Source organism: Pseudorca crassidens, chromosome 8 (assembly GCF_039906515.1).
Source record: "Pseudorca crassidens isolate mPseCra1 chromosome 8, mPseCra1.hap1, whole genome shotgun sequence".
NCBI lineage: Eukaryota > Metazoa > Chordata > Mammalia > Artiodactyla > Delphinidae > Pseudorca > Pseudorca crassidens.
The window spans coordinates 10,778,413-10,901,849 of NC_090303.1; the positions used below are offsets into that span (position 1 = coordinate 10,778,413).

Genomic DNA, 123,437 nt, shown 5'->3' on the forward strand with positions numbered 1-123,437 from the left:
CGGGAAGAGGGTGGGGTGTGGGGCTATAGGAGGGGGGCCTGTGGAAGGGGAAGGCGGGGCTGACAAAAGGGGCGGGGCCGCGGATGGGAGTGGCCGGCGAGAATAGAAGGGCGTGGCCTGCGGGAAACCGAAGGCGGGGCCTCCTGGAGGAGCCGGGCCTTGGGGAAGGGGCGTAAGATCCACTCCCTTTTCTTTTCTCGTTTTGCCTTCCGTTCCTGCGGCCACAGTGAAGCTTTTTTCTAAGACTTCGTCTGTTCCAATGTCAGACTTCCTTAGGCAAACCCGTCAGGAAAGTTTAAATACAACAGCGAGCCCGTCCGGACCTTATCAGAATAAAAGGTGGAACCTTAACAGTCACTTATAAATAACTGCCACCTTTCACAGATGAGGTCCCAATGGGTTGGTTTGCCCAAAAGCACACTGCAAACTGGAGTCTGCAGCAGCAGTCCCACTATTTTGCCACTAGACTAAGCTGGCAGTAAGAACCTCGCAGCACAGCTAGAATGTAAACTGACACCAAACCAGTATTTGTCTCAATTGATTTTTTTTTTAAGAGTACTGTCTCCTGTGCCAGTGGTCAATATATTGTCTCTCAGCTCCACATTCACTCTCATTTCTCTTCGCGGCATGGAGCTGGGCCCTTTGAGCATTCCTGCTTTGCCAGGTGGCCCAGTGTGAAGCTTTGCCAGGAGAAACTGCTGGGAGGCAGTGCAGGAGGAAGGGGCTTTGCCACCTGGTTCCGGTGAGCTTTCTTGGCAGACACCTGCAGAAAGAGGCCTCTGAAGCGCCTACCTCCCTGCATCAAGGGTAGCTTCTCCAGCTCTGGGTTCTGCGAAGCACCTGGCTCTGCAGTGCGGGGCTGCCAGCAGTACCCAGTACCCAGCAGCTGGCAGATTCCTCCAGCACCCACGCTGGGAAGTTTTATATCCGAGTGGTCATCAAGACACCTCCATCAACAGTTTTCCAGAGGGTGGACTTCAGCCAGTTCTGCCAGCACTTCTCTGCCATTCGGTGAGCTGAAGCTATTCTCTCTCCAACAAAGTCTGGCCCTCAGCCCTGGGAGGAGGGGGAGGGGGTCTTCCCTAGACAGCCCTCAGAACAGTAGCTGCTCCTTATACCTACTGTTTGTTTTTATTTCATTTATTTATTTATTTAGGCTACATCGGGCCTTCATTGCTGCACGTGGGCTTTCCCTAGTTGCGGTGCTTGGGCTTCTCATTGTGGTGGCTTCTCTTATTGCGGAGCATGGGCTCTAGGCACACGGGCTTCAGTAGTTGTGGTGTGCGGGCTTAGTTGCTCCACGGCATGTGGGACCTCCCCGGACCAGGGATCGAACCCGTGTCCCCTGAATTGGTAGGCGGATTCTTAACCACTGCACCACCAGGGAAGTCCCGTCCTACATTTTAAATCAATTCTGACAATATCTACCTGGAGAGAGCAAAACATCTCAGGGCTCAGTCCCATAAGACTGCCCTGCCCCCCACTTCAGATGACAATTGAAAGTCCAGGTTGTTACCTGTGCTTCTGACCAGCTATAAATTGGAGGTTCCCAGGACCCCCTCCTTGGGTGCAATTAATATGCTAGAATGAATCACAGAACTCAGGAAAACACTTTACTGTTTACCAGTTTATTATAAAAGGATATGATAAAGATACAGATAAACATACAAATAAAAGAGATGCTTAAGGGTTTCCCTCGTGGCGCAGTGGTTGAGAGTCCGCCTGACGATGCAGGGGACGCGGGTTCGTGCCCCGGTCCGGGAAGATCCCACATGCCGCGGAGCGGCTGGGCCCGTGAGCCATGGCCGCTGAGCCTGTGCGTCCGGAGCCTGTGCTCCACAACGGGAGAGGCCACAGCAGTGAGAGGCCCGCGTACCGCAAAAAAAAAAAAAAAAAAAAAAAGATGCTTAGGGTAAGGTATGTGGGAAGGGGTATAGCTGTCTTCTGAACACACCATTCTCCCAGCCACCCCCCACGTGATCGGCAACCTAGAAGATCTCCGAACCCCATACTACTGGAATTTTATGGAGACTTCATCATATAGGCATGATCAATTATTAACTCTATTTTGTCTCTGGAGGATGGGGAGGTGGGGCTGAAAATTTCAAGCTCCTAATCATGGTCTTTCTGGTGACCAGCTCCCATCCAGTAACCATCCAGGAGCCCACCCAGAGTTGCCTCATTAGAACAAAGACATTCCTATCACCCAGGAAATTTCAAGCGATGTGGGAGCTCTGTGCTAGGAACCGGGGGTAGAGACTAATATATGTATTCCCTATTTTTTCACAACCTGATCCCAGGCTGACCCTCCTCAGGCTGCTCCTACCCATTAGAACGCCTTTGCCTCATTTCCACACACACAAGTCCAGGCTTCAAGTAAAATTTTGCCTACTAATAATCAGATGGTGATAATTTTGGAAATGAAGGAGGACCAACTAAATGAGAACAGGCAAAGGCTATTTGTTCAGAGCTGGCTATAGTGAAGGAGTCAGCCACCATCACGTGCATCTGGCAGAGACCCAAAGGCAGGCAGAGGAGTGGCAGAGCTTCCTAGTGAAAAAGTCGGGGGTGTGGCCTGGGGAGGCTGGAGGTGGGCTACCTAGAAGTGGGGTATCCATGCGATTGATTGGAGGACTGTGTAGGGCTTTCTCTGGTTGGTCCTAATTTAGAAGTGGGAACAAAAATTAGGGATGCTGTAAATTATTGACCAAGTTCTGGCCATTTGGCTTGCTTGGAGGTTATCATTTGCTTTCCTGGATTACTAGAGATAGCAGTCTGACTCCCTCCAGGTCTGATTTAACAACAGCCAGCTTCCTGGGCTGGCTACTGTAGAGAAGGGGTGGGTTCCCTGGGCTGGTTGCTACGGTTTGTGGGTCAGAATGCTATTTTTATAAATGGTCAGACCATTGTCTGTGTAGTCAGTCTCTCGTAACAGACATAAGGCTAGCTGCAGTGTTAATTGAGAACAACATTTCTGCCAAGGTCACACCTCGACTGTAAAGTGTCCCAACAACCTCCTTCTTTTTCGTGATTACTGCTTTCTTACCACTTACTTCCCTAGCCTGCTCTGTGGCCCCATCCCATGAACAAAAATGACTGGGACCCAGTTATTCAACTGCCTGCACTTCATGAAAGCCGCAATCTAGAGCTGATCCTCACTTCCCCTCTCCTCTCCTCAGAATTATTCAGGGCAATCCCAAACCTTACAAAACCCCTTTTCTACTCTTGTAACGAGAGGCAGCCCAGAATTCCCTGGGATTCTCCCTTGTTGCAGGAGATTAATAAAACAAACTTCGTTGGACACCTGGTTTGTCCCTGGTGGACTTACCTGTTAGATTTTATCACCCAGCTCAAGTATCACCTCTTCCACTAAATCTTTGGATGAAATTTTTTCCTCCCCCGCTCCCAAAGCACTTTATTCATATGTCTCTGATGTTAACCATGTTAGGACATTCCTGTACTAGATCGTTAAGTTCCTGTAAAGATAGGGACTGTGCGGGATTCCTCGTTGTGTCTGAGAGTTCTAATGAAAGGAATGATGTGCACCAGGCCAGACTAAGATGGAAAGGCACTGACATCACCTGGAGACACCTTTGTACAGATGCTTCCTAGCTAGAGTTTTCGAAAAATCCCTGAACAACTGAAAATTTACCCTCAGTTGACCTGTTCAAAGACAGTTTCCTGGACTCACATCTTTACAAGATTCCAGCTCTTTATTTTTTTTAAGTGAATCTTTTCACCGTTTCCAAGGCTGACTGCAGCTTTTTCCTTTTTGTCCCTCTCACTTGTCGAGAACTAAATAGCTAGCAAATAACTACCTAGATGTCTCTGAGTTGTTCTTCGACATATGCCATGCAATACTTCATACCATGCTGTGCATGTGACAAATCCAGTATTGACTTAATTAGTGAAGAAAAGAATTTCTTTAGAGTTGATTCAAGTGAATTCTCAATGCATTTATAATATCCAGTTTCCAGGCCTGTAAATGATAAAGGACCAAACCAACGCTAAATCATAATGACCCCTTGGAAATAGAGCCACCCTGTGTGCCTCCGGTGAAAGAAACCTTGTAAGCCCTACTTTGATACCTCCTTGCTTATTACCTTCTGTTTTTTTAAAATTTATTTATGGCTGCGTTGGGTCTTTGTTGCTGCGCGCAGGCTTTCTCTAGTTGCAGCAATCAGGGGCTCCTCTTCATTGTGGTGCATGGGCTTTTCACTGCGGTGGCTTCTCTTGTTGCGGAGCTCTAGCTGCACGGGCTTCAGTAGTTGTGGCACGTGGGCTCAGTAGTTGTGGCTTGCAGGCTCTAGAGCGCAGGCTCAGTAGTTGTGGTGCACAGGCTTAGTTGCTCCGTAGCATGTGGGATCTTCCTGGACCAGGGATCGAACTCGTGTCCCCTGTATTGGCAGGCGGATTCTCAACCGCTGAGCCACTGGGGAAGCTCCTATTGCTTTCTGTGTATTCTTTCGGAGCCAAATCTCTGATTTTCTTTCCAGGCATACATCCCACTTGGCTTGGAAGAATAATGGAGTTACTCTTTGGAGATGTGGTTTTAGAAAAAGTTCTTTTCAATATTCTGATAAGTACTTAAAAAATTGCTGACAGGTCTGTCTCTCTTTGTGCCAGTCTCATGCAGCCTCCTAGTATAAGGCAATTGAGCTTTGATTATGTGGTTTTTAATGTTTTGGCATCCTTTTTTATTACTTGGATAAAAGTTTCCATGGAACATCTTCCCCTTTCTAGTGAATTTTGTTGGTTATCATATCAGAAAAAAAGCTGTCCTCTTTTAGTCCTTGGCAAGCCCACCTTTTCTGGTCACACATAGACACCCACACTGTCACCCATGTTCTGACCCTCCATAACCAGTTACCTTCCTGGTTCTCTCGATTACATCATGGCAGAGTGACAGAATGGACAGAGCAGTGATCTGAGATAAAACAAGCCCTAGCCGTCTATGAGACCTTGAGCAAGCCACTTAACCCCTTTGGGTGAATGTTAGTCTCCATGTGAGCAATCTGTTCCCACCCTATGTGTCTCATGACATTTAACAAAATAATGGGATTTGTATACTATAAACTGCTTGAATGTATTTACTAGGTGCTATACATAAAATATGAGTTTCAAGTATTACTCAGCTTTTCTTTACAGAACCAAGTTCTTGCTTTCGTAGCCTTATATTCAAGACCTTTCAATATGTAGTTCTTATCCATTGCTCGTCATGGAGAAGACTCTACAATCCTGTTAATGCTTAGCTGTATTTCCAACAAGCCACGCCCTTTCCAGTCTAAGTACCTTCCAATGCGCTTTCCTCTGCCTGCGTGGAAGAAATATATTTAAACCCCAAATTTCCTCGCAACGCAGAGAACCTCTCCACAAAGACAGAATGTGATGCACATCACAGTTAAAAGGGACGCAAACACAGAAAGAAACCCCACTCTTCCGTATAGTTAAGGGCAATTTGGAGTCAGGTGACAAGTGGGCCCTTAGCCTCCCAGGACACTGGGAGATCAGAGTTTCTCCCCCTTGACAATAACATTTCAGAAAGAGTGTTCCCAGGCCCTTGGGAAACAATCCTGAGTCGTGAGACTAGCCGTGGGCATATTTAGCCATTAGGGATTGACATTCTTTTGAAAAGGGCAGAGAATTCAATTCTAAAAGCAAAGGGGGTGTCTTCCCCTATTCTGAACAGGGACCAAGCGTCCAGCTTCTCACTTGTGCGACCTTCCGCCTGCACCAGCCTGCCGCGCCCAGCTCCCCGCTGGCTGCCGTCCTCCTGTTCCTTTACGAGGCCCGCTTCCCCGCCTTCCTGGGTCCCCCAGTTCCTCCCGGGGGTAACAGGAACGCGGCGCGCCCCGTCTCCACCGGTTTACTAGACTTCCGCTCTCGGCCTCACAAGGGACTACCGAGGGGCGCAGCTAACGCGCACCCAGCCTCGCCCTGGCGCCCCTCGTGACGTCATCTCCCAGGGCCGCGCGGGTCACGTGACGCCACGTGCGTCTGCCAGCGGGCGGCGGGAGCGTGCGCGGCTGCACCCATGGGTGGCAGTTGGGGTGAGGCTGCTCCTTGGGGTCGTGGCCATCCAGTGCCATCAAGGGTCCCAGGCGGTGTCTGCCATCTACTGAGGCCAGGTGAGGGTCGTAGGGCGTGCGGGCCTTGCTGGGATGCGAGGTGCGGGGCGCCGGGCCCAGTTGGAGCGGGCGCGCCGTCTCCAAGTTATTCCGCGCTTGGCTCCGTCGGTCCGGTGATCGTTGCGGGTGCTTGGCCTGGGCCGTTCCGCCCTGCGGTTGGAGGGGAAACGCGAGGGTGGTTCTAACCCAGCTTCTGAGGGTCCCGTTCGGAGTACACATGTGGCCTTGGCAGGCAGCGCCGGGAGGAATGGGCTCGTGGGTATAGCCTCCCAAGGGGCGAGAACTAGGAAGGCGACACGAGACCTTGCTTGAGCTGACCCCGTGCCCCCTCCAGGTGGACGGCCCTCGACTGCTCCGCAGCAGATGATCTGTAAGATGACCTGGTAAGTGACATTGCTCCGGCCCCAGCTCCCCATTCCCGGAACTGGGCCCGCAGTTCTTCTCCACCATTATTTCATGGGTAAAATGAGGATAGAGTCAACTTTTGTGTCATGGTCTACAGTTCTGCGAAGACTGTGGAAGAAAACTCGATTTTGTGTAATGAGGTGGTGATAAGGATATTTACAGGGTCGTAAGGAATGAAGTTAAAGTTAACTGCTGTCCTTTCAACTGCTTGACAAAGCTGCCTCTCCCAAGGCTCCTTCCCTTACTCCCTGAGCCAGAAGGGATTGCTGTCCGGAGTCCTTCCCTTCCTACTATTGGTCAGTTATCTGTGTCCAGTGGGTAAACCCAAGTAGGCCTAATTCAACCCGTGATCTCTTGTCCCAGTTTCTGGTCCCGGCTGGTGCTCAGAAGGAGTACGGCTGTCTGTCCAGAGCTTTAGGGGCTGGAAGGAATGTGGGCTGCAAGCCTCCAGCGTGCTTGGGTCTGCAGTGGCCCTGTGCATTCCTACAGTGCTTGCAAGAAAAATTTTGAAACGGTTTGAGGCCTTGCCCTGCTCCATCCAGAGCAAGGTTATAGAAATTTCAGACACTTCCCTGCTGCCTTCCCTATCTGGTGTGCTGGGCAGCATACAGACCTGTACTGTCTGATGTGGTGACCACTTGACACATATGGTTAAATTTAAAACTCAGTTTTTCATTCCCCCTACCTACATTTTTAGATGCTCAGTAGCCACATTTGGCAAGTGGCTACTATATTGCACCGGGCAGATTAGAGAACGTTGATGTCTTTGCCAAAGTCGTTTTGGATTTTATTTAGGTGTTTGCTGTTCCGGGCTTGTGGTCAATTTTATTGTATTATTTTATTATATCCTTGAAACAGAAGCCTTACAGAAGTTGAAAGTGAAGCTCAGAGAGAGTGGTAAAGGTGAAGTTAGACCCGCAGCAGGGAATAAAGAGTAGAAAGGAATGATAGGGATGGGCCCTGCCCTTTGGGACATTACCATTTGCGGGTAAACCAAAGAGAAGCAAAGGCTAAATTCTGCAGTGGTGGAATGGAGGGAGGGAGGGAGGAATGGAATCCAGAAGCGGGTAGGAAGTTTTGGTTCTAGGGAAATGCCACTGGGCCTTGCCTTGGGGCGAGGGCTGTTGGGTACAGGCAGGGATATGGCCAGCATGGTCATAGCAGGGCAGCACAGCTCCTATGCTCCTGCACGACGGGGGTCACACCACACCTTCTCCCTTGAAGGTCAAGGCTTCTAGCAGACTCGGATCTCTCTCTTCAGTCCAAGTGCAAATGCTGAACACACCAGTCCCCTGGGGCTGCCGTCGGGACACTGTCGGTGAGTCTCATGGTTCTGCAGTCCTAGGAGCGAGGCACTGGCTGCCCTTTGACTTTCTTTTCAAAGATGTTCAAATAGACAGCCTGGGTATGTACGAGCTAGTACTTCCAGAGCAGAGAGCAGGCCTGCCCACTGTCGACTGTAAAAGATTTGGCTTTCCTGTGCTCAGGGTGCCTTTTCTGTGGTGCAGCGCACTGCATTGCGAGTGCCTTCTGGTTCCCCTTGTGTCACCCGAAGGGAAATGGGGCTGGTGGAGAACGCTGGTGCTCTGTCAACCTACTGCTGTGGTGAATAATCAACTGTCTTTGCTTTGTGTCTCCTACCAGCTTCCATGTAACTGATGGGCTACCTTGTCACGTGCCATTGCTGGGGGGGTATGTCAGACCCTTCACAGTTCCTGAAAGCACAGCCTCCCAACCCCCAACAGACTCTGCCCTGTGTTCCTGCTCCAGCTTCAGCAGCAGAAATCCCAGGATGTGAGAGCTAGAAGACACCTGAGAGATGATCCCTTCCAAGGACGACAGGTTCTTCTGGGGACTCTGCAGTGGTAAGTGTGCAGGGTCTGGCCTAGCAAATCACTTCACTTCCATTTTATATGTTAATTTTCCATAAGTCCCCTTGTCAAGAGGTTCAAAACCATACATTTATCCTTACCTTCCCATGTTGTAAGTTGGGTGATTGAGTGTCAGATGAATTGTCTTTAAGCTCCCGAGACTGTTTTGTGGACAGATAGTTGTCTACTATCTAGACTCGTGGAGGTCTGATTCTTTGGCATGGCATTTTGATTGCCTTTGTGGTTTTGGATTCAACCTGCAGCCTTTTCCCCAAGAATCTCCTAGGTCAGTGGTGTGTGAGCCTGGAAAGGGTGGGCTGCTACTAAGTCTCTGTCACAGAGGCCTCTTGGCACATGGTGGAGTCAGGAGTGGGAACTCAGGTTCATTTCTGTTTATTGCCACTCAGTAGCAGTTGGCAATTACAACAATCCCTGGCTATATCCTCACATCACTTTATTTTAACAGCAGGCCTCCAAGTTGTTTCCTTGTTTTGTTTTTTTTTGTTTCTTTGCGGTACGCGGGCCTTTCACTGCTGTGGTCTCTACCGTTGCGGAGCACAGGCTCCGGACGCGCAGGCTCAGCGGCTATGGCTCACGGGCCCAGCCGCTCCGCGGCACGTGGGATCCTCCCGGACCGGGGCATGAACCCGTGTCCCCTGCATCGGCAGGCGGACTCTCAACCACTGCGCCATCAGGGTAACCCCTGTTTCCTTGTTTTTTATGAAAGAGGAAGTGGGAACTGAGGTGGTGGCCTGCCCACACTGACATACCTGGTGAAGGTGCAGCAGAATTTGAACCCAGGCCTTTGCACCACAGTTCTCTGAGCAGGTTCAAATCCTCACTTGCTCCCCTTCCAGGAGTCAGGAATTTCTGGTTCTTGGCCCAGCTGAGGTGTGGGTGGCTCAGGGCCAGGTGTGCATGTCTGACTGACCTTCTCTGACCCCAGGTTTCGGTGCCGTGTTGTCTGCTTCCAGAACAAGGATCTTCACTGTACATCAGGACCCAGGCCCCTCTGACATCTCCTGAATGAGAAACAAGGGATTTAATAAAACAGTGTAAAATTTGTAGTTCAGTCCAGCCTCTGTTTCTGTTAGGTACAAAGAGGAGGAGGGCCCTCCCCTCCTTGAAGGAGTTTCAGCCAAGTTTGAGGGGGCCCCTGGGGTGTCTCCCACTCTCATTGCTTTTGAGACTGCAGAGTGGGTGGTAGGGCACCACTCCTGGAGTAGCTTCCACTGGCTTGATGGCGTTCTCTGTCTTTTGTCCTCTTCACCAGTGTGGGTCAGACTCGGTTACGCACCAAAGTGTTGAGTCCACGGTGTGTGGATTGATACTTTTAGGATGAGTGATGCACCCTCACGATCTATTTCATTTGATAAATAACTTCACAGTGGAAGCCCATTTAGCTCAACGTTGTGACCTTTTCGAGGAGTGTCAGCAGGTTAGGCCAAGGCCGACTGAGCTAGAAAAGATTCAGTGAGCCGCGTTTACATTCAGTTTGTTAGTGATGTTGTGAATGGAAAAGTAACCAAAGGTCCCTCCACCGCAAGTCACTGCAGCTACACCCTGAGGGGGCGGGGGCATAAAGCTTCACAGCTCCGAGCTGGGTACCAGGGGGACCGCTTCTGACAGCCTCCCGAGCGCCGTCAGAGGGTGAGCTGTGTGGCCTCTGGGTACATGCCGCTCCAGGGGACCTTGGCAGGGCCCTTCCCTGCAACTACCCAACAGTGTGTGTGCTCTGAGATGAGGTGGAAGTAAAAGCAAATCCTAAAGTGGATACAGTTGTGTAGGGGAACTGAGAAACAAAGGGACTGGGGACCTGCTACAGAGGGCAGTGGCACCAGCAAGGGGAGCCAGAGTGAGGGGCCATCGAAGGGACTGGATAGAGGGCGGCATCTTGAAATCGACCTAGGTCGGAAAATGAGAGTGAAACTGCCGCCCTCAGCCCCCAGGGCCACCTCCCTGCCGTCCTTCCATCCTCACTTGACCACCTGTTCCACCTGTCACTGTGCCCCAGCTTGTCAGACCCTACCCGGGGAAGCTGCATATAGGGCCACCCTTTGTCCTGCCTGAGACCAGCGGACCCAGAGGTCCAGCCAGACCCAGGACGGGGAAGGATTTCTGGTGAGCTGTCATTGGCCTCAGATAAATAAGGCACTGGGTGGCAAATCTTTTGTGCAAGCTGTCAGTGGAGAGCACAGTCCTGATCGCAGTTAAGTGCAGGGCCACAGCAGCAGGGTCTAAAGCTGGGACTGGTTAACCCACGGGCCAACTCCCAACCTAAGAATAGTCTTGACATCTTTACATGGAAAAAAAAAAACCTAAAGAAAACTATTTTGTGACATGAACATTTTTTTTTAAGCTTTTTTTTTTTTTTTTTTTTTTTGGCTTTGGCTGTGTTGGGTTTTTGCATTGCTGCATGCAGGCTTTCTCTCTAGTTGTGGCGAGTGGGGACTTGTCTTCATTGTGGTGCACGGGCTTCTCACTGCAGTGGTTTCTCGTTGCAGAGCACGGTTTCTAGGCTTGTGAGCTTCAGTAGTTGTGGCTCACAGGCTCTAGAGCGCAGGCTCAGCAGTTGTGGTGCACAGGCTTAGTTGCTCCGTCACATGTGGGATCTTCCCGGACCAGGGCTGGAACCCGTGTTCCCTGCAGGCGGATTCTTAACCACTGCACCACCAGGGAAGTCCCATGACATGAAAATTTTATTGAGTTCAGGTTTCAGTGTCTCAAGTTTCACTGGAACAGCCGCATCATTCTTTTCACTTGTTAATTTAATGCAAACCCCAGGCCCAGAGATTGGGGAAGTGAAACCTTGAGGCTCTGTGAGAACTCCCCAGGTACTCTTGAGCTTTGGTTTGGAAAACCCTTCAAAAGCACCAGCCAAAGAGGCAGGGGGTGCGAAGGGAGTCTTCAGAGACTGGGAGGATGAAACTTGACCAGAACTTGCTCACGAGAAGCCCCAGGCCTGGCGCAGGGTGGAGCCAAAGCCTGGTCCGGACTGGAGGGTCCCCTCAGAATAATGGGCGCAGTGCTGTGAAGCTTGGTTTTATCAGGCGTTTGAAAATAAGCACTTTACAATTTCATTAGATATGTATTCGTTTTAAAGTCTCTGAAGGAAAAAAACCCTTGCATATCAAACAATGTTTCAGAGTTTAAAAAGTGAGTTGATTGATGAGGACCTACTGTATAGCACAGGGAACTCCACTCAATGCTCTGTGGTGACCTAAATGGGAAGGAAATCCAAAAAAGGGGATATATGTATACGTGTAGCTGATTCACTTTGCTGTACAGTAGAAACTAACACATTATAAAGCAGCTATACTCCAATAAAACTTGATTTAAAAAAAGAGACTTTGATCACGCTTGGTTAGAAATTTTATTCTAGTCTCGAGCTAAAATGAACCCCAAATTGTATTCTAGTCTAGACCCTAAATGTCATAGAATAAATTCTTTTATTCATTCAGGTTAAAAAAAAAAAAAAGTGACTTGACTGAAAGACGGTTCTTAAATAAACTAGCTTTTTGAGTAGAGAATCCCAAAGGTAGTACACGGATGACTCAAACTTGGGAAGTGCGCTGTCTTCCCTGTGCGAGGGGAGAGATGAGAGAGAACTGCCTCGTGTCCCCAACCCGGACGCCGTGTGGTCGAAGTCTGAGCTGGCCCGTCTGGCCACTTGTCAAGGGCCCGCCTGCTCCACGGAGAGGAGTGAGGCCACACCTCTGGGAGATGAGGACCAAGGTGGGACAGGAGGGCTCCTGGCGCAGCTCCTGGGTCTCACTACTAGAGGGACAGGCAGGCGGGCCCCGAGGACACAAAGGACCCTTTTGGGAAACATCCGGAAGCCTGGACCAGTGGCAAGACTGGGTCTCGGCATGACGAACCCAGACCACCAGCCCCGTGGCTGTGGCGGGCTAAGCCTGGAAGCTGGCTTTGTGGTTCACATCGCAGCGTGGTCACACTTGGAAGGAGTACTGCCTAGGCTTCTGCCCCAAAGGCCTGGGTATCGGCATTTGTTCACCTTTTGTCGAGGTGCAATGTACCTACCCGAAAATCCGCCTAGTGCTGAGGTGTGAGAGCTGACGGCTTTTGCGGCCACCGCCACGTCAAGAAAACCCTGCTCAGGGGCCCACCCGTGGCCTGGATGCAGCAGGGCTGGGGACCGCAGAGACGCGGCTGCTTGGGGCGAGGGTGAGATCATAGAGGGTCGGAGTTTCCACCGTGAGGCACGCCCTGAGGGGAACCAGGAAGCATGGCTCAGAGCCCCTTGGGAGGGGACGGCAGGCAGGGAGGGCAAACCCTCCCTGGGGCCACAAGAACCCACTTCCTACTTCACCACACTGGCTGCGGGAGGGAGGGCTGGGCCTGTGCGAGAGCACCCCTCCCTTGAGCTGCTCTGCACAGGAAGGTCGGGGCAACCTGGCCTGGGTGCTTCCCGCCGGCAGGATGGAGGACGAAGGACCTGAGTGCGGCAAGCCCGACTTTGTGCTTTTGGACCAAGTGACCATGGAAGACTTCATGGAGAACCTGAAGCTCAGGTAGACCTAGGGCAGGGGCTCCCCTTCTCCCCATCCCCACTCCCGCTGGTCTCCGCCAGCCCCAGCCCGCTGTCTGCGTGACTGCAGGGGGACGTTGGGACAGGAAGGACTGTCGCCTCAGGGCCAGGGCAACCAGCCAGTGCTAGAGCAGGCTTCCCAGACCCGGGCCTCCCACACAGCCCAGGTGCCTCCTGACCCCTCCTCCTGGCAGGTGCCAGGCCCCCGGACCGGGTGGATGCTCCGTCCCCCTAGTGGGGCTGTGCTGGGCCCTGGGGGCTCCAAGGGAAGTGGTCAGGGCCCACCCTGGGGGGTGCAGGTGGACAAGCTGAGATGACACTCTCAGGGGGGCATGTGGAGTGCTTCAGGGCATGGCCGGTAGAAGTGACACGGGGCCCTATTTGCCAGAGGGCAGAGGGCAGGGAGGAGTTGGTCGTGGCACCAGGAGCTGGCTTCATCCCTGGACAGCCAGGGGGAGCAGAAGGTGACTGTGCAGAGCTTGGGGACAGGTCCCACTGACCCCCGATTGCTGAAGTCAGGTACAGGCGGCCCCTGAGCCAAGGTCAGGGCTGTGGGATGGAGAGTCAGACAGGAAATGAGCTGCTCTTTTGGGGGCAGAGAGCTAAGCATGATTTCACTTCATTCCTATAAACTAGCTTCTGAGACAGGTATTACCATCTCCGTATTAACGATGGAACCCCGAGCCTGGGGCCACACAGCTTGCAGATGGGAGAGTCTGTCTCCAGCAGGTCCCGGGTGTGCAGGGAGCCAAGCCAGGGAACTCCCGCGTCCGTCTGAGGCAGCTGAGGAAGAGGAACCCGGACCGGCTGTCAGGGGCAGGGCGGGTCCGTCAGGGCAGCAGGCTCCTCCCAGGGCAGAAGAGTCGAGGGAGGGATGATGCACACAGGCACCCTTCCGGGTGACTAGGCTCCTGCCGGGAAGCGCCCAGAACTCCCCGGGGTGGGGGGGGGTGGCACCCCTCCCAGTCCCTGCTGTCTGGGTGGGGCTGGGCGGGGTCGCTTCTGCTTCTGGGTCCCCGCCCAGGTCTTGAGGCGGAAACAGCTGGAGGCCCCTCCCTCCGCCTCCCACCCCCATCTGCTCTGGTCCTCAACCCAGCTTCCCACACTGCCAGCTCTGCCTTGGCCCGCGAGGCCTGGGGCAAGTCAGTCCCTTAATAAAGCGGGTAGTCATGATTCCCGTGACATCAGGATCCCCGTGGAGAGCAGCCTGGATCCCACCACCACCTCGTGTGGGGTGCGACTCCCGGCAAACGGCACCAGGAAGTCTCAAGTCAGCCGGCACCCCCTCTCCCCCCGACTCCCTCGTCTACTCTCAGCCCTGCGGGTGGGCCAGGGCCCCAAGGCTTCCCGCCTGGGCCCAATGCCCTGGGACCTAGGTGTGTGTCCCCGAGGCCCCGAGCACTGAGGACCGGCCCTGCCTGTGCCAGGTTCGAGAAGGGCCACATCTACACGTACATCGGTGAAGTGCTGGTGTCCGTGAACCCCTACCAGGAGCTGCCCCTGTACGGGCCCGAGGCCATCGCCAGGTACCAGGGACGCGAGCTCTATGAGCGGCCGCCCCACCTGTACGCTGTGGCCAACGCTGCCTACAGGGCGATGAAGCGCCGGTCCAGGGATACCTGCATTGTTATCTCAGGTACCTGCCCTGCAGCCAGGGCCCAGGCTCTGGCTCACAGCCTCCCTGCGCCCCGGTGTTTTCATCTGTCAATGATGGGGAGGTGACTGGAGCACCTGGGAGTGGGGATGGGCACCGGGAGCTGGTTAAGGGGGAGCAGCCAGAAATTGTCTGACTGTCCTTCCTTCCGGCAGGGGAGAGTGGGGCAGGGAAGACGGAAGCCAGCAGGCACATCATGCAGTACATCGCTGCCGTCACCAACCCGAGCCAGCGGGCCGAGGTGGAGAGGTGAGGCTGGGGAGGGGGTGGGGAGCGGCCTCATGCCTGGTGGGGGGCAAGAGACACAATGGAGCCCGGCTCAGGCCAAGTTCAGTGGCTGTCAGCAAGCCTCCAGGTGAGCCGCAGCCCGGACCTCTCGACCCCAGGAGAGGCGAGGCCCAGCACGTGGGTGCCCTTCCCCTAGGGACAGGAAGGGAGTGAGGTGCAGAGGGCCGACAGAGGGGTGCCGAGCCCTCACCGGGACCTGATGGAAGTGGAGAGGTTGGCTGGCCCATCAGGAAGGCCCAGGATGCCAGGCCGGGTGTCAGGGTTTGGGTCAGGAACCCAGGGCCCACCTGCCTGCCAGTTGCTCACCAGCGGGCATTTGTAGGGGCTGTGTGGGAGCCCCGGCTCTTCCTGTTGAGGTGGGGTAAGGTGGGGTTCGGGGCAGGAGTGGGGTGGGAACAGCGATGGAAGTTCCCAAGCACACACGGCTGGCAGCGCCGAGCGTGCAGACCCAGCTCCTCACCGGGCTGCAGCTTTGGTCTGGAAAGGCAGGGCCAGTGCCTTTCAAGGCTCAAGGCTTTACAGGACAACCGACGTGAGCCCCCTGCAGGTGCCTTTCCCGGCATCTCAGAGTCAAAGGCCTGCAAGGGGCAGCGCAGGGTGAGGCCAGGCCCTCAGGCTCCCTCTCCTCCTGTGATGGGGTAGCCTCAGGCGGGGGATGCTGGACCTGGGCACGGCCCCCAGCGCGAGGTCTTTGCGCTACAGCCCCTCGGCCCCTCTGCCCCCCGCAGGGTCAAGGACGTGCTGCTCAAGTCCACCTGCGTGCTGGAGGCCTTCGGCAACGCTCGCACCAACCGCAACCACAACTCCAGCCGCTTCGGCAAGTACATGGATATCAACTTTGACTTCAAAGGAGACCCTGTGGGGGGACACATCCACAGCTACCTGCTGGAGAAGGTGGGCCTTAACACTGAGACCCTGGGCAGGTGGGCCGCACAAAGGCCTCCCTTGGGGGGACCAGGCAGAGCTGCCCCACCACGCCGAGCCCCCCAGGCCTGGCATCCTGGGGACAGGAACCTACCTTCTCAGGTGTCCCAGCTTCACTGGGCGGGGCTCCCCCTGAAGCCAGGTCAGCCACCACCCCCACCTGCACTGCCCCAGGGGCTCTGGGACAGGTCCCCTGGGGTGGGGCCAACATCCAGGCCTCTGTCCAGCTGCTCCTCTCTCCTCAGTCTCGGGTCCTCAAGCAGCACGTGGGCGAGAGGAACTTCCATGCCTTCTACCAGGTGAGCCAAAGCAGGCAGGGGGAGACCTGCAGGGAAGGCCTTCTGATTGCCCCACCCACAGTCCCTTTCCTTCCCCTCTCCCTCCGTTCCATCGCCCCAGCCCCGCCCCTACTGCAGTGGGAGCTCCCTGGACGTGGCTGTGTGTACACCTTATTCATCTGACTCTGACGTGGGGTCCCCCTGGATGCGGGCAGGGCAGTGTCCACACCATGTCTGACACTGAGGTGGATTCTGGACACTGATAGTGTCTACACTGGGTTAGACCCACTGAGGTGGTGTCTCCCTGGACTCAGGTGGTTACACCATGTTTGGCCCACTGAGGCGGGGTCTCCTTGGACTTGGGTGGTATCTACATTCTTTCTGACTCACCGAAGTGCGTCTGCCTGGACATTGGCAGCGTCTACATCGTGTCTGATCACTGAAGTAGGTCCTCCCAGGACACAGGCAATGTCTGCAATGTGTCTGACCTCTGAAGTGGGTCTCTGTGGTCACTCTCTGTGACCACTGAAGTGGTCTTTCCCTGGATAGGTGTGGTGTCTACACAGTATCTGACCTAGAAGTAGGTTCTCCCTGGGCTCCGGTGTCCACACCATCACTGTGCTGACCCACACCATGAATTTGTTGGGTCAGCGGTGGTTGAAGGACGCGTCTGTTTGTCCTGCGTACGTGGGTGGGGTCTTTGGAGCTCAGGGGCCTAACGGAGGGGTGTCGGGTCCTCCAGGTGCTGCGGGGCTGTGAGGACAAAGAGCTGCAAGAACTGCACCTGCAGAGAAACCCTGCGCTATATAATTTCACCCGCCAGGGGGCGGGGCTCAGTGTGAGTGGGGGCAGGGAGCCGAGGCTCTAATCACGCTTAGTCCCAGGACCCTGGTGCTAGTGGCCAGTGGCTTCAGCAGGGGCCAGGGCGGTGTGCATGGTTCAGAGGGACTGGGGGGGCCCTGACTCGGCGGGCTTTCAGTTGGAGGAATCGGGGCTCAGTGCCGGGATGGGGGTACAGTGGGTGAGCATGCTCCCTGGGACAGAGGAGTCGAGGCTCAGCGTGGCACTGGGTGCTGGGACCTTTCTCCCCCAGGTCTTGGACAGCGATGAGAAGAGCCACCACCAGGCGGTGACGGAGGCCATGCGGGTGATCGGCTTCAGTCCTGAGGAGGTGGCCTCCGTGCACCGGATCCTGGCCTCCATTCTGCACCTGGTGAGCCTGGCTGTGGGCTCTGCGGCCATTTCCCCACGCGGTGCCCTGGCCGGGTGCCTCCCCTGGAGGAGGAGACTGGCCTCTGACAACCAGCCATGTAACTGGCCCACTTCTCCCTCTGCTGAAACTGAGTTGCTTTGGCTGTGGGTTCCCACAGGCCGGGCCCTGAGCCGTGGGCCCTGCGTGCCCAGAATGGGCCTGGTCCTTGTCTGCTAGATCAGCCCGGACTTAGCAGGCAAGGGCAGTCTGGGCTCAGTAAAGCTGAACACATGCAGACTGGCCTTTTGCTTCCGTCACCTAAGAGCTGTGTGGCCTTGGGCAGGTTACTCAACGCCTCTGAGCCTTAGTTCTCTCTGAGGAAGCATGAGGAATGGGTAGCACATAGCCAGCTGCAGAAGGATGCAGTGGGACCATTCACATGACATTCGGGTGGGAAGCCTTGGGGAAGGCTCTGGCGTGCTCCAGGAAGCGCTCCCCTCTCTCTCTCTCTGGCTGTGTATGTGGTAGAAGCCAAGCTCTACTGTACCCCGCGTCCCTGCCTCCCCCCGCGCCCCCAGGGGCAGAGGGGTGCAGCAGGCTCCTCTGAGGCGCGGAGCCTGACTTCATGGTTCCCGCATCACCAGGGAAACATCAAGTTTGTGGAGCTGGAGGAGGGCAGTCTGGAGCAGAGGGGCCTGGCGGTGACTGATGAGGTGCTGGTGGACCACGTGGCTGAGCTGACGGCCACACCCCGGGAGATGGTGCTGCGCTGCCTGCTGGCTCGCACCGTGGCCTCGGGAGGCAGGGAACTCATCGAGAAGGGCCACACTGCGGCCGAGGCCAGCTATGCCCGGGACGCCTGTGCCAAGGTGCTCTGGAGGTGGGGGGGCAACCTGGAGGCCTTCCCGGAGGAGACGAGGCCAGAGGCAGTCAGAGGCAGCTGGCTCCTGGCCTCTTCCCAGGCAGTGTACCAGCGGCTGTTTGAGTGGGTGGTGGACCGGATCAACCGTGTCATGGAACCCCGGGACCGGGACCCCCGACGCGACGGCAAGGACACAGTCATCGGCGTGCTGGACATCTACGGCTTCGAGGTGTTCCCTGTCAACAGGTGGGTAGCCCTGCCACCACACCCTGACCCCGCCCACCCTCTAAGGCCGCCTTAGTCCTGGGGAGCTCGGCTGGGCTGGGGAGCAGGGGGTCCGGCGTCAGTGCCAGTCGGTCCCTGGCCCCAGGCTCGTGCCTTCAAGCCGGCCTCAGCTGTGCCGCCGTCCACTGGTGCCTGGGAAGGCGATATCTCGTCTCACTTCCCGTCGCTGGGACTCCCAGATCCACTCCAGGGCGTGCGTGCTGGACTTGGGGGCAGGCGGGTAAAAGAGCGGCCCGGAGCGGGAGATGCTCCCCGACAGAGAGGCCACTTGGGACGCCTGGCACCAGCGCCCTCAGGCAGACTTCTGGGGATCTGTTCGCGGGGAAGCCTGTCATTTGTTGCGCTCGTTCCCCGTGGAGCCAAAGCCCTGAGGTGGGCGGTCGAGGCATGACTCTCAGCGGCCCCTCCGCCCCCAGCTTCGAGCAGTTCTGCATCAATTACTGCAACGAGAAGCTGCAGCAGCTCTTCATCCAGCTCATCCTGAAGCAGGAGCAGGAAGAGTACGAGCGGGAGGGCATCGCCTGGCAGAGCGTGAGTGCCGGGCCGTCCTGCACAGCGCGGGCCCGGAGGGAGAGGCATGGCGCTGGGCGGGCGGGTGTGTGCAGAGGAGGGCGGGTGGGGGGGTGGGGGAGCGGGCGCCGGGCAGGAACTCGGGCGCGAGGCCGGTGACGGGGCTCGGGAGCTGCCCTGTTTGCCCTCCCGCAGGTGGAGTACTTCAACAACGCCACCATCGTGGACCTGGTGGAGCGGCCCCACCGGGGCATCCTGGCTGTGCTGGATGAGGCCTGCGGCAGCGCGGGCCCCATCACCGACCGGATCTTCCTGCAGACCCTGGACACGCACCACCGCCACCATCCGCACTACACCAGCCGCCAGGTGCCCCTCCGCCCCTGCGGTCTCCCCCGCCCTGTGCACCCCCGGCTGGTCCCAGCACTGGAAAGGGCGCCACAGGTGCCACGCTGCCTGTCTTGGGGTGGGGGTGGGGTCCTTGGCGGTGGCTCAGCCTTCTCTGCAGGACTGCCCCCCCTCCCCCAGATCCCCCCACACCTTCTGTGCCTTGACCTGGCCTGCCTCCCCCCCCCCCATAGCTCTGCCCCACAGACAAGACCATGGAGTTTGGCCGAGACTTCCGGATCAAGCACTATGCAGGGGATGTCATGTAAGGGCCCCCCACTGAGCGTCTGGTCCCCCTCCTCTGCCCCTTCCCCTTTTTAAGGCACTGAAAATATTCCCTTCACCAGATTCACAAGTAAAAAGCATACATACAATGGGGCTTTTAAGATAGCGATTCTCAGCCCTGGCTGCATCATAGAATCTTCTGGGAAGCTTTTTAAAAAACACCCATTTCTGGGAGAGGGGCTGGAGATTCCGAGGTGCAGCCCGGGTGGACCTCTGCTTCTAGGCCAGGGCCAGTTCTCGTCACGCTTTGAGCAAAGCCTGCACATCAAGGTGCAGGCCAGCAAGGAGGAGCAGAGGGGCGAGAGGCTGTGTCTCTAACAAGCTCCCAGGCCAGATGGACACTGCGGGTCCTCAGGCCACACACTGAGTACCGAGGCCCCAGGTGTCTTCCAGGAGTGGCCGTGATTATTATTAATTTCCCTGTCACTCACCTCACCTGGAGGTGGATCTGAGGTGATACAGAGAGAGGCACAAGTGTCCAACGTGTCCTTCTCAAGGAGAAGAAATAAGAGTCCAAAAGACGAAGCCACCAGAAGTCAGATCCCATGGCCTTGAGCCTTTCTAGGAGCTGCAAGTGAAGCCAAGATTTTAGCACTGAGCTTTCTAACAGTCAAAGGATGAGACGATGAATCTGAGGCTCTCGGTGCCACTGGAACAAAATAGACCAATGACTCAGGAGTTCCTGGTTGTAATTGCAATCGCCGATATTTTTGGAAACTCAGTAGGCGCTGTTCTGAGCTCATGGTCTCTGTTGAGGCACAGAGAGTTTAAGTAACTTGTTCTAGGTCAGGTCACACCGCGTGTATGTGCTAGGGCCAGGGTTCAGTGATGCGACATTTGGCATCTCTCAGGAGAGAAGCTTTGGAGGGAGGAGGGCTTCTGTGATGAGAGGGAAGACAGAAAGGACAGGGGAAGGAAGACGAGCACGTGAGGAGGAAGGAAGAGAGGCTGACCAGGTGGGGGGAGGGGGAGGGGCATGCTGGGGGCCGTCCGAGGGCCCCATCTCCTCAGTGGCCCTGTCCCCCCCGACCAGGTACTCGGTGGAGGGCTTCATTGACAAGAACAGAGACTCCCTCTTCCAGGACTTCAAGCGGCTGCTGTACAACAGGTGAGCAGGCTCCGTGGGCATGCGTGTGGGCACCAGAGGGCGAGGGCCCAGGGGCTCTGGCTGGAAGGGCCTTCAGACACTCCAGTCTGACCCTCACAGACAGCCTGAGGGTCAAAGCTGAGGCCATGAAGCTTACAAATGGCCAGGCTGGGGTGTGGGCTGTCCTGGAGGGCGGCTGGCCATGCAGCCTATGTCCACAGCACGGACCCCACCCTGCGGGCCATGTGGCCAGATGGGCAGCAGGACATCACGGAGGTGACCAAGCGCCCCCTGACGGCTGGCACGCTCTTCAAGAACTCCATGGTGGCCCTGGTGGAAAACCTGGCCTCCAAGGTACGGCCCCCCCCCCCCGCAACCCCACCCTGAGTCTGGATCCTTCCGGATCCTTCTGTTTCCTCTCTGCTGCAAGCCACAACCCCTCCAGCAGGGAGGGACCGGCCACTGCACAGGTTAAGATGCCCTGGACGAGGCCGAGGCTTGAGTAAATGTGGGGTCCCAGCAGCCTTCCCCTGGCCTCATTGCCTCTTGGGGATGGGCTGGGGGAGACCTTGCTCAGAGCTTGGGTTGGCCCAGCCCTGGTGCTGCCCAGATACGGGTTAGCTTCTGGAAGCTGGGGTCACAGGGACAGGAAAGTGGCACGAGCACCTTACAGAGCTTGGGGCCTAAAGTCAGAGGGGGCAGTGGAAGGACAGCAGAATATCCAGAGACTCAGCAGGGCCTCTGGGAAGCGAAAGGAAGGGCTAAGGGGCTTTGCTGCCCGGTCGGAACCTGGCTCTGGGCCAGCCTCCTGCCCGCACCCAGCACTGGGCTCCCAGGTCCCATGCTGCCCGCCACCCCTCATCCCCAGTCTCCTCCTGGCCTCAGCCTTCGGCCTGCCCTTGGGCCCTCAGCCTCCCCTTCCCCTGAGAGCCTCTTCCCCACGTGGACAGACGGCAGCGTGGGAGGATGGAGACGGCAGGATGGAGACAGCTCACTTGCTGCCCCTGCCAGGTGACTGTAGGGCCGTGACACTGGCCTCTCCGAGTGTCCTTTGTCCCCACAGGAGCCCTTCTACATCCGCTGCATCAAGCCCAATGAGGACAAGTTGGCCGCGAAGCTGGACGAGGGCCACTGTCGGCACCAGGTCGCATACCTGGGGCTGCTGGAGAACGTGAGGGTCCGCAGGGCTGGCTTCGCTTCCCGCCAGCCCTATTCTCGATTCCTGCTCAGGTACGGCCCCCTCCCCCAGGGGCGTGTCCTTGAGGGGTTCCAGCAGCGGGCCGCGGGGCGCTTTTCAGACTTCAAGGCGGGAGCCTGCATGCATGGGGTCGGGGTCGGGGGGGAATGGGGGCGGGGCGAGTCAAGGCGGGGCGAATCCGCACTCCTCCACAGGGTCTGGCGCCCACTGCCCGGTCCTTCTGTGACAGGTACAAGATGACCTGTGAGTACACGTGGCCAAACCACCTGCTGGGCTCCGATAGGGCGGCCGTGAGCGCCCTCCTGGAGCAGCACGGGCTGCAGGGGGACGTGGCCTTCGGCCACAGCAAACTCTTCATCCGTTCGCCCCGGACGCTGGTCACGCTGGAGCAGAGCCGCGCGTGTCTCATCCCCATCATCGTGCTGCTGCTACAGAAGGTGCGGTGGGGCTGGACGGCCCCCAGGGAGGGCGTGGGAGGATGGGCAGGAAAGAGCTGTGTGCGTTACCTGGGGGGAGGGGAGAGATGGATGTGTACCACCCGGAGTTGGGGGGATGTGCGTTACCTGGGGGGAGCACAGGCACACTTCCAAGTACCGGAGGAGCCCCCGCTCGCCGGTGACAAACCGACACTGAAACTGACTTAAGCAAAAAGTGGGGCTGTTGTTCGGGTCCCCTCTGTTCCGTGGCCACCAGCCTCAGGCCCAGGTGCTCAAAACAAGACACTCAGGAATCTGGCTTCCTTCCTTCCTTTCTTTTTTCCTTCTTTTCTTCCATTTATTCTGAAAGATTTCAGACCTGGAGAAAAGCGTGCAGAATGGTGTGCTCTATTCCCATATGCTACTGCCCTGTGTCAACCACGTCACGTGACCAACGTGGTTTTGGGTAGACATCGCACCTCTATCCCAGTTATTCGGAAGCAAATCATTTCATTTATAATCATTTCAGTATGTCTTCCCAAAGGATAAGGATTCTCCCACCTCTCCCCATAACTTTTTATTTTTAACATTTCAAACCTACAGAAAAGTGGAAAGATTTGTACAATGATTACTATTCACCTGGATTGCTCCAATTATGTTCTCCCCTCCCCCCCATCTTTGTCTCTCTGTCTCTATCTCTCTTTCTCCATACGCACATACAGATACTCACATATGCATATATTTGTATTTTTTCCCAAACCATATAAAGTAATGACACCCCTAAATCCTTCAGCACGCATATCCTAAGAACAAGGTCATCCACCTTTACAACCACACTGACATTAGCACATTCAAGAAGCCTAACACTGGGAGTTCCCTGGCGGTGCAGTGGTTAGGGCCCTGCGCTTCCACTGCAGGGGGCACGGGTTCCATCTCTGGTGGGGGAACTAAGATCCCGCATGCTGCAGGGCATGGCCAAAAAAAAAAAAAAAAAAGAAACAAACAAAAAAAGAAACCTAACACTGATAAAGTATATTCTACACATCTGAATGTCTAATATGTAGGCCATATTTAAATTTCTGAAAGGGTCCCACTATGACCCATTACATCTTTTATTTTTTAATTCTTAAATGGTATGGTAGAGCAGTCTTTTTTTTTTGGCTATGTTGGGTCTTTGCTGCTGCACACGGGCTTTCTCTAGTTGCGGCGAATGGGGGCTACTCTTTGTTGCAGTGCGTGAGCTTCTCACCGCGGTGGCTTCTCTTGTTGCGGAGCACGGGCTCTAGGCGTGCGGGCTTCAGTAGGTGTGGCACGCAGGCTTAGTTGCTCCGCAGAATGTGGACCTTCTTGACCCAGGGATCGAACCCGTGTCCCCTGCATTGGCAGGCGGATTCTTAACCCCTGTGCCACCAGGGAAGTCCTCCATTACATCTTTTAAAAACCCAGAATCCAACTAAGGACGACACACTGCATTTCATTGTTACCTCTGTTATCTCCTATAACACACAGGGTTTTTTTTTTAAGAACATGACCTAATAGCATCACAGAAACAGGATTTAGAAATTCACACTGACTTGCTGCTGTCCTGTCCAGTCAATAACCACACGTCCCCAGTCGTGTCCTCAGTCTGTTCAACTCAGGGTCTATACGTTGCTTAAGTCTCTTTTAATCTGTGGGTTCGCTGGGCCGCTTGCCTTGTAGGATCTTCAGTCTGGGTTTTGATGGTTACATTCTCGGGTGCCCCTCCATTTTGGGGTCTCCTAAGGTGAGGGAGGCGGGGCCTGGCAGGGCCTAATGGAGCACCACCTCCCACTGGCCCCCCAGGCATGGCGAGGCACGCTGGCCAGGCGGCACTTCCGGCGACTGAGGGCCGTCTACACCATCATGCGCTGGTTCCGGAGGCACAAGGTGCGCGCTCACCTGGCAGAGATGCAGCGGCGATTCCAGGCTGCACGGCAGCCCCCGCTCTACGGCCGTGACCTTGTGTGGCCGCTGCCCCCTGCTGTGCTGCAGCCTTTCCAGGACATCTGCCAGGCGCTCTTCTGCAGGTACTCGCCCTCTGCCACCGCCCCTCACTCTTTTCCACTCAGCTAGAGCCCACTGAACACCCGGACCGGGCCATCTGAACCCCTTGGTGCTAGCCAGGAGACAGGTGGTCCCACTGGATAAGCAGAAAACAGGGGGCTGTGCACATCAGCTGGCTGCCCACACCCCACAGCCGGTGGAAGATTCCTAATGTCCCCAGCACCATTCTGGACATCTGGAGGGGATGCAGGCCTCCATCTCCTTGCTAGAGGCTTGCAGGGAGGGTGGTGGGTCAGAGCTAGAAGTGGGGGAAACTCTGCAACTGAGCAGGGCTTTGAAGGCTGAGTAGGAGTTCTTTAGGAGAGGTGTGAAGGGCAACCAGCACGCTCAGAGCAGGAGAGGCCACCTTCCACTGAGACCAGGGAGGCTGGGACACAGAGGGTGGCTAGTGCCTGGCTGAGGGGCCTGGCCTTATCCTGTGGGGGAAGGGACATGAAAAGGCACTAATGTGTGTTCTCAGGAAAAGGGGCAGAACCAGGAGTAGGGAAGGGTGAGGCCTGCACAGGGGTCTGTCTGACCACCTGGCCCTCTCCAGGTGGCGGGCCCGGCAGCTGGTGAAGAACATCCCCCCTTCAGACATGGCTCAGATCAAGGCCAAGGTGGCCGCCATGGCGGCCCTGCAGGAGCTGCGACAGGACTGGGGCTGCCGGCGGGCCTGGGCCCGGGACTACTTGTCCTCCGTAAGTGTCAGGGCTGTGGGGTCTGGGTGCCAAGAAGAGGCTCAAGGCTGAAACCTTGCCCATGTCCGCCTCAGCTGTCCTCTCCTTGAGCCTGGCTGTCCTGTGGGCTGTACCCCTCTGTTCCTGCCCCTGGCCTCTGAAGTTCAAGGGTTTTCACCCAGAACCAGCTAGCCTGGGCTTTACTCAGCACCTCCCCCTCTGCCCTACTCCCACTTGCCTTCCTGTGTTTTCAGGTCAGCCCCCCCATTCTCCGGCACAGATCCCCCTTCTTAGGCACAGCCCCCTGACTCCATGCCATGGCCCCCCTTGGCCCACATGGGTGCTGTGAGCCGCCCCCTGGCCCCATTCTGCAGGGGATGAAGGCTCAGGGGCGAGAGGTTTGCCCAGGTGGGTGGCTGGGCATGGAGGAGCGAGGTCCCACCAGCCCCTTCCATCTCTCAGTCTGCCCGGGCCTGGCGTGGGGAGCTGGGCTGGTGGGTGGTGTGGACGGCACAGACATGTGTGCCTAGAACCTCAGGGCTGCAGGGGGTCTGTGCGGTGGGCCTTAGGGAAGCCAGCGTGGCAGGTGGACCCACCAGGAGGCTGGCGCATGGCCTGACGAGGTTCTCTGAGGTCAAGGATAACTGTGCCAATTCCCTGAGAGTTGCTGTCAGTCAAGCATGGTCCCAAGACCCCATCCCAAGCAGCCCCCATCTGTCCTCAGGCCACAGACAACCCCACAGCCTCAGGCCTGTTTGCTCAGCGACTGAAGACGCTTCGGGAAAAGGACGGCTTCGGGGCCGTGCTCTTCTCCAGCCATGTCCGAAAGGTGAGCAGTGGATACAGGGCTGCAGGCCCGTGGCAGCCCTGGCCCAGGCCTAGCTTAGAGGTTTCACAGCTGACCCTGAAACTTCAAAAGTCGTCAGCTCCAGTCCCGTCAGTGAGAGAGTGGCCTCAGGGAGGCGAGGCCACTGGCCACACCTGCTGGGGAGCCCCCTGGGGCAGGCAAGTGACCCTGAGAGCACCTGTCCTGCAGGTGAATCGCTTCAACAAAAGCCGGGACCGGGCGCTTCTGCTCACAGACCGGCACCTCTACAAGCTGGAGCCGGGCCGGCAGTACCGGGTGATGCGGGCCGTGCCCCTGGACGTGGTGAGCCCTGTGTGGGGGCGGGGGCATCCGTGAGGCCCTAGCTGGCCTGGTGTCCTGCTGGGCACTGCCGGGCCCCTCCCCTCATGCCTACCTGGGATGGCCGGAGCTTTCTAGAACTCAGCATCAGCTCAGGACGGCAACTCCTCCCCCGCCCCATGCACCCCTGCTGAACAGCCTGCAGAGGCTTCCGGTTGCCCCACGGGTGGGGGGCCCAGAGCCCCATCCTCAGCCTCCTCGCCCCCCTCCTGCTCCACTCTTTGGCAGAACGAAATGCCAAATGGCCCCTCTTCCCCACATCTGTGCCAGTGCCTGCCCGGGGGTCTCCGCCACTGGACCGCGTGGAGCTGGCTGCAGTGTGTGGCTGCCACCCCTGGGACCCTGTCCCCGCCTTCCACCCCTCTGTCCAGTTCTGTGACCCACTTGCTCCCTGGAGTCGCAGCTCATATTCCCACAGGCCAAGGGGCAACCCAGGGCAGGGACTGAGGCTGGGAGTCCGTGTAACTGTCAGGCTGGAGGACCATCCGGTATGGTGGCCACGACCCATGTGGCTATTTAAATGCAATGAAAAGGAAAGAAAAGTAAAAGTTCAGCTCCTCAGTGGCACCAGCACATTCAGGTGCTGGAGAGCCACAGGTGAGCAGTGGTGCCACGTTAGACTGTGCAGATCTAGAACATTCCATCAGGGCAAAAAGCCCTCGTGTGCGGTGCGCCCTGCCCGACCCTCGCCTTTATGGGCAGAACCAGAGAGGGAGGAAGGGGACCTAGAGGGGACAGCAGGGTTGTGGGGCCTGGGGGAGAGGAGGGGAGCTCGGGAGAGGCCGAGGGGAGCGGGCGGGGTGCTGGGGAGGGGAAGATGCGTGCGGGGGGCGGGCCTGTGCTGCTGGGCTGTGGGGTGGAGGTGCAGGTTTGGGGAGGAGGGCCTGCCGCGCCCCTGACCCTGAGACCCCGCCCCCTTCAGGTGACCGGGCTGAGCGTGACCAGCGGGCGGGACCAGCTGGTGGTGCTGCACGCGCGGGGCTACGACGACCTGGTGGTGTGTCTGCACCGCTCCCGGCCGCCACTGGATAACCGCGTCGGGGAGCTGGTGGGCGTGCTGGCCGCGCACTGCCAGGGGTGAGTCTCGGGGCGCGGGGGCAGCTGCGGGGCTGCGGAGCCCTGCCCGTCCTGACCCTGACCTCCGTCCTTCAGGGAGGGCCGGGCCCTGGAGGTCCGCGTCTCCGACTGCATCCCGCTGACCCAGCGCGGGGCTCGGCGCCTGGTCTCCGTGGAGCCCAAGTCGGAGCAGCCAGAGCCGGATTTCCGCTGCAGCCGCGGTACCTTCACCCTCCTGTGGCCGGACTGCTGAGCCGGCCTACCTGCCCGCACCGGGGCCTGGCCGAGGGGTTCTCCACCCGCGCCCACACCGGGGAAGGATCGCAGTCTCGCTGTGCAATAAAGGACGCTGAGTCTGTGATGGGCGTAGGCTTGTGTCGGGGGGCGGACAGTCTCCAGCCACCGCCGATTTGGCAAATGTCACCCCAGTGTCCTCTGCTGACCCCTGAATCCAAGGCTGCCCCTCTTGGGTTTCCGAATGTCCTCAGCGCCTTGGTCTCTTTCTCTCTCCTCCCCTCCTGTAGGACTCCATTGTTCCTATTGGGCCATTGGGGAAGCTTGAGGGTCCCAGGGCCGTCTTGGGACGGGGCTTGGGCAGAGCACACACTGGGGGCACACACTGTCCCAGCTGCTGTCTGTGTCGGTGCTGGGTATGGGCATCCCACGGCCTGGGAACCCTACCTCTGGGACACCGGTAGCCAGGACCCCCCAGACTCTGGGAGCCCGTCCCCATGCCTGGGGTTTCTCCAGGGAGCCAACCCAAGGAAGGCCAGATTGAGCACACCCGCCCCCGCTCAGGCTAGCAGAGCCTCTCCCTAGCCCCTGCCCCTGCCCCGGCCCCCTCCAGCCCCAGGCCCTCTCCTCTCCTCTCTCAGTAGGTGGCTTCTCTGTCCCCAACGCTAAGCTCTTCCTCTTCCTGGGGCACCCTAAATTTGGGGGCGTCCTTGTTTGATTGTGCCCTGTTGGTGTGGAGAGAGGTCGCTGTTTGCCGTGGCCTTTGGGTGTGTCATGGAAGGGCTGAGAACTTACTGAGGCTTCCCCTTGTCACTGTCACCTCTCCTCTCCTGGGGGGCAGGGGGGGTCACCTCCCGCCATGCAGGTCTGTGTCTGGCTGCTCCTGCCCTGGAAGAGGCCTCGAGGCCCCCAAAGCCCCCAGATGGCCTACTCCGGCATTTCTCCCCAGCTCTGGTGACTCTGGTGGCTTTGGGACAAGCCCTTCCTCCCGGTGTTCCTGTCCCGGCTGCTCACACCAGTAACCCTGCTGCCTCCCTTCACCTCCATCCATTATGTGGGGCCCCTGCCGAGGCAAGCTGGCTCCACCCCTGAGTAACTGTGGGATCAGCACACTTCTCACCCTGGACTTGCGCCTTCTCTCAAATCCTAACCTGCTGTGGTCTAATTCCCCGTGGCTACCAGTTGTCCGTGGAGAATGCCACCCGGCTTAACACCCCCTTCTCACTGCACTTAGGAAGACGGCAGCATCCTAATCAGATGGGCCTGCTGGCCTTCCAGAATCATCCCCACACACAAGCGCAGAGCGCTTTCAGGTGACAGGACCCCAGCCCCTTCCATCCTCAGGACCTTTGCACATGCTTCTACCTCTGGGAGGAGTGTCCCTGTTGCCCTCTTCACCTGCTTGAGCCTCCTTCCTCGGGTCCTCTCCTACATGCTCTTTATTCCTTGAATTCCCCTCCCAGCCCACCCTCATGGCCCCCTTCTGCGGAGCACCTTGTCCTGAGCTAGTGAGACACACAGTACTTCTCTCTTGAAGCACGCAGGTCACCTGCAGACATTTCATTGCTTTCTGTCATCGTTTGTTTGTGTCAGTCCTCACCGCCAGTCATGGTGGCCCTGACGGATGCTGCGCTGCTCACCGCCACAGCTGCTGGCTCCAGTGCGGGGCTGGCCCTGGTGGACACACACGGCCCACTCACTGACCGACGACAGGAGGTGTTGCTGAGTGGCAGCTTGGCAGAGAAAGCTCCCGTCAGTGAGAAAACGAAAGCAAACAGGCTTGGGTCTAGAGAGGGTTTGTCAAGGGTTTGTCTCAGGAGGGCCGCCTTCCACAGAAGGGGCCGCTTTTGCAGTCTTGTGTTTTGACCTGCTGAGGTTTCCCACTGAGGATGGGAACTGTCCACATAGAGTTTCCATGCCAAAAGTACACACTCCCCCCAGAAGGGCCATGTACCCACAAAACAAACCTGCCAGCTCTGGGCATGTCAGACTGTGGCCGTTCCCTACAATGAAGCTGAGCTGAGGGTTTGGGCACCCACCCCGAAGCTCCACAGACTGGGTTGAAGTCCAGCTCTTCTGGACTTCCCTGGTGGCGCAGTGGTTAAGCATCCGCCTGCCAATGCAGGGGACACGGGTTCGTGCCCCGGTCCGGGAAGATCCCACATGCCGCGGAGCGGCTGGGCCCGTGAGCCACGGCCGCTGAGCCTGCGCGTCCGGAGCCTGTGCTCCGCAACGGGAGAGGCCACGACAGTGAGAGGCCCGCGTACCGCAAAAAAAAAAAAAAAAAAAAAAACACACCAAAAAATAGAAAATAACAGAATGTTGGCAAGGATTTTTTTAAAATAACCGTCATAAAGAGTGTGAAGTGGTATCTCATTGAGGTTTTGATTTGCATTTCCCTGATGACTGATGACATTGGGCAACTTTTCATGTGCTCATTGGCCATTCGTGTCTCTTCTCTGGAGAAATGTTTATTCAAATATTTTGCCCTTTTTTTTTTTTTTTTGGACGTACCGTGAGGCATGTGGGATCTTAGTTCCCCAACCGGGGATTGAACCCGCACCACCTGCAATGGAAGCATGAAGTCTTAACCAGTGAACTGCCAGGAAAGTCCCTTTTTCCCCTTTTTTTAAAAAAATACAATTGTACCTAATATGATTGCTGATTAATTTTTTTATTTTTATTTTATCTTAAAATTTTATTTATTTTTGGCTGCGTTGGGTCTTCGTTGTTGCGTGCGGGCTTTCTCTAGTTGCAGCCAGGGGCTACTCTTCGTTTTTGTGTGCAGGCTTCTCATTGCAGTGGCTTCTCTTGTTGTGGAGCACAGGCTCTAGACATGCAGGCTTCAGTAGTTGTGGCACATGGGCTCAGTAGTTGTGACGCACGGGCTTAGTTGCTGCGTGGAATGTGGGATCTTCTCAGACCAGGGCTCGAACCCGTGTCCCCTGCACTGGCAGGCGGATTCTTAACCACTGTGACACCAGGGAAGTCCCTAATTACAGTTTTGAAAAATATATGGGTGTGTATTAGAGGGGGCAGGACAGGAGAGATCTTACTGCTAACGGTGCTATCTTTTGTATGATGTCATTGTGTGTCTATCTCCTTTTAGTCAACTCTATCTTCTGAAGTTTATGCTCTGAACGTATTTTATGTTGCAGTAAGAAAAAAAATATTTTGAGCCCAAATCACACCCTTGACAAGGAACTACGCCAATGAGCCTATGGATGTGGGCCTGGAATGTGGCCTTCCCTAGCATATTTCTCTCCGTCCCTGAGCAGAGCAGGGTGGGCAGCAGGGATCAGGGGACAGTGATGGGATTCCAAGGGCCAGGTCTAGGGACTGAGCCTGCCCTTTCTTCTCGGGATTGATTGCAGCTGCCTGGGTCTCGCTCAGCTTCGCACAGTAGTCGTGGCTCTAAGGACCAGGTGACACCCACAGACCGAGGCTGGGCAGTCCTCTGCCTCCTCACCTTTCCCGGTCCCCGCGCCTCGCAGGGCTCCTGCAAGTATCAGGTTGCAGAAGGCGTGGACGCCGAGAAGGGAGAGGGCAAGACTGTGTGCGCGTTCACAAGAGAGGCCCCTCGGAGAGCCGCCCTGCACTCTGGGCCTGACAGAGCTCTCCCCACTCAATGAGAAAACGAATCAATGGGCCATGAGTGGGCAGTTCAGCGGGCTCTCTACTCTGACCGTGGCATCCTGCATCTCTGATAACAGAACGCCCATCCTCACGGGAATGGCGGTGGTAGTACTTTTTAAAACACCGTCACTTAGCAAAGTATCAAACTGGTAGTCAGACCTGGGGCGGGGCGGGGGGGGGCGGGCTTTTGCTCACCCGTGAAATCCCAAAGTCTGGGAACCAAGTGTCTAGAACGGCACTATCCAACCTAAAGAAATGGGATTCACCCCACATATGGAATTTTCAGCTTTCTAACAGCCACAATACATTTAAATCATATTTTATTTAACATAACTTATTGAAAATATTATTATTGCAACAGGCGTCCAATATAAAATTATCAACATCACATTCTACTTCTGGGGGTACTGTCTTTGACACCCAGGGTGTGTTTGCCACTGGCTGCACACCTCACTTTGGACTCGCCCCGCTGCAAGTGCTCAGAGCCCTGTGGCTGGTGGCGCACAGCACAGCCCGAGAGTTCTGGAGGCCCGCAGGCACTCGCAAGCCATTCAAGAGCAACCAGTGAATGGACCAGGGAACCCAGAGCCAGACTGCCGGGCCGCAGACCCTGTCCGGGAAGGAGCGAGGTGCAGCCGGCGGCCACCAGGGGGCGCGGGCGCTCTGCCGGCTGCCCGGTTTCTCGCCTTTCTGCTCAACCCTCACTGGATTCTACAGTGCAGCTCTGGCCCGGGCTGGGGAGCTCTTATGCAAATACCCTGGTGGCATCTCCACCCGAAGAAAAACTCCCAGACATCTGGAGGTGGTCTGCCCCCTCTGAACTCCCCTTCTTAAAGTTGAAGACCCTTCCAGAAGGCCACATTCAGCAGGTGGTGGGCGGTTATTCATAACCTAACAGAAGGCCAGGCTCAGTGGGAGGCCACATGGGATGAATGAATGATTCTCACCAAAGGCTCTGGTGGGATGAATGAATGATTTCCACATCTGCCATTAAGCCCAATCTCAGTATTTGAGCACAAGTGCAGAAATGGCCCAAAGGCAGACTCAGACACTAGTTCTGACATTTCTAAAGCACTCTGACACACACCTCATTTGATCTTCACAACTAACCTTAAAGTGAATGCCCTCATTTCTCAACTGAGGGAAATGGGGATCTGTCTGCCTGCGGACCCTGGGGAGACAGGAAGGGAGATGAGCCACCCCTCTGAGACCACCGGCCTGCCTCAATGCACTTTCCACCAGGTGCTCTCAGTGGATCTGAACCCATGGTGTAACATAGTAGAAATATGTACTTGGTGTATACTTTCTGTCCCAGCCTGGAGCACCTAAGACCCTTGGAATTGCCTGAGTGGTGGGAGTATCTCTTGTTATTCACTTCGCCTCAGGATGGGGGGCTGGTCACCAGAAAGACCCGGAACCATCAGCTCCCACCCGGGGGCATGGGGGCTGGAGCTGGAGTTCCGTCTGTGGCAGTGGCTTCATCACTGAGGCCCACGTAATGAAATGTCCATAGCACTCTTGGACAGTGAGGGGCCGGCTTCCGGGTGGGTGAACGCTCCCGCGTGCTGGGAGGGTGGTGCACTCTGCCGCCCCACCCAGAGGATCCAAACCTGCCTTTGTTCTTCTTCATACGGCTGTTCATTTATTTCCTTTACAACTGCAAGTACAGTGCTTTCCTAGTTCTGTGAGTCATTCTAGCAATGTGTGGAACATGAAAGAAAGGGTCGTAGGAGCCCCTGAATTTGTAGTCAGCTGGGCAGAAGTGTGGGCAGGCTGTACCAACTGCTTTCAGGGTGTGGGTATCCTTGTGGGACTGGGCCCTCCCCCTGTGGGGTCTGTGCTCACTCGGGAGGTGAATGTGAGAAATGAATTGAATCCTTTGGCACGCACCTGGTGTCGGAGAATTGGTTGATGTCAGAAAAAAACAAACACAGGGCCTGGTGAAAACAGCTGCTTGGCTGTAGTTCAGCCTCTGAGAGGTGCCGAGGCCCTGGGATCACTAAAGGAATCCTAGCGCTGCTGAACAAGAGCCCTGCAGGGACTGGAGGTGCGTCTCGTCTGGCAGGCCCCGCAGAGGTATTCGTGGTTGGCAGGGGGTTACTCTCTGGTGGGGTGGGACTTTCAGCTGGTCACCGGGTCCTACTTAGACCACATCAGGCGGGTCATTGTGCCACAAAGCAACTCTCTCATGACTCAGAGCTCAAGACTGTGAGAAGTCTTCCTTCCTACTAAGCTGAAATCAGCCTTTCTTGGGCTAATGCACACCTCACCCAACACAGAAGCCCCTTTCTGTTTGTCCTTCCATGTGTGGGACTACCTTGGCCGGTCATCCTCTCCACCCTCCCACCCCTACCCAGCTCCAAATTTGGGCCAAAACTCGTAACCTAGCTCCTCCAAAGTTCTAGGCCCTTCTCCAGCCTCATCAAGCTTCTTCAAGGGTTTACCTGTCACTAAACCATTGAAAATGTGGCCTCGGGCCTCTGTCCAACCAACACATACACGTGGTCTCACCAGCACAGCTCATGGGCTCTTCTCTCTCTTTCTTTTTCCTCTTTTTATAAAATATTTTTTAACTATGGTAAAATACAAATAACATAAAATTTACCATTTTGATCATTTTTATGTGCACAGTTCAGTGGCGTTAAATACACTCATGTTGTTGTGTAGCCATCACCACCATTCATCTCTAGAACCTTTTCATCTTACCAAACTGAAACTCTACCCATTAAACACTAATTCCCCATCCTTCCTCCCCCAGCCCTCGGCACCCACCATACTACTTTTCATCTCTATGAGTTTGACTTCTCTAGGGACCCCATGTAAGTGGAAACACTCAGTATTTGTCCTTACTTATACTCGTAACTGGCTTATTTCACTCAGTATAATATCTTCACATTTCATCCACATTGTAGAATACAGCAAAATTTCCTTTCTTTTTTAAGGCTGAATAATATCCCATTGTGTGCATATACCACATTTTGTTTATCCATTCATCTGTCGATGGACACTTGGGTTGGTTCTACCTCTTGGCTATTGTGAATAATGATGCTATGAACATAGGTGTGCAAATATCTCTGCATGACCTTGTGTTCAATTCTTTTGGGGATATATCTAGGAGTGGAATTGTTGGGTCATATGGTAACTCTATGGTTTAGTTTTTGTTTTTGTTTTTTGCGGTACGCGGGTCTCTCACTGTTGTGGCCTCTCCCGTTGCGGAGCACAGGCTCCGGACGCGCAGGCTCAGCGGCCATGGCTCACGGGCCCAGCCGCTCCGCGGCATGTGGGATCTTCCCGGACCGGGGCATGAACCTGTGTCCCCTGCATCAGCAGGCTGACTCTCAACCACTGTGCCACCAGGGAAGCCCTATGGTTTAGTTTTTTGAGGAACTACCAGATTGTTTTCCACAAGGGCTGCACCATTTTACATTCCCACCATCAAAGAACAGGGTTCCAATTTCTCCACATCCTGCCAACACTTATTTTCCTTCCTTTTTTTTTGTAATAACCATCCTAATGAGTGTGAAGTGGTATCTCTTTGTGGCTTTGTTTTGCATTTCCCTAATGATTAGTCATTTTGAGCATCTTTTCTTGTGCTTATTGGCCATTTATATATATTTTTTCTTTGGAGAAACATCTATTCTTCAAGTCCTTTGAGCATTTTTATTATTTATTATTTTTGGCCGCACTGTGCAGCTTGCGGGATCTTAGTTCCCCCACTTTCCAGTCTCTTAAAATCCATATTTAGAGGAAAACGATAAAACAAATTGTGGGGAAGCAGCTTCAGAAATCTACACTGTGAGCCACCTAGGTGGAGGAAACCGATTTGGAAACGCAGACGTCCGAGTGTCACCTCTGACCCAGTGGGCCAGCCTTGCAGATTTCCCAAGTAAAAATAACTATTCATAGGAGCATTGCTTATAACAAACACGAAACTGGAAACAACCTAGAGCCCCCATCACAGGACACTTAATTCTACCGGTTCATTTAAATTGGTGATCACTAAGATAACAATAAAAATATGGAGACATGTTCAAGCCATGTAAAAGTAATATAAAGTGCAGGGGGGGGAGGAGAAACTATTTCATTTTCAATATACTATATATAATTACACACAGTAATTACAACATAAAAATAGATACGCATGTGGATAGAAACTAGAAGGGAACCAGAAGAATGAAAACGGAGGGAATTGGTAGGATTATGTAGGACATTTTTTTCGTTTTAAACTTCCTTTAATATTTCAGTAAAGTTTTACTAAATGATACTTTATAAGTATTTCTATCTCCTGAACTAAAGCTTGTGTTAAACAAAGAAGCAACTCAATCCGAGGACGAGAAAGGGGATGTCTCATTGCTTAACCCACTAGGCAGGCAGGAAAACACGAATTATTTGGAAAGAGAGAGAGAGTTATAATCCCCTCCCTGGACCTGAAGTTTACCCTTTTGTGCTCTGAAAACAGGAGGATCCAGACTTTGGAAATAGAAGCATAGTCAAGACGCTGACCCATGGCTCTGCCTCTCAGTGTCGGGTTCCATTGCAGGGTAATTTCAGCTAGAGCCGGTGACTTGGAGGCAGATGGTGTGGCTGAGACTCCAACAGTGGGGACAGCCGGGGCCGGGGCTGGTCTCGGCCACATGGAGTCCAGGATGCAGGCAAGATGGCCAGCTAGAGCTGCCCGTATGGATAGCGAGTGAGAGAACCCAAAGGAGACAGAAGGTCGAGGGCTGTGGTGAGGACATGACCTGTTGGAAAGCAGTGAGGGCTCAGAGTCCCTCAACACTCAAGGGCAAGGCGTGAGGGACCACTGGGACCCCAAAGGGGTGGCAGTGGGAGGTAAGCAGGGCAGGAGCACAAATAGTTGTGTTAAAAACATATACAGAACTACTAGCCCAATAGAAGCATGGACAAAAGCCACGAATAGGCATTTCACCAATGAGGAAACGCCTACAGCCAAGAAGCATACACAGAGATGCCCGGCCTTGTTAATCAGGGAAACATAAACCAAGGCGGCAAAAAAGAAGAGTTTTTCATCCATTTCATGACAAAAATGAAGAATCTGACAATGCCAAGGTCTGGAGAGGCTGTGAATCAGAGGCCTCTTAAACACGGCCGAGGAGAGTGAAACCAGTGTAACAACTCGGGAAAACCATCTGGCTTTTCCTTATGAACTTGGACATTCAAGTGCCTCACAGCTCAGGAAATCACACCTGGGTATATACCCAAAACAAAGCCCTGCACCTCTACCCCAGAAAACAAGTGCCAGAGGGTCCCCTAGGCTGTTTGTGACAGCAGCCATGACCCTGATGCCCACCAGCAGAAGATGGAACAGGGTGATGGAATATTATACAGCAGTGAACATGAATCAACTCCAGTTAAACAAGCAAACCCAAAAAAGTGTGGGAATCTTCATAACATAATGTGGAGTGAAAAAGATCAAGTCCAGGAGGCTATTTATGTGATGGCTAATTTATGTGCCAACTTGGCCAGGGCACAGTACCCGATATTTGCTCAAATACCGGTCTAAATGCTGTGATGGTATTATTTAGGTGAGATTAACGTTTAGATCAGTCAACTTTGAATAAAGCAGATTACCATCCATAATGTGGGTGGGCCTCATCCAATCAGTTGAAGGCCTTAAGAAAAAAGACTGGATTCCCTTGAGGAAGGGGGAATTCTGCCTCCAGATGACCTCTGGACTCAAGCTCTTCCCTGGCTCTCCAGCCCGCTGCCTGCCCTACAGATTTCAGACTTGCTGGCCTCACCGTAGCGTGAGCCAATTCCTTAAAATCTCTCTCTCTCTCTCCGTGTATATATATAACTGGCTCTTGAACAACGTGGATCCACTTATACACAGATTTTTGTCCATAGTAAATACTACAGTACTACACTGTCTGTGATTTGTTGAACGCGCGGATACAGAGGGCAGACTAAATTATACTTGGATTTTCAACTATGGGAGGCTTGGCTCCCCTAACCCCCTTGTTTTTAGGGATATATATATATATATCCTTTTGGTTCTGTTTATCTTGAGAACCCTGACTTATACAACTTACAGTATAATTCCCTTTTTATAAAGTTAAAAAAATAAAAATAAACAATGTATTTTTTATACTTTAGGATTTCAGTCACCTCTGAGAGGTGGGGGGATAAACCCTGGGAGGAATACATAGGGTAGATGTCAATTATTGTCAGTGTTCTAATTCTTGAGTTTTATTACAATATTATTATTGAATGAATTGATGAATGAATGATAAAAGAGAGCTGTGACGCATGGACTAATAATAAAAATACATGGTAACCAAAGATTTTGATCAATCTAATTCTGTGCATAAAATAAAAACTTAATGTCAGGACTTCCCTGGCGGTCCAGTGGTTAAGACTCCACACTTCGAACGCAGGGGGCGCAGGTTCAATCCCTGGTCAGGGAACTAGATTCCCACATGCCGTGTGGTATGGCCAATAAAAACAAAAACAAAAACTTATTGTCAGACATCAGTATGCATAATATGAATATATGTATATACACACACCTATGTGTAAGTTCGCATTTAAAATTTTGCATAGGAAACGCTCGAAAGGACAGACACTGATATCTTCGGGTAGTGGGTGGCTCTTCATCAGGGAGAGCTGATGCTGCCATCTCTGAATCATTTACATTCCTACTTTTGCTTTTCTGTATTTTCCAAATTTTCTACAATAAAGACATTTTTTAAAAGAACATATTTTCTAGGGCTTCCCTGGTGGCGCAGTGGTTGAGAGTCCGCCTGCCGATGCAAGGGACGCGGGTTCGTGCCCCGGTCCGGGAGGATCCCACATGCCGCAGAGCGGCTGGGCCCGTGAGCCATGGCCGCTGGGCCTGCGCATCTGGAGCCTGTGCTCCGCAACGGGAGAGGCCCCAACAGTGAGAGGCCCGCGTACTGCAAAAAAAAAAAAAAAAAAGAACACAGTTTCTAATAGGAGGGAAAACACAGTAACATCACCAGGATGCCCAGTTGTAACTCAATTGTAATTGCTCACTGTGTGCTATTTTCATGATTTACCAAGTGGTCAAAGACACGGAGAGTCAAAGATGCATACTTCCTTTCAACTTAATTCCATTAGATATTTACTGAGTATTCACTGTAAAGGAGACGCAAAGATAAGACACAGTCCCTGCCCTTAAGGAGTTTGCAGACCAGCAGTAAAATAAGACTTGGGAAATAACTGACCACAGGGCAGAGCATGTAGGAGCTGTGAGAATACCCCGCGAGCTGTGTGTTTCAGTCTAGCGAGGACTCCCTGCTGCCCAGAAAGGCTTCGAAAACCTTCACGTAGATTCTAAATGGGCAAGTGACCAGTCCCAGAGGACTGCATGCTGAAGTAGGCAGTGAATATGAAAAGGGTACAATGGGACAAGGAGGGCCAACACAATTTACTTTGGATGATTTTTAAAACATTTTGACAACTTGAAGATGTATTTTTAACTTTGGGGGACATAATTTCAGACATATAGAAAAGCTGCAAGGCTAGCACAAAGAACTCCTGTATACCCTTCACCCATCCTCCAACTGCTAAAGTTTTCCCACATCTGCTTTGTTGCTCTCTGTACAGGTGCGTCTTTTTCGGAATCCTTTGAGTGTAAATTGCAGCCATGATGTCTGTTTTAATTCTAAATATTTCAGGGTGTATTTCCTAAAAACAAGGATAACCTCTTACACAACCACAAGTACAATTGTCAAAATCAGGAAATTAACATCACATTATTTTCTGACCTACAGACCTTATTCAGATCTCACCAATAATGTTCTTTATGGCGAAGAAATCACGTGGCCGTCACATCTCTTCCTTCTCCCTTAATCTGAAGCGGTTCTGCAGTCGTCGTCTTTCATGGCATTGGCATTCTTGAAGTTAGTTGTCTGTGATTCTGTGGATGTTCCTTCAGTGTAGGTTTGTCGGCTGTTTTCTCAACACTAGATGCAGGTTCTGCATTTTTGGTAGGAATACTACAGAGGTGACCTGTGTCCCTCTCTGTGATCATACGACACCTGAGGTCGATTTGTCCCATTCCTGGTGATGTTACCCGCGATCACTCGGCTTAGGGTGGTGGCTGCCAGGTTTCTCCACTGCAGAGTCACTGTTTTTCTTTTTGTAATTAACACATACTTACAGTGAGATTCTTTGAGACTAGGTCAATATTCAGTTTACCCAGCAAATTTTCACCCACTGTTTTTAATATCCATTGATGATTCTTGCCGGAATCAATTATTACTGTGATAATTGCTATTGATGCTTGTCAGATTCCACCATTTCTTCTATACTTGTCACTTTGCTTTCTACTGAAAAGAAGAGCTTTTCTTGGGAATTCCCTGGTGGCGCCACGGTTAAGACTGCACACTTCCAATGCAGGGGGCTCGGGTTTGATCCCTGGTCAGGGAACTAGATCCCACATGCATGCTGCAACTAGGAGTTTGCATGCCACAACTAAGGAGCCCACCAGCCGCAACGAAGACCCAGCGCAATGACATAAAAAAAGATAAATATTAAAGAAAAAGAAGAGCTTTCCTTTCCCTCAATTACTCATTTATATCAGCATGTATACATGGAACCTTATTTTATTCAGTGGCTTATAGTCTGTTACTATCATTCTATATTTGATGCTTAAATTGTCTCAGATTTGGCCAACAGGGGCGTCCTTTTGACATGTTCCCCTTATTTTTTTTTCCCCTTATTTTTTGAGCATTTACTTACTTTCTGACACAAGATATTCCAGGTTCAGCTTGTGCTTTCTGTCCTCCAGCCCTGAAACCAGCCATTTCTCCAAGGAGCTCTGGTTCCTTTTAGTAGTGAATGGTATTAAGAAACCAAGGTCTGGGTGCTAGGTGTGCTCATTGCTACTGGGGTGTCGTTGCTTCTAGGAACTGTATGTGTATAAATACATACACCCATACCTATATGTCTGAGTGTGTGTATATATTTCTGCATCTACATGTGTGTGTATCTGTGTGTTTCTGTGTTTATTTGCCTGTGTGTGTGTGCATGTACACACACACAAGTCTGTGTAATGAAACCACCAGCTCATGTTGATACCTCCAATTCTAATCCAGTCCCATAGGGCTTGTTCTCATCTTCCCCAGACCATGTTCCTAACTTCTACCAGGTAAAGGTTCTTTAAAAGCTGCAGATTCAGTTCAGGTCATCATCATTACCACTGGCCTCAGAAACCTTCATCTCCTGACCATATGGCCTTGCTTGTGCTCAGCATGGACTTGGGCATCACCAGTCTTTGTCTAATTGGACAAAGGGCAGACGGAGGAACCCAGCAGGGCCCAGTTCAGAGCCAGACAGCCTTCTGGAAGGCTGGACAGGGGAGCTGAAACAGAACCCCTAGGAGGAGGCGGGGGACAGAACACTGGGATTTTCTGGACGAAATAAGAAACAGAACAGATGGCTGTTGTCCAGCTCCATGGAAAGACCACAAGTGACCTAAAGGCACTTGGAAAGGGCAAACCTGTTCACCACGGCAGCTGGGAGGAGAGGCCTGACTAGAGGCTTTGTGGGCACAGCTGGCTCTGACTGAGCCGCCAGGGCAGCTGGGAGGAGGCCCCTCACACCCCCCTGTCACTGAGGAGAGACCATGGGGATGGAGGCCGGCCCCCTGCTGTTTAAGACGTGAGTGGGTTCAAACACTAGTGACCTGAGTTACAGCCTCCTCAGGCCTGCTTATCCATCATCAGCTGATACATTTTCCGACTGTCCTATTTCTAGGGATCCCGTTCCTTTTAAGATGGTTGTGTTGGGGCTTCAACTCTCTTGTCCAACAAATGTGCCTCCCAAAGAAAGACAGAAGTCCTCCTGGGTTTTGTGTTCATGTTCTCTCTACTCAACACTGGGTCTCTGCAGAACACGGAGCCTGAGGGAAACGCCCACAGGAAGCTCAGCCACACCCATGAATCACACCTACGGGGCAATGCTGTCTGGGGCTCTCGTGTGCCACCTGCACCCACCGAGGGGTCTGCACACATTTCACAGCTGGGAAACGGGACTGAAGCAGTGGAGGCCTGGAACGTTCCAAGGAACACGTACCCCTTCCAGGGAATCGGGGGTCACTGGGAGGTGGCGAATGTGGGGTACAGAGGGCTTGATGGGTGTGCTTAAAGCCACCTCCAGCCTCTGCGAGTGTCCCAAGCATTTTATTTTTTAAGGCCAAGAGGAGCTATGAATTATGGCAGGGGGCAGGGAGGTGGGGCTACTGAGTTAAGTCCCAAGGCTGAGAAACTGTGCCCCCTGGACCCCAACACCAATGCAAGGAATTGATTTTCTACCTCTTGGAAGGTAGAAATAAACAGCAGGTGCAGGCCTTCTGCCCAGGCCAGATGAGGCAATCTCTTTAGATTGTGCAAGAAGAACACACTTGCTTCCAGCAAACCCAAGAAAATGTCACTGGAGGCTTCAACGCACGCCAGCTGGATACCGGCCCCCGGCGCATCAAGCTGAGATGCATCTGCAGGGCTGGGTTCCCGGCCTGGGAATCCCAGTGCCAGTGCCCTCGGGGATGGCACCCCTCGATACCAGTTTCTCCTAAGCCACCAGACCGCCTTCCTCTCTTAAGTCCAGTTTCCTTCTGGATGGAAAGGACGGAGCAGGCGAGGGGGTCATGCAGCTTCCGAGCAGCGCGCGGCAGGAAGGCTTGCGGGCAGTTTCCACTGCAGGTTTGGTCACGAACACACTTTGACTCCCCACCCCCCACCGAGTCTCGCCTGCCACTCCTGCCTTCCTTGCTGACTCTGGAACCTTCCACCACCTCGTCTTCCCCCCTGCTCTGGCACCAAGGCTCATCTGGGTGGCGGGCAGCATTTCGCTTGCCGTGGGGAGTTGAGCTAGCCAGGGCGGGGCGGGTTTTCAGACTGAAGTCAAGAAGTTTCTCCGGATCCAAAGTGAGAGACAGTCTACAAAATAATGCCCCTTCCCCCCTCGGGTACGTCAGCTCTGGGAAAGACACAGACAGGTTGAGGGAGAAGCGGCTCCAGAGTAAAGCAAAGAAGGATGAGGGCCCACTGGATGCAACGGGAACTTCTGTTGCTACAAAGGACATAATTGGGACATTTGGCAAAATCTAACTCAAGTCTGTCGATTAGAGAAGAGTATCAGATCTCTGTTAATTGCTTGATTTTGATCACTGTGCTCTGGTTAGGCAAGAGAATGCCCTTGTTTTGGGAAAAAGATGCTGAAGGGTAAAGGGGCATCATGTCTGCGACTTATTCTCAAATGATTCAGGAGGAAGAAGAACTACACAGAGAGATGAGGAAGCCAATATGGTAAGATATTAACATTTGGGAGATCTGCGTGAGCAGGATTATTCTTCAATTGTTCTGAGTTTCAATTTTAAGCTTAATAGGAAAAATAACAGGAAAACAAACGTGTGCCCTACAATGTCTGACCGCTTCCTCCTTCTCCTGGCCTGAAACCAGAAGGCTCTGGCCATCTGAGGACACTGGCCCCTGTCCCCCACTGCCTCAGGGGTCTCCCCAGACCTGGCAAGGCCTGCTCCCATCTGCTGCCTCCTGCCCAGCCTCCAAGCTGTTCTAAGTGACTTGAGAAAGTGTGCTTCTTCCCGGCCTTAGCGGGATCCTGGGTTATTCAGGGACTCTCGTCCCGTGCAAGCTTCCCAAGTCTTCACGGCCTCCCTCTCAGCACGTGGCCTCACTCTTGGGCCCTGGAGCAGACGCAGGAATGGCTCCAACGGCTCTCCTCTCCACCAGAACCTCCTGTGCCCCTCCTCCACTCTCCCTGGTATCACAAGCCAAAGGATGCCTTCTCGCCTCCCAGCGCCAGCCCCCAACTCCCCCCCACCCCGTACCCATCTCCAGGACCTCACTCAACAACCAGTCCCCCTCAAAGCTCCCCCAGCCTCGGAGCTGGCTCAGGTATCTCTGAACAAGGCAGCTTCGTGCTTCTCTTTGCCAGTTACCAGCCCCTCTGTCACCGGGGCAGCCCCTCAATGCATACTCCTGCCCTCATTCAAACTGTGACAAACGGCTTCCATGCTCCCCCCAAGGTGGCAGCGTCAAAGACAGAATTCAGAATTGGAGATCTGAGCTGCAGCCTCTGCTCCACCCCTTAAGAGCTGTGCGATTCTAGGCATGTTTCCAGGACGGTGGGAAGTGTTTGTGTAGGTTCCCTATGAACTGTGACACCGGACCCCTGGCCTCATTCCCTCCCCACTTGTTCACCTGTCCCTGTTTTCTCTATGCAGCCTCCTGGGAGCTGCTGTCAAGTCCACGCTGTCTGCTGGCGGCTCCCAAACCTGCGTCTCCGCTGAGGCCCCTCTTCTCGACTCCACTTCTCTGGGTCCCACAGCTGCTTAGACACCCCTCCTCCGGCACCCAGCTGGTTCCTCAAACTTAAGATGCCAGTACTTAAGATTCACACTCACTCGTGCTGGATTTGCCAAAAGGCAGTCACAGCAAGTGCTTAAGGCCACCAAGAAGTAATAAATTTCCGGGGGAAGAACCTGATATTCCCAAAATGCATCAGAGCAGCTCTTCCTGTTGGGTACTGTTTACTGTGAATTACGGAGGGGAAGAGCACCTAAGGTTTGCAGCATCTGGATCTCTGAAGTCTCAAATCAGTGCCCCTGTCATCTCCAACAACGGCCTCGGCTCTAGTCACTCAGAGCACACACTCTGAAACCACTCTTCACTCCTCTCTCACATCCCCACGTCCGGTTTTTAATGTTTTATTTTTTTAAATATTTATTTATTTGGCTGCACGGGCTCTTAGCTGTGGCAAGCAGGATCTAGCTCCCTGACCAGGGATCGAACCTGGGCCCCTGCATGGGGAGCATGGAGTCTTAACCACTGGACCACCAGGGAAGTCCCCCCACGTTCGGTTTTTAAATCTGGACCCTTCTCGTGCCCCAAAAAGCCCCACTGGCTCCTTGCCGCTCCACCAGCTGTGTCCAGTCCCCTCTGGCTTGGGTGGGCAATGTGGTCTTTGCCTCCTGACCAAGCCCACCCACGCTGTCCTCTGCCGTGGTCACCTCATCCAAGCACAGAGGGAAGGCATCACGCTCCTGTTCACACGGCTCCAGGGGCTCGCCCTCAACTCCAGCCCAGTCCCCTGCCCCCAAATGAAGGTCTCCCCGCCGGGCCCAGGTTTAGCTGCTTCCCACTCTTTTGTTCACCACCCCCTCCTCACACACCCTGGGCTCCAGCCAAACTAGACTTCTCGCCATCTGGGAACACATGTTCCCTCTGCCCAAAATAACCTACATTCATCTCCACCTGTCGAGATCTGTCCTTGAAGGGTTATTCAATAAATAGTACTGGGACAATTGGTCACTGGGAGGAAATTTTTTAGATTCCTTACCTCATACTATGCACCAAAATGTATTCTAGATAAACTAGACTTAAACATAAAATATCGAGTATCATATATTCAATAGAAATATATGATATAATCACATGTATTAAAAAAATTGAACTGTAAAAAGTTTGAAAAAGTATGGTTGTCGAATAGATTAAAAGGGAGAAGATGCTCAGTTTAAAAGTCAAGAATGAAATTTCAAAGGAAACAAAGCAATAGATTTAACTCATTAAATAGAACCGGACTCATTAAAACCAAACTGATAAGAAATGAACAGAGGGGGGGACTTCCCTGGTGGCGAGATGGTTAAGAATCCACCTGCCAAGCAGGGGACACGGGTTCGAGCCCTGGTCCAGGAAGATCCCACATGCCAAGGAGCAACTAAGCCCATGCGCCACGACTACTGAACCTGAGCTCTAGAGCCCGCGAGCCACAACTAATGAGCCCACCTGCCACAACTACTGAAGCCCACGCGCCTAGAGCCCTGCTCTGCAACAAGAGAAGCCACTGCAATGAGAAGCCTGAGCACCACAACGAAGAGTAGCCCCTGCTCGCTGCAACTAGAGAAAGCCTATGTGCAGCAACGAAGACCCAACACAGCCAAAAGTAAATAAATAAAGTACATAAATTAAAAAAAAAAGGCTCACAAAGGAATGGATGGGCAGGCTCATTCAAAAAAAAAAGAAATGAACAGAAGGGTAGAGAGTCCTTCCCATGAACTGACTGTTGGCGTCCCCTATGCAGGGAAGTGGTCTGGTTAGCAAGAAATTAGAGAAGGAGCTTCATGGACACCTTTTATGAAGGCCAAGTGATGCCTGACATCACATTCCTTCCCTAGGGATTTGAAATATCCAAATCCTCTCCAGGATTGAAATGGTCAAGGCCCAGATTTGATGTTTTCCCCTGGACTCTCCTGTGTTTGGTTGATAGCTATTATATAATTTTGTTTGATTGGGTCTTTTTTATGAAACAGGAGAAAGGGTGATTAAATACTTGGGGAGGGACTTCACTGGCGGTCCAGTGGTTAGGACTCTGGGCTTCCACTTCAGCGGGCCCGGGATCGATCCCTGCACCGTGGCCAAACCATGGCCAAAAAAACCGCCGCCCCTCCGCTCGGTGCATGCTTCTTCTGTGCCAGTTTATGTGCATTATCTCATTTAATTCTTACAGCAGCCCTACAAAATAGGTACTATTATTCCCATTTTAAAAATGAGGCAACTAAGAAATTAACTGAAGTGCTCAAGACTTCACAGCTAGTATGGGATTCAGATCCAGGCAGAGTGACTCTCAGCACACACCTCCTCCCACCGAAAGACATACTTTCTTACTTTTAAAATCCATTCCTGAAAAAAAAATAAAATAAAATCCATTCCTGTTTCTTCAACGTAACACATGAAACACGTATTCTTCCTGTAAAATGGCTGTCAGTCCCTCTACATAGGTGTTTGCTAAAAGTTAACTCCTTTCCTAAGCGCTCCATCCCCACTACCACTGCTTAGTTCAGGCCATCATTTTTTCTTATGCTGCTGTGACGGTGACGATGTTACCATGCATGTTCCAGGCACTAAATACGGTATTTCGAATACGAACTAAAAATAAGAGTGCACATTTATTGAGCACTCACTATAACTCAGGTATTACGCTAAATATCACTCACGGCTTATCATCCAGCAATCCTATAAGGTTAGTTTTGTTTTGAGTACAGATGACCCCATATCCTCCCTCCTTTAATTCCTCCCTGCTTATAAAAATAATAACTGTACCATTTCCCTAGAATAAACCGCACTTATTTAAAGCGTACATTTCAGTGAGTTTTGACATACTTGTGAAACCACCACCACAAACAGGACGCAGACTGTTCCTGCCCTCATAAACTTCCCGAGCTCCTTCCCAGCTTAGCCCGCCCTGACCCCGGGCCCCCGCGGGGCGTGACGTCACTGCCCTGCGCCCCGCCGCCGCTGTGCGCGGCGCTTCCGGCAGCGAGGACGTGGGGGGCGGGGCTGGGGGGCGTCACGGAGGCGTGCGCCGGAAGCGGGCCCGGCGGAAGTGGCGGGGCGGGGCGCGGGGGCGATGGGGGTTGGCGGCGGCGGCCGGCGATGAGCAGCGGGAGTGTGTGAGCGGGCCGGCGGGCGAGGCTGGGGGGCCCCGGAGAACGAGCCTCAGGGCGGAGGGCGGGGGCGCGAGCGCGGCGGGCGGCGGGCGGCGGCCTGGGCGCGGCGGCGGCCGAGAAGATGGCGGACGGCGACAGCGGCAGCGAGCGCGGCGGCGGTGGCGGGCCCGGCGGCTTCCCGCCCGCGTCTCGCGGCGGCGGCGAGCAGGAGACGCAGGAGCTGGCCTCGAAGCGGCTGGACATCCAGAACAAACGCTTCTACCTGGACGTGAAGCAGAACGCCAAGGGCCGCTTCCTCAAGATCGCCGAGGTGGGCGCGGGCGGCTCCAAGAGCCGCCTCACGCTGTCCATGGCGGTGGCCGCCGAGTTCCGCGACTACCTGGGCGACTTCATCGAACACTACGCGCAGCTGGGCCCCAGCAGCCCCGAGCAGGTGGCAGCGGCAGCGGGCGCCGAGGAGGGCGGTGGGCCGCGGCGCGCGCTCAAGAGCGAGTTTCTGGTGCGCGAGAACCGCAAGTACTACCTGGACCTCAAGGAGAACCAGCGCGGCCGCTTCCTGCGCATCCGCCAGACGGTCAACCGCGGCGGCGGTGGCCCGGGGCCCGGCGGCCTGCAGAGCGGCCAGACCATCGCGTTGCCCGCCCAGGGCCTCATCGAGTTCCGCGACGCGCTGGCCAAGCTCATCGACGACTACGGCGGCGAGGACGACGAGCTGGCTGGGGGCCCGGGCGGCGGTGCCGGGGGCCCCGGGGGCGGCCTGTATGGGGAGCTCCCGGAAGGCACCTCCATCACGGTGGACTCTAAGCGTTTCTTCTTCGACGTGGGCTGCAACAAGTACGGAGTGTTCCTGCGCGTGAGCGAGGTGAAGCCGTCCTACCGCAACGCCATTACCGTCCCTTTCAAGGCCTGGGGCAAGTTCGGGGGCGCCTTTTGCCGGTATGCGGATGAGATGAAAGAGATCCAGGAGCGGCAGAGGGATAAGCTTTATGAGCGACGCGGCGGAGACGAGTCAGAGGGAGAGGAGGTGGATGAGGATTGAAACGCCTAGCTTCCCCTACGGGCCTCCCCACCCCACCACTAGAGAGCCCCCCTTCCTGTTCATCCCAGTGAGCTAGTGGAGGGGGAGCAAGGGAGGCCCCAGAAGGAGAAGACAAAATTTAAAATAATATAGTTAATTAAGAGAAATAACCATAAGAGAGAACAGTCACGGACAATTAGAGAAAAGGAGTAAAGTTCCAAGGAATTGACAGCAACCTACAAAGAGAGGACGACAGCGCCTCCTCACCTGAGCAAAAGTCTCAACTTCTGTTGCTTCCCAGCTGAGGTTCCTAAATCCATCAGGATAATCCTGGGTGGGGTAGATCCTTGCACATTGGCCAAGGAACACCTCTTGAGTTACCCAGACCCACTGATGACAGCTGAATTTGTATTATACCTGGGGTAACCTGGTCTTAAGATAGTGTCTTATCCCTTCACCTCCATTGAAATCAGCGTTTTGGATCTAGATCTTCATGGAATTCTTGTGAAGAGAGAGGCATTTGCAGTTACCCAGTTCTGAGGGTACAAGTTTTATGAAAAGGAATGCAACTTTAAGTAATCATAGACAGGGCAAAATAAGAATTCAAGAAGCCACCAGGGAATACAGAAACAAGTCGGATCCATTTTTTTTTTTAATGGTTTTGCATGGAACCTGGAACAAGGTCCATGTCTTGTCTTTGCAGAATTATTTTCCGGGATGCAGATGGATTCAGGTGTCAGTCCTTGAACTAGAATCCGTTATTATAATATTTTGGAAGTTGGCAAAATTTTTTCAAAGATAAAAGCAGTTTTACATTGGGGGTTGCTGAGGTAGGCACAAGCAGAAATCAGGCATAAAGCACAAGGAAAACTGTTTGAGTGGATTGGTTGCTGCTCACTAAAGTTCTTCCCCGATCTCCAAATATGGAGGTCATGTCTTAGATATGAATGAGAGCCAGATCCCCGTGGCTCCACCGTGTGAGCCAGTGAATTATGGCTAATTCGGCAGTTTCAGCCACTGGTTGGCTGGATTTTAAACCGTAAAACTTGAAGATATCTACAAAAGGAACAGTGGCTACAAGCCTGAGCTTTAATGGAATATAAGTCCTCACAGAAAAGTTCGAAATAACCAAAACTGAAGTCTTCATCTACCTTCAGTTTAATCTGTGGATTTGTTTAAACACTAAAGATCCTCAGGTCCAGAATTCCAGCAACATTTATTCTTTTAAAATAAATTTTTAAGAACTTGATCCATTGTATCAGTACCTCACAATCAAGTTGGCAAACGATGGATGAGTGATTCAAGTAGCGTGCCCTTTGGAAGCTGAAATCCATCTGAATGGAGCTGAAGTGAACGTGAATATGCTGACTATATCCTGGAAGCATTTTTATACCATCTTGAAATTTCAACAAAACTGCCTTTTGCCAGTTTATCCAGCTGTCTTTCAAGAATAAAAGTTGGGGTTTTCAAGGATCGCCTCTTCTATATTTTAAATGGATTTTCAGTATGATCTTTACTAATCAAGTTAATCCCACCCCATCAAAAGGTATTCCTAGAAGTGTCAGAACCTAGGTAACTGAATTGAATGGGAGCTAATGTTCTTTCCAAAGTTTTCAGGTATACTTTGTGCAACACCTTCTCAACCAGGAGGCAAGTAACCCCACTTCCACAATCTTAGTATTTTTTTTTTAACTGCATGCCTGCCCTTTATTTGAGCTGCCTTTTAATTTATTGCATACCCTTTTTATTATCTTATTTTGGTATTCAATCTATACAGTCTTTTTGTATTTATTGGGAAATGAGTAATATACAAAAAGGTCGTTTTCATGAATTAGTGGCTGAGAGGGAGGGAATAATTGTGTATATAAAATTAGGCTTTTTTAAAAATTAGATTTGATTCAGAATATCTCATCTTAGATTTTTAAAAAATAGTGGAAGAGCCACAAACATTGGTGCCCTTTTCAGACTATTTCTCTACTCTCATCATCCACAGTAGACTTTTTAAACAGATTTTTTTTAAAGCATTTCTTTTTTTAAAAAATGTTTCTCCGTTGCAAAGAATGTTTCCTAAATTGTATGGGAGCAATAGTATTTTTGATGTTTTAATGACATCTGTATACTTGTACTGTATTTTGTACTACAAGGCAGCTGTTTTCAATAATGTCCTGCTGTATTTACCTATGTGTTTTGAGTGTTTATTTCTTTGCTGCGGAGAACAAATCCCTAAATAGTTTTAGTAAAGGAGCTGAGAAACTAAGCATTATTAGGTTTGCAGAAACTGTTTAAGTTTCAAACTCTGAGGCAGCAATGAAAATTAAGGTTGCAGCTCTTAGTTGATAGCTGTAACTTTTTCATTTTCAAAACATGTATAATTCCTGTAGAGACCAACTTGTTTTCCTGCTTCAGTGGTGGTTCTGTTGCTCAGCTGCTGTGAGCCAGTTCAGTTTTGCAAAGGTGCAGTACCTCTCCTTTCTAAGGGGTTGGTTTATTCTTTTTTCTTTTCTTTTTGTTTGGCTGAATTGCAGTAACTAGCCTTGCCCTTTCTACTCTGTAGAAATGACAGGGTCTTCACAATCCTTCACCAGTGGCTACTAAGCTATAATTAGCTGAACAGAAAGAATGTGGAAGTGGTCTGAGGCATATAGAGTATATGCCAAGAACACTACCATATATGGCATCAGCTTTGGTTACCAGAGAAATTTTCTTAGTCATTAGACCATATAACAGTAGTATATCATATGTAAATCTTTAGATATCAATTTGAGAATCCTCCAAAAAAAGGAGCAAAGAATGCATAAGCTATGTGTTGGAAAAAGTAATTTATATTAAAATTTTGACCTGCCTATGTAAGATTAAGTGGTAAACGTCATAGTGGTGGGTTTTTAAGTCTTAACCAATCTCAAAGGTTTGTTTCTCCTGCAGGGGGTGGTTCACGGCCTCTTCTCACTGCAGGAAGATTACAGGAGGATGTGGATTAATTGTAGCATTCACTGATCCTCATTCCAGTACTAGGGACAATAGAAATCTGCAAAGCATAGAGACTACACTTGGTGTGTGGTTTGTTAAACAAGGTGATAGTAACAGGCTAGCTTTTAGAACTCATTCAAAGTATTGCTTATTAAAGGAAATGATCTTTGTTAATTCCAGTCAGAAAATGGCATTGTACAGACTATGGGAAACCAATTTTTTTGTTTTGTCTTTCAACCACTATTATGAACAGTGATATAGGGCTGTTTTTCAGCTTTGGCAAACATCCCAGCTAATCACATGTTCAAAACAGTCATATTCTTGAGAAGTAGGGAACTAAAATTCCTCTTCAGATAATTGGTAGAATGTTTGTTTCTCAAATTACTGCAGTTACAGACATGAGAAATCAAACTTCAGGAACAGAATCAAAAGAGCAAAAATCTGTGTCAAGATACTCCTCTTCCCTTCTGGTTTCTATTGTCCCTACCTATCATTCAAGTAGAATGGCAGTTCTAGCCAGCAAAGAACATTTTCAGTGCATATGCTGCACAGTACAAAATGTAAATCTGTATGGCACCAAAAAATCAAAGTGAAAACCAAACCAAAAACCCAGACACCCTATGTTACTATGGGAGGCATGTAGGTGGTGTAAATGACTGTAGCTGTGATGCACACATGGCTACTTGTCAAGTCACTTTCCATAATTATTTACTGCAAAATGATTGAGAGGCTTTGTTGCAGGCAGCCTATTAACCTACTACTTCCTTTGTTACCTCTCAATCACTTTGCAATAAATTGCAGGTCTTTTAAGAGATTCAAGCTTCAGTTTTCTCAAAAAACAAAACAATTTTCCTGGCTTATCTGAAAATGCAGGGTTGTGGGCAAAAGAGGCTGGTTATAATAATGCCCTCATATTGAGTGGTCTGTAAATGGCTGCACACTTCAGGCACTATAGTTGCTGAGGATGCTTTGTTAAATATGACCTTGACTGGCTTTACAGGGGGTAGAATGTGCTCTACACAAGGTATTAAAAGGTAACTGTTCATTTGTGTCTACCTTGCTCTTGAGGTGGATGAAATTAAGAAGCTTGAGTGTGTAAGCCATGCACATAGGTATTCTTCACTGTAAATTTTGTTTTCATTTTTAACCCAATTATGGTACTTTGTCCAGTGCACAACTGATCTCTCAGTAGATATTCATTTGAAAATAGTGTGGCCTTGATCGGTGAGAAGGGGAAGGAAACAAGTGACTTTTTGCTTATGTAAAATGACTCGTTTGCCGAGAGTCATTCTGCAGCACTCTTAGTGTCTAATGCGTTTGTGATCAGTCTCCTTGTTGATTGGGGAAAGTTAATGTTTTTGACCCTGGAGTTATTAATTCAATTGAGTTGTCTTCTGTTTTTAGGAAGTATCAGAATTGCTGTGATAAAAAAGTTGACTGCTTTGATGTCCAATCTCAGGTTTTAGAATATATATAGTGGTGTAAAATTCCACTGTTAACTCTTAAAACAATTTTAATTTAGTACACCCTAAAAGTCACCTGCATAAGGCCTGTTCAGAGAGCAGAGCCTCCCATCTTTTTGCTCCTTTTCCACTTTGTACTTCACTTGAGAAAGTTCGTGATTTTACGTTGTATATTTCCATTTTAACCCTGACATATTTCTCAAAGCTATAGCACTTTTTGATCATGAAATACATGGAATCTTTGTGTGATATGGATCATGGTTTCTCAGGCTCTCCTAGGTAATTTGCTTATGAATATCATTCTAACTGTGTAAGAAGAGTGGAAATCTTTGCTAATGTTAGAAAGTTTGTATTATTGATCTAGAATGCATTTTGCTAGCTTCCAATGGATGGGAGAGTAAATAATGCTGCATTCACAATATAATAAGTTACTTTCCCTTGAGCCTTAAGGTAACTTTTTTTTCTGTCAATAACAGCACTGAAAGTTATAGTAAATGAATGAGATTACCAGTTTTCAGGGTTGGTTTTAGAGTACTGTAAATCAATTAGCTGTCTTCCTAAACAGTTACTATTCCCATTGAATAAACTGGATAATGGGTGTGTGGGTGGGACAGGGCGGGGGGCGGGGCGGGGGATTGTTTGTAGAAAAGAAAAAAAGAAAAAAAAAAACCACATTTACCTAAAGAAAAATATAGACACAGAAGAAAGAAGTACATGACAATGCCTCATTTGAAATTCCAGACATAAGGTGGAAATGGCAAATTATAACCTCATTTCCCTGTTTTTAATCTAGAAAAGCGAAGTCATTAATTTTCAAGTGTTAGCCCCCAGAAGTTTCAAGAGATAGACTGAACGATGACTTCTCTTGATATATCAGTATCTGTCTGCTATTTAGTTAAAGTTGCTGTTCCCAGCCCTCAGTCTTAAAACTTAGTTTCATTACTGATGAATTTAACAGACTCTTATTTCAGTAAATGTGGTCCAATTGTCAGTATGAAAATTAAATTTGGAAAATACTACTGCATCATGAAGACTTATTACTCTAGTAATTTCCAATTGATATCTGTACCCCTGATCTAAGTAAGACCTTTATGAATGTATTTTATACTTCCTAATGAAATAGAGAATATGCCATCAATGTAATCACCTTTATTTGCAATCTTTTACTTTTCATTTGAAAGTCTAACTCACGCCTCTCAGATTAGACATTCTAGTGGGGATAGGTAAAGCCATGTTAAAACAATAGCAAATGCCAAATTGGTAGTGTCACTGCTCAATAGGACTTCTAATAACAAGAGGGCAGAGCTTTATTTGATGCAAAAATGTTATTTTTTTCCATAGGTGATTCTAACAAATGATTTGATGAAAGAGTATGACTACTTTTGATTAACGTGGGATTTTGCATCTAGGAACATATTTCATTTTCCCTATGTTATATGGAAAATATCCATTGACATGGATAAGAAAGGGCTGATCATACCTTTAGTATGATGAAATGTGGGCCCAGAGTATTGAAGAGAAAGCAATAGACCTATTCAAGTTCATTGTCCACTAGCATATTGCAAAAGAAGGAGTTTGTCTTTTTTTCTCTTCCCTATTTCGAAGACATCAATGGGTAAACCTTTCAAGAAAATTGATTTAGATCATCTCTTATTTCTTAAAGGCAAACTCTTATCCCCAGTCTTGCCCTATGTTTCAAGATCAGGCTGGCTCGAAAAATCTTTACACATATTTGGAAATAGAGTGGCAAGTAGTAGATTTCTTCCCTTTTTAAATTCCTTTTTCAGGGACATATAACTGCAGGGAGAGTCCCAAGAAACTTGAAAAACAGGTACGTTTGTATCGTAGGAATTTGAGAATTTCATTTTAAACTGTTCAGATATGAGGCGTTAAACCCTTTTCTCCCAGCCCACATGTCACCTCTGTGTCAGAAGCTCTCTGGATTCCTAGAAGCTAATAGATTGGGAAAAGTCCAGAAGCTGATATTAAATCAGTACAGGGCACACTTAAAAAGAGTTTTGCATGTTATGGTAGCAGGCAAGTAAATTTGAGTATTTTTCCAATGATTATCAATATTTGAATAATAACTGAAGTTATCAGTGTATTTGGACTTCTTTTTTCTAAAGTTCTAGAATGATTAGTAGGAATTTATTCTTCCTTTTGCACCTTCATGCAGACGTTTTTCCAAGACCATTTCTAGAAGTCTATCCACCTTGATATATATTTCCAGATGACACACTTTCTATAGTAACCTTCACTGCCAGTCATATCTACCAGGGGCGTCCTTAAACTAGATTTTTCTTCACTCCAAAGTTGGGACTGATGTCCTGCCAGTAGAGAATCTATAGAAGTAATTTGAATGAATTAAAACCAAATCCTGATAGCAGGAGACAGAGCTTCCTGATCTAGATTTACAAGTAGAGTTTAGAAGTTACTTTTAAAGGGGGTTTTGGAGGATGTCTTCAGTCTCTGTAAATATCCATATGCTTGTGCATTGTAAACCAAGTGTGTACTCCTATGTATGAATTTGTAGAACTGATTTCTGCTTCAAGAGAAAATGCACCTTTAATTTTATAAGGTCCCCTACGCCTGTTACCCTATAAATATTTGTAAATAGAACACTAAAATTTGTAGTGATAGGATCAATTTGGGAATATCTGCTGAGAGACCAAAAAGTTCATTTTTTTAAGTACCTTGGTTAAAGAGTAAAGATTATTCCTCTTATTTTTTAAAAGAAGAATGCACTTTAACAAACACAGAGCTGCATGGGCAATTCAAACAAATCCGTGAAATGCAGTACCCATTCAGTAATCATACTTCCTGGAAACCGTTCAAAGAGTGTAGATGGGCTGTTGATCTCACTGCCTGGAGGTTGAAGCTCAGATTCCGGTCAATTTAGAGATGAGCAGGGCTGCTTCAATAGAGCAATGTGAATACAACCAGAAGCTTCAGTCAGGTCTGTAAAATGGCGGGTCCCGTATTTACCACTAACTAGCAAAACTGACAGAAAAACTCATAGAGAAAAAATCCTTACTGCTGGTGTGCACTCCTTACAATAGCAGACTTTTGCAGATGGAGTTTTACAGTCTATATTTAAAAAATTGTATGTTTGTAACAAATAAAGTATGCGAAAAAGTGAATGATAATCTTGTGCTGGTGTCTCTAATTTAAGGGATTACGTGGTGACCAGGAGGGAAATACCACACACCATCTGCTGGGGTTCGTAAATGGGTCTGGAATTGGGTGAGTTCCCACTTGAAATGACTTAAAAGCTGTTGCACATTTCATCTGAAATACAGCCAGTTCTAGACCCTCTGGGTTCCCAAAACCCTTTTCTAGTTAGTAAGCAATCTGTGGAGTAAATCAAAGTTGCACATAGTTTCATACTTTGGTTCATATTCCAGACGGGCCACTTGTTGCTTCCCCTAATTTCTTTCTATTCTACCTGCTTTTAGGCCCTATCATTTCCAAAGGCTGTAAAGAAACTGCTACCCCATGTGTTCACTCATTTATCATAACTGACTGCTTAGAGAGTAGATTAGGCCAGTCTCCTATACCCCAAGCTAAAGGAAAAATAAAAATTTTATGTCCATGCATCCTGGCTGTAGTTCCAATTTTTTTGGTTTCACGAACCCCTTTACGTCCTTAAAATTTACTGAAGACCTTCAAGGAGCTTTTATCTTTCAGGGCTTTATCAATTGATACCTATCTATTAGAAACTGAATTGTTTTCCAGACAAAAACAACATAAGTACGTGTTCCATCTGCTATAGAGCAGTGACCTCGCATCATTTAGCCTCTGGAAAACTTAAAAACTTGTGAGAGAATGAAAGTGAACAAGGCAGCTAACAATGTTGTTAGGAAAGTAGATTAGACTTCTGGACTCCCTAAAAGTCTTGGGCCTCTGGAGGTTTCTGGATCACCCTTTGAGAACCACTGAACTAGACTGGTATGTAAATCATGCTTTTCTGAAGATAAGGGGTGGGGTTGGAAAAGACCTAAGATAGCTTAATCCTTTAGTTCTCCCTATGATCGATCTCTGTATTAGAGGCTCTTACTATAAATTACTCCTATCACCACCCCAGCCCACACACGTATGTAATTTTCCTGTGACTGTCCACTTCTTTGACCTGGCAGTGCTCAATGCTGACTGCAGAACCACTTGGAGAGCCTTGAATACTCATGCCCAGGCACCATCCAGACCAACTGGATCAGAATTTGGGGGACATAAACCCAGTGTTTTGTGCGTTCTGTTCTACCTCTTAATTCCTGAGACTCCAAGGGAGTCTAGTCAGTCAGGGATGAGAACCAGTGGCCTGCGGTACGAAGAGAAAGGGATGAAAGGCTGGGAATAAAAGAATAAATAAAATAATAAAAGAATAAAAGAAACTCAGGATGGCAGAGCATTCCCTGAACATACGGCTTTCACCTTGTGACTCCTGTTGCCCACGTTACCCGCACTACCACTTAAACCTCCAAATAACTAATGGGAAAAGTTTGCAAATGGAATCATGGAGCATTGTCTTGGTAGCCCCCTCACTGGGGAAATCTGGGGCTTTTACTAGCACAGAGGACCCTTGAGTGTGCACTGGAGTCACCTGGAGAGCTGATTACTGAGCCACCCACCCACCCTGCCAAGTTTCTGAGTGCGCAGGTCTGGGTGGAACCTGAGAAGCTACATTTCTAACAAGTTCCCAGGTGATGCTGATGCTGCTAGTTGAGGATCACTCTTTGAGACTCGCTGCAGAAATCACAAAAGTTCTGGTAAAAATTACCTCACTTGCCACCAACTGACAGAGGTCAGGAAGCCTTTACCCTGACGCATTAGTTCTGCCATAGCCCCGCTGAATTTTTTAGCTTGGTATGAAGTTGTCACCTAACAAATTTAAGGACTAGATGTAGCCAGGCTATAACCTGAGGAGTTCTATTGGAGCCAGCGCCTCAAGGAATAGGGGTTTTACTTCATAGTCTCGGTATTGTGGATATTGTAAGCTAGGTACTATCCCCGAATCTGTCATAAACTAATAGCGTGACTGAGCTAGTATCTTTAACACTTAAAAATCCTAAGGTCCTACAACAGTGTCTAGTTTCCCCAGAGAAGCCAAGCCTTTGGTTCTCAAGAAAATGAGAGCCACCTGGTGGTCAGTGATGAAACCTTTTTAAATAACCTTTGTGAGGTCATACCATTTGTAAATTCATTCATTCAGTTCATTATTAGGTAGCTACTATATGCCATGTATTATATACTAGGTGTAGAAAATATGGTCCACGGTCCGAGTGGAACTTACAGTTTAGTCCGGAGAAAGAATAGAAAGCTTTTAGGAAGAACTAGAAGGAACTAAGTCACATTGGGCTGAGGTATATTTAGGGTTCAAAAGTCCTGGTTTACGTGACCCTGGGTCTCCAGGAGGCTAGGATGGGTTGCAGCTCAAACTTACTAGACATATCTCCCTCCTCAGTAAAACACCTCTGTGCATCTCAAATCCTGAGAAGTCGCTTCCCCAGACCCCAGGGAGGAAGTGGGCCCAGCGTAGGTGGACAGAGGAAGGAAGGAGTAGGAGAATCAGCTCAGAGCCCTGGTCCGTGTTCTCATCATACAGTCAGGACCTGGGAGGGGCGAGGTCCCGTCGCCGGGGCACGGGCTCCAGGCTCACGGGTAGTGAGCACTAGCACTGGGCTTTGACCGGGTCCAGTAGGTGCTCCTCCTTGCTCGTGCTTCCATCAAGAAGAGATGAAGAGGGGCTTCCCTGCTGGCGCAGTGGTTAAGAATCCACCTGCCAATGCAGGGGACACGGGTTCGAGCCCTGGTCCGGGAAGATCCCACATGCCGTGGAGCAACTAAGCCCACGCACCACAACTACTGAGCCTGTACACCTAGAGCCCGTGCTCCACGACGAGAAGCCACGGCAATGAGAAGCCCGCACACTGCAATGAAGAGTAGCCCCCACTCGCCTCAACTCGAGAAAGCTCACGCGCAGCAGCAAAGACCCAACGCAAAAATAAATAAATAAAATATTTTAAAAATTGTCTAAAAAAAAAAAGATGAAGAGGGACTTCCCTGGTGGTCAGGAGGGTAAGACTCCACACTCCCAACGCAGGGCGGCTGGGTTCGATCCCTGGTCGGCGAGCTAGATTCCCGCATGCCGCAACTAAGGAGTCCACATGGCACAACGAAGAGCCCGCGTGCCACAACTAAGACCCAGCACAACCAAAATAAATAAATAAATAAATTTTTTTTTTTTTAAGTGAGAGGTTCCTAATGAGATCGGAGTAAACCAGTCTCTCTCACTAGTAACCAAGCCTCAATCCAGGCAGTCGAGAAATAAAGAATTAGATTTGCAACATCATTCCTGGCCCAGGCTTTACTCCTTAAATTAAGAGACAGCAGCAGTGAAACCATAAAAGAAGATATTCCCCACTCAAGAGGTAACTTCTCTTCTGTAGTACTCTGGTAGACCTCTCAGTGGGCCCAATAAAGGGCTCCAAACTAGTCAGTGGCAAGAGTGAACACACATCTAAATTGGTTCTCTCATCTGCTATACCACACTGCCACAGAAAGGAGAACACTCCTATGCTAGGAGCCTACGATGACACATGATGAATCCACAGGTATTCCACAAAGCTCTGCAGAACCTCATGTGATTTCTGCCCGAAGGCAGTCAGATGTAGAAACTGTGGGTCACACTCATCGTTTTCAGGATACGTATCTGAGAACAAAATTTAAAATAAATTCCCCAAGTTAAAAAAGATAAAAGAAAAACATGCCAATTTGATTCATTTGTATCAACGACTAAAAAATAAAATGCTAGTCTTCTATCAGGGCAAACAGCTTAGGATCCCCAATTCAATCATAAGTACCAACAGCACACCCTCTATTTGTTAAAATCATGTCCTCGCCAGAACACAAATGGTTACACAAGTCACATTGCCGGAGTGGACTGGAACCAGATAGGTACTCAATACGAAATCAGTGACATAAAGCAATGTGGACCTGAAAATAGCTCCTTTTATGTCATTTTGTATTTTTCCTATCCTAGATGTCAAACCAAGAAATAGCCAAGTCAGTAAGAATGAGCAGTGGTCCATTTATTCAACTATAGATCAGGATTCCCATGGGTGGTTTATAGAACAGAGGTTGGGGAGGATGGACTAAAGCTCTCGAGCCCATCGGTACAGGACTGGCCAAGACACAACCATCACACAGGCTTCCCCATCTTCTCAACTTCGAGACTCTTCCAGGAAGCTCTCCCTAGAGATCCCACCCTCAAAACTGCCCTGTCCTTGGCCTCATTTATTCACTACCCCTCATAATTGACGGGCATTGTTTTTGGCAGTTATAATCTCCAAAATTTCCTTCATTATAAAAATTAATGCAGGGACTTCCCTCGTGGTCCAGTGGTTAAGACTCTGTGCTCCCAATGCAGGGGGCCTGGGTTCAGTCCCTGGTCAGGGAACTAGATCCCACATGCTGGAACTAAAAAAAAGATCCCACATGCCACAACTACGACCCAGCGCAGTCAAATAAATAAATATTTTTTTAAAAATTAATGCATACTTATTTTAACAAATGTGAACAGAAGAGAATCACTGTAAAGAAATAAAAATGAATGTGCTCTCTTTCTCCAAACCCACTTCTTAAAGGTAACTACTGTTAAATAATTTAGCGTACATCCTTTTGAAATTTTTTGATAGTTTAAAAAAATCTCAACAGTATTAAATGGCGAATCACATTTATGTATGTATTGATATATATTGAAAAAAATGTATTAACTAAATAGGTTTAATAAGGAGTTCATGTTAGGTACATTGATGGCTGTTTCCTGTGGTATTTTCTAACGTACATATTTTTAAGCTGTGCCACAAAGCCAACAACTCTTATGCAGAAATTAAATTGAAAAGTAATTTAATTTTCATTATTTTAGGTTCCATTCAATCTGGCACAGGCAAATATACCTTCTCTGGTGGTAAAACAAAGAACTCTCCAGCCTCCAGATTTAGAGAAAATGTCTGTATTCCGTGAGTTCTGATAAATGGAGCATTTGCTGGTTGCATTTCATAGATCTGTTCTACTTTGTGTGTATTTGTCTTTCAGGTAAACAACTTGCATATAAAATTAATAAATCAATAAATGAAGTGATTGCTGAGAATTCTTTCAGCTGGGTACAGGGACCCAGTTACCCTTAGCTTTTGTGTTAAGAAATTATTGTTAATGAATAATTTGTTATAAGACCTACAGTGAGGTATTTTTGTCTGTACATTAAAAAAAAATTATACCTACATCTAGCTGCTTCTGATCTTGAAGATTTTGCTCAGAATTCAGAAACCACCCTATGAATATATAGTGTCCTCTATAATGCATAGTTCAGGACAGAAAGGCAGATTCCCCACCCTAGTATAAATAATGTAAAAAGAGAAAGCATGTTAGGTTCTGAGGAAGAATAAAAGAAAACAGTCTTCTGACGGAAGGAGATCTGTTGTCAGCAATGTGGAATGTTCTAGTCCAGCAGCTGCTGACTTTCCAGCAGTGAAAACCCAGCTGGTGACATCACTCAGGAAAGTGACTCATCAGAGCAGTGAGATTTCATTTGTCTACTCCTCATTCCACACCATACCTTTTCTGGTGGGGACTGCAAGTTCTCTTTCGGATACAACTGCTCAACTCTCCCCAGCTTTCGTCAGCTCAAGGTTTTCTCTTTTGTGGACAAGAAACAAGTTTATGGGGAATTTTGGGGGCTTTTGTTTTGGAGTTTCTACACTGCACCTACCATTTAGCCTTCAAAGGTCACACTTTGATGGGGCTAGCTCTTCTATTTTCCCTAAAAGCTGCTTTCATTTGCCCTCTAAGGACCAGGCCTGATATTGCTAGGGTGTGTTCCAGAGTAAAGCAGGAGGCAGTGGTCATTCTTTGATTCTTTAGGCCCAACAGGGGGCCTTTCCACGTGCCCATCAAGCCCACAAACTTGGTCTTCCCAGGATTCAGTGACCGGGCATTGTGATGTTTTCACTGTACTAACTTTGAAACAAGGAGCACACAGGTTACTATGCTCAGGAGAAGGTACTCTACCGTTGTTAAAATTCAATAAATACTAATAGATGACTGACACACGTAATGTTCCAGTTACAACGCTCCAGACTGATCCAGGTTCCCAGAAGAAGAGCTAAACTCTCCATAACTGGCAGTTTTTCAGTTCCCTGTGCTAGAACTATTTATTTTGTGGCATTATAGCCTTACTTACAGGCAAAGAGTGGCAACAGTTAAGAAAATATGACTATTCTGCCATGGCAGTTTCTGGATCCTTTATTTGGGTCCTGGGGATTCTGAATACATCAAGGTAAAAAGCAAATCACGTGTGTATAAGAACTAGATACAGACAATCCACAGAAAAAAAAGCTATACAAATGGTCCATAGTTATATGTTCAATCTCATTCATAAGAGAAATGAAAATTTAAGCAGCTATACTGAGATACCATTTCCCACCTACCAGCTGAGGAAAAAAAACCAACCCAACCGTCTGACAACAAACTCCATTGGCAGCCATTGGCAATTCTGTGGGTAAACAGGCACATTCATATATTGCTGTGGGACCACAAAATCCCCTGTGAAAACATTTGGCAATACCTAGCAAATTACCTAAGAAGTTACCCTTTGATCCAGCAATTCCATTTCTAGGAACCTACCCAAAAGATAGCTATAGGTTTTATAGAAATAAATAAAAAATAGAATTTTTATTTCTTACTCATTTTTGACCAAATGTCTGTGTTAAACTATTACATACTATAATCCTAACCTTTTCTTTTACAGCAAGCTGAGAAACTTTTTACTTGGAATAAAAAGAGAATTTCTTATACTTTTGTCTTTTCACTGACTACAAGTCAAATTTGAGGAGCCTCAGAATATTGTTTAAAACGAAACTATAGGATGCTCACTTAGGCAGCGCATATATTAAAATTGGAACAACACAGAGAAGATTAGCATGGTCCCTGCGCAAGGATGATATGCAAATTTGTGAAGCGTTCCATATTATTTGAATGGGTAAAGAAGATGTGGCACATATATACAATGGAATATTACTCATCCATAAAAAGAAACGAAATTGAGTTATTTGTAGTGAGGTGGATGGACCTAGAGACTTTCATACAGAGTGAAGTAAGTCAGAAAGAGAAAAATAAATACCGTATGCTAACACATATATATGGTATCTAAAAAAAAAAAAAAAAAAGGTTCTGAAGAACCTGGGGGTAGGACAGGAATAAAGACGCAGATGTAGAGAATGAACTTGAGGACATGGGGGGGGAAGGGTAAACTGGGACGAAGTGAGAGAGTGGCATAGACTTATATATACTACCAAATGTAAAATAGATAGCTAGTGGGAAGCAGCTGCATAGCACAGGGAGATCAGCTCAGTGCTTTGTGTCCACCTAGCGGGCTGGGATAGGGAGGGTGGGAGACGCAAGAGGGAGGAGATATGGGGATATATGTATATGTATAGCTGATTCACTTTGTTATACAGCAGCAACTAATACAACAATGTAAAGCAATTATACTCCAATAAAGATGTTTAAAAAAAAAAAAAGAAACTATAGGGACTTCCCTGGTGGTCCAATGGTTAAGAATCCACTTTCCAATGCAGGGGAAACAGGTTCCATCCCTGGTTGGGGAATTAAGATCCCACATGCTGGGGGGCAACTAAACCCGAGAGCACCGCAACTACTGAGCCCACATGCCGCACCAAAGATCCTGTGTGCCGCAACTAAGACCTGATGCAACCAAATAAATAAATAAACATTTTTTAAAATAAGAAGAAACTATAGACAGGTGGGTTTTTTTTTTAATAAACAGATGGCATTCTTTTTTTTTTTTTTTTTTTTTTTTTGCGGTACGCAGGCCTCTCACTGTTGTGACCTCTCCCATCACGGAGCACAGGCTCCGGACGCACAGGCTCAGTGGCCATGGCTCACAGGCCCAGCCGCTCCGCGGCATGTGGGATCCTCGGCATGTGGGATACTCCCGGACCAGGGCACGAACCCGTGTCCCCTGCATCGGCAGGTGGACTCTCAACCACTGTGCCACCAGGGAAGCCCCAGATGGCATTCTATACACTATTTTATCTATTGCTTTTCTCTTTAACTTTTTTTTTAAATTTATTTTTGGCTGTGTTGGGTCTTCGTTGCTGCGTGCAGCCTTTCTCTAGTTGCAGCGAGTGGGGGCTACTCTTCGTTGTGGTGCATGGGCTTCTCATTGCGGTGGCTTCTCTTGTTGCGGAGCATGGGCTCTAGGCACACAGGCTTTGGTGGTTGTGGCATGTGGGCTCAGTAGTTGTGGCTTGCAGGCTCTAGAGCTCAGGCTCAGTAGTTGTGGCGCACGGGCTTCGTTGCTCTGCGGCATGTGGGATCTTCCTGGGCCAGGGATCGAACCTACGTCCCCTGCATTGGCAGGCGGATTCTTAACCACTGTGCCACCAGGGAAGCCCTCTCTTTAACTTTTAAAATAGATGTTTACATATTTCAAAATCAAAAGAAAATGAAAAGGAAATTGAGAAATCTTGTTCTTAACTGTCTCCATCCATCCCCAACCTTCCCACAGGTAGTGTTTGTTCTAGACAGTCCCATTTTTGTCTGTTGTCTCCGTGTCCCATTTGTCCAAGATTTAGCATTTGCCCAAGACTTTGATTTATTAAAAGGTAATATTTCTACTTTTATGAAAACAAGCAGAGATGAGTTTTAAAATCGAGAGATGTGAGTCCTCCAACTTCATTCTTTTTCAAGATTATTTTACCTATTCTTGCTCTCTTATATTCCCATATGAATTTTAGGATGGTTTTGTCAATGAGTACAAAGAAGCAAGCTGAGATTCTGGTTAGATCTTTAATTTTTTTCACCAATGTTTTGTAGTTTTCAAAGTATGTCTTGTGCTTCTTTTGTGAAATTTACTCCCAAGTACTTTATTCTTTTAGATACTATCATAAATGGAAGTGCTTTTCAGTTTATTCATTGCTAATATATGGAATACAATTGACTTTTTAAAAGATTTATTTTTTTATTTTACTTATTTTGGCAGGTTGGGTCTTAGTTGTGGCACGCGGGATCTTCGTTGAGGAATGCGGGATCTTTCATTGTGGCGTGTGGGTTTCTCTCTAGTTGTGGTGTGCAGGCTTCAGGGCACGTGGGCTCTGTAGTCCGTGGCACACAGGCTCTCTAGTTGAGGCGTGAGAGCTCAGTAGTTGTGGTGCGCGGTCTTAGTTGCCCCATGGCATGTGGGATCTTAGTTCCCTGACCAGGGATCGAATCTGCATCCCTTGCATTGTAAGGTGGATTCTTCACCACTGAACCACCAGGGAAGTCCCACAACTGACTTTTTTTTTTAAGCTTCTTTTTCTTTTTAATTTTTATTCATTTTTGGCTCTTTTGGGTCTTCCTTGCTGCACGTGGGCTTTCCTCCAGTTGTGTCAAGTGGGGGCTACTCTTCGTTGTGGTGTGCGGGCTTCTCATTGCAGTGGCTTCTCTTGTTGTGGAGCACAGGCTCTAGGTGCATGGGCTTCAGTAGTTGTGGCACACAGGCTCAGTTGTTGTGGCTCACGGGCTCTAGAGCACAGGCTCAGTAGCTGTGGCGCACAGGCTTAGTTGCTCTGAGGCATGTGGGATCTTCCGGGACCGGGGCACGAACCCGTGTCCCCTGCATCAACAGGCAGACTCTCAACCACTGCGCCACCAGGGAAGCCCCCAAGTTTTTTCTTTTGATGTGGACCATTTTTAAAGTCTTATTGAATTTGTTACAATATTGCTTCTGTTTTATGTTTTGGTCTTTTGGCCGCAAGGCATGTGGGACCCTAGCTCCCCAACCAGGGATCGAACCCACACCCTCTGCATTGGAAGGCGACGTCTTAACCACTGGACCACCAGGGAAGTCCCTCAATAGCTTTTTTAGTGGATTCCTTAAGATTTTCCATATATACAAGATCGTGTCATCTGTGAAGAGATAACCTTTTCCTTTCCAATCTGGATGACTTTTATTTCTTTTTCTTGCCTAATTGCCCTTACTAGAAGCTCCAGTACAATGTTAAATAAAAGTGGCAAGAGTAGACATCCTCATGTTGTTCCGGATCTCAGGAGTGAGTATTCTTTTACTGTTAAGTATATTAGCTGTGTGTTTTTCAGATGACATATATCAGGTTAAAGAAGTTCCCTTCTACTCCTAGCTGTTGAATGTTTTTTTTGATGAAGTGTTGCATTTTGTTATATGCTTTTCCTGCCTCCATTGAGATGATCATGTGGTCTTTGCCTGTTATTCTATTAATATGGCATATTGGTTGGATTAAAAGGATATTGGCCAGTGGGGTTTTTTGTTGTTGTATCTTTGTCTCATTTTGGTATTAGAGTAACACTGGCATTATATAATGAATGGGGAAATGTACCCTTCTATTTTTTGGAAGAGTTTGTGATGGATTGGTATTAATTCTTTTTTAAACATTTGATAGAGTTCAACAGTGAAGACTGGGCTTTTCTTTGTAGGAAGATTTTAAGTCACTAATTCAACTTACTTGTCATAGGTCTATCAGATTTTCTATTTTTTTCTTGAGTCAGTTTTGGTAGTTTATTATATCTTTCTAGGAATTTGCCCATTTCATCTAGGTTATTTAATTTACTGGCACACAATTGTTCAAAAGTACTCCCTGATAGTCCTTTTTATTTCTGTACGGTCAGTAGTGATTTCCCCTTTAACTTCTTAGTAATTTGAATCTTCTTTTTTTCTTGTTCAGTCTAAAGATTTGTCAATTTTGTTGAACTTTACAAAGAACCAACTTTTGATTTCATTAATTTTTTTCCTATTGTTTTTCTTCTCTATTTCATTTATTTTTCTCTCTAATCTTTTTTTCTTCATTCTGCTTGCTTTTTGTTTGCTCTTCTTTTTTGTCTTGTTTAGGTAAGCAATGCATGCACATTGCACAAATTCAAGATGACCCAAGGTTTTTGTAAGGAAACTATTTTCCTGTAAAAATATTTGCTGCCCCTTTCCTTTATTTTGGATTTGCTTCAACATAATCCAGTGAGGGGAGGGGCAGATGTATATATGAATGTAAAATAAAACAAAAGTGGCCATGAGTTGATGATCATTACAGTTGTGTGAAGGGAACATCAGGTTCATTTTACTATTTTTACTTTGTATATGTTTAAAACTTTCCATAATAAAAAACTGGAAATATATATATCATAGGCTTATCAGTCAAGGTCCATTCAGGTTGCAGAAAACACCAGTTATTTGAACAGAGAGAACTAACAAAGTGTTGGTAACTGAATACAAAGTTAACTGTTAAAGGGTAAAAAGAGAACTCTAAGGTGTCATAGAGGTTAACGAATAGCAGTTACCTTGAAGAAACAAAGGGAAAACCTTAGAAACCTAGAGGAAGGGCCCTGTGAAGCTAGGAAGAACTCAAACCTCTAAGGAAGGAGCTGGCTGGTTGCTCGTGAAGGGAGAGGGAGCAATGAGGCTGGCTTCACAAATGTTGGAAAAGCTGATTTAGCTGCTCCTACCAAAGGAACTGCTGCTGCCAGAGTAAAGAAGCATTGGCTGGGTGATGATCCTCGGAGGGACAGAAAGCACACAGAAAGGAAAAAGTCCCTTCTCCCTCCTCCACTCTTGGAGTTTCCCTCTAGTGCTCCCTACTGGCAAAGCCTAGCAGGGAAGCAGAAGGCAAAGCAGAAATGTTTGCAGAGTCCCAGCCTCAGAATCACAAAGCTGAATGTAGGTAGGTGGATACTGCATCCTGATTGACCTCATTAGAACCTGGCAGGTTCTGGCTCATGGAAATAGCTGCCCAGCCACTGGGATCTGGCATTAACCTCCAGAGATTTTTTTCTTTTTAATATTTATTTATTTTTGGCGGCACCGGGTCTTAGTTGAGGCACAATGGATCTTCGCTGCAGCATGCGGACTTTCTTAGTTGCGGCGTGCGGACTCTTTAGTTGCAGCATGCATGTGGGATCTAGTTCCCCAACCAGGGATTGAACCTGGGCTCCCTGCAATGGGAGCTCGGAGTCTTACCCACTGGACCACCAGGGAAGAGCAGGGATGTTTTAAAAAATAAAAAGAATTTGTCCTTTACTAGACTGACTAGAAGAAAATTTCTGTCTCTTAAAGGCTTTATAATATTTAGGGGGAGTACTGCAGTGTTAAAGGGAAATTTAAAACTGAACACAGGGATTAAAAACTCCTGGAATCAGGGCTTCCCTGGTGGCGCAGTGGTTGAGAGTCCGCCTGCCAATGCTGGGGACGCGGGTTCGTGCCCCGGTCTGGGAAGATCCCACATGCCACAGAGCGGCTGGGCCCGTGAGCCATGGCCGCTGTGCCTGCGCGTCCAGAGCCTGCGCTCCGCAACGGGAGAGGCCATAACAGTGAGAGGCCCGTGCACCGCAAAAACTAGGTAATCATTAAGGCTCTCCTCTCTAAAGGCTGAAATACTTCTACTATACTGACAACACTGGCTGCCTATGCATAGGTAAAATGGATAACTGGAGAAGGTCTTTTCACTGTTCAGCCTTTGTACCTTTAAATTTTTGTACATGTGAATATACTGCCCTATCAAAAAGTGACTAAATTTTTGCAGAGAAAAGCCATCGTCTTAGATCAGGCTTCCCAGCAGACTCTAATTGCCTTCAAGAAGTTTACTGTGATTCCACAGTAATACTCTTGGCAACATTACTATAAGAAAATGAAGGAAGCAGGATTAAGAGGGAGAAGTTGAACTGCCATACAGTTCAAGCACTGGTGTTAATCACATAGAAAATTCTGGAGCTGGAACGGCCCTTCAGAGTTGTCCCAAATTAAGGCAAAGCAGCTGTGCAGTTATCCCACTTCCACCAGTCGTTGGAAGTAGGCTGCCCGCTGAAAAGGGGTTAACCTTGGGTGATGCAGCTCCTTCTGGCTGAGTACAATTCCTGGGAAGAGACTACCGGGCAATGATCGGTCAACACTCTCAGGAGGTGAAGGAATAAGTGCCTCCGTTTTGAAAAGGGCTTTGGAACTCTGTACCATAGCTTATACTATACTATATACTATATATATTATATGTACTATACTGGTGGTTCTCACATTTTAGTGTGCACCAGAATCCCCTGCAGGGCTTGATGAGCCCCACCCCACTTTCTGATTCAGTAGGTGTGGCTGGGGGTCAGAATCTGCATTTCTAACAAGTTCTAGGTGGTGCTGATGCTGCTGCCTAGGGACCACACTACGAGAACAATTCCACTGTATCTTACTGGGTTGAATTCAGCAAAGCTGAATCATTTGTTAATGTTTAGTATTTATAATTTATAGATGCTAGTACCTAAGATTCTCTGGTTAGATGTGCTCCTTATGAGCTCATGCTGCCTTCTTTGCAACCCTAGTTCACTGTAAATTAGACTTTATTCACTAACACACTTGCTTTATAAAATAGTTAATAGGCAGTTTTTCTGTTTACAGATGCCAGAAAACTTCCATCCATTTTCCTTCAGTCTGTGGGCTTCAATATATTTCATTCACCTCTAAACAAGATGTATAAATCACTAAAGGGATTACTATTGTCTGTGATGAGAACCAGTTTCTGTCAATCTGACTCCATTTTCATCAAAATTTGAATCAATGACACGAAGGCTAAGGGGTAGAGAGTGGCAAGTGAGAAAATGAATTTCCTGTTAAGGAAAGAAGTTAACATTTATTGGGTATTTATTACACGCTAGGTACAGTGCTAAATACTTTCTCATACATTATTGAATTAGTGCTCGGTCACAACCTGTAAAATAGGTATTGCTATTTTCAGTTTTACAAATGACAAAATAGATAATATTAAATCCCTCACCCTGATCACACAACTAGTAAGTAAAGGAGTCTGGATTCAAACTCAAGTCTTTCCACAGACCACACTGCCTATCTAAGTGGCCTAAACATGAGTTAGTATTCTTTCTTTTCATTAGCCAAGTGACATTTTCATGGTACTAGGTACTGTACCAAGCAAACAATGACAACCTAAAAAAAGAGTTCCGTGCGCCAAGGGAGACCAACACAATTCAGCATGACAAGGACTGATGACAGTAGAATACACTGGGTCATACAGGGCACTTAATCCAAATCAGGGGTGTCAAGGAAGACATGCTGAAGAAAGTGATGTCTGGGGTGGCCCTTGAAAGATAATTAAAAGTTAGCCAGGGAGAAGCTGAGACTGAGGACTGTTTCAAGCAAAGGCATGTGCAAAGGCAAGATGGAGTTTCAGGGGTGGTAGGGAGAAGCAACAAAACATAAGATGAGCAGGGGCCAGAAAAAGGTAGGGCTTTCTACGCCATGCTAAGGGTTTGAATTTTGTTCTCAAGTCAGTGAGGTTAAAGGAAGATATAGTAAGATTTGTATTTTAGAAAGAGTGGAGGGTGCAATGAAGGAGGAAGAGAATAGGACATTAGTTAACAGGTTTTTGCACTGATCCAGGAGAAAAATGACAAAGGCTAAACTGAATCAGTGGCAATACACACAGCAAATAAAAAAAGCCAGATTTGATATTCAGGAAGTAGAGGGATCTGGTCAGAATTACAGCAGCCAAACTAGCCTGCTTTAAGTCCCTTCACAAGGGACAAGTCTTTCTCACTTCAAGAGCCTTTATACTTGCTCTTTCTTCGTGGAACACTGCTAAATTACACCCTTTCTAAATTCCATTTACTCTGCTTCTCTCAAAGCACTGTTTCTTCCCTTCCATGCACTTGCATTTCTTGTAATTCACACATTTGCCTGTTTACTTCTGTAACATCTGACCCCTGCTGTCAAGGACCGTTAGGGCAGGGACAGGTCTATTTTGCCAACCCCTGAATCCCCAATACCCAGCACAGCGCCTCCAAACAGTGCCAACAAATCACTCGGTGACTGTTTGACGGTGAACTCACACGTGGATGCCTTGGCAGACGTGTAATGCCAGTCACTCAGGCCAGAAACAGGAAAGGAGGGGCAGCAATTAACAATGGCTACTGATTACTGAATTAACTCCTAACTCTTCCACCTACTTGTCAGGTTTTCCATTCATCTGGGCACACTGCTCTCTGCCTCCACCTTGAAAGGCCCCTCCTTCCTCACGCTCGTCTACACCTTCACTCGCATTTTTCCAAACTCTTACTTAGAAGCTCAGCCCCTTCCTCTCCTCGAACTCAAGTTACATTTCCTTAAAGACTCAGGGTCCCCCGTGTCAGACGAAAGAGAAATCTCACTTTGGGACAGCATCTGCCCACCTGGTGATACTTCTGAAATGCCCGCCTGGGGAAATCCCGCCAGAACCAAATCTCCGCGGGGACGGACGGCTCCGCGCACCCGCAACGCTGCCCGGCGCGGTCAGTGCAGACAACTGTGAAAAGAAGCAAAGGTTTCAAACTGCAGCGGGTGAGAACTGGCCCCGAGCCCGGGCCTGGGCCCCGGCGACCGCGGGCTGTGCCGTCCTGGGGACAAGCGGGCCCGCACGCCGCCTGGGGAGGGGGGAGGGCAGCCGGGGGGAGCGGCCATGGGCAGACAAGCCCTCCTTCGCGCCCTTCCCTCAATTTCGCAGCGGGAGCGGGGACGCCGACCCCATTTCCGAGTTTCTTTCCTTTAGGTTGGGCGGCTAACCTAACGCCAGCGGGAAAGCGCTGAGGAGAAGGGCTGCCAGGCCTGGAAACAGTGCCCGCCGCGGAGGGAGTTCCTGCTAGCACGGAGAAACCCTCGGAATCTGTGAAAAGCAGCCAGCAGAAGCAACGACAGCAACCCTTTCCTTCCCAAACAGGTCTCAGCAACCCCAGAGCCAATGCTGAGAAAGGGCGGGAAAGCCAAAGCCACCACCAATTTTTCCACCTATTGGCTAATCCCGCTGTCGTTCCCGCAGGCCCGCCTTCCTTGCTCGCGGGCGATGTTCTTACTGGCTGACTTCCGCCAGCTCTCCGCTCTCATTGGTCAGTGTCTCCGTTCGTCAGGCTCGGGCCTTGGAGACAGGCGGAGAGTGGCGCTTGGCTCCGCCCCCGGTCGCGCACAGGCGCGTCTGTGTTGGGGTCGGAGGCTCCGCCTCTGCGTGCCGTGTGCAAAAACAAACAGCCGTTAGGGAGGAGGTGCTGGGGGGCGGGGTTTTGTTAGAAGGAGGCGCGCAATTGGGCGGTCGCCGGGGTTCAAACGAGCAAGGCGAGCAGGCATTGGCTGGGGTGGTGCGAGGCGGGCCCCGGTTATTGTCCGGGCTCCGGCGGCGGCGGTGGCGGCGGCGGTGGTCGGTGCTGCGCGAGCGGTGGCGGCGGTGGCTCGGCGGGACCGAGGGCGGGAGCGGCCGAGACCATGGTGAAGTCTGCGGGGCGGCCGGGTGGGTGGCGATGGCCGGGCGGCGCCGCTACCTGTTGAGGCGGCGGGCGTCAGGCGGGCGGGCGTCAGGCGACTACGACGGCTGGGCTGGCGTCAGGCGGCGGGGCTCCCCGCGGTCCCGGCCTCGCCCGCCGCGGCGCCGGCGCGAACTGAGTGCGCGGGCCGAGGCCGATGGCCCTGAGCGGGACAACCCTGGCTCTCTGCAGCACCTCCGCTGCCCCTGCCACCGACTTTGACTCCTGAATTGTGCGTCGGTTAAAAAAAAAAAAAGTGTGGTTTTTAGAAACGCGAGTGGAGGGAACTTGGCCCCTTGTGAAGTTGGGAGGGAAAGGCGCTGGAGGGTGGTCGTGCCCCGCGCGGGAGCGAAGCAGCGACGCCGAGGCGACGAGCAGTGTCCGCCCGAGCGCCCTACGGAGACAGCCTTGCCCGGGGCTGAACCACAAACAGAAATTGTGGTTATTGTGACGTTCTCGCGTCTTAGACCTGGCTTCGACCTTACGGATGGTCGCACCCCGTTTCTGACTTGTAGTTGTGCAGTTAACGGAAGCGCTTCCGCCGGCCGACTCAGGCACAGATTAGATCTGTCTGTAAACTGATTTGCTCAAGCGGATGATTCTCCTGGTCCTTGCTGGTTTCGAAGGTGTCACTCATTTAATTTCTAGCGACCTGCCACATATTGGCTGTCCCTTTTACCAGCAGCTAAAAATACATGCACGGTCGCATAAGCTAAAAATACAGGAGGCGTGGAGTTGTCATTCTTGTTTAGAGAATTTTAAACTTGAGGGGACGTGAGCATGTATCTGTTGAACTAGTATGCAAGTTTCTTGGCATCCAGTTTTCAACTTTTCCTGACTGAAATACACTCCAGCTGGCTCCATAGGCCTATTTTCTACCGAGATGCTTAACCCAGGTTAATACTAACACAGTTCTTAGAATCAAAAATTTTATGGTGCTTGTATGTTGTTTCTCAATCAGTCATCAGACATATTAAAATGAATGTGTGAAGTTGGAGGGTGTATATACAGAGTTTGAGGGGGTTGTGAAAAATTTTACTGTACAATTTTTTTTTTACTGTACAATTTTATATTCGCACAAGTTTGATTACATAAGACTTTGTTTTTGTTAAGTATGAGAAATGTATCCGGAAACCACGGAAATAGTCATTTAACTTAGAGATTTTTTTTAAAAAAATTTTATTTATTTATTTATTTATTTATTTTTGGCTGGGTCTTCGTTGCTGTGCGCAGGCTTTCTCTAGTTGCGGCGAGCGGGGGCTACTCTTTGTTGCGGTGCTCGGGCTCTAGGCACGCGGGCTTCAGTAGTTGTGGCATGTGGGCTCGGTAGTTGTGGCGCACGGGCTTAGTTGCTCCGTGGTATGTGGGATCTTCCCGGACCAGGGCTCAAACCCGTGTCCCTTGCATTGGCAGGCGGATTCTTAACCACTGCACCACCAGGGAAGTCCTAACACTGAGATTTAAAAAAAAACTGATTTCATGTCTACTTCCTTAAAAAGCAAATAGGTTAAATAGCAAGTATGATGGATTTGAAGTGATAAAATTGCTTAAGAGCAGTAAATTGGGAAGCCTGGGAAGTTTTGCAGTTGGTAATTTTTTTTTTGTTTGTTGTTTTTGTTTTTTGTTTTTTGGGCTTTTTGCGGTACGCCGGCCTCTCACTGCTGTGGCCTCTCCCGTTGCGGAGCACAGGCTCCGGATGCGCAGGCTCAGCAGCCATGGCTCATGGGCCCAGCCGCTCCACGGCATGTGGGATCTTCCCGGACCGGGGCACGAACCCGTGTCCCCAGCATCGGCAGGCGGACTCTCAACCACTGCGCCACCAGGGAAGCCCTGCAGTTGGTAGTTTTTAATGGATAACTACTAATTTCATAATTGTCATAGACAGTGATTGTAGTTTTAGACTCATGCACCAACTGAGAGGTTTTTTTAATGTATTTATAGCAGGGCAAATAGAGCTGAAAAGATTTATTTGAAGAAGTGAGAATATATGGCTACTCCCCCATATGGTTTTGGGAGATAAACATGGGGGGGGGATTTTTAGCCTAAAAAGTATTTTAAGGAAACCATTACAAAGGGACAAAGGGAATATGCCATTTCAAAGCTTAACCTCTGCTTCAAAAACATCCTCAAACAACTAGCCAATCATGTAAACTGATTTATTTAACTAATTTTTCTTTTAACAGAGGAGAAATAATAGATTTAAGTAGTAAAATCAAACAGCCCAAAAGAGAATATTGGTTTCCCTCTCAAGTCAGATCCTTAGTATTCCATCCCTAGAGGCAAATAACTTTTCTGACGTATTGTGTGACCTTCTAGAAATGTATATGTACACACACTCTACAGTACTCCACTTTATGTAAACAAAAGCTCACTGCACTTGCATATACCTTGCCTTTTACACAAGTATGTTTTGTGAGTTGTTCCTTATCAGCACATATTTGTAACTCATTTGTTGAAAGGGCTGCATAATATCCCACTGCATTTATATACTGTGTCCTGTTTGTGACCATTCATGTTATTTGAGAAATATTTCTTTATCAGTTGAAAGTAGTATTTGTTTAACCCCTTAAGAATAAGTTTGTATGTCCCTTTTTTTTTTGTAAAATACACATAACAGTTGACCATTTTGCCATTTTTAAGTGTACTGCCAGTTATCTCCAGAACTTTTTTATCTTCCCAAATTGAAACTCTGTACCCATTAAATAGTAACTCTCCATTCTGCCCCTTTCCCCAGCCTCTGGTGACCACCATTCTGCTTTTTGTTCCTATGATTTTGACTAGGTACCTCATGTAAGTGGAATCATACATATTTGTCCTTTTGCTTATTTCACTTAGCATAATGTCTTCAAGGTTTACCCATGTTGTAGCATGTTTCAGAATTTCCTTCCTTTTTACAGCTGAATACTATTCTATTGTGTGTATATACCACGATTTTGTTTATTCATTTTTCTGTGGTAGACATTTAGGTTGTTTCTGCTTTTTACCTATTGTTTATAATACTGATATAAACAAAATAGCAAATAGTATAGAAAATATCTGTTTGAGTCCCTGTTCCCAATTCCTTAGGTATGTGCCTAGAAGTGTAATTGCTAGATCATAGAGTAATTCTCTGTTTAATTTTTTTTTAAGATGCTTTTTTTTCTCCCCATAGAGCTAAGTTCTGAATATTTCTGTGGAAATGATACACACTGACATTTTTAAAAATTATTTTATTATGAAATACTTATAGCATGAGAGTTATATTGACTTGATGAAGATTCTTCAGTCTGAAAAATATGTTCAAATTTTTAGAAATCTCATTTTTAAAAAGTATTTAAGGTTTGACCTTGTTTCTATATAAATTAATAAATAGTGGACTTCCCTGATGGTCCAGTGGTTAAGACTCTCCGCTTCCACTGCAGAGGGTGCAGTTTCAATCCCTGGTCGAGGAAGTTCCACATGCCGCAGGGTGCAGCCAAAAAAAAAAATCAACATCATCAGTTGTGGGACAAATAAAATTATTAAAAAATAAAATAAATGGAGATATAACACATGTATATTTAAAATTGAAGATCACCTAGATTTTTTTAACTACCTAAAGTAAAACTAGAAGAAATTTTATTTCCTAAGTTTAATTTTTTTTTTAATTTTTATTGGGGTATAGTTGATTTACAATGTTGTGTTAGTCTCAGGTGTACAGCAAAGTGAATCTGCTATACATATACATATATCCACTCTTTTTTAGATTGTTTTCCCATATAGGCCATTACAGAGTATTGAGTAGAGTTTTCTTTTCTATATAGTAGGTCCTTATTAGTTCTCTGTTTTATATACAATAGTGTGTATATGTCAATCCCAATCCTCCAATTTATCCCTCCCCCCGCCTTACCCCCTGGGACCATAAGTTTATTTTCTACATCTGTAACTGTACTTCTGTTTTGTAGGTAAGTTTATTTGTAGTCCTAAATAGTTTTGAAATAGCATTTTCGATTCTTCATCTGGAACTTTTTTCCACCTAGGCTGGAGGCAAAGCTGGAAAGGACAGTGGGAAGGCCAAGGCTAAGGCAGTGTCTCGCTCACAGAGAGCTGGGTTACAGGTAACATCCATGCTGTTGTAATTCATTATTTTCTTTACTGTTATAATTCATGACTCATAGGTGTTTCTTTAATTACAAAAGTATACTTGTACTACTGGCCTTTGATAATGAGATTAATTGGTCAAAATATAAACCACAAAGCAACTGCCTTATTTATTTGTTTGTTTGGCTGCGCCAGGTCTTAGTTGCGGCACACGGGATCTTTTTTAGTTGTGGTATGCAAACTCTTAGTTGCGGCATGTGGGATCCAGTTCCCTGACGAAGGATTGAACCCGGGCCCCCTGCACTGAGAGTGCAGAGCCTTAGCCACTGGACCACCACGGAAGTCCTGCAACTCCCTTGTATATAATTTGTATTCTCTTCTTCTAAACAAGGACAAGTTATGAAAAGATCTTAAATGAATTTGGTGATTTTGCTCTCTTAAAATCTATTATTTCTAGATTATAATTATGTTCCTAGTTCTTTTATAAATTGTATCAGATTGAAGTGAGTATGCTGTGGCTTTTATTTTAAAGAGTGTTTGTCGTGGTACATCGGCTTTCAGGATGAGAGAATAATGAACTGTCCACTAGTCCTGTGAATCTTTCCCCGATACCTTCAAGTGTAGACTCAGTGATATACTCAAAGCCCTAAATGGTTTCAAATTTCGTATATTTAAATTGTTGCAGCTTTAATCCACAAACTCAAAATTTTCTGGATGAGTAAGAATTATTCCCTACATGTAAGAGATACTTTTTAAACAGGAAAGTTTGAAGTCCAGACTATAAGGTTAGGATTTTTATCTTCTTGGCAGTAGTGAGCCATTGAAAGTTTTTGAGGAAGAGGATGACATGATCTGGATGATACTGAAGAAAGGGGGGGCGAGAACTTGTACTTGGTGGGTACGTTCTGTATTTTAGAACATCATGCAAATCTCAATTAGAATTTATTTGAAGTGTCCTTACCTTGAAGTGGGAGATGGAAGACAGATACAGACTGTTGCAGTGGTTTGGGAATAAGGTAATAACATACTTGAACTTGAGTAGGATGGAAAAGAATAGAAGGCTTGTGTATGCTCCCCAAAAATGGGAGGAGGGGTATGGGATTGAGAGGACGGTCAAAGAGAAGCTTCTCTAAGGCTTAGACCCTAAGGAGCAGAAGAGTTTGTAGTAGGGGCAAGTTATGAAATAATAAACTTAACTGCAGTCGTTTTGAAGTTCCACCAAAACATCCATATGAAAATGTCCAAAAGTTGTAGATTTGAGTCTAGCTTTCCAAGAGAGGTGATCAAAAGAATTAGAAATTTAAGGTCACTTACGTAAAATTGGCAGCTTGTGCTGTGGATAAGTTTCCTAAGTCGAGCATGAGAAAGGATCAGAAAGGCATTGGTGGACCCCCTACCATATTTGATGTGGTATTTGAGTCAAAGAATGAAAAGACTGAGGAGTAGTCAGAGTTCGTATTAGAACTATGTAATTGCTTCGGCCTAAGAAGAAATGGTTTTGTTTTTTTGTTTGCTTGTTTGTTTTTTTAATAAATTTATTTTTGGCTGTGTTGGGTCTTCGTTTCTGTGCGAGGGCTTTCTCCAGTTGCGGCGAGCGGGGGCCCCTCTTCATCGCGGTGCGCGGGCCTCTCACTGTCGCGGCCTCTCCCGTTGCGGAGCACAGGCTCCGGACGCGCAGATTCAGTAGTTGTGGTGCACGGGCCTAGCCGCTCTGCGGCATGTGGGATCTTCCCGGACTGGGGCTCGAACCCATGTCCCCTGCATTGGCAGGCGGATTCTTAACCACTGCGCCACCAGGGAAGCCCAGAAGAAATGGTTTTTGAGGTCCTCTGTGTCAGACGACGTAACATGCGGTTACTGAGGATGCAGAAGGGAGTAAGACATGGATCCTGATCTCGGGGAGCTTAGAATTAGGGAAGGATGTAAACAAAACAGTCATGCCTTTTCTCTTTAAGGATGCAATCTGGAAGTAGATTTTGCTGGCTAGTAGATTTTAGTAGTTAGAATGTTACTGCTCGTCTTTCAGAATGGTGTTTAACAGAAGCCAGGGTTGGATTGGGAGAAAATGGGTGACAAGAAAGGGGTTTCAGGGTTTGCTTTTAAATCTTGCCTTTGGAAAGGAGACGTCTAGACTGTAACTGGAGGCAGTTGCTGTAGACAGGTGGAGACATTTTAAGTGAAGTGTGCAGAAGGAAAGGAGCCAGCGAAAAGGAAGCAATTGGAGCTGTTGAATGATGGAGCAGTAACGGGATAAGGAAGGTCCTTAAGAAAGTTGGGAGTGGGGTTAGTCAAAGGCACAGACAAGTGGGATTAGGGAACTTTGGAGGTGAGAAAGTGCCTGTTCTCAGAAAGTAGAAAGAAAGGGTCACAATGGGAGAATGGTGTTGGTTTTGAGTTCATGCTTTACTCATATTATTCAGCCTTTGATTACATTCAGTAGTGTGATGTTAAGACTTCAGTGCTTCCCATTTGGGTGGTCTCTTTCAGTTTCCTGTGGGCCGCATCCACAGACATTTGAAGACTCGTACCACAAGTCATGGAAGGGTCGGTGCCACTGCTGCAGTGTACAGTGCCGCAATTCTGGAGTACCTCACTGCTGAGGTTAGTGGGGGAAATGTTATATATGGGAATCCTGGAGGTGTCTTGGACATAAATGGCGAAAACCCATGGAATATTGGTTTGAAATAAAAAAGACAAACTCTTGTTAGTTTCTTTTAATAGCGTTTTTAGATGTATCTTATCAGCCTATTACCTAGTACCAGTGTCAAATAGAACTTTGGTGTGCTCTTTTTTAAAGTTAAGTAAGTGTCAATAATCCATATTTTTAAGTGACGTGACAAGTGTAAAATAATTTAAATACCATACTACTGATTAAATGAACTCTGAAATACGTATATAATCGATAGGTGATATTTGTGAAGTTACAGCATAACTCTTTTTTTTTTTTTTTTTTTACAGCATAACTCTTTTTTTAATTTTTATTTTTCTTTTTGCGGTACACGGGCCTCTCACTGTTGTGGCCTCTCCCGTTGCGGAGCACAGGCTCCGGACGTGCAGGCTCAGCGGCCATGGCTAATGGGCCCAGCCGTTCCGCAGCATGTGGGATCCTCCCGGACCGGGGCACGAACCCGTGTCCCCTGCATCGGCAGGCAGACTCTCAATCACTGCGCCACCAGGGAAGCCCCAGCATAACTCTTAGTTAATAAAGATTTGAGGTGGGGTGAAGTCTTGGCAGTGTGATGATACATATTTTTTAAATATCACAACTATATTATGATAACAAAATTTGGTAAAAGACCTAAGCAACCTTCTGGTTCTGTGCATGGTTGTATGCATAAAATGCTGTATCTTACTCAGTTTGACTTTTCAGGAAGATAAGTTAATTGGGCAAGAGTTCTTAATTCTTAGGTCATGGACTACTACTTCCTCCATTCTAATCCCTCCTAAGGAAAACAAAAGGGAAGCCATGAAACTCCTTCAGCTACATTCCAAGCAAGGGAAGTTGAGTAACAAGCAAGTCAACTGATAGAGATAGCCAACCTAATAGAAATGGGGAAGCTTCCTACTTGAGAAAGATGTGGTTGGGAGCTAGGTTGAAAGATTTAGCTTTAACCTGTGTGTTAATTATCACTGCTGTCATTTCATTAACCTTACCAAGTCATTTATTTTCCTATTGGAGATTTAACATTGATAGTTTCAACTTCACTATGTCACAAGCAGGGATTTTGTGTTGGTAATGTTTTTGTATTGGTACTAGTTAAGAGCCTTTCTGCTTTATCACTCTTATACCAGTTTTTATTTGTTTACCTGCAGACTTTTCAGAAAGGTATGCATTTTGTGCACTCATGTAGAGGCATAGGCTTCTGGTTCAGATTTTCAAGTCCCATCTAAACTCCCATTATCTATATTCTTAGGAACTTTATGATTTTTTAGTTTAAGATTAAATAATAATCATATACATACATACACACACACATATGCAGTCAATGTGTATTTTCCAAATATTTAATTTTGGGGTTTTAGTCAATAATAGAGGTAAAGAAAATACTGAAATCTAAGTTTAGGGGTAATCACTTTTCAACGTTGGCTTCACACTAGGATCACTTATGAAGCTTTCAAAAGATACTGGTGCCAGGCCTCACCCCAGACCAGTGAAGGTTGCAAGGGAGAATGGAGTAGAGAGTACTGGTGGTTTTTAAAGCACACTGATTGCTTCGGATGTACACCGAGGCTTCCCACCACTCTGTTTAAGTGAGGAGGTTCTGTGGAGTTATTTTTGTGTTACTTCCATCAAAGGTTTTATAATGCCAGTACAGTCTATGGAGGCAAAAAGGAAAAGAAAAGAAAAATGCAATTTTATGACCAACTTGGACTTTGAAATTCCTCTAGTTGAAAATTGCCCTTATAGAATAAAGGGCTTCTAGCTTATTGCCTACAGATTATAGGGCCCAGTGATGTTAAAAACTCTGAATAAGAAATTATTTTAAATTATATTTTAAAATTGTTCTAGAAGTGCTAAGCAATAAATTTCAGCTGCTAAGGGCCATGAAAAAATAGACTACATGGGTATATTAAAATATATTTCTAGATGTTCACATTTATTGAATAGATTCTTGGCTAAGGAATATTATCTCTTGTCTTTTTTCTTTCTATAGAAGTAGATTTTTGCTCAAGTTTCTAGTTCTCTTGCAGAGAATGAATATAAAAGGACCAAATGGGGCTTCCCTGGTGGCGCAGTGGTTGAGAGTCTGCCTGCCAATGCAGGGGACACGGGTTCATGCCCCGGTCCGGGAAGATCCCACATGCCGTGGAGCGGCTAGGACCGTGAGCCATGGCCACTGAGCCTGCACGTCCGGAGCCTGTGCTCTGTAACGGGAGAGGCCACAACAGTGAGAGGCCCGTGTACCGCAAAAAAAAAAAAAAGAAAGAAAAAAAGGACGAAATGGAGTAATAAGAGTTCTATAAAAGCATTATAGAAATTTGGAAAAAATTTAGTGTTGGTTTATATATGTATCTTGTGTGTTTTGTGTGTAGATGCTGTAGTGATCTTTTTAGCTATAATTGCAGGCCTAAACTGAATCCTTAAACACTTCACCCTTGTTTGATGTGCTATCTCAACGGATGCTTTGTAGGTGCTGGAGCTGGCAGGTAATGCTTCCAAGGATCTCAAAGTTAAGCGGATCACTCCGCGCCACTTGCAGCTTGCAATCCGTGGTGATGAAGAGTTGGATTCTCTTATCAAGGCTACCATAGCTGGGGGTGGTATGTATTATTTCCTCTTCAGCCTAGATTGTTAACTGGCCTAACTAATAGATAATTCAGATAGATGATCCAGTACATTTGTATCACCAACTAGAGAACATAGAAACTTAAGTTCCAAAAGTGTTAAGTCTGACAATTCTAGACTTCTCATTATGATCTGAATACATATTTCTTCTCCTTGTAGCCATATACAATGCTATTTTTATTTTAGCAAGTTCTTCATCTAAATATCATATGTGAGACTTAAAACCTGGTGTTTAAAATATTTCCCATATCCTTTAAACTGTGTTTGAAAAATGATCGTGAGAAATTGCTTAATATGCTCTTGAAAATCAGAGCTGAGATAATTGAATGAGTCAGGATCAGTGAAGGTGAGATATAAATTGGTGGTTCTTAATACTTTTTGGATCACATTTGGAGAACCTCTTGAAAGCTGTGGTTACTCTTCTCTAAAAAAAGCACATAAAATCTCACCATTTTACATACAGTTTTAGAGGGGGATTCCCAGACCCCAAGATGGGGACCCCTTGGTATAGATACTTGAACAGAATGAGAATGTGAAAGGGGACTTAAGTAAATTTCATTCTTTTCTAAAAGCCTTTTTGTTTGTTTTTTAAATTAATTAATTACTTTTGGCTGCATTTGGTCTTTGTTGCTGCTTGTGGGCTTTCTCTAGTTGCAGCAAGTGGGGGCTACTCTTCGTTGCGGTGTGCGGGCTTCTCATTGCAGTGGCTTCTCTTGTTGTGGAGCACAGGCTCTAGGCACATAGGCTTCAGTAGTTGTGGCACGTGGGCTCAGTAGTTGTGGCTCGCAGGCTCTAGAGTGCAGACTCAGTAGTTGTGGTGCACGGGCTTAGTTGCTCTGCGGCATGTGGGATCTTCCCGGATCAGGGCTTGAACCCATGTCCCCTGCATTGGCAGGCGGATGCTTAACCACTGTGCCACCAGGGAGGTCCTCATTCTTTATATAATTGCTTTTTGGGGTTGAAGCCCTAAAGTGGTAAGATATAGCCAGTTTAGGGACTTCCCTGGCAGTCCAGTGGTTAAGACTCCATGCTTCCAGGGGGCACGGGTTCAGTCCCTGCTTGGGGAACTAAAGATCCCACATGCCTCTCAGTGCAGCCAAAAAAAAAAAAAAAGATATAGCCAGCTTAAAGTTTTTCTACTAATACTGTTTCTTTTCATTTCATTCTAGGTGTGATCCCTCACATCCACAAGTCTCTGATTGGAAAGAAGGGACAGCAGAAAACTGCTTAGAGAGTTGTTCTAACCAACCTTCTTCCTCCCCGTCATTGTACTGTAACTGGGACAGAAGAAATAATGGGGATATGTGGAATTTTTAAAACAGTTAAGTGGAAAAGCATAGACAATTACTGTAGATATGAAAAAGAAACATTTGTATGTTCTTAGACTCGAAGTTTGATAAAAATATCTTTTCATGTGGCAACAGTTGTGTGTTGATTGGCTAGGTTTCTCCCATGTGTTTTATACAAAAATGGAATTGATAAACCATTTTTTAAAAAAGTAATTTGTCTCTAAACCGTTCTGTTTGTGCTGTGTTGAAAATATTTTGCTCATACTTCAAAATTTTTTAAATTTCAAATTGGTTATATATTCAGAAAAATCTTAAAACAGAAATTGGGAATCTACTTCTATCATGATTGATACCATATTATATTGAATCTTGGCTGCTACCTGTTAGTAGTAGGCACCAATTATTTTACATACCACTAAAGAAAAAAACTGCCAATTAAACCATAATATGCCATCAATTATGAGATGCATCCCAATTTCAGAGATGTTAGAGTATGAAAACATGCATTTAGAATTGATGAAGGATAGTGGAATTATTTGAATTATTTAATGAGCACTTACTATGTGGCAAGCCCTGTGCTAAGCGCTTTATTGATGAAGAAATTTTATTACCCCCATTTTAAAGATGTAGAACCTGAGGCTCACAGAAGTTAAATGGCTTGCCAGAAAACATTTATCTAATAGATAGAAAAGGGCAGAACTAGGATATAAACCTAGATTTGGCTGACTGCAGAGCCCACACCCTTACCTAGAATTGACGTTAAGATGATCAAAGTTGTCTGCTTTTGGCTTAAAATTCCAGCTTTTAGTGATCTTTTATTGATATAGTAACATTCAGTAATTTGTACAATATTTTAAAAATTATTTTTGTTTGTCAGTTTCTAAGTAACTTGTAAGATTTAAGTTAATGTATCAGTTAACGGTCCATCAGAAAATTATATTTTTCTGGAAGTCTGGAAGTCTTCATTAAAAATGGAAATTCTTTAATGTTTTATAATACAACAGTATCAAAACAAAACTCTCATTTTTAAAAACTTATTTTATTATGGAAATTTTCAAAAATAAAGAGAATAGTATAATGAACCCCTGTGTACTCATCCTGCAACTTCAGCAGTTATCCTGTGGTCAGTTTTGTTTTACTTGTATCCCCAACCTGAACCCTCATCCCAGTTGATTGGTTTGAATCCCATTCCAGGCATGATTTATTTTCATGTCCACATACTTAAGCATGTGTCTCTAAAGATGGGGTACTTTTTAGACCATAACCACAATACCATTGTCTTAAGACAGCTAACACATTTTATGGTAACAAATACCCAGTCAGTATTCAGAGTTCTCTGATTGTTTCATAATTTTATGGTTGGTTTGCTTGAATCAGGATCCAGACACTATGTCTTACATTTTACTGATAGCTCTTAAATTTCTTTTTAATCTGTAGGTTTCTTTTTTATTATTATAATTTTTGAAGAAACTGAGTTGTTTGTCCTATAGGATTGTCTCTAAGTGTGGATTTTACTGAATCTTGGCACATATTTTGAAGAAGCTTCTATATTGAAAGGATCTACGATTATCCATGTGTGAAGTTTTAGTAGTTTTTAGAAACCAAAGAAGCAATAGAAAAGGCAAAATAACCTATCAGAGAATAGGGTCTTTTACTAGAGTTTTCTAGATAATTGCTTCAAATATCTGTTTCCTTTTGGTAGTGTAATTATTTGTTTCCTACTGTGTTCCCAGGATTGTATTTTTGTTTTCTGATGGAAAAAAATAGAACAACTGAGCCATGTGCTCTGGGGCCTCACCCCCACATTTGGTCCATCTTGCTTCACCTATACACCCCTTCCTCCCACTGGCTTTTTTTAAAGCGTGTCCCAGCCATCATATTGCACCTGTAATACTTTAATAGGTAACTCTAAAAGAAAGCTTTAAAAAGAAGGCTTTTTATATTTAAACAAGACAGTACCTCATTGTGGTTTTGATTTGCATTTCCCTGATGATTAGTGATGCTGAGCATCATCCCATGTACCTGTTGTCCATCTGTATGTCCTAGGACAAATGTCTATTTCAGATCCTCTGTCCATTTTTTTTTTATAAATTTATTTACTTATTTTTGGCTGCGTTGGGTCTTTGTTGCTGCGCGCGGGCTTTCTCTAGTTACGATGAGTGGGGTGCTACTCTTCTCTGCAGTGCACGGGCTTCTCATTGCGGTGGCTTCTCTTGTTGCGGAGCACGTGCTCTAGGCACTCAGGCTTCAGTAGTTGTGGTGCACGGGCTTAGTTGCTCCACAGCATGTGGAATCTTCCTGGACCAGGGCTCGAACCCATGTCCCCTGCGTTGGCAGGCGGATTCTTAACCACTGCGCCACCAGGGAAGCCCTCTGTCCATTTTTAATTGGATTTTTTTTTTTTTGCTACTGAGTTATTTTTATATATTTTGGGTATTAACCCTCTATGAGATACATGATTTTCAAATATTTTCTCCCACTCCGTAGGTTGCCTTTTTTTCTTCTTTTTTAGTTATTTGTTTGGCTGCATCAGGTCTTATTTGCAGCACACAGGATCTTTTGTTGCAGCGCGTGGGCTTCTCTGTAGTTGTGGTGTGTGGGCTCAGTAGTTGCGGCACACGGGGCTCTCTAGTTGTGGCACACAGGCTCTAGATCCCACAGGCCTAGTTGCCCCGCGGCATGTGGGATCCTAGTTCCCCAACCAGGAATCGAACCTGTGTCCCCTGCATTGGAAGGCAGACTTCTAACCCCTGGACCATCAGGGAAGTCCCCGTAGGTTGCCTTTTTATTCTTTTGATAGTACGATGGTCTTTTTTTTGACATTTTATTATGAAAAAATTTTAATATGCAGAAAAGTTAACTATACAGTGAATAATTCTTAACATCTACCACCTAGATTCTACAATTAATATTTTACTATATTTGTTTTATAACAACTATTCGTCTGTGAGATGGCCCTCATTTGCCTGCAGTTTTTATTCTCTGCTTGTCCAGTTATTTCTTGTTAGAGAAGATCTTAGACCAGATCATGTTGTTCATTATATTAGTTGATTGAGGGACTTCACTGGTGGCACAGTGGATAAGAATCTGCCTGCCAATGCAGGGGACACGGGTATGAGCCCTGGTCCGGGAAGATCCCACATGCCGCGGAGCATCTAAGCCCGTGTGCCGTAACTACTGAGCCCTCACGCCTAGAGCCCGTGCTCCGCAACAAGAGAAGCCACCGCAGTGAGAAGCCCACACACTGCAATGAAGACCTAAATGCAGCCAAAATTCATTAATGATTATTTTTTAATTAAAAAATAAATTGCGGTCTCCACTCGGGAGGCTCATAGCCTAAGTGGGGGGACAGAGGTGGACACAAAAGTTTCTGAGTGGGGCTTCTTTGGTGGCGCAGCGGTTAAGAATCCGCCTGTCAATACAGGGGACACGGGTTTTAGCCCTGGTCCAGGAAGATCTGCGGAGCAGCTAAGCCCATGCGCCACAACTACTGAAGCCCGCACACCTAGAGCCCATGCTCCACAACGAGAAGCCACCGCAATGAGAAGCCTGTGCACCGCCACGAAGAGTACCCCCTGCTCACCACAACTAGAAAAGCCTGCGCACAGCAACGGAGACCCAATGCAGCCAAAAATAAATAAATTTATTTTTTTTTAATGCTCAGCAAAATGCATTAAAAGAAAAAGAGGAGCCTAGTACCTAGAGAACAGACTTGTGGTTGCCAAGGGGGAGGGGGTTGGCAGATGTAAACTGGTATATACAGAATGGATGAGCAGCAAGGTCCTACTCTATAGCACAGAGAACTATATTCAGTATCCTATGATAAACCATAATGGAAAAGGATATTTTTTAAAAGGTGCATATATGTGTAACCGCATCACTTTGCTGTACGGTAGGAATTAACATTGTAAATCAACTATAGTTCAATTTAAAAAAAAGCATGGTGGCCACATGGAGGACAAGGTGAAGGGGAAGAGAGCTTAGGATCGACAACCCAAGAATGAAGGGAGCCGGGTCTGGATAGACACCCCGTATTCTACTCCAGAGAAAGGGGATGGCCTTCACCAACTCAGCCAAAGAGGCAGGGCCTCACGGAAGAGCCTCTTGAAGGCAGCACGTTAGAACCGTTTGCCTTAACCAGGAGTGCTGCCGCCAGAGCAATCAAGCCTTTGGGAGGACCCTGGGCCCTGCGGCCTTGACCCAGGAGGAGGTCCCCAGAATCACGGCTTGGTCTAAAAGTTTGCTGCCAGAGGGCAAAGGGAGCCATTTAAAATTCACAAGCTGTTGGAATAAACAGTCAGTTCCTGTCTTCCCTATCCGTCATCCTTCCTTAGGTGTGAAGAGGAGAAAATAAGACTTCCTGTCTCTCCAGCCCAGCCCGAGATGGTCACTCACATTTATCTGCCTTTCTACAAGGTCATCGATCTGTTCTTCTAAAAGCTCATTGGTCTGAATTCCGTAAGGTTATTGATCCGTCCTCTGCAAGGTCACTGATCCATCCTCTCCCAAGCGGCTGACTACACCAGCACACCTGGTGCTCAGCTTCCTCCCAGTTGATGCCAGAGGCTGTGCTGTGGGAAAGCACTCCTCTGCTCTCACGGGGAGCTGGTTCCGGAGCTGGTGTAGCATCAAAACCCTGTGCAGCTTTCACGGCTCTACCTTTTCTAATATTTATTAACCCAAACAAATGTACAACGAGAGGGCTTTTGACGCCAGCCTCTCCAGCACATTTGCTTCCTCTGCTGCCTCTTTGACTCTTCCAGCCAGCCCTCTGCAGGAGTGGCGAGCAGTGTTCTTCCATAAAATGTCAAACTTTAATATCCGGGGGTACCTAAACGGGAGTTAGTCCTGTGACCGGTATGTGTGCACTACTTCCTCTCGACATGTTTCATGTGCATCATGGGAAGTAACTAATAAACTGAAGCTGTTCACATACTGAGTGCAGTTGGCTCTTACACAGTGAGACTGATTCTTCATTCTTTTGCATCACTAACCATCGCTGGGGCTGGTTTCTGGACCCCTGGTGCAGCCCCACCCTTGGGTTGCAGGCTCACCTGGATCTGAGCCCCCAGGGCTGGTCCTCTGCCCTCCTCCCTCCCTTTAGGGCCCAGAACAGAGGTCCCCAATCACCCACCTTTGCTCTCCTCCCAGAACACCACTGATTTCAGGCCCGTCCAGACTGGGGGCGCCTCAGGCCAGCGCTGGAAATGGCCAGGAACGCCTGATGGACTCGAGGGGGTGGTGAGGGGTGGGTTGGGGGCCAGTGTGGCAGCAGAGTCACAGTAAGCAGCCAGCAACTTCGGCTCAAAGTAGATGTAGGTGGCAAACCCAGGTAAGCTGAGGTTTCAGAACAGGTCTCCCTCGAATCCTATGTGCTTCTAACACCAGCAATACCGCCCCACCAACTAGTGTGGGATTTCAGAGGCCCAATTCACATCCAAAATGTTTCATCAGTAGTTGTGGCTCACGGGCTTAGTAGCTCCACAGCATGTGGGATCTTCCCGGACCAGGGCTCGAACCTGTGTCCCCTGCATTGGCAGGCAGATTCTTAACCACTGCGCCACCAGGGAAGCCCACAAATTCCTTTTTGAGAAATGAGTTGCTGACGCAGCTATAAAACATCTGGCAGAAGGTAGTTAGTATTCTGCATTATATGAAAGGCAACCCAGACATGAAGGAGACATGGCCTTACAAGAAAACAATAGACAAATCGGAGAGTCTTTTCTAAGGGAAAATAATATGCTTAAGATAGATATGTGTCAGAATTGTTTTTTTAATATTTATTTTTATTTCTATTTATTTACTTATTTATTTAGGCTGTGCCAGGTCTTCGTTGTAGCACTCGGGATCTTAGGTGAAGCATGGGGACTTCTTAGTTGCAGCATGCGAACTCGGTTGCAGCATGCATGCGGGATCTAATTCCCAGACCAGGGGTCGGGGGGCACAGAGTCTTACCCACTGGACCACCAGGGAAGTCTCCCAAATTATTTTTAACCAATACTTTTCAATTCATCACCTTCAGTCCTGACTGCCAGGAGAGACTTCTGCTGTATAAACGGGTGGACAGTCACCCCTCTGCAGACAACTTAACATCTGATTGAAAGGTTGACCAACATGAACAAGAAGGGAATTGCCTGGCAATCCAGTGGTTAGGACTCCGGGCTTCTACTGCAGTGGGCACGCGTTCAATCTGAATCCTGCAAGCCACGCAGCGTTGCCAAAAATAAAGTATGTCTTATTTTACCCATATAATCAGGAATGATTTCTAGTTTTTGTTTTAGAAAAAGTCTAATTTTTTGAGCAATATCGTTATTTTTTATTGTTTTTTGTTATTCTCTAAATTTTATATTTTAAATTTTTATTGAAATATTGCTGATTTACAATTTTGTGTCAGTTTCAGGTTTACAGCAAAGAGACTGTCATATATATATATATATATATATACTTTTTTAGATTCTTTTCCATTATAGGTTATTACAAGATATTGAAAACAGTAAGTCCTTGTTGGTTATCTACTCCATATATAGTAGTGTGTATATTATAATCCCAAACTCCTAATTTATCCCTCTCCCACCCTTTCCCCTTTGGTAACCGGAAGTTTGTTTTCTATGTGAGTCTATTTCTGTTTTATAAATAAGTTCATTTGTATCATTTTTTACATTCTACATATAAGTGATGTCATGTGATATCTGTCTTTGTCTGACTTACTTCACTCAGTATGATAATCCACCCATGTTGCTGCAAATGGCATTATTTCATTCTTTTTATGGCTGAGTAGTATTCTACTGTGTATATATACCACATCTTCTTTATATATTAACCTGTCGATGGACACTTAGGTAATATCTTTTTTCTTTTAAAGTAAATTGTTTCATTTTATTTATTCATTTTTTTGGCCGCACCGTGCAGCATGCAGGACCTTAGTTCCCTGACCAGGGATCGAACCCACGCACCCTGCATTGGGAGCATGGAGTCTTAACCACTGGACCACCAGGGACGTCCCAGTAATATCTTTCTTATATTAAGCATTTTGAAGTGAGCCAAATACAGTCATCCCTCAGAATCCACGGGGGATTTGTTCCAGGACCCCTTGGATATCCAAATCCACAGGATGCTCAAGTCCTTTATACAAAATGGTGTAGCATTTGCACACAACATTGGAACACACTCCCAGATACTTTAACCCATCTCTAGATTACTTATGATACATAATACAATGTAAATGCTATGTATATAGTTGCAGAAACAATGTAAATGCTGTGTGAATAGTTGCCAGTGCATGGCAAATTCAAGTTTTGCTTTCTGGAATTTTTTTTCCCCAGTATTTTTGATCCATGGTTGGCTGAATCTGTGGAGGCAGAACCTGTGGATATGGAAGACCAACTGTACTATTGATTCATTTTAGAATGTATGTTTTTGAAATTTTAAATATTTAATACAAGTAAAAGGGATGTGTGGTGACAAAGTCCTCTCTGCCCACAGGCCTTCACCCCTCTACCCAGACACACCCACTGGGAAACATTTCTCTGCATCCTCCCAAGGGTATGTACAAGCACAAAGATACACTTCATTCTGCTTTTTACAAAAACTGTAGCATGTGTTATATTGTGTTCTACTGCTCTTTGTTGTTTTCAAATAAAAGTCTAGCTGAGGCTATTTTGGAGATGCACTACCTTGTTCTTTTAAATTTATTTATTTTTGGCTGCATTGGGTCTTCGTTGCTGCGCGTGGGCTTTCTCTAGCTGCGCTGAGTGGGGGCCACTCTTTGTTGCGGTGCGTGGGCTTCTCATTGCCGTGGCTTCTCTTGTTGCAGAGCACAGGCTCTAGGCTCACAGACTTCAGTAGTTGTGGCACGCAGGCTCAGTAGTTGTGGGGGGGCCCCAGGTTCAATCCCTGGTCTGGGAACTAGATCCCACATGCATGCTGCAACTGAGTCCACATGCTGCAACTAAGAAGTCCCCATGCTTCAACTAAGATCCCGAGTGCTGCAACTAAGACCCGGCACAGCCAAAATAAATAAATAAATATTTAAAAAATAATTGACACATATATATCTTAAGCATATTATTTTTCCTTACAAAAGACTCTCCGATTTGTTTATTGTTTTCTTGTAAGGCCATGTCTCCTTCATGTCTGAGTTGCCTTTCATATAATGCAGAATACTACCTACCTTCTGCCAGATGTTTTATAGCTGCCTCAGCAACTCATTTAATTTCTTCCCACTGCACCACCAGGGAAGTCCCTACTTTGTTCTTTTAACAGCTGCATCCTAACTCATTACGTCAGTGATTTTTAGCCAGGAGGCACTTTGGAAATCTGTGGGCCTCTGACAGTGGATGGGGGCAATGCTGGACATGTTATAATGCCTGAGACAGCCCCACTGACTTCCAAACGTCTGGCCAGATGTTAGTGTATGCGAAAAACTCATTTATAATTATGTAAGTCTAAAGTCCATTTTACATATTAACATGAAGGGTTTGGTTTCGGGCTGCTGAAAAATCTGAATATCCGTGGCACTTCAGAGGCCTCCAACTGCTGTGTAATGGAAGGGATGCTGTGTAATTGAAGGGAAGCATAAACTTCAGAAGGGCTTAAAGGCTACTGGAATCATGTCAAAGAGCCACAGAGGTCAACTTAGAGGGGCTTGTACTAGCCAAATTTGGGATGATTTGAGCATCAAAAACAATGAGTGCAGGGACTTCCCTGGTGGTCCAGAGGTTAAGACTACAAGCTCCCAATGCAGGGGGCCAGGGTTTGATCCCTGGTCAGGGAGGTAGATCCCACATGCCGCAACCAAGTCCCAGCACAGCCAAATAAATAAATATAAAAAATAATGAGTGCAATTGTTCGTAACACGTTTAATGAAAATCCACAGTGGTAGGAGGAGGGAGAGAGAGATTAGAAGATTACTCAATTTTTCGCAACTACAGAGTAATTGACTCAGGGGAATTCCCTGGTGGTCCAGTGGTTAGGACTCCTCACTCACAGGTTCAGTCCTCGATCAGGGAACTTGGACCTTGTAAGCCACGTGGCATGGCCAAAATTATTTTTTAAAAATTGATTCAGGTGAAGATCATTAACTGATGCTAAAAGAAAATAATGAGGTGAAAGGTCTGGGAGCAGGGTCTTCACACATCCCACAGGTTACCTACTCAGCAGAAAGAATATAAAGTACCTTTCCAGTGGAGCAGTCAGACCTCCTGTTAAGTCAGCATGAGATCATATGCTATCTGACAACAGGATTAAGTGCATATAGCATCACCTACAACGCCTTCCTGCATAAAATGTTGAACATGTGTCCATTCAAGCTTCTCTGCCTAATTTCCAGTTTACAGAAAATACAAGAGCCAGAGGAACAAGCAAGTAACACGAAGTGGAGACCTTAGGTAGCTCCAAAATCAGGGACATTCGACGAAGTCAAAGTCCTGGACTGTTTAAGGAGTTGATGTCAAAAAAAAAAGGCAAGAGGCCAAGACCACACAGTGTAGGACTCAATTTATATGAAATGTCCAGAAAAGGTAAATCTAGAGACAGAAAGCCAACTTGTAGTTGCCAGGGACTGGGAGTGAAAGCAGAAGGGACTGCAAATGGGCACAGGGTCTTCCTGGTGTGGTGGATTACGGTGATGGTTGCACAACTCAGTAAATTCACTAAAATTATTGTACTCTTAAAATGGTTGAATTTTATGGTGTATAAATTATCTCAATAGGCCTTTTTTAACATTAATAGAAATTACAATATGTTAAAAAGTGGAAGGACTGTTCTAGATTGAGACAAAAGAGACCTAACAATCAAATAGTGTGTGAACCTAGGTTGGATCCTTGGGGGCAGTGGGGGGGGTGTGTGGGCGGGAGAGCACATTATTAAATACATTGATTGTATGTAAATCATACCTTAATAAAGCTGATTTTAAAAACACCTCTAGGGACTTCCCTGGTGGCACAGTGGTTAAGAATCTGCCTGCCAATGCAGAGGGCCACGGGTCCAAGCCCTGGGCCGGTAAGATCCCACATGCCGGAGCAACTAAGCCCGTGCACCACAACTACCGAGCCCGGGCACCTAGAGCCCATGCTCCACAAAAGAAGCCACGGCAATGAGAACTCCGCACACCGCAAGAAAGACCCAACACAGCCAAAAATAAAACCACCTCCGGAACCAGTGGGGGAAATCTGAATAAGGACCGTACACTGCAGGTTGTATGGATTTTGCTTATTTTCTGAGGTGTGCTAAAGCAACTGGGTGAGCCCTACCTTATTGGATACATGGCTGGCCCTCTCTGGAAGCAGCAGCTCTTGTGCTCAGGGAAGCTGAGGCCACACTGCAATCGATTCTGCTCACCTTGCCTTGTCCTGGAGGCCTTCATAACGTAGCAGCCACTTACCCTTTCAAAACTAAATAGTATGGGGCTTCCCTGGTGGCGCAGTGGTTGCAAGTCCGCCTGCCAATGCAGGGGACACAGGTTCATGTCCCGGTCCGGGAGAATCCTACATGCCACGGAGCAGCTGGGCCCATGAGCCATGGCCGCTGAGCCTGCACGTCCGGAGCCTGCGCTCCGCAACCGGAGAGGCCACAGCAGTGAGAAGCCTGCGTACTGCAAAAAAACAACAAAAAAAACCTAAACAGTCTGTTTTTAGGGACACACATAGGTGATAGTGATAAACACAAAATCAGTGACCTCAAAAAAAAAAAAATGGGCCTCTTGGGAGGGACAGAGTATGCAACTGGGGAGGCCTCCCAAGGGGAGTTCTTGATCTTAAAGGAAACCATGTTCACGAACATAAAGACCTCAACTGGACCAGATTATGGCTCAGATTACCAGGTCTGCACAATGGAATGAGAAGACCTCAAATGACCATGACGGCCTCTACAACTAGCCAGGGAGAAGTTCCCTCATCTATAGACAGTTACCTGGTCACCAGTTGGTCTGGAGCAAGGCAGAGCCAGATGCCTTCTGCAGGTAGACTCTACCACACCAGGTCTGCCTGCCTTTCTCTAGCGGACTGAACTTCACAATTGAGCTGTCATAAACCCTGTACTCCGCATCTACATTCTCAAACAGCTAGATATCCCAAGAACATGGTCCAAAGACCCCTCCCCACAGAGGCTAAAGCTTGACATATTTCCCTCAAGGAGGGCCACCACAGAATACGCTCAAATTAAGCTTTGTTAAAATTAGCTGATTTTCAATTTGTTATAGTAATTTTGATGGATAACCCTAAATGTGCCAAGTGAGAATTTTCCACTGTCATCCTTAAAGGAGTACTGTTCCAACATGGTCACAATCTTGAAGTTCCACCTTTTTTCCCTGCCTGAGCCTACATCTTCCGTATTCCACTCACAGCTTGCCCTTGGGATACTCGATCAGCAAAACTTTATTCTTGGATCAGGGAAGCAAAAAAACAAGATACTTTTAAACAAACACAGCAACTGTTGTCTTAGAAGTAACGTGTTGCTGCTTAAAAATGAAATCTACATCAATACCCTAACCAAACAAGGACAGACAACGGTTGTTTAGTCTTTATTTCATAACCATAAACTTAACTTTGCAATTCAGCTAAACTTGGAGGGGAATAAGGAAAATATGGAACCCAAAGAAGTGCAATGAGAGCACAAAGATTATAGTATATTTGGAGCAGATGGGGATGAAGGGGTGCTCTCCTGAGCTACAGAAGGAATGGTCTGGTGGTTAAGATAAAACACAAGTCAAATTTATTATTAGATTTGTCCACAGTCAGCAATGGTGATCTTCTTGCTGGTCTTGCCATTCCTGGAACCAAAGCGCTCCATGGCTTCCACAATATTCATGCCCTCTTTCACCTTGCCAAAGACCACATGCTTGCCATCCAACCTGGAAACAGAAGAATGAACATTACTACCTCCGATCTGCAGGTAGTAATGAAATAGAGAGAAATAAGCAGCCTGCATTGTGCATTGAGATAAGAACAGTGTCCCACAAATCAATATAGCATACCCAAGCAAGAGAAGACCAGAAGAGTGGTTTATCCAGCTTTTAGCACTAGCTAACGCCGACTAGTTAAATACTGGAAACATTTTATCCTTTTACCTAAAAAAAAAAGTGTCAACACCAGATTACTTTAAGCCAGTCTAAAAAAGGTGGTCTCCAAGAGTCTCTATTCACTGTTAATCCTAATTTTAGAATGGACCCCTAAAAAAGAGCCAACAAATCACATGCTAATTAGATGAAAGCACCACTCTTAAATTCAACTACTCAACAAGGTGCCCTGTCTTGCTATTAGAGTGCCTCACTTTCTATAGTGCACTATCTAAACTTGTGACTATTCATGCCCTTCTACTACTTTAGAGCAGGAACAGCAGGGAAAGGTTGCCTTTGCTATGTTCTGCTCTTACCACTCAGTCTTGGCAGTGCAGATGAAAAACTGGGAACCGTTTGTGTTGGGGCCAGCATTTGCCATGGACAAGATGCCAGGACCCGTATGCTTCAGGAGGAAATTCTCATCATCAAATTTCTCCCCATAAATGGACTTGCCACCAGTGCCATTATGGCGTGTGAAGTCACCACCCTGTGAACATAGAAGAGGAAGCTGTCACTTTTGGCAACACAGCTGGAAAACATGCCAAGTCTGCAAGGTTCAAACGGAAACTCAAGTTTAAACTAATTAAAAGGGTCAAGTGGAACCAAAATGGTAGAATTAACATTTTAGTTCATATATGCACTTAAAAAAAAAAAAACATTTGTTTATTACAGACCACAGCAATTTAGATGGCATGGTATCAGTGCAAAATTGTCAAATAGACAAATGTAACAGAAAACAAAGTATAAAAGTAGACTGGCACCAATGCAGACAGACCATATGTGCACATCCTGAAATGTTCTGGCTCAATCCCAAATTAAGAGAACCCAAATCAGTATCAGTAAATTTCATACCTGGCACATAAATCCCGGAATTATTCTGTGAAAGCAGGAACCTTTATAACCAAAGCCTTTCTCCCCAGTGCTCAGAGCACGGAAGTTTTCTGTTAAAATAAAGTGTATATGTATATAGACACAACAGTTAAAATCAGAATACCTTTGTTAAACATTTAAAAAAGAAATAAAACTAACCTGCTGTCTTTGGAACTTTGTCTGCAAACAGCTGTAAGAGAAAATGACAGTTAATGAAAAACATCTGCTTACATATTTTGTTGCTTAGTACCCTTGTCTTTAGGGGCCTCTGAATCATAAATTCATTTTCTCACTAGAAGAGAATGCTTCTTCAGTAATTACTTTGAATCCCAAATAAGAACGGCTCCTGACAGCCTTAAGGTCCTGCGGGGTTGGGTTAGCAACATGACACCCAAAGACATGCCAAAACTCCAGAACCAGGAATGACTCAGATAGTGTGAGGCTTCTAAAAAGTGACTTAAAACTTTTATGTGTATCACACCTACTTCTAAACAGATAGATGGTCTCTCAAAGGTACATCACCTCCCCCAACTTCAACTTGAACCTAAAGACAAGAACTTTCAAGAATAGCAAGTACTCCTGCACGATCAGGGAGTAAATAGCTGTAATTTTAGTCACTGGTAATGAAAATGCTACTACCTCCAATCTGTTAACATAGCTTTATGGATTGGATGAGCAGTCACTTCTTGGTTTCCAGGTCCCTTACCTAGTAGTGGGGTAAAAAATAAAGATTGGTTTCTAGTACAACTGCTTTGAACCTTTCCTGCATATATCAAACATTTTGGCTAAAAAAGCTTAAATACCATAGAAAACGCAAGCCCTTGCATAAAGACAGTTTAAAGTACTTAATGAACTATTCCACAGATCCGTGACTTAAATCATCTACTGAAATCCCTGGATGTTTCTTAGAAAACTTACTATTTAGCTTCTAAGTACTGTATATAAAACATACGGTCTCTTAAGTATTAACGTGTCTCCAACCCTCGTACTAACTCGTTTCCCTTTTAGACCCTTACTAAAGTTAAAGCTCGCAGTGGCAGTTCCACCTCCATTCTCACCAAGGGATCTGTCAGAGCGCCTATCTCATTTCCATTAAGCCCTCTGGCTAACCTGAGACACACAAGCTACAAAGAGTTAGGCTCAGGCCAAGTTTCCACGTGGCCCCTGGCCAATTATCAGCTGACTTCGGATAAAGGTGGAGTATACATCTACTGGATGTAATATTTCTCCAGTTTTTACGTCAGGGCAAGTTTCCACATGGGCCCTTATCAATTCTTAGCTCTGACTACAGTGAGAGTGGGCTACAGACTGATCTGCATGGGGGGCTATCTAAGCTTGGGCGGAGATCCTACAACCTGATCACTGGCGGCTCTTTGAGAAGTGGTCAAAGAGGATAAAACCACTTAGGGCTACACCCCAAGACCTACCATGCTGGGTTAACTGGAACGGAATCCCATTTACCGTTTGAAGAGCCCGCCGACTTACTTAGCTACCCTGCTGTGATTACAAACTGATTAAGAAGTACCCGTAACACGCCTGAACTAATTAGGAAACCAGCGCAGAAGGCCTGCCGCTCTCGACTAGCCTGTTCTGCGCGGGGACGACCGGGAGGGGCCCGGGCGCCTCCCACCCGCCGTCACCGCAGCGGAAGGCGGGCCTCGGCGCCAGCGGAGGGAAGGCGGCCGGCACATTTCCGCTCGGGGTGGGGGCGGGGAGGGGCCTCTTTCTACATCAACCTCGCGATTTTAAAACACCCGGGGAAGCCCTCGAGCCGGCCGACCCCACACCCTTATTATAACCCAACCCTGAACTAGCAAGCGTCCTTCGGGACAACGGATGGGCTGCTATCCCCACCGGCCCTGGCGCGCCCGGCGCGGGAAAAGGCAGACTTCAGGTGCGGCCGCCGCGTCGTCTCGAAGGAAGCGGCTTCCGAGTCCTCGAGGGCGGCCCCGGGAAGGTCGCGGCTGCCCAGGGCCGGCGCCCGCCTTCCGTCTGGGGCTTTGCCGACCCTCAGGGCCCCGCGATCCCACGCGGCAGCCAACGGCTCGCGGCCCGAGCACGTGCGCGGCCGGAAGGGCGCGGCCGCACCTCCCCCGCCCGCCCCGCCCGCCCCGCCTTTGTCTGCCCGCCGCCCCCGGCCTCCCAAAATGGCCCCTCGTCAGGAAATGGCGCCGCGCCGCCCGCGTTCCTCAGGCGGGGCGCCCGCACCCAGCCCCTCGGCCTCCCCCCCGCCGCCCGCTCAGGCCCACCCGGCGCGCCGCCGCCCGCCCCAACCTCGAAGGAGACGCGGCCCAAGGGCTCGCCGTCGACGGCGATGTCAAAGAACACGGTAGGGTTGACCATGGTTGGGCTGCGCGGGAAGTTCCGATGTGGCGGCGTCTGCAAAGCAGCACGAGCCCCACCGCCCGCCTCTTTTATAGCCGGTTCAGGCCCCGCCCATGGCCGGTCGCGCGCCTCGTCTCTGGCCAATCGCGACCGTGGGTCAGTCGAAGTGACGGTGTGCCTGGGCCTATGGGTGGAGATGGCGCCGGAGAGGAGGGACGGGAGACGCGCGTGCGCGCTGGCAGATGCAGGCAGGTTCCCGCCCGCCGCTTCGGTCTCCGCGCTGCGGTGTGGGGTCGCGCTGAGGCGACCGGGTTGGGGACGGTACTTGGAGACCGCCCTGGTGGGCCGGTTGGGTCGGTGGGAGCCCGAGAGACATGCACCTGCCTGGGCCCGCGGCCAGGACGTCTTCCCATTGCGCAGAGGGGGCAACTGAGGCAAACGCAGGCCTCAAGGTCGCGCCGCCCGCCAAGGTCGCTCGGGGTCCAGGGCCCATGCCGCTGTGGGAGGCCAGGTGGCTTTGGGCATCACCATTTTCCCACTGCAGATGAGGATGAGGCGCAGCCGCCGCCCTCTCTCCCTTCCCCCTTTCTCCCCTAGTCTGAAAGGTTATGAAATGCTTCCAAAATACCCTACTTTCCGAAAATATCTTGCACACTCTGCTTGAATTTTCTCCAGGAGGAAGACGTTAAAACAAGAGCGTGTCACTTCCCTGATAGTGCAGTGGTTAAGAATCGCCTGCCAATGTGGCGAGGTGGGTTTGACCCCTGGTCCGGGACGATCCCACATGCTGTCGAGCACCTGAGCCCTTGCGCCACAACTGCTGAGCCTGTGCTCTAGAGCCCGCGAGCCACAACTACTGAGCTCACATGCCACAACTACTGAAGCCCGGGCGCCTAGAGCCCGTGCTCCGCAGCAAGAGAAGCCACCGCAATGAGAAGCCCGCGCGCTGCCACAAAGACCCAACGCAGCCAAAAATAAATAAATTTATTTTTTAAAAAAAGAAAATTGAACTCCCTTAGGCAAAGATATTAATAATACTTTTATTACTAGTACTAAATGCACTTATATGGCCCTGGTCTTTTGTTCGGAAAACCTTGAAAAGAAAATTTATATATCCTTTGACATTCAGAATGTTATTTAGTATCTCCAAAACCAGGATAGGGTTGTGAGAAGCAAATGAGAGTCCTTATGAAAGATGAAATCCAGTGTCTGGCATCATGCCATCGTTATTAATAATGGCATTGTGAGCCTGCATCTGCTCAGAATTTATAAGAGTGCGGTTTTGTTCTCACAACCACCCCAGAATCCCCATTTACAGATGCGGAAAGTGAGCATCCTTCATGTTAAGTAGCTTGCTCAGAGTAACCAGCTTAGGAGTATTAGCAAAGCCAGAACTAGCAACTGCTTTTTTGCCCATTCCCCAGCACCGGTGCTTTCTGACCTTGAGGAAGCTGCTTGTCCTTATCTGACACTGAAAAAATGACCCGAGGCCCTCAGGCATAAACTCCCTCAACTTCTCTCTCCTCCACTCTGAACCTTAAAGCAGTTAGGAACCCCTCCTAAGAAATAAATGAATGAATAATAAGGTCGTCACTTATGACTTCCCTCACATTACTATTCAGGGCCCTCCCTTCTCTTCACCATCATCATAGTCTCTCACTCACTTCTTCTACCAAGAACTCAGAGGGGCACCCTCCACCTGCGAGGGCTAGAGGCAGTGAGGGGAAGCCAGGTTATGTCCTCTGCAGGCCCCAAAGACGGGGGTCTCTGTGGCAGGCACGCAGGCGTGGCCAAAAGGATCCTGTCTGCAGCCAGGCCAGCCTGGGCATTACTGACCTGAGTTAGGTGGTAAAATGTGCAGTAGTTTTTTGTTTTGTTTTGTTTTTCTCTCTCTCTGTCTCTTTGACTTATGTATGCATTTCTTTTTCTTGCTGCACTGTGCGGCGTGTGGGGATCTTAGTTCCCCAAACAGGGATCGAACCCTCACCCTCGGCAGTAAAAGCATGGAGCCCTTAACCACTGGACCGCCAGGGAATTCCCTGCATTTTCTTTTTTAACAGCTTTTAACAAATGAATTTCATGGTATGGAAGCTTTATTGAGATGTAGTTTACATACCATGAAATTCACTTGTTTTAAGCGTACAATTCAGTGACTTTTTAGCAAATTCAGAGCAGTGCAGATATCACCACAATCTAATTTTAGAACATTTCCCTCACCCAGAAAGAACCTTGTGCCCATTTTTAGTAACTCCCTGTTTCCACCCAATAACTGCTTTTAAAATTGTGTAGTTAAAAATTGATTTAGACTTGTGGTTTCAAATGGAAATATTAAAGTTTATATATTGCATTTTTTTTCTTTTATTTTTGGCTGCATTGGGTCTTCGTCGCTGGACGCAGGTTTTCTCTAGTTGTGGCGAGCGGGGCTACTCTTCGTTGTGGTGCATGGGCTTCTCATTGTGGTGGCTTCTCTTGTTGCGGAGCATGGGCTCTAGGCGCATGGGCTTCAGTAGTGTGGCACAAGGGCTCAGTAGTTGTGGCTCATGGGTTCTAGAGCGCAGGCTCAGTAGTTGTGGCGCACAGGCTTAGTTGCTCTGCGGCATGTGGGATCTTCTCGGACCAGGGATCCAACCCATCTCCCCTGCATTGGCAGACGGATTCTTAACCACTGGGCCACCAGGGAAGTCCCTACATATTGCATTTTAACATTTAAGAGAACTTTAGGTTCAACCTATTTAAAAGTTTATCAGAATTGTTTAATGCCCAGGGAGGTTTTTTCATTGTTAATTTGGACAATGAAGTACTTTAAAAGGAAACCAAATGTATTACATCTATAAATGCAGTTTAAATATTTGAAGATATATTAAAAGAGTTCAAATCTGCCATACCTATAAAGAGACAAATATTATGTGTAAGCTGAAGAACTATGTTTTAAATTGTAGTTTAATACATTAAATATCAGTTGTTAAAATATAACAAAATAACTCCTGAGTAGTCTTGCTACATAAGAAAAGATGCAGGGCTCCAATTCTTACGTCAGGGAACCCAGAGGACTTTACTCCTCACCCCGCCACCCCGTCCTCAGCTCCAGCCCCATCACTTCACAGCTTCACAGGTGCCACCACCTCCCTTCCCCTCCCGCATCCCCCAAGTTCATGTTCAAGATCGTCTGACTGCCCCAAAGACTAAGGAAGGGGGAGAAAAAGAAAAGGGCAGAAGGCTCGGGAGTGGAGCCATCACAGCCTTGTTTGCAAAGCTTTCCCAGGAGCCCCACCCAGCGGCTTTCACCCTTGGCAGCAGGAATCCAGGAAGATGAATATTTTGATCTGGGCACATTGCCACCTGAGCCACCCGGCTTCTGATAGTAAGGAGGAAGGCAAGATGGCTGCTTTGGGGAGACAGCAGGCGACATCCGAGGCAACAACTATTGCTGACCCAGCAGAAAAGGGATGGACTGGGAGAGACTGGGAGTTCTCAGCTCTTAGGAAACCTGCACATCAGGACACAGGGAGAAACCCACCTCAGCCTGGCCTGGGGGAGGACCACCCCCGCAAACGTTGGATTTGATGGCAGGGCGGGACCGGGGTGGGGCTGCATCTGCTTAGTGAAGCCCAGATCATTCCCAATCTCCCTGGATCACCCCAGATCACCGGAGGCTGGGAAAGGTGGTGTCTGGTGTTCTCACATAAGGTGGGGAATTTCCCTAACACAGAAAGGGGCACAGTAACCAAAAAAGGGGGAAATGAGGCCTAAGTTAGTTAATTCAAGATTCCAGAAAATATCGGGTGCCATTATTACGATCATTATTTAATTCTCATAGCAGTCCTTTGAAGTAGATACTATTATTTTGATTTTTTTTTTTTTTTGGCGGCGCTGCATGGCACGGCATGCAGGAATCCTGACCAGGGATGGAATCCTGACCAGGGATGGAACCCGTGCCCCCTGCAGTGGAAGCATGGAATCCTAACCACTGGACCACCAGGGAATTCCCTATTTTTCACAAGAGGAGACAGAAGCTCAGAGAAGCTGAGTAACTTCCTCAAGCTCACACAGCTGCGAAGAGGTAGAGCCAGATGTCCATTCTACCTGGTTTTGGGCCCTGTGCGCCTCACCACCATGCCACATCCTGAAATTTAAAAAAATTATGGTAAAATATACATAACATAAAGTTTACCATTTTCACTATTAAGTGTACCGTTCACAGGCATTAAGTACATTCCTATTATTGTGCAGCATCCCCACCATCCATTCCAGAACTTTTTCATCTTCCCAAACTGAAACTCTGTCCCCACTGAACACTAACTCCCCATCTCCTCCCCCAGCTCCTGACACCCACCATTCTTCTGCTGCTTGTCTCTATGAATTTGCTTGTTCTAGGAACTCCATGTGAGTGGAATCATACAATATTTGTCCTTTTGTGACTGGCTTATTTCACTTAGCCTAATGTCCTTAAGGTCCATGCATGTTGTAGCATGTGTCAGAATTTCCTTCCTTTTAGTAGCTGAATAATATTCCATTGTTTATCCATCCTTCCATCAATGGACACTTGGGTTGCCTCCATCTTTTGGCTATCGTGACAAATGCTGCTATGAACATGGGTGAATCCTTTCTTTCAATCTTTTTGTGTATATACTGTGAAGTGGAATTGCTGAATCAGACAATAATACTGTTTTAATTTTTTAAGGAACTGCCATACTGTTTTTTTAATTAATTAATTTATTTATTTATTTTTGGCTGCGTTGGGTCTTTGTTGCTGCGTGCGGGCTTTCTCTAGTTGCGGTGAGTGGGGGCTACTCTTCTTTGCGGTGCACAGGCTTCTCATTGCGGTGGCTTCTCTTGTTGAGGAGCACGGGCTCTAGGCACACGGGCTTCAGTAGTTGTGGCACGCGGGCTCAGTAGTTGTGGCTCATGGGCTTTAGAGCGCAGGCTCAGTAGTTGTGTTACACGGGCTTAGTTGCTCCGCGACATGTGGGATCTTCCCGGACCAGGGCTCGAACCCGTGTCCCCTGCCTTGGCAGGCGGATTCTTAACCACTGAGCCACCAGGGAAGCCTGCCATACTGTTTTTCACAGCAGCTGCCCCATTTTACATTCATACCAGTTTCTCCACATCCTCACCAGCACGTTATATTTTCTGTGTGTTTGTTTTTATAATAGCCATCCTAATGGGTGTGAGGCAGTACTTCATTGTGGTTTTGACTTGCATTTCCCTAAGGATTAGTGATGCTGAGCATCTTTTCTTGTGTTTTTGGCCATTTGTGTGTCTTCTTTGAACAGAGAAACATCTATTCAAGTCTTACCTATTTTTCAATTGGGTTGTTTGGCTTTTTGTTGTTGAGTTTTAGGAATACTTTACATATTCTTGATATTAATCCCTTAACATATATGTGATTTGCAACTATGTTCTCCCATTCTGTGGGTTGCCTTTTCATTCTGTTGATAGTGTCATGATTTTTTTTTTTTTTTTGAGCGCCCAGGTGGTATCCATTGGCTGGGTCTCAACTTTGGCTGCGTGATAACTCACACTCAGTTTTGACGTGTGTGTGGGTCTGACCACCAAGGGAAGGTCAACATTACTCACAAAGCTCAGTTCTCCAAATTCCTGGGGTGATTTCAGCAAAGTTCCTGTGGTGACCATCCTGGCCTCCTCCTCTAATGCTGAAGGTGGAACTACAGCAGGTGAAGACAGAACCAGGAGGGGAAACTGAGGCAGAGACCATTCAGTCCTCTGTCCAAGAGCAGCTACATCATGTATAGAGCCCATAGCAAAATGAAATGTGGGGCCCCTTATTCAAAAATGGTCAAGGAAAAAAAAAAAAAAAGGTCAAGGATTCCAAGACAGGGATGGCAGAGCATTAAACCAAGCACAGGGCCCTTCTGAGCACGGAGCCCTGCGTGGCTGCATGCGTCGCTGGCCCTGCCACTGCCTTTGGTGGCAAACCGTCAATCCCTGGGAGCCCTAGACACAGGGGACTTTACACTCACCCCCTGGCTCTTTTCCAAGAGTCATCACCAAGTGCTCATGAGGAAGACGGGAGGCTGGTCCAGAAGATGGAGAAGACGCCCTGAGGCTCTGGGGGAGGAGCAGGGTCCTGAGAGACCCTCCAAGGACAGGGGCTCTGCAGTAAGCACCTGGGAGTGACTGTCTGCCCTGGGGGATCATGAGTAAGACCTGGCCCGAGGGTCAGGCACATGGCGCTACTGGAGGCTGAGGGTGGACATGCCAGGCCCTACACCGTGTACCAGTGGGGGTGTGTCAGGAGAGCTGAGACCTCCTGAAGGACAGGCACATGGGGCCTCTGAGAGCAGGGGGATCAAGAGAAACACTACAGGTGTCCCCAGGCCACACCGACTGCCAGGCAATGGCCGTCGACCACTGAGGAGGTGAAAGAGCAGGGTGAGACCACCCGCCAAGGTGCTGGGGCACCGGGCCTGCCGCAACAGACCCTCACACACTCAGATGCCAGCGCTGCTAAAGGAAGGTCTGATCCTGCTGCCTGTGCTGAGATGAATCTAAAGCAGCAACAAAGTCCGGACTCAGCTCACCCCCAGGCCAGATGGGCTGAGCCCAGCACCAACAGCCAACACAGAAGGATGTGCCGTTTCCTGGGCATCCAACTCTTTACTTCAGCCTCTGCTATTCTTTACACATTGTGCTTGGTATTCAGTGACAAATCCTTCCTGCCTGACTGCCTTTGAACTGGGGCACTGGCTTTTTCCTGTCTTTGGACTGGAACTTACACCGTTGGTTCTCCTGGGTCTCCAGCTTGCTGACTCACCCGACAGATCTTGGGGCTTGTCGGCCTCCATAATCAGGTGAGCTAATTCCTTATAATAAGCAAACAAACAAATATGTATATCTCCTATTGGTTCTGTTTCTCTGGAGAACTCTGACTAAATGTAGACACCAAAAACAAAAACAAACAAACCCCAAGATAATGTGACCCATCATCTAGAAAGGCAACAATCAATAGAACCAGACCCAGACATAGCCTGTGTTATAAGACAAGAGACTTTAACCATGGTAAATGTGTAACAGGATATACTGCAAAGGGTGGATGATGTCACGACAGGTGAGATTTTCAACAGAGAGATAGAAACAATAAAGAAGAGCCAGGGCTTCCCTGGCGGCGCAGTGGTTGAGAGTCCGCCTGCCGATGCAGGGGACGTGGGTTCGTGCCCCGGTCCGGGAAGATCCCACATGCCGCGGAGCGACTGGGCCTGTGAGCCATGGCCGCTGAGCCTGCACGTCCGGAGCCTGTGCCCTGCGAAGGGAGAGGCCACAACAGTGAGAGGCCCGTGTACTGCAAAAAATAAATAAATAAATAAATATGTGGTTTTCCCATGCAAGGAAACCAGAGACCACTGGGAAAATGCCCGACCAAAGGTCGGAGGCAGGGAAAGGGCAAGGTGAGCCCCGAACAGCTTGGGCCAGAAAGCAAGAGTATTCAAGTCCAAATGGGTCGAGGAGCCAGGGTACCACCTGTCAAACTCGGGTCAATTTAAGTATCAAGAAGAATAATGAGAGTAGTTACGAGACATTGGACAGAAACAAATCCAAGTCCACAGTGATTCTAAATAACAAGTGTATGTATGGTGGGGTCGCTCTTCACAGAATTCCAGGCAATGCATATAGAAGGAAAGATCAAAGGAGGAAAATCACTTTGCGGTGCAATCATGGGCATCGTCAAGGACCCTCAATGGGGGCTAAAACCATGTTGAAATCATGCTGAATGTCCTTACTCTGCAGCCCACTTACAAATACAGTAGGGGAGAGGCCCCTTCACCAAGGGAGGCTGCTGGTTACCACTGAAAATAGCCAATCATGAGACAGCTGATCTTACAATGCAACGAGGCCGCTTGGGCAGGACTCCAGACTCTGAGGGGCCCTAGACACAGCAGATGTCTTCCTGGACTCCATGCACACAGAGGACTTCTGACAGACCGTATAGGGGTCCTTCCTGCTTTCCACCTGTTTAGGCTGTTTGTTTCTTTTAAAGTCAGTAACAATAATTAAGAATCGTATTTACAAATAATATGTAAGGTACCAATTGTTTAACAGACTTTTTAAAAAGAAACTTTTTAAAGAACAGTTTTAGGCTCATAGGGAAATTGAGGAGAAAGTACAGATATTTCCCATATATCCCCTGTTCTCCACCCCTGCCCCTGGCCAACCTCCCCCATTATCATCATCCCCCACCAGAGTGGTGCATTTGTTACGACTGATGAAACTACACTGACGCATTATAGCCACCCAAACCCGCCGTTTACATTAGGGTTCTCTCAGTGTTGTATCGATACATTCTATAGGTTTTGACAAATGTATAATGACATGTACCCACCATTACAGTATCATGCAGAGTATTTTCACTGCCCTAAAAATCCTCTGTGCTCCACCTGTTATCTTTCAGCCCCCAACTCCTGGCAACCACTGATCTTTTTACTGTCTCCATAGTTTTGCCTTTTCCAGAATGTCATATAGTTAGAATTATACAGTATGTATTCTTTTCAGATTGGCTTCTTTCACCTAGTACTATGCATTTAAGGTTCTTCTATGTCTTTTAAAATTTTTTTATTGAAGCATAATTGATGTGCAATATAACAAAAGTTACTGGTGTACAACAGACAGCTCATTTCTTTTTAGTGCTGAATAAGATTCCATTGTCTGGTTGTACCACAATTTATTTATCTCTTCACCTATTGAAGGGCATCTTGGCGGCTTCCAGATTTTGGCAATTATGAATAAAGCTGCTATAAACATCTGTGTGCAGGTTTTCGTGTGGACATAAATTTTCCACTCCTTTGTATAAATACCAAGGAGCCCGGGGACTTCCTTGGCAGTCCAGCGGTTAAGACTGCGTGCTTCCACTGCAGGGGGCATGGGTTCGATCCCTGGTTGGGGAACTAAGATCCCGTGTGCCATGTGGCCAAAAAAATTTTAAAAAATAAACAGGGAGCCCAGCTGCTGGATTGTATGGTAAGAGTATGTTGAGTTTTATAAGAAACCACCAAACTGTCTTCCAAAGTGGATGGACCATTTTGCATTCGCACCAGCAATGAATGAGGGTTCCTGTCGCTTTCGTGTTTTATTTTTTATCATGAGTGTGTATTTACTGTACAAAAGCAGTGTTTCCTGCTCATGTTGCAAGGAAGTCAAGCAGACGGTGACACTGTTGGCAGGTGACGGCTGCTCCACCGAGGCCTCTGCTGTCTTGGGCTCCTGCGGAGAGGGTGGGGGAGAAAAGAGCAGACAGAGACCAGCCGCCAGAAACCTCGGGCTCTGTGGTCCTGTGCGGGCTCAGTCAGGAGGAGTTTTGGCTATAGACAGAAAATACCACACAACGCTGGCTCCGGCCACATGGACCTGTTTTGACATCAGCAGGGTCGGTTCTCCAGTCCTGCTGGCGTCACCAGAGCTTGCACCACCCCGCTCCACCTCGTGGTCAAATCCTGACCGCCATCCACATCCAGCCACAGGAAGGAAGAGCAGTATGGAGAAGGTGGCCCCGTCGCAGTCAGCCAGTGTCCCAGCACCCAAAGGGGGCCACGAGGAGCTGCAGAGGAGCTGGGAAGGGAGCCGCTTCTGTGGGGGGGCGGGCAGGGGTCCAGCTAGAGAGCAGGGTCACTGTGCCTGGATCTAGCTCTGCCACCAGCCATCGAAGCAGATGGCCGAACTCTTCCTCAATCAAACCAGCAAATGCTCCCTGGACACCTGCTGAGTGTCCTAGAGTGGCCCTGCAGGGCACAGTCCCTAGCAGGGGACAGTCACAAGCTGAGTGGAGAAGATGCCGGCAGAAGCTCTGCGTGCTTGCGAGGCGCTTGGCGGTGAGCAGACGCGGCGGCCCTCGGGGAGAATGGGCCAGGCCGCAGGTACCTCCAGAAGACAGCTTTACATCCAGCCCATTCGTTCCTGCCTTAATCTCTTTGACAAATGTTTTGGGCACCGGAATAATCCAGGACGCAGGAGAGATCTGCTCCCTGCCCTCATGGAGTTCACTGTCTCACGGGGAAAACAGATTAAAAACTTATATGATCTCCTCTGACCAAGAATGTTTAACCACGCTCTAGACTTCCCTTGTAAGTGACAGGACACACAGGGGATAAAGGAGAAAGTGAACAATGCCAGGAGGGAACAACCAGGTGAATGTGGGACATTCTATAAGGTGAATTGACTGAACTGTTAAAAAAAAAAAAAAAATCAATGTAAGGGGGAAAAAAAGGCCAAAGACTGTTCTAGATTGAATGAGACTAATAACCAGTTGCAAAAGTGAACCTTGATGGAATCAAGGAAGCTTGATGGATTGCAAAAAAAAAAAAAAGAAGTGATAAAAGGCATTTTAGGACAAATGGGACCTTTGAATATAATAGGTGAAGCTATGGAATTACTGTTCGTTTTCTTAGGTGTGATAATGGTAACGTGTTTATAACAGAACATTCTTGTTTTTCCAAGATGTGTGCTGAAGTATTTAGAGATGAAGTGTGGGGACTTCCCTGGCGGTCCACTGGTTAGGACTCTGCGCTTCCACTGCAGGGGGCGTGGGTTTGATCCCCGGTAGGGGAACTAAGATCCTGCATCCTGCATGGTGCGGCCAAAAAAAAAAGTAGGGATGAAGTGTCTCTCTGCAACTTACTTTCTGAAGCTGGCAACAAAAAAAGCGAGTGTGTGCATTAAAAAATACAGATATATGGAGGGAGTGAGAGGGAACAGTAAAGCAACAGGGCAAAATATTGACAGTTGGTGAATCCAAAGGTGGTGTGGATGTTCACTGTACTATGTTTTAACTTCACAAAGATAAACTATAATTGTCTGTAATTGATCAGCTACAATGGGGACCATGACAGCAACCCACAGGTGAACCATGGCCAGAGCAAGACGCTCCGACTCATTCTGGAAACAGAGCTCCCTGGGGAAGGGGCAGTTCAACCAAAGCCTAAGCTAGGGTAAGACACTGAGAAACCTGGAAATCTTCAGACGGGGTGGGGAGTGGGGAGGCAGAGGTGCTGGTCTCTGTGGCCGGGAAGCCTGGCTGGAGGAGGTGAGGCCAGGCTGGGCTGGCTTTGGGCTAAGGAATGTGGACCTCATCCTGGGGCACCTGGAGGCCACCTGCACCCCTTTCTGAAAACTGACCCCTCTCTCAGGAAGCGCTCATGATCCCACTCTAGTCACGGGGGCCCCCCTAGCTGAGCCAACCAGAGCCAGACCGGAAAGCAAACAGACGGTCAGTGCCTTTCTGTGGTGAGTCAACTTGAGCCAGGCTTGGACGCTCAGGTCTGGAGAACAAACCTTTCAGAAGGGGAGGAATGCCATCCTGGGGTGTGCCTGCCCATGTCCAGCTGTCCCTGACATTGACCAGGTTCTTGGCCTTCCCCAATCAGTAGCAATTGACCAGAGGCCAGACAAGAAATTCAAGCAAGGCTTTACTGGGGCCCCTGCTGCAGCAGCGGGGAGAGAGGACAAGTAACAGGTTCCCCTGCCCGCTCCCCTAGGCGGGGCCAAGCTGGTCCCTTACATGGGGTGAGGGTAGGGGTGTGTCCAGGGGCCCAGCTTAGGTGGTCTGCCCAGCCCTTTGGTGGTGCTGTGCGCAGGCGGCACGCACAGTACCCTGCTTTTGCTTCTGACACCGTTTTTGCTCCTGGCTCTTCAGAAGTGGCAGTTGGGGTTTTTTTTGGGTCTTTTTGTCCATAATTTGCCCCAAGATGGTCCCGAGTGGGTCATGGTCACTTGCAACCTGGGTCGTGGCTAACACCCCATGGAGAGAGTTTCAGCAGAGGAGCACCCTGGCCAGAAAGAGTTGGGTGTCGGAGGCTGGGGAGCAGTGTTAATCACTGCTAGTCATAACTAGGAACAACTTACAGTTAAATGAAAATAAAAACATGAGCTTTAAGGGTCAGTTAACCCAGGGGTGCAGACCTATGATTCACTTATATCAGGTTCAAGACCAGGCCATATTCACCTCTGGTGACAGAGGCCAGAGCAGCAGTAGCTGAGGGGGTGGGGGGAATGGTGGAAACATCTGTCTTCACCTGGACAGCAGTTCCACAGGTGTATGACCTTACAGAACTCAGTTCTGTATGTCAGCTTAAAAAAGTGGATCAGGCCAGTGGCCAATGACTCCCAACACAAAAGGTTAAACAGTAAGAAAAAGAAAAGAAAAAAGGCTTCAGCAGTCCCTGGGCCCATGAAACACTCCCTTGATCCTGTCTAGAGACTTCTCCCTCCAGCCATTGCCGCAATGTCCTTGCTTCTCTCATAGAACCCGTGGCAGGCAGGATGAATGGTCTCAGGGACCACCCAAGCTTGAAAGGTTGTTAAGGAGGACAGGGCTGCAGGGGGTAGAGCTGAGGGGGCAGGGGTGGCAGCCCCTTGCTGCAGGGAGAGGACACAGGCCACCGAGCCTGGAGCGAGAGGCCAGGAACATGGCAGTGCTGCTGGCAGGGAGCTGCCGAGAGGAAACACTCAGGAAGTATTCCCTCCCCTGCAGTGTTTACAAGAGTGGGATAAAGATTGGTATAAGCCTTTAAATGGTAGCATTCACCCATGAAGGCATCTGGTCCCAGACTTTTCTGTGTTGGGGGAGGTTTGATTATTGATTCAATCTCCTTACTTGTAGGTCTGTTCATATTTTCCGTTTCTTGTTGGGTCAGTTTGGTAATTTGTATTTCTCGGAATTAGTCCATTTCATCTAAGTTATCTAATTTGTTGGTGCACGATTGTTCATAGTATTCTCTTATCCTTTTAAGGTCAGTAGTAATTTCCCCAAGTTTCATTTCAGATTTTAGTCATTTGTTTCTTTTCTTTTAGTCAATCTAGCTTAAAGGTTTGTTCATTCTGTTGCTTTTCAAAGAAACAACTTTTGCTTACGTTGATTCTCTATTGTCTTCCTATTCCCTCTGTTTAATAGTTATTTCCTTCTGCAAGCTCTGGATTTAGTTTCTTTTTTCTACTGCCTTCAGTCCTAGTTAGGTTAACTGAGTTCTTTTTTGCTACTTCTTTTTTTGTAGTCATTCATTCATTCAGCTGTGCTGGGTCTTAGTTGCGGCATGCAGAATCTTTACTTGGGCATGCGAACTCCCAGCCACAGCAGGTGGGATCTAGTTCCCTGACCAGGGATCCAACCTTAGCCCCCTGCACTGGGAGCATGGAGTCCTAGCCACTGGACCACCAGGGAAGTCCCTCTTTTTAAATGTAGACGTTTACAGCTATAAATTTCTCTTTACCACTGCTTTCATTGTGTTTTAGATTTTGGTGTGTAGTGTTTTATCTTGTAATTTATTTGTGATTTCTCCTTTGACCCTCTGACTGTTGAAGTGTGTTCATTTACACACATTTGTGAGTTTTCATTTCCCTTCTCTTATCTAGCTTCATTCCACTGTGGTCAGAGTAGGTACTTCGTATGATTTCAATCTTGGTAATTTATTGAGGCTTGTTTTGCGGCCTAACGTGTGGTCTCTCCTGGAGAACGTCCCACATGCACTTAAAAATAACGTGTATTCTGCTGTTGTTGGGTGTTCTGTGTGTCTGTCAGGCCTAGGTAGCTTTTTAAGTTGCATATTTGGTACGTTCGTAAGGATATATAACACAAAGCATAAGGTGAAAACCCGTGAAACCACCGCTCCCCTTGAGGGTCAGAACACCACTGCCACTGTCACTCTCCCCAGACGCACCCCTGTGCTGTCCCCACAGGGAGCACTGTGTTGACCGCCTTGCTTTCCTTCCTGTTGCACATGTGCGGATCCCATGAAATGCAGACCTGGTGTTGCACTTTATAAAAAGGGCATCACACCGCGTGAACTCTCACACCTTGCTTTCATCCCTCACTGTTTGAGGTGGCCACGGTGACGTCGGGGCTGAGGCGCCGCTCAGACCTTTCCCGACCTCTCTGTGGGTGTAGCCCGAGCAGCCCATCTCCCGATCTCTCCACTCTACCCAGCACATCACAGGCCAAGGGTGCACAGCTGCCCCACACAGTGGGACAGCGCTCCCAGCTGTGCCTAACATCCCCCAGAAAGGAGCCCCCCACCCCCTAGGGGTGGGCTCTGCTGGGTCTGGGCTTCTGGGCAAACCCCGGGACCTGCCTCTTTGCTCTCTGCAGCACTGGGGGCGCCGTTCCTCCCTCAGCCTCTCTCCACTTCCGTTCCCTCAGCCAGAAAAGCCAGAAGCAAGGCTGCAGAGGGACAGAAGGCCCACACCTGGGGTTCCAAGATGTCAGCGGGCAACGTGGAGCCCGCCCACACCGGACGCTCCCCCCGCGGCAGGTGTCCGGGGGTGCCCTCCCTCCTCCCCCAAGGGACACATAAGCCTTTTCTGCTGGACGGGGAGGCTCAGGCAGCTAGCACACAGACGAAGGCACTCGGTCCGGCCCCTCCTGAGGCCTCTGGCCCCATAGCTGGCTCCCTGCCTGAGGCAAGCCCACACAGTGACGTGGTGGCAGATGCATCTCCCAGCCCTGGTGACACTTCACCAAACAGCTCTCCTGCCAAAGCCAACTTGGGAAATTCCAGGGACAAGGAAATTTACCCGGGGTTGCGAACAGCTGGGCCTTGGCTTGGAGCAGGGAGCCCCGCCCAGGCACAGGACGCAGGTGGAGCAGGAAGGAGGGACTCGCCAGGTCCACCACAAGGGAGTCCTTTAATAGAGACGGGCGGACAGGGGACACAGCTCGGCTCTGCACCTGCAGTGCGGCGGCTCCTCCCCCACCTGGTGTGGCCCCAGGGTGGACACGGGAGAGGTGTGGTTTTAAAAAACACAGCGAGACCAATTCTTCACTTTCACAGAGAAGGGGAGCTTGGGGGAGCCGAGTCCGAGCCCCGCCTCCAGCAGGAGGGAGCTTGCCGCCCCCCCCCCCCCCCCACCGCTGTCTGCACACGGCCAGGGCAGGAGCCCCGGCTGCACAGAGGCCCAGCCACCCTACATCTGTCAGCGATTCTACGCTAGGTACACTGTTGTGCTGTAGAGGCCCCACCCCCAGCGTCAGCCTGAAGCCTCTGGTGGGAGGAGGGACACCCCCAGCCCCTGCCACAGGAGGCTGGGCGAGACAGGGCCCCGGGACAGAGCAGCCCCGCTCCTCACCGGCCCAGGGCCAAGGGGTCATTGAAGTAAAAAGGTCAACGGTGGACAAGATGCAGGCCGGTGAGAGCAGGCAGGGGTCGGGGGGCCAGGGGCGGCAGGTGTGCATGAACCAGGCAGGGCTGGACAAGCATGGGTGGGGTGCGGACGGGGCAGGGACAAGGGCGGGGCTGGGGATCTCATCAAAACAGTTCTGCAGCTGCAAACTGGGCCAGCGAGCACCACCACCCAGGGGTCCCCTCCCAGCCAGTGCAGGGCCGCCTCCAGCCTCCAGGGCCAGGCGTCGGGGCGCGTCCCGGCTCCAGGTGTACGTGTGGGGAGGGCCGCTGGTGTCGGGGGGGCCGGGCTGGAGAGGAGGGTGTGTGACATCTGCGGGCATGTCCCCGTCGGCCAGGTGGTCAACAGGATCAGTTGTTCTCGAAGAGAGAGAGCAGGTCGTCATTGCTGTTTGTGGGGAGGTCGGGTGGGCCCAGGTAGGACAGCAGCTCGTCAGGGTTAGTCAGTTCTGGGAGCAGCTGAGGACAAAGCAAACCCGCCAGCTTTGGGCCTGGGTCCCCAGCCGGGATGCGGCACACCCCTCACCCCGACACAGGCTGGCACTGGAGCCCCTCAGCCTGCTCTGCACAGGGGTTCTTCCAGCGAAAGACTGCTCTGTGACCAGGAATCACCTGTGACAAGCTGTTCAAGGACAACATGGGACACCCAGGACCGTGAGGGGTCCCTGACGTGAACAGGGCGAATGCAGAAGGTGGGATCCCACTCCCTGGGATTTTCTGCTTTGAGCTGTGCTTTCTACATTTTTTCACGTTGAACTTTGTATTCATTTACCATGGTCAAGAGACAGTCACCTGTCTTTTTTGCACTGAGTCTGGCTCACATACCACCTGTGAGTCAGACAGGTCAAATCAGACCCTAAGGCCAGGGTCACCAGCTACAAGCCAAGTCTTCTCGGGGACTCTGCCCATGCCACGGTGGCACCCAGGTCCCCAAGGCCACATGTCTGGACACAATCACCCACGGCTACTCTGGATACCTCACACTCGTCAACAAAAGCGCTGACGTCACCCGACCAGCTCTCCCTGCGTCTGGAAGTCACGGTGGTATCACTGTCCTCCCTTCTATGAAGCATGTGGACCCTGGGATGACAGATAAGCCACACCCCAGCCCCGGCTCCAAGTGCTCCCCAGCACGGGGCCCAGTACTCACGTCCAGGCCCGGTTCCGGGGCCTCCCCTGCCCCAGACACGGGGGGCCCCATCATGCCTGTGGCAGCACTGAAGGCCAGCTCACCGATGGGACCCGAATTCACCGGGCCCAGGGGCTGCCGGGATGCCGGGGGAGGGTTTGGATGGTGCAGCTGGGGCCCTGGGGGGCCTCCAAGGTTGGGGGCGTGCAGCCCCGGAGGCCCAGGGTTATGGGCCGGGTCCAGGTGACCCGCTGGTGCCATCTGAAGGAGGAGAGAAGAACCTAGTAAAATGGCCCAGGGGCTCTCCGGGTGGACAGCTCGTCAGCCCCCCCGCCTTGGCACTGACCTGGCCTGGGAGGCAGGGGGCAGATCTCTCCGGTGTCAGGAGGCTGCTGGGAATGTCGGATTGATAGGAGACAGGGGGGGGCCCCGGGGTGAACTCAGCAAGGGTCGGGGTGCTGGGCGTGGTGGGCGGGAAGGAGTCGGGGAACGTCCCGGGTCCCAGGAAGCTGGAAGCTGAGAGAGGAGAGCCAGGGGGCTCATGCCGGTAGAGCACGGAAACAGGCCAGCCACAGCGTGGGCAGGACTCACTGAGCTCACCCAGAGAACGTCTGACTTTACGAACTTGCTATTCGGCAAAGGGCATTTCTTCTCATTGCTGCTGGGGGAGCTGGCTGATGACACTGCCAGGAGGCTGCGAGGGGACAGGAATGGGACCCACCGCACCCAGACACTCCCGCACGCGTGGTCGGACGGTGCCGGTCCATGGAAGTGTGCCAGCACAGACCTTTGTTCCAGACTACTGGGGAGGTACGTGCAGCTGCAGCCGGAGGCCCTGCTGCCCATCCCCGCCGGCTCGGCCGAGGCTGCGCCTATGCCACCAAGTCCCCAACCAGGCCCCCAGGCTTGCGGCCCTCGGAGTGACACGTCCACAGGCAGCAGACTGGTGGGAGAGGACAGATCATTTGCCCAGGGCCGTCTGTTTCTAGGGCAAGCCCCCTGTACTCACCCTGGCTGGGGTAATCGCCGGCAGCCGGGGCTGAGGGGGGCTGGAGGGGGGCGAAGGGCGCGGCCCCAGGGCCCAGGGCAGCGATCATCTCCATCACGCTGGGCATGAGCACGTGGGCGGGGCTCACGGTGCGGCAGCGCTTCAACGCCGGCCCGTCCGGCTCCTCCTTGACGTGCACGTCAGGCTTCACAGGCACTGGCTTCCAGCTGCACGTGGGGTCGATGGTGATCTCCTCGTAGTCAGAGCTGGGCGGGGACATGCAGGGCTGGTCACCACCTGTCCTGCTGCCTCTCCTGGCCCTGGGCCATTTTTAGGCAGACCTCCCAATCAAATGCTTGTGGCCACCCAGCACATTCCACGTGCTTGTGGGCTGCGGGCCTGGGTCGGATGTGGATTCCGTCCACGGCCTGGAGTCGAGCCCGCTCCACGCTGGATCAGCATGGGGTATCTCCCCACCTGTCCCAGGGCTGCCCTCTGCTGACCAAAGATGCTGGGATTGCAGGAAAGGAGACTCACTTCTGAATGTAAATGAGGATGCCCAGCATGTACTGGTCCACCTCCAGGCCCTCCAGCAATGCCGTCTTGCTGTAGAAAACCAAGGGGACACACAGCTCAGAGGGCTGGCCCAACCTCTTCCCGGGCACAGGCCCTGTCATGTCTCAGCCCCCGGTGTGAGGTAACCCTGCGTGACGTCGCTGCCCTGAGCCACTCCATCCCTCCTAGCCTGTGCTGTGAGCCCCACACCTGGCTTGTGGAAGGAAACGCCCATTAACAGCCTCAGAGGAAGTGCCACCCGCCCCCAGAGCCGTGGGGACCGTCTCTGACACACTCACTTGCACACGGGGCACCTCCAGGTCCCTCGCTCACAGTTGAGCTGTAAATAGGACTCCAGGTCAAAGCACTGCAGAGAAAGGGCGAGACAGTTCCTCACACTGGGGCCGGGGCAACCCGGCCATGCTCTGTGGTTTCAGGAACTTGGGGCTTATTTACTGCCTGTGTGAGAGGCTCGGCTCCCAGGCTTTTACCACAGCATCATCCTAACAGATGTAAGAGACGGGACAGCCTACGCAGCCCTCCCTGGGAATGACGTGTGGCCAAAGCAAGAACTGGGCAGCTTTGCCCAGTCAGGGAATGACTTCCAGGACGTGGTGTGGAGGAAAAACATGATGCAGAGCGATGTTTACCGCTTATGTAACCAAAAGGTGGGCGGGGGGGTGGAGGGTGTGTGTGCACGTACTTGTCTTCACGCAGAGCGTTTCTGCAGAGACAAACAAAGGCGCTGCTCCTGGGGGCAGGGCGGAGAGAGGACAGCGCCCTGCATCCAGGATGCCGTTAAAATCGGAGCCCCAAGAACGCAGTGAAACGGCTGTTACGCTTAGAATAATGTTAGAAGAAACAAAAGCCCAGTCTGAGGGGAGAAGGCAGGGGAGCCAGGCCACCTGCCCACTGGCCAGCCTGTCCTGTCACCTGCCAGCCGAGGTGCTCAGAGGCCACTCCCGCTGAAGACAGTTAAAGGGCAACGGAAGTTCTGGCAAAGCTCTGCAGTGGCCACCTACCTGAATGTGGCGACAGTCATGGCCTCGGGCAGGGAGCTGGATCCTGCGGAAGGTGATGGGGCACTTGAGAGACACCTTGATGGCCGTCTGCTCCACCCCGTCCTCTCCGTTGGGCCCAGGGGTGCCAGGGATGGTGCCGCTGCTGAAGTTCCGCTTTACTGACATCGACAGGGGAAAGGAGGACGTGGGTGAGGGCCGCCAAGCAGGACCCGGCCACTGCTGGCTCAGCACCTCCGAGGGGCGTTCCAGGGCTGACTGCTGCTCTCGGCACGCAGCCCCCGCCCCAGAGAAGGCAGCCTTGTCTGTCATGGGGCCGGCTGCCTGGGGCCGAGGAACACAAGGGCCACTCACTCTTGGTGATGCAGTGCTCGGCGGGCAGGAGGCGCTTCTTGAGGAGACCCTGCAGCACCGAGCGGACGGACGGCCGGTGCACCAGCTGCAGCACGAAGAGGTGGGACTGCAACAGGAGGACCCGGTCAGCGGGACGTGGCCCGGGGAGGCACAGCGCAGGCCCGTTCTCCTCTTGTGGCTAACGCACAGGCAGGCCACCTGTTGCCCCTCCCCGGGGAGCCCAGGGGACCAGGCCCACACCTATCTGGAAAGCTCACTGTGTGTCTGCACCAACCACGGCCTCTCTGTCGGAACACAATTATCTGAGAGGCCCCTGAATGTGCCCTGCCTACAGCATCCACCTTTATCCACGCTGGTCCAAGTGAAAACATCCCAGAACTGCATCAGGGCTGCCCGCCTCTGCCCCCTCCCACCCGGGCTGATCAGTGCTGTGCACCTAAGTGCATCCTGCCTCTTCTAGTCCTGGATCCGGAGCCTGCTGGAACCTGAATGACTCCTTAACAAAGACTCAGGGTCAGCTGGGACTCAGGACCCTGTGAGCTTCCTCCAGGAAAGAGGCAGGCTCAGCTAGTTTCCCTTACATAATTAACATGAGCATCAAATTTAGTCACTGAACCTAACCCGAAAGCAGCAAGGGCATTTTTATTTGAGATCCTTTACTTACAAGGCCCAGGATGGGAAGGAGGAGAGCCAGTGCCTTTTTCTCTAGCCATGACGCCCCCAACCCAGCCCCGCGGAGGGCACTCACGCAGCAGCAGGCCGTGACGGTGATCTGGATGGTGTTGCGGCCCGGCTGGCACACGTGCTTCAGGTAGAGGGGCTTGTGGGAGGTCTTGTTGTCGCCACGCTCGATGGTGAGCGGGGTGGCGTTGACGCTGACCTGCACCGAGGCCGGCCAGTTGGTGTTCATCTGCCGGTCCTCGTGGTGGTAGCACTTGAACTGCAGCTCCAGGTCCGGCCTGCACAGGAAGGATGGATGCTGAGAGCGAGGGGGCGGTGCGAGGGGCTGCAAGCTGGGGGCAGGCGCCCACTCACCTCAGCATCAGGGTCTTGTAGACGGAGTCACGGAGCTGGAAAGCGTGATTGCTCACGGCCAGGTTGTGCTGCAGGCGGAAGGGCTCCAGGACCACCCCGTCCCGCACGGGGAAAGTCAGCCGCAGCTCATCACAGGGGCCACTGCCTGGAAGCAGGCCATGCCGGTGTGAGCAGGCCACCTACAGGATGGCCACCAGGCCGAGCGGCCTGCCCCCACCCCATCGCGGGGGCTGTGGCCCCTCCTCCCCTGCCATGGGGCTGGGGCTTGGGCAGCATCTCTCCCGGGACCCTGGGCTCGGCCTCCACCTCCAACAGGAACAGATCTTGGTGTCCCGCCATTCTGTCCTGCTCCAGTAGGAGCCCCGAGAATGATCCCTGAATCATGACCAGAGAACATGCCCCACCAACCCAAAAAAATGGCGCCTCTGGTGCTTTCAGAGGGGGTAGGAGGCAGAAGAGGTGCGAACGGGCCCCTGCTGTCACCCTAGTGCTCAAGCTAGGGTTTTAGGACCCCCAACTGCTACTGCAGTGGTCTCCCGGAAAGCAGGAGTTCTTAACCAGAAGTGGGCTTCAGGGGGCCCCTGAAACCATACACAAAACTGTGCACATGGCTATTTTCCTACAGAGGAGATGGATGCTTCAAATGGATTTGCAAAGAGGTCCATTAATAGAAAATGAAGGTGAAGGCCCCCCGCCCCCGCCAAGGTCCCTGCAGGACTCTCTGGAGCCCTGCCCATCTGTCCCGAGAGCAGACCTCACTCACCGGGTGGTGACGGGTGCAAGCTGCTCACGCCGGGCTTGAGGTCAGGCAGGAAGGGCGACTTGACCTCCTGGCTGGTGGACATGTAGGGGATGCTGCTGCCGGGGGTCATGGGCGGCGTGGGGCTCCCTGGCAGTGGGGAGCTGGGGTAGCCGGGGATGGAACGGGCGGGCTGTGGGGTTGAGCAAACAGTCAAGGTGGAGTGGTGTAGGGGTAGAGTTTGTTCTTGGAGCGCCCAATGGGAACGGTCAGACCAGGAACGGGCAGGGAGTCCACGCCTCCTCCTGCCTGGGCGCCCTCTCTCCAGGCACCCACGCCATGGGCCTCCCGCCGCCCATACCCCACTCAGGCCGGGCTGGCTGTAGCTGGCGCTCCCCCCGTTGAAGCGGGCACCCTGCCCGCTGAACTGCTCTGCGGGCTGCAGGAGAGAAAATCGCGTCTGCCTGGGACTGCCGCCTGCCCCTGAGCGCTCACAGGGTCCTGGACTTGACCCTAGGAGAGGGCTGGGGACAGGGGGGCCCACCACACACACGGGTGTTGGCTTCTTTCTTCTTTATACACTTTTTGTGTCTTCTAAATAATCTACAGGGAGCACGTGCTGATTTCACAATGTTAAGAATGGCCACTACAGAAAAAGAGCTGACCCCACGCGTCAGAGCGGTTTACGAGGAAGCCACAGACAGGCTGAAAGGCACAGGTACACACACCTCCTGTCTGCCCTCCAGCGGCACTCTTATCGCTCGGGCCCCTCCCCTCAAGAGCTCCTGGCCCCTCTGGCCTGTCCCCTTGCTGGGCTTCTCTGCAGCAAGCAGAGGGGATGGGGACACTGTCCCTGAAGGACACGCAGGTGGCGTGGGTGCCTGCCTGCTGCTCCATACACTGAATCTCACAGAGGGGCCTTTCGTACCTGGACTCCCCTCCTGGGAGCTGCCCTACGCTGATCAGGGCCCCCGGGAAGCTCCTGGTTGCTCGGCCACCCAAGCACACGCGAGCCCACTCGCCAGCCCCGGCTGCCTCAAGGTCCGCCTGTGTCCCACAGGGCTTGGCGTGGGCCAGCAGGGGCTGCAGAGGCCCGGGAGAAGCGGCCCTACCTTGTAGTGCAGTCCCGCGGGGCTGGGGGTGGACAGGGACTGGCCCGCACCCTGCTGCAGGGGCAGCCTGTGCCCAGGGTAGGAGGACGGGGTGGGGGGCTGCCCGGGGCCAGGCGCGTACTGGGTGGCGGCGGGCGTGTACTGGCCTCCTGGCAGGTACTGCTGCCCAGGATACACCTGAAGGAGGAAAGAGGCAAAATGGCCAGGAGAAGAGGTGCTGGGGAAGCCCGTTCCCGGGGAGGGAGGGCGGTACCCACCCTGTCAGGCACAGCCGACTCTCCCTCCACACAACGGCTCTGAGGGCACTCGGGGTGGGGGGCCTGACCACTCACCTCACTGGAGTAGGCTCTCTTGACGCCCTGTCGGGGCAGGGGCTGGGCCTGGGGGGGCCCAGGGTACCCGTGCTGGGGCAGGCGCTGCCCTGCATATAGGGGCGCTAGGCCCGCTGCCCGGGTGGGGTTCATGCCAATGGGGCTCATGCCGGAGGGGCCCATTAGCCCTCCCACGCTGGCAGGGTTCATGCTGCTGGGGACACTGGGCCCCCGGGGACCGCCGTGCTGCAGGAACTGGCTGTTAAAAGACTGTCCGGCCCCCATCTGGGAAAAGAAGAGAGGAACCATCCAGGCCTTACCCACCGCTGTGGGCGCCAGCCTTGTGCCCACCCCCTGCAGGCGGGCTCCCCCTCGCCCCACCCCCGGCCTGGGTTCTCTCCCCTCAGCTCCCTACTCCTTTCCCGCCTCATCTTCATCGGCCCTGGCACACAGCGTGCGTGTCCCCAGGGCCTCAATCCTGGCTGCCTGACAAGACCCTGCCTTCTGCACCAACGCACACGGGCCGCACAGGAGGAGCTGTGGGGCCTCACCGCTCCGTACTGGCTCAGCTCCTGGCTCTGCTTCTCCTGGAGGGCGGCCACGGTGGCCGTGGCCGTGGCCGTGGCCGTGGCGGCAGCAGCAGCCACGGCAGCAGCCGCCGCTGCTTGAGTGAAGTCGGTGGAGGGCCGTGCGGCGTGTGAGGGAAGGCCCAGGCCCCCCGGCCCCCCTGGGCCGCCCGCATACCTGTAATAGACGGCTCAGCTCAGAGGCGCTCCCCTGCCATCTCCCGGGGGGTACACGGCACCCGAGGGGAGCCCCATTCTTTCCCACACACCCCCCTCGTTAGCTTGGGAGCCGGCAGGAGCCGCAGAGATGCAACGTTCAACACATCAGTGTCACACAGCTCCCAGGCGCCCAGCAAGTTAGCAGCGTCGCCCCCAGAGGGCTCCTAGCACGCCTGCCAGGGGAGCGGTCCTGCTTACCCAGCGGTGAAGCCGGGGCCCCCGGGGTAGCCCCCGCGGCCATACACCCCTTGCTGCACGTAGCCCTTGTTGGCACCGCCCTCACCGAACGCCTGCTGTCCCAGGCACTGCGGGGAGTTCAGGGCAGAGCTGCCGCCTGCCATGCCGGGCATCATGGAGCTGCCGGGGGGGCTCCCTGCGGGGCCCATAGGGTTCCCCAAAACCTACAAGGAAGCAAGAATCACCAAAGGACACCATCCAAACAAGTTGCTTCATGCCGTGGTTCTAAAGTGCTGGAAAGGAGAGGCTGGGCAGGTGAGGAGGTGGAGGTGGGGGCAGAGGGGAGGGTGGTCCAGTGGGGGGGCAGCTGCTCACAGGTGGGGTGTGGAGGCCAGGTGAAGACAGGAGGAGGAGATCCCATGCCACGTGTGGAAGAACTGGTCTCTGAGGACGTGGGAGACTCAGGAAGCCCTGGCTCCACTTCTCCGAGATCTGAGGGGGGCTCTGGCGCCCCTCGGGGCGGGGCCCAGGTGTGGGCTCACCTGGCTCTGCGCCGCGTTGCCGACTCCCCACACGGTTGTGACCACGGACAGCGATCCTGCTGGCTGAGTGGCACTCTGTTGCCAAGGCACCGCCTCATAGGCGAATGGACCATCACTATAAGGAGAGGGGCAGGCGGGGAGGCTCGGTCAGGAGGCCGCAGGTGCCTAGAACCCCGCCTGGGAAGAAGCGAAGGTTGGGAGCAGAGGGGTCCCGCTCTACCACCCACCCGTGTCCTGGGGCCCGAGCGGGGAGGGCAGCAGGAGACCCCACTCACCCGTGTGGCGCGGGGGGCAGGGCGGGTTTCATGGGGTTCATGGGGTTCATTGGCTTGGGAGCAGCCTAAAGGCCAGGTCTGTGGGTGGCAGGAAGCAGCCCTCACTGGTGCTTACGTGCGACTCAGATGCTCTGGCTGCTGGGACAGGAGGGAAGGAAGTCAGTGGAGATGCTGCCGGGAGACCCCTATCAGCACCAAGCCCCGTCCTTCCTCTGCTCCAACCGATGAAGGGTAGGGCAGGTGAGACGGGGACCCGGGGGCCCGCTCAGGGGGCTCAGGGAAGCCCAGCATTGGCCCTACCCGCGCTGCCCACCCTGGCAGATCTCTGCCCTCCCCAGCCCCAGCCCGGAAGCCAGCACTGACCCTTTCTGACCGGGCCCTGCCACCTGGAGCCCCCGGAATGGTTCTGGAAGCAGACTTTCTGATCCCCCAAACTTTCCACGTTCTCCCTCCCCCACACGAAAGCCTGGATACGCATAAAAGCCAGGGGACATGCAGAACCCAGCTGCCAGAATCCCCTGCCTCCACCCCACCCGAGAGGGGGGCGGGGAGGACAAGGCCAGAGGCCTAGGAGTGCCAGACAGCAGGCATCACCTGCTCAGGGTCTGGGGCCTGCCCACTATGGGGAGGGGCCTCTGCATGCCGGAGGTGGGGGTGGGGGTGGGGGTGCGGCACCAGGTCAGCTAACCTGCAGCCTGGGGCCAGGCAGGGGCCGGAACTAGGTGTGGAGCCAGCAGCCCATCCCTGGCTGGCAGCCCCTCAGCCCCAGGGCTTCTCCCCAGAGCAGCAGAAGGGCGGCGTGCACACAGGGGCAAGGCGGGAAGACTGACCCCCACAGATCGCGGTGACCCTCACGGTGAGCTCCCAACAAGGTGGGGACGCACACACAGCGCAAAGGGTGGAGGGTTGGTGGGCACCCAACAGACATGGCAAGGGGCCAGTGGGGACACAGCAGCCATGGCCGGGGGACACGCATGGAACCTGTGAGCCCGTGCCGGGATGGGGCACCGCTTCCTCCCACTCTGTGGGGCTGGCTCTCTTCCCCTTAGCACCTCAGAAAACGAGCAAGGCTGCAGCCGGCTGCTCCTCCTGGCTGCCAACGCCTCCGACACGTCCACAAGCAAACCCTCCACCAACCAGGCCGAGGGCCCTTGCTGGCACCGCCAGGGCCACCTCTCACGCGCACCTCCACCCAGCCTAACCACAGAGGCATGCTGGCTGTGGCTGTCTGGGGGTCTCCGGGGACGCCCCTGTCAGTCTTCTCTGGGTCGAGGTTCCAACCTAGAGCACCACTGCCTTCTAGGGGCTGCAAGGCCTCACGCGCACGCACACACCACCTGGGCAAGCTAACTTCTGGTGGCTCAATCCCACCGCCTCAGCACTCACAGTGCCACCCACCCAACCCCAAGGCTCGCATTCCTGAGCGCTGACCAAGACCTCACCGTCAGGGCAGCCCAAGCGAGGCAGGATTATATCGTCATGTCCTCTGCAAATACAGTCCTGAAGGCGGCACGCGGGGGCCGAGTCCCTGACCAGGGCCCCAGCGCAGGTGGGGGATACAGTGGGGGCTGTGACTTGGGCCCAAGGCCTCCCACAGAGCACTGGGGTGAGTGGTTCCCAGAATCGCAGCAGAGCCAGGGCTGGGAGGGAAGGTGATGGACCGGTCAGACAAGAGGAGTGAGGCAGCTGGCGTGCCTGCCCACCTCACGCCTGGCCCTGCTCTCCTTCCTGACGCCCCTCCCAGAGGAGTCGGGCCCCAGACCACATGCCAACCAGGAAGCAAAGGCCAAGAAAGCAGGAGGCTGGTGGCTCCAGAGGGCTCAGGGGCCCCTGGACTCAGCCCTCGGAGCCAGAATCACTGAGCCAGGCAAGGGAAGGCTGGCTGTCCCCAGCGAGGACAACCCCCAGGTTGGTGACACTGCAGTGGGAGGCTGGGGGTGGGGAGCGCTGCTGACAGCCAGAAACGCCCCCTAAACCTGCTGAGCGGGGCCTGGAGC

At 49.7% G+C, this 123,437-nt stretch overlaps 5 protein-coding genes, 1 long non-coding RNA gene and 2 other non-coding genes across 25 annotated transcripts in view; 5 read left to right on the forward strand and 3 right to left on the reverse strand.

Moving 5' to 3' along the window:
* Positions 1 to 6,970: 6,970 nt before the first annotated feature.
* Positions 6,971 to 7,103, forward strand: LOC137229637 (small nucleolar RNA SNORA9). Its single transcript, XR_010945789.1, has one exon. It is a non-coding gene; the product is annotated as a small nucleolar RNA SNORA9 (small nucleolar RNA).
* A 5,711-nt stretch (positions 7,104 to 12,814) lies between these two features.
* Positions 12,815 to 27,656, forward strand: MYO1G (myosin IG). 3 transcript variants are annotated; one of them, XM_067745776.1, is made up of 22 exons: positions 12,815 to 12,936; positions 14,381 to 14,589; positions 14,763 to 14,856; positions 15,624 to 15,789; positions 16,065 to 16,118; positions 16,840 to 16,935; positions 17,191 to 17,310; positions 17,934 to 18,158; positions 18,252 to 18,397; positions 18,853 to 18,967; positions 19,142 to 19,312; positions 19,525 to 19,595; positions 20,649 to 20,723; positions 20,924 to 21,056; positions 21,766 to 21,932; positions 22,130 to 22,337; positions 24,141 to 24,364; positions 24,937 to 25,081; positions 25,785 to 25,889; positions 26,097 to 26,210; positions 27,169 to 27,323; positions 27,399 to 27,656. In XM_067745776.1, exons 1-22 carry the CDS (start codon positions 12,845 to 12,847, stop codon positions 27,553 to 27,555), a joined length of 3,042 nt encoding a protein of 1,013 aa, XP_067601877.1. In that variant the 5' UTR covers positions 12,815 to 12,844; the 3' UTR covers positions 27,556 to 27,656. The 3 variants fall into 3 exon arrangements, with proteins under 3 accessions (XP_067601877.1, XP_067601876.1, XP_067601878.1); XM_067745775.1 differs by having other exon boundaries at positions 17,934 to 18,397; XM_067745777.1 differs by lacking the exon at positions 26,097 to 26,210 and having other exon boundaries at positions 17,934 to 18,397.
* Positions 27,657 to 46,629: 18,973 nt separating this feature from the next.
* PURB (purine rich element binding protein B) lies at positions 46,630 to 55,220 on the forward strand. Its single transcript, XM_067745750.1, has one exon. The coding sequence runs from the start codon at positions 46,748 to 46,750 to the stop codon at positions 47,663 to 47,665; it is 918 nt and encodes a 305-aa protein (XP_067601851.1). The 5' UTR covers positions 46,630 to 46,747; the 3' UTR covers positions 47,666 to 55,220.
* A 3,227-nt stretch (positions 55,221 to 58,447) lies between these two features.
* LOC137228819 (uncharacterized) lies at positions 58,448 to 70,846 on the reverse strand. The gene is made up of 3 exons (XR_010945368.1): positions 70,688 to 70,846; positions 70,318 to 70,430; positions 58,448 to 58,780 (listed from the first exon to the last, which is right to left on the reverse strand). It is a non-coding gene; the product is annotated as an uncharacterized lncRNA (long non-coding RNA).
* On the forward strand, positions 61,996 to 62,100 carry LOC137229611 (U6 spliceosomal RNA). Its single transcript, XR_010945768.1, has one exon. It is a non-coding gene; the product is annotated as a U6 spliceosomal RNA (small nuclear RNA).
* Positions 70,847 to 71,221: 375 nt separating the features above from the next.
* On the forward strand, positions 71,222 to 83,132 carry H2AZ2 (H2A.Z variant histone 2). Of its 4 annotated transcripts, XM_067745755.1 has the most exons (5): positions 71,222 to 71,380; positions 75,414 to 75,491; positions 77,962 to 78,075; positions 80,607 to 80,736; positions 81,931 to 83,132. In XM_067745755.1, the coding sequence occupies exons 1-5, from the start codon at positions 71,378 to 71,380 to the stop codon at positions 81,990 to 81,992; spliced, it is 387 nt and encodes a 128-aa protein (XP_067601856.1). In that variant the 5' UTR covers positions 71,222 to 71,377; the 3' UTR covers positions 81,993 to 83,132. The 4 variants fall into 4 exon arrangements, with proteins under 4 accessions (XP_067601856.1, XP_067601859.1, XP_067601858.1 ...); XM_067745758.1 differs by lacking the exon at positions 80,607 to 80,736; XM_067745757.1 differs by lacking the exon at positions 77,962 to 78,075.
* Positions 83,133 to 93,736: 10,604 nt separating this feature from the next.
* On the reverse strand, positions 93,737 to 97,387 carry PPIA (peptidylprolyl isomerase A). Of its 3 annotated transcripts, XM_067745754.1 has the most exons (6): positions 97,250 to 97,387; positions 95,615 to 95,681; positions 95,135 to 95,165; positions 94,958 to 95,046; positions 94,420 to 94,592; positions 93,737 to 93,898 (listed from the first exon to the last, which is right to left on the reverse strand). In XM_067745754.1, exons 4-6 carry the CDS (start codon positions 94,964 to 94,966, stop codon positions 93,766 to 93,768), a joined length of 315 nt encoding a protein of 104 aa, XP_067601855.1. In that variant the 5' UTR covers positions 94,967 to 95,046; positions 95,135 to 95,165; positions 95,615 to 95,681; positions 97,250 to 97,387; the 3' UTR covers positions 93,737 to 93,765. The 3 variants fall into 3 exon arrangements, with proteins under 3 accessions (XP_067601855.1, XP_067601853.1, XP_067601854.1); XM_067745752.1 differs by lacking the exon at positions 95,615 to 95,681 and having other exon boundaries at positions 97,250 to 97,369; XM_067745753.1 differs by lacking the exons at positions 95,615 to 95,681; positions 97,250 to 97,387 and adding an exon at positions 96,403 to 96,420.
* Positions 97,388 to 111,906: 14,519 nt separating this feature from the next.
* ZMIZ2 (zinc finger MIZ-type containing 2) overlaps positions 111,907 to 123,437 on the reverse strand; it is a 16,201-nt gene continuing 4,670 nt past the window's right edge. For 2 of the 11 annotated variants that reach the window (XM_067745760.1, XM_067745759.1), the window contains exons 2-19: positions 121,441 to 121,575; positions 121,166 to 121,280; positions 120,645 to 120,847; positions 120,213 to 120,405; positions 119,683 to 119,946; positions 119,351 to 119,527; positions 118,600 to 118,677; positions 118,263 to 118,431; positions 117,500 to 117,644; positions 117,213 to 117,423; positions 116,465 to 116,570; positions 116,114 to 116,271; positions 115,391 to 115,458; positions 115,074 to 115,142; positions 114,558 to 114,802; positions 113,895 to 114,064; positions 113,570 to 113,809; positions 111,907 to 112,878 (exon numbers count right to left, since the gene is read on the reverse strand). In XM_067745760.1, coding sequence (XP_067601861.1) covers positions 112,771 to 112,878; positions 113,570 to 113,809; positions 113,895 to 114,064; positions 114,558 to 114,802; positions 115,074 to 115,142; positions 115,391 to 115,458; positions 116,114 to 116,271; positions 116,465 to 116,570; positions 117,213 to 117,423; positions 117,500 to 117,644; positions 118,263 to 118,431; positions 118,600 to 118,677; positions 119,351 to 119,527; positions 119,683 to 119,946; positions 120,213 to 120,405; positions 120,645 to 120,847; positions 121,166 to 121,280; positions 121,441 to 121,490 — 2,769 coding nt within the window. In that variant the 5' untranslated portion in view covers positions 121,491 to 121,575 and the 3' untranslated portion in view covers positions 111,907 to 112,770. The other 9 variants (XM_067745762.1, XM_067745761.1, XM_067745764.1 and 6 more) reach the window with 8 other exon arrangements.

What these genes read in the sequence shown, in the direction of transcription:
- MYO1G (XM_067745775.1), top strand. Translation starts at nt 12,845, where the DNA reads ATGGAGGACGAAGGACCTGAGTGCGGCAAGCCCGACTTTGTGCTTTTG. An exon ending in TGGCCTCCATTCTGCACCTG is followed by an intron (nt 17,311 to 17,933) that starts GTGAGCCTGGCT and finishes CCGCATCACCAG; the next exon opens with GGAAACATCAAGTTTGTGGA. An exon ending in AAGCGGCTGCTGTACAACAG is followed by an intron (nt 20,724 to 20,923) that starts GTGAGCAGGCTC and finishes CTATGTCCACAG; the next exon opens with CACGGACCCCACCCTGCGGG.
- H2AZ2 (XM_067745755.1), top strand. An exon ending in TGGAGTACCTCACTGCTGAG is followed by an intron (nt 78,076 to 80,606) that starts GTTAGTGGGGGA and finishes GATGCTTTGTAG; the next exon opens with GTGCTGGAGCTGGCAGGTAA. An exon ending in GGCTACCATAGCTGGGGGTG is followed by an intron (nt 80,737 to 81,930) that starts GTATGTATTATT and finishes ATTTCATTCTAG; the next exon opens with GTGTGATCCCTCACATCCAC.
- PURB (XM_067745750.1), top strand. Translation starts at nt 46,748, where the DNA reads ATGGCGGACGGCGACAGCGGCAGCGAGCGCGGCGGCGGTGGCGGGCCC.
- PPIA (XM_067745752.1), bottom strand. Translation starts at nt 97,318, where the DNA reads ATGGTCAACCCTACCGTGTTCTTTGACATCGCCGTCGACGGCGAGCCC. An exon ending in TGGGCCGCGTCTCCTTCGAG is followed by an intron (nt 95,166 to 97,249) that starts GTTGGGGCGGGC and finishes TTTCTCTTACAG; the next exon opens with CTGTTTGCAGACAAAGTTCC. An exon ending in CAAAGTTCCAAAGACAGCAG is followed by an intron (nt 95,047 to 95,134) that starts GTTAGTTTTATT and finishes TTATTTTAACAG; the next exon opens with AAAACTTCCGTGCTCTGAGC.